The sequence below is a fragment of the Peromyscus leucopus genome, chromosome 17 (genome assembly GCF_004664715.2).
Source record: "Peromyscus leucopus breed LL Stock chromosome 17, UCI_PerLeu_2.1, whole genome shotgun sequence".
Lineage (NCBI taxonomy): Eukaryota > Metazoa > Chordata > Mammalia > Rodentia > Cricetidae > Peromyscus > Peromyscus leucopus.
Genome location: NC_051077.1, coordinates 56,012,302 through 56,153,843, shown reverse-complemented (window position 1 = coordinate 56,153,843; position 141,542 = coordinate 56,012,302). Strand labels below are relative to the sequence as shown.

Sequence of the window (141,542 nt, the reverse complement as noted above, 5' to 3'; positions counted from 1 at the left end):
ATAAAAAACTCCCTTAAAGAAATGGAAGAAAAAACGAACAAAAAAAATGGGAAGAAATCAAAGAAAGCCAACAAAAAGCAATTAAACACATGAAAGAAACATTCCAAGATCTGAAAAATGAAACTGAGACAATAAAGAAAACACATGCTGGGGGAATGCTGGAAATAGAAATCCTGACTAAATGAACAGGAACTACAGAAAGAAGCATAACCAACTGATTGCAAGAGATGGGACAGAGAATCTCTGACACTGAAGACACAATAGATAAAATAGATCTGTCAGTCAAAGAAAACACTAAAGACAAAAAAGTCATAACACAAAACATCCAAGAAATTTGGGACACCATGAAAAGACCAAACCTAAGAATAATAGGGATAGAAGAAGGAGAAGAATACCAACTCAAAGGCACAGAAAATATATTCAAAAAAAATCAAAGAAGAAAACTTTCCTATCCTAAAGATAGAAATACCTATGAAGATACACGAAGCTTACAGAACACCGAATAGGCTGGATCCAAAAAAAAAGTCCCCTTGCCACATAATAATCAAAACACTAAACACACAGAACAAAGAAGAAATATTAAGAGCCACAAAAGAAAAACCCCAAGTAACATATAAAGGCAAACCCATGCTCATGGATAGGCAGGGTTAACATAGTAAAAATTGCAATCTTACCAAAAGCAATTTACAGATTCAATGCAATCCATATCAAAATACCAACACAATTCTTCACAGACCTGGAAAGAATAATATTCAACTTCATATGGAAAAACAAAAAACCCAGGATAGCTAAAAGAAATCTGTACAATAAAACAACTTCTGGAGGCATCACAATCCCTGACTTCAAGCTCTACTATAGAGCTACAGTAATAAAAACAGCTTGGTATTGGCATAAAAACCGACATGTGGACCAATGGAATCGAATTGAAGATGCTGACATTAACCCACACACCTATGGACATATAATTTTTGACAAAGAAGCCAAAAGTGTACAATGGAAAAAAGAAAACATCTTCAACAAATGGTGCTGGCATAACTGGATATGGATAGATCCATATCTGTCACCATACACAAAACTTAAGTCCACGTGGATCAAAGACCTCAACATAAATCCAGCTACTCTGAACCTGCTAGAAGAGAAAGTAGGAAATAGTCTTGAACGCATTGGTATAGGAGACCACTTCCTAAATATAACACCAGTAGCGCAGACACTGAGACAAACAATCAATCAATGGGACCTCTTGAAACTGAGAAGCTTTTGTAGAGCAAAGGATACGGTCAACAAGGCAAAGCGACAGCCTACAGAATGGGAAAAGATCTTCACCAACCCCACATGTGACAGAGGACTGATATCCAGAATATATAAGGAACTCAAGAAATTAGACATCAAAATGACCAACAGTCCAATTGAGAAATGGGCTTTAGAATTAAACAGAGAATTCTCAAAGAGGAAACCCAAATGGCTGAAAGACATTTAAGGAATTGCTCAACATCCCTAATCATCAGGGAAATGCAAATCAAAACAACTCTGAGATACCACCTTACGCCTGTCAGAGTGACTAAGATCAAAAACACTGAAGACACTTTATGCTGGAGAGGATGTGGAACTAGGGGAACTCTCCTCCACTGCTGGTGGGAATGCAAGCTTGTACAACCACTTTGGAAATCAATATGGCGCTTTCTTAGAAAATTGGGAATCAATCTCCCCCAAGATCCAGCTATACCACTCCTGGGCATATACCAGGAGGAAAATGGATGGATCTAGAAAAAATCATCCTGAGTGAGGTAACCCAGACTCAGAAAGACAAATATGGTATGTACTCACTCATAGGAAGATGCTAGATGTGGAACAAGGATGACTGGACTGCTACTCACTTCACCAGTGAGGCTACCTGAAAAACGGGACCCCAAAAAAGACAAGGAGAAATGGACGAGATCTACATGAGCAACCTGGTCATGAGTGGGGAAAATGAAGGGTGACGGTCGAGGGAAAGAGAGTGGGAGATCCTAGTTGGATCAAGAAAAGAGAGGGAGAACAAGGAATAGGAAACCATGGTAAATGAAGACCACATGAGAAGGGGAGGAAGCAGAGAGCTAGGGAGGCCCACGGAGATCCACAAAGATATCCCTGCAAAAGACTGCTGGCAATGGTCGAGAGACGGCAGGAACTGACCTACTCTGGTGATGGAATGGCCAGACACCCTGATAGTTGTGCCATAAACCCCATCCAAGGACTGAGGAATCTGGATGCAGACATCCATGGCTGGGCCCCTGGTGGAGCACTGGGAGTCTAATTAGTGAGAAAGAAGAGGGTTTATATGAGCGAGAATTATTGAAGCCAAGGTTGGATAAAGCACCGGGACAAATAACCAAATGAATGGAAGCACAGGATCTATGAACCAAAGGCTGAGGGGCCCCCAACTGGATCAGGCCCCCTGAATGCGTGAGACAGTCATTTGGCTTGATCTGTTTGGGAGGCAGCTGTGTGTTGGTGCCGGGTCCTGGGCTCGTTGCATGAGTTGGCTGTTTGAATCCTGGGACCTATGCAGGGACGCTTGGCTCGGTCTGGGAGGCGGGGGAATGGACCTGCCTGGACTGAGTCTACCAGGTCGATCCCGGTCCTCGGGGGAGACCTTGATCTGGAGGAGGTGGGAATGGGAGGTGGGCTGGGGGGAGGGGAAGGGGGCGAGAGGGGGAGAACAGGGGAATCAGGCTATTATGTTGAACTGAATGGTGTTGTAAAATTTAAAAAAAATAAAAGAATTGAAATGTCAAAAAAAAGAAAATACTTTGACATAAAACAAAATAAAAGTTGCTGATGCTACAGACACAACACATTCAGCTTGATCAGTGCTGATGTGTCTCTGAAAAATATCAAATATCAGAAATGCTCAGTTGTGTTTGAGTAAGGCATGAAAGCAAAGATAAAAGATTTCTGAGTTAACATAGCTGGATCCTGCCTCAACTTGAAGTGCCATGCTTTGTTCAAGCCCATGGGAGGCCTGACCCTCCTCATTTGAAATGAGACGTGAAGACAGAAATGGAGGAAAAGTACATGGGGGTGGGTAGATGGAAGGGGGGAACGGGAGTAGAGGAGGGAGGGGAAACTGTGGTTGGGATGTAAATAAATGAAAAAAATATTATTTAAATAAAAATAAAACAGTCTTGCATATTTTGTACTTTAAAAAATAAATAAATAAATAAATAAATAAATAAATAATAAATAAATAAATAAATAAATAAAGGCATACCCATCAGAATAACACCAGACTACTCAATAGAGACTATGAAAGCTAGAAGATCATGGCCAAATCTCATGCAGATACTAAGAGACCACGGATGCCAACCCAGACTATTATACCCAGCAAAATTCTCAATCACCATAGGCATACTAAACAAAATATTCCAGGATAAAACCAGATTTAATCAATACCTGTACACAAACCCAGCCCTACAGAAAGCATTAGAAGGGAAAATCCAACCCAAAGAAGCTAAACTCATCCATGAAAAATCAAGCAATAGATAATCCCACACCAACATACACCACAGAAGGACAACACAACACAACCACAAAAAATAACAGGAATTAACAATCACTGGTCATTAATATCCATCAATATCAATGGTCTCAACTCACCTATAAAAAGACACAGGCTAACAGAATGGATAAGAAAACAGGACCCATCCATCTGCTGCATAAAAGAAGCACACCTTAACTTCAAAGACAGACACTACCTCTGAGTAAAGGGCTGGGAAAAGGCTTTCCAAGCAAATGGACCTAAGAAACGAGCTGGTGTAGCTATCCTAATATCTAATAAAATAGACTTCAAACTAAAATCAATCAAAAGAGACCAGGATGGACATTACATATTTATCACGGGAAAAATCCACCAAGATGAAGTCTCAATTCTAAGCATTTATGCTCCAAATACAAAAGCACCCACATTCGGAAAAGAAACACTACTAAAGTTTAAAACGCACATCAAACCCCACACATTAGTAGTGGGAGATTTTAACACACCACTGTCACCAAAAGACAGATTGACCAGACTGAAACTTAACAAAGAAATAAAGGACCTAACAGATGTTATGACACAAATGGACCTAATAGATATCTACAGAACATTCCATCCTAACACAAAAGAATATGCCTTCTTCTCAGCACCCCATGGAACCTTCTCAAAAATTGACCACATGCTTGGACACAAAACAAATCTCAACAGATACAAAAAAATTGGAATAACCTCCTGTATCTTATCAGACCACAATGCCTTAAAGTTAGACGTCAACAACAACAAAAATTATAGAAAACCCACAAACTCATGGAAACTGAATAATGCCCACCTGAAACATCAATGGATCAAGGAAGAAATAAAGAAAGAAATTAAAGATTTCCTGAAATTCAATGAAAATGAAAGGACAACATACCCAAACTTGTGGGACACTATGAAAGCAGTGCTAAGAGGAAAATTCATAGCTCTAAATGCACACATAAAGAAGATGGAGCAACCCCATATCAATGAATTAACAGCACAACTGAAAGCTCTAGAACAAAAAGAAACAAACTCACCCTGGAGAAATAGATGCCAGGAAATAATCAAATTGAAGGCTGAAATCAATGAAATAGAAAACAAGAGAACAATACAAAAAAATCAATGAAACAAAGAGTTGATTCTTTGAAAAAATCAACAAGATAGACAAACCCCTAGCCAAATTAACCAAAAGGCAAAGAGAGAGCACCCAAATTCACAAAATCAGAAATGAAAAGGGAGACATAGCAACAGACAATGAGGAAATCCAGAGAATCATCAGAACATACTTCAAAAACCTGTACTCCACAAAAATGGAAAACCAGGAAGAAATGGACAATATCAAAATTAAATCAAGACCAGATAAACCATTTAAATAGACCAATAACCCCTAAAGAAATAGAAACAGTCATCAAAAGTCTCCCAACCAAAAAAAGCCCAGGACCAGATGGTTTCAGTGCAGAATTCTACCAGACTCTCAAAGAAGAACTAATACCAATACTCTTCAAAGTGTTCTACACAATAGAAACAGAAGGAACACTACCAAACTCTTTTTATGAGGCTACAATTACCCTGATACCCAAACCACACAAAGATGCAACAAAGAAAGAGAAATACAGACCAATCTCCCTCATGAACATTGATGCAAAAATACTCAACAAAATATTGGCAAACCGAACCCAAGAATACATCAAAACAATTATCCGTCATGACCAAGTAGGATTCATCCCAGGGATGCAAGGATGGTTCAACATATGAAAATCAGTCAATGTAATACACCATATAAACAAACTGAAAGAAAAAAACCACATGATCATCTCCCTAGATGCTGAAAAAGCCTTTGACAAAATCTGATACCCCTTCATGATAAAGGTCTTAGAAAGATCAGGAATACAAGGAACATTCCTAAACTTAATAAAGGCAATTTATAGCAACCCAACAGCAAACATCAAATTAAACAGAGAGAAACTCAAAGCAATACCACTAAATTCAGGAACAAGACAAGGCTGTCCACTCTCCCCATATTTATTCAATATAGTACTTCAAGTTCTAGGTAGAACAATAAGACAACAAAAGGAGATCAAAGGGATACAAATTGGAAAGGAAGAAGTCAAACTTTCACTATTTGCAGATGATATGATAGTATACATAAGTGACCCCAAAAACTCTACCAGGGAACTTCTACAGCTGATAAACTCCTTCAGTAAAGTGGCAGGATACAAGATCAACTAAAAAAAATCAGTAACCCTCCTATACACAAATGATAAAAGGGCTGAGAAAGAAGTCAGAGAAACATCACCCTTTACAATAGCCACAAATACTATAATATACCTTAGGATAACACTAACTAAACAAGTGAAGGAGCTTTTTGATAAGAACTTTAAATCTCTAAAGAAAGAAATTGAAGAAGATATCAGAAAATGGAAGGATCTCCCATGTTCATGGATAGGTAGGATTAACATAGTAAAAATAGCCATCTTACCAAAAGCAGTCTACAGATTCAATGCAATCCCCATCAAAATCCCAACACTTGGAAAGAAAAATACTCAACTTCATATGGAAATACAAAAGACCCAGGATAGCTAAAAGAATCCTGTATGATAAAGCAACCTTTGGAGGCATCACAACCCCTGACCTCAAACTCTACTATAGAACTATAGTAATAAAAACAGCTTGGCACTGGTATAAAAACTGACATACAGAGCAATGGAATCGAATTGAAGACCCTGACATTAATCCATGCACATAAGAACACCTGGTTTTTGACCAAGAAGCCAAAACCATACAATGGAAAAAATAAAGTATCTTCAACAAATGGTGCTGGCATAACTGGATCTCAATATGTAAACTTAATAAAAAGAAAGTAGGAAATACTCTTGAATGCATTGGCACTGGAGACCATTTCCTAAATATAACACTAACAGCACAGACCCTGAGCACAACCATTAATAAATGGGACCTCTCGAAACTGAGAAGCTTTTGCAGGGCAAAAGACACAGTCAATAAGACAAAAAGACAGCCAACAGATTGGGAAAAGATCTTCACCAACCCCACATCTGACAGAGGATTGATCTCCACAATATATAAAGAACTCAAGAAACTAGACATCAAAGCACTGAACAGTCCAATTAAAAAATGGGCTAAAGAGCTAAACAGAGAATTCACAAAACAAGAATCACAAATGGCTGAAAGACATTTAAAGAAATGCTCAACATCCTTAATCATCAGAGAAATCAAATCAAAATGACTCTGAGATACCACCTTACACCTGTCAGAATGGCTAAAATCAAAAACACCAATGACAGTCAATGTTGGAGAGGATGTGGAGCAAAGGGAACACTCCTCCACTGTTGGTGGGAATGTAAACTTGTACAACCACTGTGGAAATCAGTATGGTGGTTTCTCAGAAAATTAGGAGTCGAACTACCTCAAGACACAGCCATCCCACTCTTGGGCATATACCCAAGGAATGATGCTTCATACCATAAAGATACATGCTCAGCTATGTTCATAGCAGCACTATTTGTAATAGCCAGAACCTGGAAACAACCTAGATGCCCATCAACTGAAGAATGGATGAAAAAAATGTGGTGCATATACACAATGGAGTACTACTCAGCAAAGAAAAACAACAAAAGCATGAAATTTGCAGGCAAATGGATGGAACTAGAAAAAATCATCCTGAATGAGGTAACCCAAACCCAGAAAGACAGTCATGGCATGTACTCACTCATAAGTGAATTTTAGATATAAAATAAAGAACAATCGGATTACAACCCACAGAACCATGGAGGCTATATATATAGCATGGAGGTCCCTAGGACAACTGTGGCTAATAATAAATTTTGGTTTTACTCAATTATTGAGCAAACCTCAATGAAACATCGCACTATTAAGATAAGAATACATACTCTATCCAGCTGATAATAGAAAAATAAATTAATTAATTTTAAACAATAAAAATAAAAGAAAAATTTGAAATATTAAATAAACAAACAAACAAACAGGTGCGGACGTTACCATAATTGCACCAGAATTTTGGCATCCAACTTGGCCTGTTCAGGAGGTAAACGTTCAACTGTTAGGAACTGGGACATTATCTCAAGTGAAACAGAGTGCAAGATGGCTCGAATGTATAGGTCCAGAAGGACAGAGAGGAAAATTAAAACCATATGTGGCTAACATAGCTATGAACCTGTGAGGTCGAAACCTGTTGCAACAATGGAATACTCAGATTAACATCCCTCCATTCTCAGAAACAAATCATAAACTAGCACATGTTTCTGAGAGAAATATTAGAAGATATAATTCTAATGAGTAGTCACCAGCCATCCATATTATACAAGAACAGGGCACAACTGATGATCTTCCAAAGACACCAACAGCTCTACCTTTAAAATGGTTAACAGACAACCCTGTATGGGTTCAGCAATGGCCTTTAACAACAGAGAAACTCCAGACTTTAGAAGAGCTGATGGAAGAACAGTTAAATGCTCATCATATTGAAGAATCAAACATTGGAATTCTCCTGTATTAGTTACTAAAAAGAAATCTGGTATATAGAGAATGGTAACAGACCTTAGAGCAATTAACAAAGTAATTCAGCCAATGGGCTCTCTACAATCTGGAATTCCTTTGCCTACTCTGTTACCAAAAGGATGGCCTCTCATAGTTATTGATTTAAAAGACTGTGTCTTTTCAATACCTTTACAAGAAAAAGACAGAGAAAGATTTGCTTTCACAGTGCCTACTTACAATAATTCTCAATCAGTGGAAACATTTCAGTTGAAACATTCCTCCCACATGAAATGTTGAATGGCCCAACTCTGTGCCAATATTTTGTACAACAGCCATTAGAAGTGATACATAAAAATTTTCCTAAATCTATTAATTTATCACTATATGGATGAGATTTTACTAGCTGACTCAAATGTAGATACTTTAGAAAGAATGTTGGAAGAAGTAAGAAAATTTTGCCTTGCTGGGGATTACAAATTGCTCCTGAAAAGATACAAAGAGGAGATCCTATTAATTATTTAGGATATAAAATAGAACTACAAAACATTAGACCCCAAAACGTGCAAATTAGGAGAGATAGACTACAGATTCTTAATGACTTTCAAAGATTATTTGGAGACATTTCTCATCTATGAACTGTTGTTGGGGTAAAAAATGATGAACTGAATAATTTGTTCAAAACCTTAGAAGGTGACAAGGACTTAAATAGTCCAAGAGAATTATCACCTGAAGCTGAGAAAGAATTAGTCTTGGTAGAAAAGAAAGTATATGAAGGGCACGTGGATCGTATTGATCCAAAGCTGAATTGCACTTTGGTTATTTTACCTTCTAGGCATTCTCCTACAGGAGTATTAATGCAGAGGGAAGATATGATATTGGAATGGATATTTTTACCAAATAAACCAAATAAAAAATTAAAAACTTATGTGGAAAAATCTCTGATGTGATTTAAAAAGGAAAATTGAGACTTCATCCATTAGCAGGAATAGACCCAGCAGAAATTGTCGTACCTTTAACTAAAGAGGACATTGAAAAATTATGGATGGAAAGTGAACCTTGGCAAAGAGCTTGCAGTAATTTTTTGGGAGAAATTAACAGCAAATATCCCAAAAGTGATAGAATTGATCTTATAAAGAGAGCTGATTGGATCTTGCCTCAAATTGTGTGGGAAAAAAAACATATTTGGAGTTCATACATTTTATACAGATGCCAACAAACAAGGAAAGGCAGGTTACGAATCAGAAAATTTAAGTAAAGTCGTTCAAAGTCCTTATAATTCAGTTCAAAAATCAGAATTGTATGTTATTTTGTTGGTATTAATGGATTTTTCAGAACCTCTCAACATAGTAACTGACTCTCAGTATGCTGAAAGAGTAGTATTACATATTGAGACTGCAGAATTTATCCCTGATGCTTCAGAATTAACTTCACTACTTATTCAATTACAAGATACAATCAGGAGTCATCCTTTATATATAACTCACACCCAATCCCATACTGGTCTGCCAGGCCCTCTAGCACAAGGCAATGATGAGATTGATAAATTATTGATAGGAAATGTGCTGGAGGCCTCAGAATTTCATCAAAAAAACATCATGTCAATAGTAAAGGTTTAAAAAAGGATTTTGTCATAACCTGGCAACATGCCTAAGAAATAGTAAAGAAATGTCCTACTTGTTCCTTCTACAATCAAATGCCATTACCAGCAGGATGTAACCCAAAGGGTACTCAGAGGAATGAAATCTGGCAGATGGACGTGTTTCACTTTGCAGAATTTGGAAGATTGAAATATGTGCACCATATCATTGATACTTATTCAGGATTTCAATGGGCAACTGCTTTGAGTTCTGAAAAAGCTGATTCTGTAATCACTCATTGGCTAGAAGTTATGGCCATCATGGGCATACCTGCACAAATCAAAACTGACAATGCTTCATATGTCTCTGTTAAAATGAAACAGTTTTTTGCTTATTACAATATAAGGCATGTTACAGGTATACCACATAATCCTACAGGTCAAGCAGTTATAGAAAGATCAAACAGAACTCTAAAGGATATGCTAAATAAACAGAAAGGGGTAACAAAAACCCCCAGATATAGACTGCATAATGCTCTATTAAATTTGAATTTTCTCAGTGCCAATGAGAAAGGAAAAACAGCTGCAGAGAGACATTGGATAATAGAAAAAACTACAAAATTAAATCAGCCTGTATACTTTAAGGATGTGCTGACCTCAGAATGGAAACCAGGATATGTGTTACATTCGGGATGAGGTTTTGCTTTTGTTTCTACAGCAGAAGATAAGCTGTGGGTACCATCAAAATTGATAAAGGTTCAATTTGAACAAGAGAGACCTCTTAATTAGAGGAGGTGATAGTTCATCAACCAGCATGAACATCCAATTTAAACTAACTTATACCAGTAACACATGCCTTTTCATTTAATCAGATAATAACTTGCCAAAAAGGAACATCCCCAAAATTAGTCTTGGGGAAAGGTTTTTGTTTTTGTCTTTTAGAAGATTGAAGGTTAATGAAAATGAAGAAGACTGGACAAATGAGACAACTGAAGAAAAGGGACAAATCATCTATCCCAGGAAACAGAGTAAAATGGTGTATGGGTATACCATCTAAAAAATTTTATAAGTCTTCCTAAATGTTTGTTTCTTCTCTTCTCTAATGAAATTTAACACTATTGGTCTTCTAATAGTCCCAGTTCAATTAAAATTTAAAGCTGAATTTGGAGTTGGAGAATGGCTCTCTTTTTCTTTAAACTCAAGCATGTTGTTAAAAGGAAAATGCAAACTCCCTGTATCATGCCAGAAGAAAAGAGCCATCTTCTGCTATGGGACAGGAAAAAACAAATTAATTAAGGGACTATTCTATTACTAATCTCAAATCTTTGATTCTATTCTGATTTTTAAACTTTTCTTAAAATATTAATTTTATATCAAAATTTACAAGATTAATATATATAGATATATATACATTTTAAACTTTGTTAAGATATGAATGGTCATATAGAGTACTAACTAATTCTAGAAAAAGGGCTTCAATTAAAAATTGGAAATCAATCTACCTCAAGACCCAGCTATACAACTCCTGGGCATATACTCAAGGAATACTCAACCATACCACAAGGACACTTGCTCAACTATGTTCATAGTAGCATTATTCATAATAGCCAGAATCTGGAAACAACCTAGGTACCCCTCTACCAAAGAATGGATAAAGAAAATGTGGTACGTATACAAAATGGAGTACTATTCAGCAGTAAAAAAACAATGATATCATGAAATTTGCAGGCAAATTAATGGAACTAGAAAATATCATCCTGAGTGAAGTAACCCATACTCAAAAGAACAAACATGGTATGTACTCACTCATAAGTGGATATTAGATGTAAAGCAAAGGATAATAAAACTACAACCCACAGCTCCAGAGGAGCTAGTTAACAAGGAGGACCCTAAGAGGGAAGCATGGGTCACTCTGGGAAGGGGAAATAGATGAGATCTTCATGAATAAACTGGGGATGAAGGAAGGTAATAAAGGGTATGGGGTGGGGATGAGAATATAAGGAAATGAGATGGGACAAAGTGGGAGAATAATGAAAGAGATACCATGATAAAAGGACACATCATTGGGTTAGGGAGAAACCAGGTGCTAGGGAAGTTCCCAGGAATCCACAAGGATGACCCCAGCTTAGAGTACTAGCAATAGTCGAGAGGATGCCTGAACTGGCTTACCTCAGTAATCAGATCAGAGCATAATGTCATCATAGAGCCTTCATCTAGTAATTGATGGAAGCAGATGATGCAGAGATCCACAGCCAAGCACCAGGCTGAGCTCCAGAAGTCCAGTTGAAGAGCGGGAAGAGGGATTATATGAGCAAGGGGCATCAAGATCATATAGGAAAACCTAAAGAGACAACCAAACCAAGCTAGTGGGAACACATAAACTTTAGACAAACAGCTGTGGAGCCTCCATGGGACTGGACTAGACCCTCTGCATAAGAAAGACTGTTGTGTAGCTTAATCTGCTTAAGGAGCCCCCTGGCAATCTGGAGCCCACTACCTATGATGAGACACCTTGCACAGTCTTAATGCAGGGAGGGGACTTGGACCTTCCTCAACTGAATGTACCAGGCTCTGCTGACTCCCCATGGGAGGCCTTACCTTGTTGGTGGAGGCAATGGGGAGTGGACTGGGGTGGGGAAGGCTTGAGGGCAGGAGGAAAGAAGAGAGAGGGATCTGCAGTTGGTATGTAAAATGAATAAAAAATTTCTTAATTAAAAAAAGAATACATTCAACAATATAAAAAACAATGTGGCACCACCAGAACCTAGTGGTGCTACAGCAGCAAGACCTAAACATCTCAACACAGATGAAACAAAAATATCACCTTAAAAATAAGTTTGTAAAGATGATAGAGGCCCTTAAAGTGGCATTTTCTTAATTAGTGATTGGTGGGGAGGGCCTAGCCCATTGTGGTTGGTGCCATCCAACGCTAGTGGTCTTGGCTTTCCTGGGTTCTATAAGAAAGCAGACTGAGTAAGCCATGGGAAGCAAGCCAGTAAACAGTCCCTCTCCAGGACCTCTGCATCAGTTCCTGCCCCCAGGTTCTTGCCTTGAGTTTAGTTTGAGTTTAGTCCCAACTTCCTTAGGTGATGAACAACAACACAGAAATGTAACCAAATAAACCCTTTCCACCATAACTTGCTTTTTTGCAACAACAGAACCCTCCCTAAAACAAGGGGTTTGCAAACATGACTGCACAACACCAACACTTGAACGTCAACTTTGTAGCATTTTCACATTAAGGAGCAGCCATAATTCAACAAGCCTTTGAACCTTGGGTTGACAAGTTGTGTTGCTGGAGGGCTTCTCTCCAGGTTCCACCAAGCCCTGCAGTCCCTCAATCCACGTATAAAATAATCACTCAGACGCTTATATTACTTATAAATTGTATAACCATAGCAGTCTTCTTGCTAACTGTTCTTATATCTTAAATTAACCCATTTCTATAAATCTATCCCTTGCCACGTGGCTCGTGGCTTACCGACATCTTTACATGTTGCTTGTCCTGGTGGTGGCTGCAGTGTCTCTCCCCTCTTCTTCCTGTTTCCCCAATTCTCCTCTCTCCTTGTCCCACCTATACTTCCTGTCTGGTCACTGGCCATCAGTGTTTTATTTATATAGAGCAATATCCACAGCAAGTTGTTAGGAAACTCTGAGCTATAGAGAGCATGGGAGGCAACATTTGAGATAAGGAACATCTCACGGATTTCTTATTTGCCTCAGGACTGCAGTAGGTCAAATCCAGAATCTGGAATGCTCTTTCGTGATGTCTATTGTGGAGGGAAAGCCAATGAAACAACCCTGCCAAGCATCTCTCTCTCTCTCTCTCTCTCTCTCTCTCTCTCTCTCTCTCTCTCTCTCTCTCTCTCCCTCCCTCCCCCTCCCTCCCCTCCCCCTCCCTCCCCCTCCCTCCCCCTCCCTCCAACTGTCAGGAATGTACAGCCTGCCTTGAGAAACTCCCTCGGTGTGGAAAACAGGATGGAGTCTCAAGCTATGCTCTGAGAAGAAGCAGGGCAGTAGTCCTGTGAAGAGGACAGACAAATCAGTGCAGTTATAGGGGACCCATTATTCCTGAACTGAGAGATAATGACCCGCCCCATCAGTACTGAATTGTTGCATTGTTAATGGTGTAAGTGAAGGTGAGTCCTTGAGTTTAAGTAGATTAGAAAAGCAGCACTCTGTTGCTGTGGATATCATTCTATATAAATAAAACACTGATGGCCAGTGACCAGGCAGGAAGTAGGTTGCCAGGCAGGAAGTAGGTGGGACAAGGAGAGAGGAGAATTCTGGGAAGCGGAAGGCTGAGGGGAGAGACACTGCAGCCACCTCCAGGACAAGCAGCATGTAAAGACTCTGGTAAGCCACCAGCCACGTGGCAAGGTATAGATTTATAAAAATGGGTTAATTTAAGATAAAAGAACAGTTAGCAAGAAGCCTGCCATGGCCATACAGTTTATAAGTGATATAAGCGTCTGAGTGATTATTTTATAAGTGGATTGTGGGACTGTGGGGCTTGGGGAACCTGGAGAGAAACCCTCCAGCAACACTCTGTAAGAGGTTGCTTCTCAAGGATTGCTTCCTGCTCACACATACACCTTCCCTCATTCCATCCCAACCCTCCACTCTGAATTTTGCAACTGTTGCAAAAGTGCAAAGGGTTGAAAACATTCTATGGGTGTTTAGTGGGACCTCTGAAGGCAAAAGGGGAAGAGAATACCCCATTGTGGAGTACCCTTTGCATTCCTGAGACTGTTGCTTTCCTTTTCTCCACATTGATCTTCTTTCCAGGACATACAATTCTTTGTCCCTCCATACAACAAACTCTGCATGGTCATGTAACATAGTAAGTAGAGGCTTCTGAGCATCTTCGGCTTATCTTTTCAAGAAACATTTAGCTACTGTCTCAGAGTATTTCTACTGGAGGATCAGCCAGGTGAGATCACTGTGTAGTGTGCACACTGTGCCTAAGAAGCAGCACAGACCAGCTCATGGCAGTGGGTATAGGACCCTTCCTTCTAAGGCTGATCTCTAGCCACTGCAGAGGCCCTTGCCAGGGAGTCAGTCTGCCCCACTGCAAAGTCCTCAAGTGGATCAAACAAGAACACTGCAATTCTTCCCTGGAGTCTCTCAAATTTCAGAGGTTAACATAATTTAGGTGTATGTTTGAATTAATAAGGTTTCTAGGGAACAAAAAGGACAAGGGTGGCTCAAAAATATATATGTTTATTTTGCTCTGTGGCACTGGGATTAGAAGCCAGGGTTTGCACTAATGACATCACTAATTAGTTTACACTAATTAATTAGTTTACACTAATGACATCACTCAGCCTTCAAGAATGCTTTCTTGAACTTAGAAGCATGTTTGACAATGAGGATTCTAGGGGGTTCATGATATATATTTAAGACATATTTCAAAGAATCTTGAAAAATAATTTCCTGTTGTTGACACTGAAAAGCCTTTCATTCTCCAGTCTGATTTTCACCTCTTCAGTGCTATACACATGATATTTCAGTAACTGTATTAAATCATTACACATATGTGAGTTTCCATTTGAGGCATTTAATTACTGCTTCAATTTCTGTCCTTTTTGCTTTCTAACTAATGCTTACTATTAAGTTGAATTTCACTGAAATATCTATAATTTTATTAATCATCTATCTCCTCTGTTAGTGGTACCTTTAAAATTTTTTGTTTTAAAATATTTTCATAATATCACTTTTTAACATTTTTTAAAATTTGTAGGTGACCCATTGGTTTAAACAATTCTTTTACAAATGTAAGTTTCAAGCCTACAGTGTAAACTGTTTTCTGAAGGTTGCAGAATGTTATACTTGGCAGCTCCAGGCACTAACAGTATCAGAAAGGATTACCTCAACCTTAGTATGTTCTAAAAATGTTTTTAGTCCTTAAATGTCTTTGTGAATATTTGAACTCTTCTTTTTCTATTCAACCAACATATCAATAAATCTGTCCCAGAGATCCTCATGCATGGAAAGTTGGGTGGACCAAGGCTGTGACTTCTCAGAGATTCCCATGCACAGCAAGTTGGGTAGACCAAGGCTGTGACTTCTCAGAGCTAGTGATGAGACATAGAGCAGGAAAGTCTAAGAGGCACCAAGGAGTTATTTATCCCTTTCAACCACTGATCTTTTCTTTCCTTTCTTTCCTTCTTTTTTTTCTTTCTTTTTCTCTTTTCTTTTTTTTTTTTTCTTTTTCTTTTTTGGACAGGGCTTCTCTGTATAGTTTTGGTGCCTGTCCTGGATCTTGCTCTGTAGACCAGGCTGGCCTCAAACACATAGAGATCAGCCTGGCTCTGCCTCCTGAGTGCTGGGATTAAAGGCATGCACCACAACCACCCAGCTAAACTACTAATCTTACTACTCACTTGGTGCACTGCTACCAGTCTACCTTAGACTACAGATACCAGCCACACATTCCTCTAGCCTTTCCCCTCCCTCCCTTCCTCTTTCCTCCCTTCCTTCTTCCCATGCTTCCTTTCCTTTATTTTTTTTTTTTTTGGAGTCAGGGTCTTATATATTCCAGGCAACTGGCTATATAGACAAAGATGACCTTGAAATTTTGATCCTCCTACCTCTGAGACCTCCCAATTATGGAGATCAAAGACATGTAGAACTATTGGATAGTGTAATAGTTTCTTCATTTGAAGATGGAATGAAAAAGAGTAGAAGAAATATTTTCCTAGCTCTTGTTTTTCAACAGAAAATGTGATTAAAACAAATGACATTTCAGGTGGCCACTCTTTCATGAACAATCATCTGACTTTGCTTTTTAAAGGCATGTTTCATTCCTCTCAGCACTATTTGGATTATTATTCTTAACAGAATGAAGGGAAGTTAACACTGCATTGAGTATATGGTTTACCAAATGTTCTGAAGTGCAAGTTCTGGTGTGTTTCTTGCCATTCATGTCATCACATCTGCCAATATTAGGGTACATCACAGCTTTGGGTAGAAGGAGAAAATGGCAAGCTTTGCTGGTTTATGACAGCCACTTGCTTTGTTGGATTAGTCATATAGGACCTTTTGGGAGATGGCAGCATTGTTAAAACTTCTAGTTAATGTCTTTCACAGCATATCAAACCCTAAATGTATAGGTCAAGGTTTAGTACAAAGATTCCACAGAAGACAGCCTTGTCTAGTTCCAAGCCCAGCCTGCTACCTGAATGTTTTTACCACATATGTAGAAGGACTCCATTTGTCTGTTGTTTCTGGTTAAAAGTGCTTTCTCCTGATGTATTTCTGTTTTTCAGAGTGATCATGGCTGCTGCCAACTCCAAGACTCCAGAATCAAATCCATCATTCCTCAAGTATCCCCATTTTTCTGTCACCTATAAGGCTGGAGATATATCTCAGTAGCAGAATGGTTGCCTGACAAGTTTGAACTCTGAGACTACAAAAGTTTGGTGTGGGATGCCTCACCCTAGTCTTTTGTCTCTGGCACAGGCTTGGAAATGGGCAACACTGGCTCTAAACCCAATCCTCAGTCACCCCTGCCTGGGGTGTCTGCTACAAAAATGTATTCAAATTGGGGCTGTCTCACACCATATGCCCAAAACAAATGGTTTGAGCTCCCTTATCCAGGGTTTGTGAGCTCTGCACTCCCTATCTTCCCTCTGGAGCCAGTGATCAACACCCCAGGTTTTATTGGCCAGGTTTGAGGTGGCTCCAGGTGCCTTTTCAACCAGGCACTGACCCTGAGCCCTGCACTCCAACTGAGCTGCCTAAGTCACAGGCACCTCCCACCTCTCTTCTTCCTCTTGTCTCTTCCCTATTTTTTGTTTGTTTGTCTACCTGCCTCTTTCAAGTCTTCACTCCAAGATAGCCTTTCGCTTTTTTCACTCTCCCCATCCCCTAATAAATCTCTTATACCAACTCTTTTCTTTGCCTTTCGCTTTTTTCACTCTCCCCATCCCCTAATAAATCTCTTATACCAACTCTTTTCTTTGTGGTGTATTCTCTTCTTTGTTGTTTTTTTGTTTTGTTTTTCCAGACATGGTTTATCTGTGTAGTTTTGGTGCCTGTCCTGAATCTCAGGACCCAGACCAGGCTGTCTTCGAACTCACAGAGATCCACATGGCTCTGCTTCCCAAGTGCTGGGATTAAAGGTATGTACCACCACTGACCAGCATGGTGTGCTCTCTTAGTGGCATACTTTGACAGGGTATTCAGAAAGGTACCCACTTTGCCTTTTTAAAAAAATATTTTCATTGGTTTCTTAAGACTCACTAGGCTCTCCTGGCATTTGGTCTGGCCATGCTGGCCTGCCGGCTCCACCTAAAACAGATCCTATCTCTCTGTTTCTGTCTGCTCTTCTACCCTACCATGTTGGGATCCTACCTGCCTACTCTACCCACCTTGATCCAGCCTCCCTAGCAGGAGCCATGGTCCTGGCTACCCATTACATTTCTCAGTTGTCACCTGATATTAGAAAGTATTGAGAGCCACTGGTAGTGAAGATCCATGAGAGTATACAGCAGTGACAACTAGTGTTCAGAAGGTCAACCTATCAGAACTAAGTGTTCTGTTAGAGGAAACCATCACACAAGGTGTTATGGAATTACTGCCTTTTGAATGAACTGGCTGTCTCTTGTTGTAAACTTCTTGTGCAATAACAGATATGAGTCTCCCCACTTACCATGCATCTCCATATTATGTGTACATGTAATCTCACGATTGCATCTCAATCTTGGGCACAACTTTCCCTGTACGTTTAGGGTAATTGACAACTGTCCCCAGCTGCGTTTATTTTTCATTAACATATATATGGCTAGGGCCATTCTCCAGACAAAAGTATTTCAGCAAAGATAACTTTTTCCAAGGACAAAACTGCACATAGATAAACATTAGCTCATCTCACTCACAAATAGAGAAAAGAACCACTAACAATTAAATCCTCAACTCCTTACCTTCACCACGGGTTATTTACACAAGACCCTAATTTAAGAGATTTACTGCTCACATTCCTGGGATGAAGTTTTAGCCATTTGCTAGATACTGAGTTAAGGCAGTTACTTCCCACTGACCCAAGGAGATTGCCTCCAGGCCAGGCAGGCAATAGGTGCCAAGCTTCTTTCTTGTGCAAATTAAGTTTTTATTCCTCCTCAGCCATGTGCTATCCTAGATTTTCTCCTCAGCAATCACTCTGAGTGAAAGTGCTTTTACTAACCAAATACTACACGCTCTGACAGAGGTTGCTTAGCCACCTAACATATGTCCCCCTCCCTATCAGAAAGCAGCTGCAGCTGGGATGAGTGGGAAAAGTGGCGCCAAAGACAGTTTACTTTCTTGTGACTTACAGACCCCTAACATTCTATCTAGCCACTTCTAGATTATAGTTTGAGCACATAAATTCCCTAATGATCTTAGCCTTTAGTTGACCCTACCAGAGAGCTCCTCTTTAGTCACTCCCCTTTTGGGTTGTAATTGGAAGCTAACAATTAATTGCTTTATGTGTGGGTCCTTATCACCTTTCTCTGAGACCCTGAAAACTTCAAGCCTCATATTACTTTGCCAAAGAATTACTGTGTGGGTATGTATACTGGTTCTCGGAGAGCACTGGAAGAAGAGATTGATGGAGAAGAACAAAGATGAGGACAGATATGGAAAGAACTAGGTAGAATGATGAGAGAACAGCAGAAGGGACTGAGAGCAGGAGGGACTGAGAGCAGGAGGGACCAAGAGCAGCTAAGTAAGAGAGAAGAAAAGAAACTGTGCAGATAGAATTGCCATAGAAGAATAAAGTAAATGGACTAAATATCCCTCAGATTAGAATCCTCAGCTGGTTGGTAGACTCTTCTGCGGACTCTGGGAGCAAACAATATAGGCTGGACCTAATATTGTTTGCGTTAAGAAGAAAAATTTAAAAAGCTGCAGATAGTCCCCAAACTTCTGTACAAGAATTGGTGACAATGGCTTTTAAGGTTTTTAATGCCTGAGAGTTGAATCTTCCTGGCAGACTTGGTTGCAACAGAAGGCTATGCTCCAAGCTCATGCCTTGGCAGCTGCCGTGAGGACACTGGCACTCCTGAAGAGGGAACAGAGGAAATCCACAAGGCACCATCCTGCCTGGGCCCAGCCAAAGTTGGTTCCATGTGGAGCCTGCTTCAAATGTGGCACTGATCCCCAATGCTGCCCTAACCCTCAGCCACTAAAAAGGCCATGCCCTGTCAGCCCTGGAAGACAAAAGTGTCCCCATGCAGACTTGTCCTCTATGCCATGCCATGGGGGTCCACCCACCAGCATAGGCATCTGAGACTTCAAGCTCCTTAGTCTGGTGGAAGAATAAACTCACCCAGACTCAGAGACTCCCATCACCTTTGCCAAGCCTAGGGTAACACTCCAGGTAACGGGTAAGTCAATCACCTTCCTGGTGAATGCAGGCGCTACTTTTTCTGTCTTGACCTCTCACTTGAGTTCCATGGTTTCCTTGCCAATTTTTGTCATGGGGTACATATGAGCCCCTCTTTTCTGCCTAAGACCCTGCCATTTCTCTGCATTCCTTCAGGACAATTCTTCTCACACCCTTTTCTACTCATACCCATTTGTTCAGTACCTTTACTTGGCTGTGATATCCTCAGCCATTTTGAAGCTACCCTCTCCTTGGCCCCACACTCTCTTCTGACTCTCATCTTCTTCCCTTAATTGCCTCACAGGTCCCTACCCCAGACTGACCTGTCCTTACTCTCCCAGACTCAATCAACCCCCAAGTATGGGATATCTCCATCTTGGTGCTTACTTACTTGCTTACTTACTTACTTACTTACACTGCCGGCCAGTCTTAGTTTGCCTTAAGGACCTCTCCTGCTTCCGTTCCAGAACCCAGTTGCCTATTTCTGAAAGCCATTGCTGAGGCCTTAGATCCATTATTACCCACCTCCTATCTCAAGGACTGTTGTTAATCCCTATGGACTCACCTTGCAACATCGTCATTCTCCCTATGCATAAGCTCTCTGGTGCTTACCACTTAGTTCAGGACCTCTGCCTCATTAATGAGACAGTTACCTGACCCACCCAGTGATCACTAACCCTTACATCTTAGTGGCTAACATTCCCCTTACAACTTTCCACATTACCATCCTGAACCTAAAAGATACCTTTTTTTTTTTCACTGTCCCTCTACACCCTAACTCATATTTCCTCTTTGCCTTCACCTGGGAGGACCTTGATACATGGTCCACCAGACAGCTCACATAGACTGTTCTCCCTTGGGTTTTTTTTTGGAATAGTCCCCATTTCTTTGGCCTAGCCTTGGCCCGAGATTTTTCCACCTTTGACCCAGTCCTAGCACACTTCTCCGGTATGTTGACAACCTCCTGCTTTGTAGCCTTCCCTATGTAGTGGGTAGCCATTCCAGCTTGGATCTGGAAGTTCCAACCCCTATTGAGACTCTGGCAACTGTCACACCTACAAGGCGGAGCCAGGGGAGGCGCCTGGAGACCCCAGAGCTGGATGGGCCAACGCTCTCTCTGTGTGCTCTCTGTGCCGGGACGCTGAACGGTGGAGGTTGACTGAGCAGAGCTCCAGAGAACACCGCTGGACTGCAATACACCTTCCCCAGACCCTGCGACCTACCTATTACTTAATTTGTGAGTTATGCCATTAAATAAATATCCTTTTAACTACGTGGAGTGGCCAAAATAATTTCTCCAATATCCCTGTCTCTATCCCAGTGGGCCACCTCTTTGCTCCTAAACTACCTTTGCTCTCTGGTATACCATGTTTCCCCACCTAAGGTTCAACTGTGCTCTCCTGCTGTTGTGTATTTGAGCATTCAACTCACGCCAGGGTCTAAGACCCTCACCTCTGATCAAGTCAGAGCCCTGCAGGACTTGCAGCACCCAACCACACACACCAGATTCTCTCATTTGGGGGCCTGATGGGATTCTTCTGTCACTGGATCCCTAACTTTGCCATCATAGCCAAGCCCCTGTACCAGGGAGCTAGAGAGACCCCCACAAGGCCCCTCAGCCATCTGGCCACCATCTGCTTCCACTTCTCTTTCACTGCCCTCCTAATGGTCTAGTTCTCCTGGACTCCACTCACCCCTACCACCTCTTTACAGATGGAAGTGTGGGAGTGGTTCCCAGGGTTCTAGCCCAACTGGCTGGGCCTTCAAATTGGGCTGTTGCTTTCCTGTCCAAACAGCTAGAGGCCACTGTGTGTGGACAGCAGCCATGTTTTAGGCCCTATAAGCAGCAAACTCACCTGAGAGGCCCTCAAAATCACCCTGTTTCAGCTGATCACTGTATACTCTGCCCAGCACCTCTCAGACCTTCTGAATCATTCTTCTCTTTCACTCCTTGGGCCTTCATGGGTCCAGGTCTTTCATTTACTGTTTCTAGAAAACCCCCAAATTGTCTTGGCCTCCAGCCCTGCCCTAAATCTTGCAACCCTCCCCCTGTCCCTTCTTTCCCTGTTACCCCCTCCCACTCTTTCTCAGAGGTTATAGTGGCCTTGCATTCACCTTAGCCTGATCTCCTAGATTAGATTAACCCCTCACAGACCCCCAACTCACCCTCTTTGTTGAAAGAAGATCTCTTATAGACAAATCAGGAAGCCACCAGGCAGCTTATGCAATGTTCACCTCCACTAAAATGGTTGAAGTGACCTGGTATGGACCTCTTCATGAAAGGCTGAATTAATTGCCTTGACTAGAGCACTCCAAATAGTTAGTGGTCAGTGGGCTGACATCTATACTGACTCTAAACATGCCTTTTTAATAGCCCATACCTATTCTGTCCTTTGGAAGGAAAGGGACTACCTCACTAAGGGTATTCCAATTGTCAATGGACCCCATATAGCCAAGCTTTTGGAGGTCCTCCAGCTCCCTGCAGAGGTAGCCATAATCCACTGCTGGACACATCAGTTCTCCAAGGACCCAGTGCCATTAGGCAATGCCAGGGCTGATTCAGCAGCCCAGAAACTGGTCTCTAGCTCCACTGGATCCACAGGACATATTTTGTTTTTGACATCCATCAGCCCTGTTATCAATGAATGGAAAGGGATGAACTCCTGAATAAAGGGGCCACACAGGCAAAAGACAAATGGTTCTACAGAAATAACTGTCTCATCCTTTCCCAGGATAAGGTACTTTCCATCATTTCAGACATCTGCCACACCTTACATACAGGCCCAAAGCTTTGTTCTATTTCTTAGAGCCCCTCATTGATCCCAACCATCTTCAAGCCCATATATTCTAGGTCAGCTCCTCTTGCCAGACATATACCAAGGCCAACCTTCAGGGGGGCCTCCAGATATGCCAAACTTTGCACCAGCTCTGAGAACACCAACTGAGCAAGGACTGGCAGGTTGACTTCACCCACATGCCCATCATAAAAAGCTCTACTATCTCCTAACTCTTGTTGACACTTTTTCAGAATGAATAGAGGCATTCCTCACCTCCAGGGAAGCCGCAGATATGGTGGCTCAGTTACTGCTTGAACACATCATCTCTCTGTTGAGTGTGCCACAGACCATTGAAATGGACAATGGCCCAGCTTTTACTTCTAGAGTCTTCAAGCTAGTATCTGAAGTCCTCAATATCTCTAGATACTCCACTTCCCCTGCTGCCCACAATCTTCAGGAAGGGTTAAGAGTACCAATGGACTCATCAAACAACAATTCACCAAACTCTCCAATGAACTCATTTTGTCTTGGCCTTCCATCCTCCCTCCCTACCTCTGAGCCATACCATGTTCTCCTACAGGCCTACACCCTTTTGAGCTCCTTTATGGAAGGCTGTTCCTCCTCAACCACCACTTCTTGGCTCAGACTCCTCCATTGGCCAGATACCTACCCTACTTCTCTCTTCTAGGGTCCCTTCTTGGTTCACATGCTGACAGCTATCTCCCTGCCCCCATGCCAACAGACCCAACTGCTCCTGAGCCCACCCTACTCTCCCCTGGGGACCAATACTTCTCAAACAGTTGTCTTCTAAGTCTCTAGAGCCTATACTGTGATCCTCACCACCCCTTCAGCTGCCAAGCTCCTGGGACACCAAATATGGTACTACCTCTTCAGGTTCAAGCAGGATTCATCATTACCCAGGATGAATGGTCTGTCTAGCAACTGGGACCCTCCACCCTCTGGTTTTCCAGAATGTCCCAATGAGGGGCCATGATGGTTAAACCTATCTGTTCTTGTGTCTTGCTATTCAACTTTTTCTCTTTTGTCTTCTAGGCTATATTTTTCCCTCAATATTCATGCCTTTTAACCTAAAGCCACAGACTTTGCTATCACACCAAGGTATAAATCTGTTCCATCTGTTTAACAGACAGCTACATGTTCCTGGGGAGAGAGTGCTGCTACTGTATCAACAAATCTGGCCTGGTAGAAACTAATATTGAGTCATTCCACAAATATTCTGAGGAACTTCTCCAGTACAACCAGGGCACATCTCTGTTCCATTCTTTCTGACAGTCTTTGCCCTTCCCATGGCCAGCCCCATTCATAGAGCCAGTGGTAATAACCTACTTTTTTCTCCTAGCAACTTGCCTTCTTTGCTTCCTCCAGGAACAGATTTGTGAGGTCTCCAGGGTGACAGTTAACCAAACTCTTCTTCACCCATACCTCCCATTGAGCAGGAGTAATTAGATGGAAGGAAAATAGTTGTCTTGTATATAAATATCCCTTTGTCCCACTTATACAGATAAATTACATGTTTGTAAGAGTAGCTGGTTATTCAAGTGTTAGGAAATCTTTGATATAAAAAAGATTATTGTCAGTTTCATGGGTGGATTTTGTTGTAGTTTTCCATCTATCCAATCACACTTCACTGTTTATTTTAGATGTTTACCATTGGAGGGCAAGATCAACTGTGCATTTAATGTATTTTATTTTGAACCATTTTGGTGTTTAACATAATAGGATATGGCACTTGATCTGATAGATAGGTTCTGAAGTTGTTTTTTTTTTCTTTTTTTATTTCTTTTTTTTGTGATATATATTTTTTATTTTACAATACCATTCAGTTCATATCAGCCATGGGTTCCCTATTCTCCCCCCTCCCACGCCCTCCCCTTACCCCCAGCCCACCCTCCATTCCCACCTCCTCCAGGACAAGTCCTCCCCCGAGGACTGTGATCAACTTGGTAGACTCAGTCCAGGCAGGTCCAGTCCTTCCTCCCAGACTAAGCCAAGTGTCCCTGCATAAGTTCCTGGTTTCAAACAGCCAACTCATGCAATGAGCACAGGACTTGGTCCCACTGCCTAGATGCCTCCCAAACTGATCAAGCCAATCAACAGTCTCACCTATTCAGAGGGCCTGATCCAGCTGGGAGCCCCTCAGCCTTTGGTTCATAGTTCATGTGTTTCCATTCATTTGGCTATTTTTTTTCAATAATTGAGTAAAACTGAAATTTATTATATTCCACAGTCATCCTAGGGACCTCCATGCTATATATATAGCCTCTATGGTTCTATGGGTTGTGGTCTGATTGTTCATTTTATATCTAGAATCCACCAATGAGTGAGTACATACCATAACTGTCTTTCTGGGTTTGGGTTACCTCACTCAGGATGATTTTTTCTAGTTCCATCCATTTGCCTGCAAATTTCATGCTTTCATTGTTTTTCTCTGCTGAGTAGTACTCCATTGTGTATATGTACCACATTTTTTCATCCATTCTTCCGTTGATGGGCATCTAGGTTGTTTCCAGGTTCTGGCTATTACAAATAGTGCTGCTATGAACATAGCTGAGCATGTATCTTTATGGTATGTATCAGCATTCTTTGGGTATATGCCCAAGAGTGGGATGGCTGGGTCTTGAGGTAGTTCGATTCCTAATTTTCTGAGAAACCGCCATACTGATTTCCACAGTGGTTGTACAAGTTTACATTCCCACCAACAGTGGAGGAGTGTTCCCTTTGCTCCACATCCTCTCCAACATTGGTTGTCATTGGTGTTTTTGATCTTAGCCATTCTAACAGGTGTAAGGTGGTATCTCAGAGTCGTTTTGATTTGCATTTCTCTGATGATTAAGGATGTTGAGCATTTCTTTAAATGTCTTTCAGCCATTTGTAGTTCTTGTTTTGTGAATTCTCTGTTTAGCTCTTTAGCCCATTTTTTAATTGGACTGTTCAGTGCTTTGATGTCTAGTTTCTTGAGTTCTTTATATATTGTGGAGATCAATCCTCTGTCAGATGTGGGGTTGGTGAAGATCTTTTCCCAATCTGTTGGCTGTCTTTTTGTCTTATTGACTGTGTCTTTTGCCCTGCAAAAGCTTCTCAGTTTCGAGAGGTCCCATTTATTAATGGTTGTGCTCAGGGTCTGTGCTGTCGGTGTTTTATTTAGGAAATGGTCTCCAGTGCCAATGCGTTCAAGAGTGCTTCCTATTTTCTTTTCTATTAAGTTTAGTGTAACTGGATTTATGTTTAGGTCTTTGATCCACTTGGACTTGAGTTTTGTGCATGGTGACAGATAGGGATCTATTTGTAATCTTTTACATATTGACATCCAGTTATGCCAGCACCATTTGTTGAAGATACTTTCTTTGTTCCATTGTATAGTTTTGGCTCCTTTGTCAAAAACCAGGTGTTCATATGTGCATGGATTAATGTCAGGGTCTTCAATTCGATTCCATTGGTCCGTATGTCGGTTTTTATACCAGTACAAAGCTGTTTTTATTACTATAGCTCTATAGTAGAGTTTGAGGTCCGGGATGGTGATGCCTCCAAGGGTTGCTTTATCCTATAGGATTCTTTTAGCTATCCTGGGTCTTTTGTTTTTCCATATAAAGTTGAGTATTTTTCTTTCCAAGTCTGTGAAGAATTGTGTTGGGATTTTGATGGGGATTGCATTGAATCTGTAGATTGCTTTTGGTAAGATTGCCATTTTTACTATGTTAATCCTACCTATCCATGAGCATGGGAGATCCTTCCATTTTCTGATATCTTCTTCAATTTCTTTCTTTAGAGATTTAAAGTTCTTATCAAAAAGGTCTTTCACTTGTTTAGTTAGTGTTATCCCAAGGTATTTTATATTATTTGTGGCTATTGTAAAGGGTGATGTTTCTCTGACTTCTTTCTCAGCCCTTTTATCATTTGTGTATAGGAGGGTTACTGATTTTTTTGAGTTGATCTTGTATCCTGCCACTTTACTGAAGGAGTTTATCAGCTGTAGAAGTTCCTTGGTAGAGTTTTTGGGGTCACTTTTGTATACTATCATATCATCTGCAAATAGTGAAAGTTTGACTTCTTCCTTTCCAATTTGTATCCCTTTGATCTCCTTTTGTTGTCTTATTGCTCTAGTTAGAACTTCTAGTACTATATTGAATAAATATGGGGAGAGTGGACAGCCTTGTCTTGTTCCTGAATTTAGTGGTATCGCTTTGAGTTTCTCTCCATTTAATTTGATGTTTGCTATTGGCTTGCTATAAATTGCTTTTATTATGTTTAGAAATGTTCCTTGTATTCCTATTCTTTCTAAGACCTTTATCATGAAGGGGTGTTGGATTTTGTCAAAGGCTTTTTCAGCATCTAGGGAGATGATCGTGTGGTTTTTTTCTTTCAGTTTGTTTATATGGTATATTACATTGACTGATTTCCGTATGTTGAACCATCCTTGCATCCCTGGGATGAATCCTACTTGGTCGTGATGGATGATTGTTTTGATGTATTCTTGGGTTCGGTTTGCCAATATTTTGTTGAGTATTTTTGCATCAATGTTCATGAGGGAGATTGGTCTGTAGTTCTCTTTCTTTGTTGCATCTTTGTGTGGTTTGGATATCAGGGTAATTGTAGCCTCATAAAAAGAGTTTGGTAGTGTTCCTTCTGTTTCTATTGTGTGGAACACTTTGAAGAGTATTGGTATTAGTTCTTCTTTGAAAGTCTGGTAGAATTCTGCACTGAAACCATCTGGTCCTGGGCTTTTTTTAGTTGGGAGACTTTTGATGACTGTTTCTATTTCTTTAGGGGTTATTGGTCTATTTAAATGGTTTATCTGGTCTTGATTTAATTTTGGTATTTGGTATTTATCCAGAAAATTGTCCATTTCTTCCTGGTTTTCCATTTTTGTGGAGTACAGGTTTTTGAAGTATGATCTGATGATTCTCTGGATTTCCTCATTGTCTGTTGTTATGTCTCCCTTTTCATTTCTGATTTTGTGAATTTGGGTGCTCTCTCTTTGCCTTTGGTTAATTTGGCTAGTGGTTTGTCTATCTTGTTGATTTTTTCAAAGAACCAACTCTTTGTTTCATTGATTTTTTGTATTGTTCTCTTGTTTTCTATTTCGTTGATTTCAGCCCTCAATTTGATTATTTCCTGGCGTCTATTTCTCCTGGGTGAGTTTGTTTCTTTTTGTTCTAGAGCTTTCAGTTGTGCTGTTAATTCATTGGTATGGGATTGCTCCATCTTCTTTATGTGTGCATTTAGAGCTATGAATTTTCCTCTTAGCACTGCTTTCATAGTGTCCCATAAGTCTGGGTATGTTGTACTTTCATTTTCATTGAATTCTAGGAACTCTTTAATTTCTGTCTTTATTTCTTCCTTGACCCATTGATGTTTCAGGTGGGTATTATTCAGTTTCCATGAGTTTGTGGGTTTTCTATAATTTTTGTTGTTATTCAGTTCTAACTTTAAGGCATGGTAGTCTGATAAAATACAGGAGGTTATTCCAATTTTTTTGTATCTGTTGAGATTTGTTTTGTGTCCAAGCATGTGGTCAATTTTTGAGAAGGTTCCATGGGGTGCTGAGAAGAAGGTATATTCTTTTGTGTTAGGATGGAATATTCTGTAGATATCTATTAGGTCCATTTGAGTCATAACATCTGTTAGGTCCTTTATTTCTTTGTTAAGTTTCAGTCTGGTAGATCTATCTTTTGGTGAGAGTGGTGTGTTAAAATCTCCCACTACTAATGTGTGGGGTTTGATGTGCGTTTTAAACTTTAGTAGTGTTTCTTTTATGAATGTGGGTGCTTTTGTATTTGGAGCATAAATGTTTAGAATCGAGACTTCATCTTGGTGGATTTTTCCCGTGATGAATATGTAATGTCCATCCTGGTCTCTTTTGATTGATTTTAGTTTGAAGTCTATTTTATTAGATATTAGGATAGCTACACCAGCTTGTTTCTTAGGTCCATTTGCTTGGAAAACCTTTTCCCAGCCCTTTACTCGGAGGTAGTGTCTGTCTTTGGAGTTAAGGTGTGTTTCTTGTATGCAGCATATGGATGGGTCCTGTTTTCTAATCCATTCTGTTAGCCTGTGTCTTTTTATAGGTGAGTTGAGACCATTGATATTGATGGATATTAATGACCAGTGATTGTTAAATCCTGTTTTTTTGGTTGTGTTGTGTTGTCCTTCTGTGGTGTATGTTGGTGTAGGATTATCTATTGCTTGATTTTTCATGGATGTGTTTAGCTTCTTTGGGTTGAATTTTCCTTCTAGTGCTTTCTGTAGGGCTGGGTTTGTGGACAGGTATTGATTAAATCTGGTTTTATCCTGGAATATTTTGTTTACTCCGCCTATGGCAATTGAGAGTTTTGCTGGGTATAATAGTCTGGGTTGGCATCCGTGGTCTCTTAGTGTCTGCATGAGGTTTGTCCATGATCTTCTATCTTTCATAGTCTCTATTGAGTAGTCTGGTGTTATTCTGATGGGTTTGCCTTTATATGTTACTTGGTCCTTTTCCTTTGCAGCTCTTAATATTTTTTCTTTATTCTGTGTGTTTAGTGTTTTGATTATTATGTGGCGAGGGGACTTTTTTTTTGGATCCAGCCTATTTGGTGTTCTGTGAGCTTCTTGTATCTTCATATGTATTTCTTTCTTTAGGTTAGGAAAGTTTTCTTCTATGATTTTGTTGAATATATTTTCTGTGCCTTTGAGTTGGTATTCTTCTCCTTCTTCTATCCCTATTATTCTTAGGTTTGGTCTTTTCATGGTGTCCCAAATTTCCTGGACGTTTTGTGTTAGGACTTTTTTGTCTTTATTGTTTTCTTTGACTGACGAATCTATTTTCTCTATCGTGTCTTCAGTGTCAGAGATTCTCTGTTCCATCTCTTGCAATCGGTTGGTTATGCTTGTTTCTGTAGTTCCTGTTTGTTTTGTCAGGATTTCTATTTCCAGCATTCCCTCAGCATGTGTTTTCTTTATTGTCTCAAATTCATTTTTCAGATCTTGGAATGTTTCTTTCATCTGTTTAATTGCTTTTTCTTGGCTTGATTTGATTTCTTCCAATTTTTTGTTCGTTTTTTCTTCCATTTCTTTAAGGGAGTTTTTTATTTCCTCTTTAATGGAGTTTTTCATTTCCTCTTTAAGGTAAGTTTCTATTTCCTCTTTAAGGGAGTATTTATTTCCTCTTTAAGGAAAGTTTTTATTTCCTCTTTAAGGTAGTTTTTCAATTCCTCTTTAAGGAAAGTTTTTATTTCCTCATTGAGGGAATGTTTTATTTCTTCTTTAAGGGCCTCTATCATCTTCTTAATGTCATTTTTAGGGTTGATTTCTTCTGTTTCTTCTGTCATGGTATGTTTAGGTCTTGCAGGTGTAGAATCACTAGGTTCTGATGTTGCCATATAGGTCTTTATGTTTTTGCCTGTATTTTTGCACTGGCGTCTACTCATCTCTTCCTCTGTGAGGTGCAGGTGGTGTCTGTGTCTGAGAGTGCCTCTCTTGTTCTAATTTTTAGTCTTGGTTTATTAGTGGTTCTTGGTTAAATTGGTGCTATTGGGCTATTTCTTCAGGGGCAGCTGATTTCAGTCAGTGAATTATATACTTATGATTCTGGTGATCTGGTTTGGTGTCTGGGTAGCGCCTTCTTCTGTGTTCCCAGGTCACTTATTGTTCATTTGTCAACTCCTCAGCTGATCTTGTCTCTTCAGACTTTAAACTGTAGGCATCTGAATCCTCTCCCAGATGGGTTTCAGCTGAGCAGGGTAGTCTCACCAACACCTCCAAGTTGTTGGGTTTCACAGGATCAGCAGCTGGGCCCTGGGTTGTCCTCAGACGGAGTGTTCAGATTCGTTCTGGTTCTGACCCATGGAGATAGCTTCTTCTCCAGATGTTGGGGTTAGGGGCGTCCCTGTTCCAAGCTGCGTCTGCTTGTCTCCGTCCCTGGGCCTGTTTACCTCTGTGGTCTGCCGCCGGGCCTGTATGTCCCTGTCAGCTGCCGCTGTGTCTGTCTGCCTCTGGGGGCCGCCACCGGGCCTGAATGTCTCTGCCGGCTGCAGCCGGGACTGAATGTCCCTGTCGGCCGCTGCCGCCGGGCACGTCTACCTCAGCCGGCTGCCGCTGGGCCCGTCTACCTCCACAGGCTGCCGCCATAGACCTACCTGCATCTGCTTGTCTCCGCCGCCAGGCCTGTCTACCTCTGTGGACCGCCGCTGGGCCTGAATGTCTCTGCCGGCTGCCGCCGGGCCTGAATGTCCCTGTCGGCTGCCTCCGCTGGGCCCGTCTAACTCAGTGGGCTGCTGCTGGGCCCGTCTACCTCCGTGGGCCGCCGCTGGGCCTAAATGTCTCTGCCGGCTGCTGCCGGGTCTGAATATCCCTGTCGGCTGCCGCTGGGCCCGTCTACCTCCACAGGCTGCCGCCACAGACCTACCTGCGTCTGCTTGTCTCTGCCGCCGGGCTTGTCTACCTCTGTGGGCCTCCGCTGGGCCTGAATGTCTCTGCCGGCTGCCGCCAGGCCTGAATGTCCCTGTCGGCCGCTGCCGCCGGGCCCGTTTACCTCAGCGGGCCGCCGCTGGGCCCGTCTACCTCAGCGGGCTGCTGCTGGACCCCCTGAAGTTGTTTTTAAAATAACTGGACCAAATTAGGTCATGCTGCAAGCCACAGGAAAATGTAATGGAGCCCAGCTACTATCACAAAAGCTACTACTTGGAAAAGTCAAGGACTTTTCTGAAAGTCAAGCCATGGTTTGGTGATATTTTAGCTTTTGTATATATATTAGCTGGTTCCTACAATGATTTTCTTGTATGCTATGTACTTCCAAGAATAGTGTATTTATCTAGAATACCTATCAAACATCCAAGCCCAAATGATCTCCTAAACTAAGGTAACACCCTTATGGAAACAGCACCTGTCTCCTAGGTCAGTCAAACAGCTTTATTTCTTGTGCAATTTAAGGTGAGACCCTCCTTTTTTATACAGCCTTACTAACTTTATAGACTAACTTCTTACCTAGCCACTTCTAGGAATGTAGACTGAGCACACAAATCCCCTTTTCTTGATATATTGACTGATCATTAGCTCTAAGTTGACCTCCTCCTTTACCATTCCCATTTTTGGTTGTAAAAGAAAGCCTAACAGTTACTGCCTGAGGAAAATTCTTGTCTGCCTTTATGACCCTGTAGGAATTCAAGCCTGGTGACCTGGCTGGAGGGGGAGGATTGCTATTGATTGGGTTTATAACTGAATACCTCAGAGACTTGGAGGGAAGAACTGAAAGGTATAAGAAGGATTTTGACCAGAGAGAACTTGAGGATGAGATGGAAGATGAGGAAGAGCCAGATGGGGAAGTACTAGATGGGTAAGAATGAGATGAGAAGAACCTAGTTGAGGCAGAATTAAGATGAGATAATTAAGATAGAACTTAAGAGAGGATGGCAGATAAATGTAGAGAGAAATCAGGCAAGAAAGGAGCTAGGCACTACAACAGAACTGAAGCTGTGTAGATAGGATTTTATCCTAGAGAAATAAAGTAGATGGACAAAGAGCTTGGTGTATCTAGATTCATTTCCCTGCCATTGGTAGTGTCTCTCCTGGGCCCCTGGGAAGGAAATTAAGAGGGTGGTGTTAGTTATGCCCCGGCGTTGCCCCTCCTGGCTAGTGGTTATGCTGTGGCGCTGCCCCTCGTGGCTGGTCGCCACCCGCAGCAACCATGCTGTCGGAGCAGCGTGCTGATTAAAAGAATCATAGCCATGGTTACCTTTTTAGAGCTTTATTGGGGGGAGAAGGGAGAAAGAGAGAGAGAAAGAGAGAGAGAGAGAGAGAGAGAGAGAGAGAGAGAGAGAGAGAGAGAGAAACAGAGACAGAGAAACACAAAAGGGGGGAGGGAGAGAGGGGAGCCGACGGGAGGAAGGAGCGGAGAGGAGAGGGGACAGAGAGCCCACAGAGGGCTCACCCTCTTTTTAGGCTGGGAAGCCTGGGAAGCCGACGAAGGCTGATGATGTAATTAAGGATCAAATCCTTACATTCCAGACTTTCCCTTATTATAAAAAAAAAAAAAAAAAAAAAAAGGTAGATGGGATTAGGGGCGTCGTTACTCTCAAAAACTGCTTCCAGCTGACTTTTGGATGTTGGTTGGCTCTGGGGGGAATGAAGAAGGGGAGTTTTCCGAGGTAGACAGGCGTTGTGGGATGCTGTCATCCGTTTGCTCTGGAGACATGTATCCCTCTTGGCTGTGGCTGGGAACTGTCTGTTTGACAAGATGCTGGTGACATAGAAAAAAACTTAGAGAGATAAAAGAATCATTATTATTTTTGGAGTTGGCATTTAGCTGAGGTAGATCTGGCCTGCCCCTATAGATTTTAAAACATGTTAAGCTTTATCAGAGACAGATTATTTTAAAGCACCTGCTTCCTTTATTAGTTTGGCATCCAGGAGACAAGTGATCAGTTGTTAAAAGCATCTCACAGTAATAGATGTTTACATTAAAGTCTTTTTGTAGCACCCAGTCGCTTTTGGGCCTGGGGGTGTAAATACCTTTTAGCTGTTACAGTTTCTTATTTGATGATCTCTGGACTTTGGTTCTGTGGTGGTCCTGTACCATTAGCTGAACAGCGAGTTAGAACAGGGAACTGGGAAGAGAAAAGCTTGTGGTACATGGGAATTTATTTATTTATTTTTTGGAATTAGGGACAAGGCAAAGATCAGGGCCCTGTCTGTATGCACGTGAGATACACAGGCAGTGGATCTGGAGTGAAGCAATGAGCTTTTATTTTAGGTGGAAATCTTTTTTCATTAAGTAACTCTGAAGGTGCAATTAAATCTGGTGAGGTGGTAAGGCTGTTCTCTGTACCCAACAATAAAGGAGAGGTGGCATCCCTAAACTCCCAGGACTGAGTCAGTGGCTCTGGTGTCCAGAAGGAAAGAAACGGATTGCTTCCCTGCTGTGTTCTGGGTTCCCTGCCATGTCTGTAGCCAAGCCTAGGTCTGCTGGAGTTCTTAGCTTGATGTACACATGCATCTTGGCACCTGGGGGCAGTCAGCTAACTGGTTGTCTTTCTAGGCAGCACTTTTAACAAGGTTGCTGATGGCCTGGCAGGGCATTCATTAGCCCATGGCCTTTTCCTCACTTAAAACAGGGGCCCAACAGCTTTAGGGAGTCAGCGAGTGCCAGCACTTGGCAATTTTGTTTTTCGGGCTTTTATCTCTTCCTTGGCACACCTTAAATGCCACAGATGATTCTTTTGCCTGTGGGGTCAGGAGCCTTGCTCTCCAGATGCTTAAGTTTTAGTCAGGGAGGTCTGGGGAACAAGAGACGGATTTTACTCCGTGTCCTGAACTTTTTTTTTTTCTTTTTCTGATGATTGGTGGCTTAAGGACAGCTTTTGGAAGACTTGTCTGAGGCTATAAGCTGATTTTTTGGTTTAAGAGCCATCCTGACTACTGTAAATTTATTTGCATGGATCTTAGCCGCTTCCAGACCCAGCTGTGTTTCTCAAGGCAGTTTGAGAATGAGTGGGTGGAGTTAAAGGTGAGTTAAGGCGAGTTGTAGAAACCGCCCAAGCCCGCCCACTTAAGCACGCCCACTTAAGCACGCCCACTTAAGCCCGCCCACTGTCATCGGAAGTAGGACGGAAAAGGTTGCACGTGGAGACGCAGAAGTGGGGAAGGAAAAGGGTTTAGTTAGAACTTTAGTAGAAAGCTTGGAGATAAAGTAACTCTTATTTGCCCGTTTGCTGGCAGAAGTTCCCGCAACTCTGTTATGGGGCCAGGTTTACTATGCTATGTGGCCACGTTTACAGGTGCCCGCCCCTATCCGCCAATGTATCCGCCCCTTTGTCCCATGACTGTAGCTGAGAGGAAAAAAAAAATTAAAAGAAAAAATTAAAATAACAAACCGGGATCAGACTACAATCTTGGGCATCCCCAAAGAGTGGAGAGAGATCCATGAGTCAGCTCAACTTCGCCATCCTCTTCGTCAAGGGATGGGAAGGGCTGCAGCTGCACTGCAGTTGGTCCACCCGGTAGACCAGGACAGCATTTGCTTTCTCGTCAGAAAGGGAAATGTGCCGTTGCGAGTGCAGCCCGAGGACAACCCCCGGGGTGTCCGTCGCAAAGAATATAGCTCAGACTACAGCCATGAGAACAGCGGACTTACTGTGGTGAAGAATCATGGCAGTAGTGGTGGGGGTCCAGGGACGCGTGCCCGCTCGCAGTCTCACTGGATGGGGGAAGAGGCGGCAATAGTTACAGCGGGTCCTCAGTGTTCGGTGGTGTATCCGAGTCTGAACAGCACCAATGTTAGTTATGCCCCGGCGTTGCCCCTCCTGGCTGGTGGTTATGCTGCGGCGCTGCCCCTTGTGGCTGGTCGCCGCCCGCAGTGACCATGCCGTCGGAGCAGCATGCTGATTAAAAGAATCATAGCCATGGTTACCTTTTTAGAGCTTTATTGGGGGGGGGAGAGGGGAGAAAGAGAGAGAGAAAAAGAGAAAGAGAGAGAGAGAAACAGACAGAGAGACACAAAAAGGGGGGAGGGAGAGGGGAGCTGACGGGAGGAAGGATCGGAGAGGAGAGGGGACAGAGAGAGCCCACAGAGGGCTCACCCTCTTTTTAGGCTGGGAAGCTGGCAAAGGCTGATGATGTAATTAAGGATCAAATCCTTACAGGTGGACCTCAAAATTCTGATAAATTCATTCATTCTGAATCATGGAAAAAGTTAATTTTAGACACTCATGAAAATGTCTATAAATGATTTCACTGATTTATAGAGAGTCAGTGAGTTTCTGTGCTCATTCACTCAATAAACATTGGACATATATCATGTGCCAAGAGTTGTGTGATACTATTGGTGACAGTTAACCAAATGCTCCTCCACTCACACTTCCTGCCAAATGTGAGCCCACTGACTCCCAGCTTCCCCTTTCCCACATCGTCCCATGCCCACAGAAAGTAGCCAGACTTGAACCAACACCCCTATACCCAAGAGTCTGGCATGTTCTGGTGGAAGCTCCATTCAGCCCCTGGCACTCCTATACCCAAAGAGTCTGGAATGTTCTGGTGCAAGCTCCACCTCAACTCCCCTTCCCTATCTTTCTCCACAAACCTACCCCCTCAAAGCCTGCCAAAAAGCAGTCCCTCCCCTAGAGATGCCATCCCATGACAGATCCCTGTTTCCTCAAAGTCCATCAAAAGCCAGCCTCTCCCTGGGGTTGCTCAAGACCACAGGTTACTATTTAAGGCCTGGTAGCCATATTTGCTGTCAAGACCATATGAAGGCCTAGACTTGACTTTACAGACTCCATCTTAGGGAAGGGCCATCATCTTAGACCACCTGATGATTGGGGGCTATACTCAGTTCCAGAAAGAACCCCAGGAATGTGCCATGACAACTCAAACAGATACAGAGCAGTAAAGTTTAATAAGATCCAGATGCTCCAGGAGACATTCTGTCAGAGGTTTATGGCCCTTGCACATATCCAGATAATCCTGTCAGCAGGTTTTGTGGTTCCCTCCCCAATGTCTAACCCAATAGTTTCAAATGTGATTTCTCACCAAAAGTCTAGACCAATAGTTTCAAAAACATCACCTTGCCCCATATCCCTTCTACCCAATTCCAAGATGCCAAGGCATGTAATTCCCAGCTTGTGGTTTTTCCTGTTAAAAACTCTACTATCCTTGGGCCCACCACTGCTACTGCATTTCTCTCCATCTGTCAGGTGGCAGCCCAGATTCAAATCTGACAATAAAAAGACCCTTGTGTGCTTGCATCAGAAACTCACTCCTTAGTGGTCTCTGGGGGTTTTGAGACATGGACACATTGTCCCATGTCTGCAGGAAGTAGCCATACTTTAACCAGCACCTCTATACATAAGAGTCTGGCATATTCTGGTAGAAGCTCCACTTAGCACCTGGCACTCCTTAACCCAAAGTCTGGAATGTTCTGGTGCAAGCTCTACCTCAAACCCCCTCCCCCATCTCTCTCCATAAATCCACCCCCTCAAAGCCCACAAACAGAAGCCCCTCCCCTAGAGCTGCCCTCCTATTCCAGACCCCTGTCCCCTCAAAGCCCACCAAGAGCCAGCCCCTCCCTGGGTCTGCTCAAGACCACACCCACGGGTTACTATTTAAGGCCAGGTAACCATATTTGCTATGTCAATCTTCCCCTGTGACTCTTCCCCAGCCTTCCCAAAGGTCACCCAGGATTGCTTTGCTCATTAAACCAGGATTTATTAATATGGTTTGATTTGGCTTATTACATCAGTGACAGCAGGAATCCAGCAACCCCGGATTCAAAGCGTATCAATTGGAAGTCAAACTACAATGTGATTGAAGGGTCCAGGAATATAGAAATATAAATATAAAAGCTTAAGAGATAAAAACTGACAGTCATCAGCTCTAAAGATTAACTGCTAACAATGGCTGTCTGCGTTACAGCCAGCTCCTCTGTCCACAGCCAGGGGTTAACTTTTAACTCCCTTGCCCCTTATAGCCAACAACTGCCTGGACCAAAGTTGTTATTGGCTTTTGTTTTCTTTTCATTTATATCCTTGTTGATTAGTTCCATTTGCAAGCAGTTTTTTAGTCATTTTTCTCACTTAGTCACTTGTTAAATTATACCTAACTTTGTAATTCACTTCTACCATATATCAGTCTTCTCCTGGAACGTAATAGATACCATAACAGACTCTTTCATAATCCTTTACACCTGGAACAAAACATATCTTAAAATAATAATAATAATTACTATTATTATTATTCAGGTTTTGGTTTTTTGAGAGGGTCTCACTGTAGAACTGGCTGCTTGGAACTTGATATTGTAGACCAGGTTGCCCAAACTCAAAAAAACCCACCTGCATCTCACAAAAATCACTGTTTTTGGCTTTTGTCTAAATGTCAGATTTTGGGAAGAAGTTGAAATATAAGCAGTCTGACTTGTTTTGTTTTGTTTTTTGTTGACACAGTGTTTTCTTGTCACAGTAGCTTTACCAAGTTCTGATCATCCTGCTTCACCTGGGAGGAAGGGCATCTGTGAGCTGAGATGCAGTTTATGAGAAGAGATTTAAGGAGCCTAGAGGCTAGCATCAACTTTGTCAAGCTAATAGGCATCACAGTCATATGTTAATGAGTAGTCACAGTTCCCTTTTGCCAGAGATGAGCATGATACCTTTTAGCAATTAGAACTGTCTTCAAGGCCCCAAGAGAATGCTGGCTTTGTCTAAATGCCAGACTTTGGGGAAAGGAATTTCTTGATGAGCTGACACATGGATTCTGGAGTAGAACTTGGGTCTTCACGGTTGTACAGCAAGCACTTTACTGGCTGAGCCATCTCCTCAGTCCCCAAATCTTAGCTTTTTATATGTGTATTGAACCTATAAGGGAAAGAGGGAAAAGAGATGTCCAGACAGTGATAGGGGTGTAACAATAGAATTCCTGCACTAGAAAAATTGAAAGCAGTCTATTGGGGATGTAAAGTTGTAAAGGAGTGAGAATATGGGAGGAGGACCTTCAAAAACAAGTTGTATTTTAAAAATAGTATAAAGAAACCTAATACTAATACTAAATACTAATGCTAATTAAAAAATACTTAACATCAGAATGTGTGATTTTCTCCCTCAAAAATTCTATTTTATTATTAGTCAAATAATAATTTTTGTTTCTACTGTGTTTAATATTAAAACTGAAAATACTCAGCTCTAAATGGGAAGTCTCCATCAAATTCCTATCCTCAGAGCTCAGGGAACTCTTTGGAAGAGAAAGCAGAAAGAGTGTAAGAGTCTGAGGGGATGGAAGGACACCATGAAAACAAGTCCCTCTATATACACTGAGCAAAGCTCATATGAAGTCACAAAGAATCAAGAAGCAACCACAAGACCTGCACCAGGTACTCTGCCTATGTATGATGGGCTTTCAGTTTAGTGTTTTTATGGGACTCCTGGGAATGTCATCTTGGAGCTCTGCTTCAAGTACCTCTTGTTGGGCCATGTTATGCCATTTTCCTTCTGTTCGAGATAGCCTTGTCCAACTTTGATGTGATGATATTGTTTTATCTTGTTATATTTTATTTTGTTCTGTTATATTTCTTTTTTCTTAATTTTTATTTTATGTGCATTAGTGCTTTGTCTGTATGTATGTCTGTGTGAGGTGTTGTACCGGTTTCACAAAACCCCCAGAGACCACCAAGGAGCCAGTTTCTGATGCAAGCACATAAGGGTCCTTTTATTCAGGTTCAACCTGGGTCACCACATGGCAGATGGAAGGAAATGTGGCAGTGGCCACAAGCATAGGTGTAGAGGGTTTTTATAGGGAAAAACCACAAGCTGGGAATTGGCAACTTGGGATTGGGTAGAAAGGGCAAGGTGATTTTTTGAAATTATTGGTCTAGACTTTGGGCACGAAATCACAACCCGCTGGACAGGATTATCTGGACTGCTCAGCAGGATTGTCTAGATATCTCCAAGGGCCATAAAGCACAGACAGGATGTCTGCAGGAGTATCTCCTTTCCTGTATAAACAGCAGACAGGATGTCTGCAGGAGTATCTGGATCCTGTTAAGCTTTCCTTTAAACAGTAGACAGGATGTCTGCAGGAGAATACTGTTCTGTATCCGTTCAAATTATCATGGCATATTCCTGAGCCTGTAAAGTTAAGTCTAGGCCTGCACAGAGGGTGTAAGAAGCTCTAAAATGGGGGGCTTAGTCAATTGTGAGCTGCCATGTGGGCTCCAGGAATTGATCCCAGGCCCTCTGGGAGAGCCTCTTAACCACTGAGCCATCTTTCCAGCCCTGTGTTTCTACCTCTTAGAAATGAGGTGTTTTCTAATGAAAGACAGAAAAAGTAATTCTGGATGAGAGGGAAGCAACTGGGAGGAGTAAAGGGGGGGAATTGCAATCAGGATATATTTTATGTGAAAAGACTCTATTTTCAATAAAAAGGAAAAACAAAAAAATGCATGTGAAAATACTGGGATGATGGGATGTTTCAGTGAGTGGAGGAACCTCTTCACAAATTTATGATATATTATTCTATGCTTATCTTTGTTTTATACACATTAACACACACACACACACACACACACACACACACACACACACCCTTTGTCATCCTAAATTTAGTTACGTTGCCTTTATCTGCATGTGTTTAGGGCTGATCATTTAGGATTGAGATCAGCATCCTCCCTGAAAAGACAGACTCACTTGTTCTTCCGTCATCAGCCTTTGACTGCTTGAAGCTCTCTCTCTAGGATTCTACAATATTAAAGCGCCATTTAACATTTTGCAAAGAGGTGTTAACTTTCCAGGTTTAATAGAATATAAATGTAGTGTGAATATTAAGACCAAAATTTCATTATGGATTTTTTTAGAAATGGATATTTCAAATACCAAGAATGAGTGTAACTTGTAGGGTTCTGTAGCTGTTGAGTGAGGAAAGTACTGAGGTTTGATGAAATTTAATTATCTTATTGTTTTTCTTCATTTATTTTTGTTTAGCTAGCCTCAAACTGGCTATATAGCCAAAGTTGGCTTTTAATTCCTGATCCATGTCCTCCTACCTGTTCAGTTCATGGAATATTAGGGTCAACTTGTAGTGAAGATACATTAAATCTTCAAAACAGGAATAAAATTATACTGTACTTGTAGGAACTAATTTAAAGTAAGATTAAGTTAGAGATTTACAGAACATTTTATTTGGGGTTGCTTCAGATCCCAAGAAACTGTGGAGGGGCCCCAAAACAGCTTGACCACACAGCTGCCGTGACAGGCTTAGAGGCCCAGACACAGTTTCTGGCAGACAACACCTGAACCCAGGAAAAGCCATAAGCTGACTCCACCCAGGAAAGACCTGCATCTAAGGGGGAATACCTGACATTCCAAACATTCCCTATACCACTAGAGAAATGTCAGGCAATCAGGGTCCTGAGCCCTGGAAATCCTCTCACCCCAACATGTGCTATGATAAAAACCCTACCCTACCTGAGATCAGGGCTCTCTGCTCTCACTGATGCATCTTAGACAACAGAAAGACCACCCCTGGAGCTTGAAGGTAATAAAGGCTCTTTGCTTTAACATGCAGCATTCAGTCTCCATGGTGGTCTTTTGGGGGTCCCCATTGTTGGTTTTATGTGATACTTCTACCCTGCGAGGAAAAGTCATGAAGCACAGCAAAACCTACTATGAGAGTTTTATTAGGAAAAGGGACGGACAGAAAAGAATATGATCAGGCCTGTTTGAAAGACATATGTGGAGCGGGAGGAGGGTACATGGGATCCACCTTTTATGGACCACCCCCATGAATTTGCATATGGATCCACATCACTACACCACACATTCGCATAGATTACATGATCATGCTACACGAAAATTTTGTCACCATGTAGCACATGGATTACATAGGACTTACAGCCCCAGAAATGACTAGGTATCTCACCAGGGCATGCGCAGCCATAGGGACATGGTTAAAATTCCTATCACCTGTGATCCAGTCATAACAAAACCAACTCTTTCTACCACATGGAGCTATGGTTATCAGTCCCAAGGCCAATGTTGGCTTGGTCAGTAATGTTCTTAAGATACCCTTGAAAGGATCAAGCACATGCCATAACAGGCTACTCAGTCTTCTCTCAGAGATCAGGCCTCAATTTCAGTTTCCTGAGTCTTGAGCATGCAGTTTCTGGGAGGGCCGTGAACAAAAGACATAGTCCTTGCAGTAGCTCCTTTTCTGCAGGTACTCTCCACAAGGTTCAGCCAATTATTTACTGTCTGGGACCCCTCACCAACTTAGAGCTATGTGCATGGGTCAATGTGAAAACCTGGGCCACAGAGCCAGCCCCCACAGTCAGTATGTACTAGGTCAGCCAGCTTCCATGGCAGCTCAGGGACAGAGCCTGGGACTTGTCCAGGCCTACCCAAAAATGTTTAACTGTAACCCCCAACTAACCTTAGCCAATTAAAAGTCACTAACATGATTGCCACTTGCACAAACCAATCCTGAGTCTCTTTCTACGTAGTCTGTAGACCCCCAAGCTCCCTTTGTTTTAAAAATCCCGCTCCATTGCTATTCAGGGTCTCTCCTGCTCTGCTGCTCTATCAGATGGAGAGTCCAGAGTTAACTTGCAATTTAAAAAAAGACTCTGCTTTTGCATTAGATTTGGTCTGTTGTGGCCTTTGGGGGACTCTGGGTACAATACCCTGTGTTCCTCTTGTGCAGCATTGTTAGATTTGCCTCCTCCCTGAGTCCATGCTATTGTATTCTGGTGACTTCATAGATGTCTCCCATTTCCTTCCACACCCCCCACCCCGCCTCCCCAGGAATTAGTATACAAGATGCTATTCTTCTTAAGAAACTTACTTGGCATAAGACATAGCTTGTGCAAGACCTTCCCACCTTAGCTTTTATCTTTTCTACCTTCTACTTGTTTTTATCTTCTGGGACCTCCACCTCAGGACCCTGTCACTAAAGAATGATCTGCTGTTTCAGGTCACTGATGTACTTAAGAAATAATTCTGCTAACATCTTTGTTGTGTAAATCTCCCATGTGCCTAAATAGCTAGCTAGACTTGCAGTCTCATTTCCTATTTAAATAGTTCAAAGTGTAACCTGGAGCCTGAACCTGAAAGAAACTTAAAAATGACAATGAATGTGGAATGCAAAATCTGTTCTAGGCTGCCTTCTCTTTGAGCATTAGCAAGAGATGGATGCATGCCCTCATTAAAGAAATTTTTCTTTATTAATCCCTGAAGAGTATGAAGTGATTTCTCCCTGGGAAGGCATATTTGTTATATATATTTGTATTATGACAAATAAAGCTTGCCTGGAGATCAAAGGGTGGAGTTAGCCAGTAGTTAACCAGTTAACCATAGAAGTTAGGTAGTGGTGGCTCACACCTTTAATCCCAGCATGTGGGAGTCTCACACCTTTAATCCTAGCACTTGGGAGGTGGAGACAGGAATATAAGGTCAGTGGAGACAGGATCTTGACCTCCTTTTTGGTCTGAAGATTTGGAGAGGTAAAAAATAACTATGGCTGCTCCTTTGCTTCTCTGCTCTTTCAGTATTTACCTCAATATCTGACTCAGGTTTTATTATAAAACTAATTAGGATCATGCTTCACATATTAATTCTAGAACAGCTGCACTTCCACCCTTTTAGAAAAAATGTTTCTGAAAGTAGGAAGTATGCCTGAACACATTGTCACTGGAGACCACTTCCTAAATATAACACCAACAGCACAGACCCTGAGCACAACAATTAATAAATGGGACCTCTTGAAACTGAGAAACTTTTGCAGGGCAAAAGACATGGTCAATAAGACAAAAAGACAGCCTACAGAATGGGAAAAAGATCATCACCAACCCCACATCTGACAGAGGATTGATCTCCACAGTATATAAAGAACTCAAGAAACTAGACATCAAAATACTAAACAATCCAATTAAAAAATGGGCTAAAGAGCTAAACAGAGAATTCACAAAACAAGAATCACAAATGGCTAAAAGACATTTAAAGAAATGCTCAACATCCTTAATCATCAGAGAAATGCAAATCAAAATGACTCTGAGATACCACCTTACACCTGTCAGAATGGCTACAATCAAAAACACTAATGACAGTCAATGTTGGAGAGGATGTGGAGCGAAGGGAACACTACTCCACTGTCAGTGGGAATGCAACCACTGTGGAAATTAGTATGGCAGTTTCTCAGAAAATTAGGAATTGAACTACCTCAAGACCCAGCCATACCACTCTTGGGCATATACCCAAGGAATGCTGATTCATACCACAAAGATACATGCTCAGCTATGTTCATAGCAGCACTATTTGCAATAGCCAGAACCTGGAAACAACCTAGATGCCCATCAACTGAAGAATGGATTAAGAAAATGTGGTGCATATACACAATGGAGTACTACTCAGCAGAGAGAAACAATGAAAGCATGAAAATTGCAGGCAAATGGATGGAACTAGAAAAAATCATCCTGAGTGAGGTAACCCAAACCCAGAAGGACAAACATGGTATGTACTCACTCATAAATGGATTCTAGATATAAAATAAAGAACAATCAGACTACAATCCACAGAACCATGGAGGCTATATATATAGCATGGGGGACCCTAGGACAACTGTGGCTTATAATAAATTTCGGTTTTACTCAATTACTGAGAAAGCCTCAATGAAACATTTCACTATTAAGATAAGAATACATACTGTATCAAGCTGATAATAGAAAAATTAATTAATTAGTTAATTTTAAAAAATAAAAAAGATAAAATAAAAAGAAAAGAAAAATTTGAACTATTAAAAAACCAAACAAACATATTTTACTAAAGTAAAAAAAAAGGGGGGAACTAGGGACTCATCATTCCTCTCCACATTCTATTCTTTCCCTTGTTTTATATATTTTAAATGTTTTTATCAGTGGATTCTGCTGGAGTATCTGCTGCAGATAAGCACTGGAGAGCTCCTGTTGCAAATCACCCTTTGGAGTGATGGAAGGATCTTTCTACTGGTACTTGGAGGAGACCAGATCTGGTGTTAGTGTGGGCCCGGAGTTCTGTTTATGTCTTTCCTCAGGACAATGAGGTTCCTCTTTGGATTCCTGAGCACTGAGTGTGCCCTGTGGCTGCTGCTGAAGCCCAACATGACAGAACCTATTGGGTCTTCATGAAAAACTCTACCCTTCTGATGCCAATGGGGACTGAGAGTCCAATATGGCCAGCATTAATGTAAGCCTAGGAACTGTAGCCATGTGGTTGAATTCTCCAGAAGGTAATGTATGGTAACTGATTTTTCAAGTATGTTTGAGAATGTGTCACCCAGACACCTTGGAGATTAAGCATAACCCTGAAGGTCACTGACCTCCATTTGTTAACAGTAGCATGCCAGCTAAGCCTTTTCATTTTCACAATCCTCTTCAAGCTGGTGTAGTACCTACTTTTCAGGAGTGGCTCTGTGCAACATTTATTGGCCTCCTGAAATTCAGTTAGCCCCCCTTTGAAAATACCTTAAAATTTATGAGCCTAAATGTAGCCATTATAAGACCATTAGTTATGCTCCTTATGAGTTGCCTGTTTTTTCTTTATGGTTCTTAGTTGTTCTTTTGCAGAGCTGCCAGCTTAAGTCATGCTGGGGTCAAGAAAAATAGGCCTTGGTGGTTCGTGTTCCTGGAGTTGTATCCATGCCAGTGGATGTCCACATGCTCCAGAAGAGAATTTGACATTGCTGCTGCTGTTGTTGCTGTTATAGCAATGGTGGCCACCACTGCTACTGTTTCTGAGATTACCATTTCATAATTGCTTACTACAGCTAGCACAGTGGAGACCCTGGCAGCAAAAGTAGCTACCACAGTTAATTAATCTTTCATTCTATTGGGCATGATAAATTTAATTCAATAGTTATATACATTTTGATTGACTTTGAAAATTATAAACTCAAGTTCCATTTGCTTTTGGGATACCATCTTACAAGGACTCCAATTTGCAGTAAGGCTCGTTAAGGAAGGTAATGGATCTGTTGCCTTTAGCCTCCTGGCTATGGGTGAGATAGGACCTCTGTTGGTCTTTTCTTTGTCGAACACACAGATTGCAAACCCAGTGCCACTTTGAGATCTTTGGCAGCAGTTAACTCTGCAGCTCACACATGATTGAGCCTGTATGATAATGAGTATTCAGAGACAGGAAATGCCGGGGCGGGGGGACGCTCACTAACCTAAGACAGAGTACCTGTGTGGTCTGGGCAGGTGTCTCCATGATGGGTAAGGTGACCTGCTGATGTCCCACGCAACCTAAGTCAGAAGCTCATTTTTTAGTAAAAGGGGGACCTGTAGGGTCCTGGCCCCTGTTTTGGGTAACTGTTGCCTTGCTTGCTGACCTTGACCTTGATATCCTCCCTATGCTAATTCCCTGACAGGTTCCACCCTCCTGAATGCTTAAGGGAAGTTCCTTGTCTGTGTATCCTGCATAATAGGCATTAATAGCTTAGATGCAAGATTGTAAAACATCCGTAGCGAACTTCTACCCTCTGGGGTTCTCCCATTGAACTGTAAGCCTGTTTTTAAGACCTCTTCCCTCCTTCAATAAACAGCATTTGACATTTTAAAAAAATCTCATAATGAGGGGGCTAGAGAAATGGCTCAGAAGTTAAGAGCACCGACAGCTGTTCCAGAGGTCCTGAGTTCAATTCCCAGCAACCACATGGTGGCTCACAACCATTGAGACCTGGCATCCCTCTTCTGTATACATAATAAATAAATCTTTTTTAAAAAAAGAAAGAAATGTGATATACCAATAGGTCAATTTACTCTTTTTCTTGGGACATTTTCTCTGGATGATTTGTCCTTTTTCTTCAGATGTCTCATTTGTCCAGTGGTTTTCAAATACCTTAACTAGGTGCCTTTATTCTCCTGGAAAGACAAAAACAAAAACAAAACCCTGTCCTAACTCTTTGAGGAGTTTCCCTTTTGGCAAGTTATATCTGATCAAATGAAAAGCATTTGTTAGTCTCATAAGTTAGTTTAGATTGAAAGGTCATGCTGGTTGATGAACCTTTTCTAATCAAGAGTTCTCTCTTGTCCAAATCTAATCTTTGTCAATTTTGATGGTATTCATAGCTTTTTTTTCTCCTGTGGAAACAAAAACAAAACCTCTTCAACATAACACATAGCTTGGTTTCCATTCTGAGGTCAACAGGCTAATTTTAAAGTATACAGGCTAATTAGTTCAGTAATTTTTTTTCTATTATCCAATGTCTCTCCACAGCTGTTGTTCCTTTCTCATTAGCATTTAGAATTCAAAGTTAATAAAGCATTATATAATCTAAAAAAGAAAAAAGAAAAATGTTTCTGAGACAAATTCTTCTATGCTGACAAAGATGTTCTTGATCCCAATCTGTTGATCTCCAGGGCAATGATCTTGCAGTCCTCTATATTACACCTCCTAAATTCTTAAATAAATGACTATATCACTTCAGAGTTTTTAAATTACCCATTTCAGTCATGACTGTCTATTGCATTCACCAGAAAAGGATTTTCATATGAAGCATGACTTCAGACCAGAATAGAAGAAATAGTTTAGTGTGTGCACCACAGGGGAAAACAAGCTAGGCAACCAGCTTCTGCAGTCACCATTATGAAAAAGGACCTGATTGTGGCAGGGTCATTGATTTTGTAATTTCTCAACTTGTATTAATTTATGTCATGTGAATGAGTACATACCAGATTGGTTGGTGTATTTGTTGGGAAGGTTAGCTTGAGCCAAAGAATATTGAATTTCCATTTAGAGAACTCTCCTATGCAGACATGTTCATTCTTGCTTGACACAGTTATCTCAGAGGTTTGAGAAACAGGCCATTGACTGTAATTCTGTGTGTCAAGTTATAGATCTCAGCAGCCAACATGTGCATATGAGCAATGTCAATCAGTCCTTTATTAATGGCATTTCCTCTAGTAGAGAAAGTCTACTCTTTTTCAAAGTCAACATAGCTAAGTTTTTATCTTAAAAATGATTTTTTTATCAGTTTTAACAGTCTATTATTGGTATAATTTTTTAAATTTCATTTTCTTTAAATGCATTACTTCTCTAATCTCTATTTGTTTCTGTTCTCCAATGTTTCTTCATCATTAATAGTTTCATTCCTCTTTCCTCAAGTACTATTAATTTATTTATTTCTGTTTAGAGCAATGTCTCCTGTATCCCAGGCTTCTATCCCACATTATATTTGAGAATTGCTTTTAATACCTAAACCTGCCTCTGCTGCCCAGGGCAGCTCCTTCCAGGTTGTGCCTTGACTGGTCAGTGAGAAGGAAAAGTAGATCTGTTAGTGACTGCACTCCAACCTCTCTGATTTTTATTGGGGACTTGCAAATGAAGAGGAAGCTGTGCAGGAATCAAGTTTGAATCAACTTTGAAGCTGATGTAGTGACAGTGCAGAAAGGAAGTGACAGGAAGGAGGGTGGGAGCTTTTCTGCTGTGGCAGTAGTTGAGATTAGCAATGTGGAGTCGGGTAATCAACTTTAGATGATCCAAAAATGTCCTGACTGGCCATTTGTTGGGGTCCACAGACCAGGGCAATCAAGAATCTGGATAAAGGACTGATCTTATCATGAAACCAAATTATTGTAGTTACCCTAGTTCAACCAAAATGGAAGATCTGGGTAAAATAATGTGGCCCTGGCTGACAGGACTGTTATATTTCTGGTTTAAGATGTTTAGCCTGAGAGAAAAGTGTGAGTAATCCTTGGTGTGCACTCATACACATCCCTAGTCTCTGGAGACATGGTCATAAAGCCTAATTCAATTTTTCAAAATAATTATTTGAGATTATAACCACATCATATGCCCAGTCTCTTTTGTGTGTCCAAGCCCTACCATTATCCCTCATTGTTTTCTAATTCATGGCCTGTTTTTGCTTTAACAACAGTTACACAGTAACAATAATTACTGTTTGAATGTGACCTGTGTTTGGTGACTGGGACTAGGACTTCCCAGCTTATGAAGCAATGGGTTGGCTGCACTGAACATTGAGTGTGTAATGGAATGTGCACACAAAGGATCTTGTGCTTTGGAAGAGGAGCAGGAAGTGCTCTGGGAGAATGGAAGATTCTACTGAAATACAAATTTCCCAGACTGGGGCCCTATCTGCTGGGGTGGAAGGGCAGAGCTGGGAAGGCCTGTGCTGTCTGAGTCATTTGTCTCTGCTTACCCAGTAAGGGAGCTACTAAAGTCTGGAGGCCCAGTTGGGTGGCCCTAGCTAATAAGGGACAAAGGAAGGCTTAGCAATACACAGGAATACCAGTGGGAGGTAGCTTACAGGTTCTTTCCAGGATTCTTCTTTTGTTCTGCTTTAGGGATCTGTGAGGGAGATCACAAACGATGTCATAGTGAGTTTGGGGCCACTGTCCCCAGACCAGGAGGAGCAAGTCAGCTAAGCTGTAAGAGCTGCTGGGACTGGGATGGACCATGAGTCAGATTGTGATTTTGTTGGTTCTTGTGGTGACCTTGGCAGTGGCCCTTCACTTCTGAGCCTCCCTGAGTCTTGATTCCCTTTGAAGGAGTAGGTCCTTCGGCCCTGGCTATGGGAGGCTGTGTTGCCTGTCATATCACTGTATCGCAGTGTGCACAAACAGACAAGTAAACTATCTAGAGAGGGTGTGGTCTGGAATGCCAAACCTATTCCCCCTCCAGGAACTTCCAGGATGTTGTTTTTCACATGGACTGCTTGTTTTCAAAGCTAGAGTGTGGTCTGTGCTATTAACAACAAAAAAGGAAGTGTGACTTCTGGTTTTAAACAAACTAAAATGATCTATCCGATAATTAAATGCAATGAGTGATCCTTGATTTCTGTAAAGGATATGCTTGAGAAAGTAAGGAAATTATGACAAAGAGGAGCTTTAATTAACTGTCAATGTTAAACTTCTTAACAGTATTATGAAAATAGAATGGGCTTCACCATTTTTGAAGAAATTGCTATGATATTTGCAACTTTCAAATATTGAAAAAAACAATGTAGAGCTTCTTCAGTTTTGTATTTTATAGGCTGTATTTGCTTCAAGGGTCATTTTAGTTTATAATTGATGATTCATACACATTGACTTTTAACTTGATATAATGCCAGATAAGAAAGTTTTTGTAAGGAGGTAGAGTATAGATCAAGGGTAGGGTACATACTTAGCTTATACAAGGCCTTTAGATCATTCCCAGCATTCCTCCCCAAAACAAAGAAACAAAACATGTTGTCTGTTATATGGAGTAATGGCTTCACTACATAGCCCTGGTTGGATATTTAACCAGGCTAGTCTTGAACTCAGAGATCCTCCTGCCTCTGCCTCCCAGTGCTGGGGTTAAAGACAAGCTTCACCACACTCAGCTTTAAAACAGCTTTTAAAATCTTTAATTAACAAATAGAGGATCGTTATTTTTCTGGAGTGCAAGATGATGTTTTGATATATGTATGCATTGTGAAATGACTTAATTAAACTCATTAACACATCCATTACTTGACATAGTTAAAATTTGTGGTGAGAGCCAGGCAATGGTGGTGCATGCCTTTAATCCCAGCATTCAGGAGGCAGAGCCAGGTGGGTCTCTATGAGTTCGAGGCCAGCCTGGTTTACAGAGCAAGTTCCAGGACAGGCACCAAAACTACACAGAGAAACCCTGTCTCAAAAAACAAAAACAGAAAAATTGTGGTGAGAACATCTAAGCTGTCCTGAGCTAATCTTTGAAAACTGTGAATATGTAATAGCACATGAAAGGGGGAAATTATAGTTGCCTGTGGAGTTAAGGCTGCTAGTTAGACAACCATTGGAATGAAGAGATTTTTCCTAGATTATCTAGGTGAGTCAAGTACATTCACAAGGTTGCTTGTAAGTATAAGAAGAAGACAGAGAGGGGGTGTCAAAGTGATATGGCATGAGAGACTCAGTTAACCACTCTTTCTCTGGAAGGAAGAAGGGTTGTGTTAGCCAAAGAAGACAGGGAGTTTCTAGAGCTTCAGAAAGTTCAGTCAACATCTGGATTTCAGTGGATCAAAGTAAAGACCAATAGGCTTCATCTTGCTCACTTGAATAGTTGTCTACAGGGTTCAGTATCTCACAGTCCACTGGACTAGGGATTCAGTTGTTTGCTGGCCCTTGACCAGACACTTCTCGTTTTTTCCCTGTTATGTGTTCCAGGGCAGCTCATAGCATTGTAACTGTCTTTAATCAGAGAGAGAGAAGAATGAAGCCAGTGTGTTCATAGCCTAATTTTACAAATTTTCAGCTTTTGAAAAGTATAATTGACAAACAAGTGTTGCATGGTTTTATGTACAGCATACTTGATATACATGTGCACTGTTAAATGGATTAATCTAATACATCTCTCTCTCTTTTTAAAGATTTATTTATTTATTATGTATACAGTATTCTGCCTGCATGTGTCCCTGCAGGCCAGAAGAAGGCACCAGATCTCATGATTGTGAGCTGCCATATGGGTGCTGGGAATTGAACTCAGAACCTGTGGAAGGGCAGTCTTAACCACTGAGTCATCTCTCCAGCCCTCTAATACATCTCTTATTTCATACATTCAAGAGAGAGTATTGAAGATGTACACTCAGTGACCTTAAATAACCAATATAGTATTATTACTTATAGTCACCTTACTGTGCATTTATTCTTAAACATATGGTTGTTGATGCAAATAACAAATAACCATGGCATTCTGATTCCACTAGAAATATATAAATGAGGAATTGAAAAGTTTTATTATAAATTATCCCATACTACTATTTAACCTGTTAGATGTCAAGCCCAAAGTATAAAGAAGATATGCAGTCTTGTTTCTTCAGATTCATCAGTGAGTATAGTCTCAAAATGCCTGAGTGTTGTTCACCTGTTTAAAAAAATGAAATGGAATTACTAAATTTGCAGAAAAATATATGGATCTTGAGGGTTGATATTATGGGTAAGGTGACCCAGTCTCAGAAAGATAAAAATCTCATGTTCTCTCTCATATTCTATCCTAACTTAGGTTTGTATGAACATAAGTAACAGGCTGTGAGAGTGATCCATAGACTGTAAAACTAGATAGGCATCCATGAGAGGTGGACAAGAGGTAAAGAATGGGGAGAGGTCACATGTGACATAAAAGTAGAAAGGAAGCTACTGGAGTTGGGGGGATCAATAAGAGGAGGGAGATGGGAATAACAAAGGGGAAAGTAAAACAAAAAAATTGTTGAAAAAGCTATAATAAAGCTTGATTCTTTGTGAGCTAATGAGAAATGAAAAATAAAACTAAACAAGATGAGAGCTTCAAATGAGAAAAAATGAACAATCAGACCACAACCCATAGAACCATAAAGGCTATATATATATATATATATAGCATGGAGGTCCCTAGGACGACTGTGGCATATAATAAATTTCAGTTTTACTCAATTATTGAAAAAAAAATAGCCAAATGAATAGAAACACAGGAACTATGAACTAAAGGCTGAGGGGCTCCCAGCTGGATCAGGCCCTCTGAATAGGTGAGACAGTTGATTGGCTTGATCAGTTTGGGAGGCATCTAGGCAGTGGGACCAAGTCCTGTGCTCAATGCATGAATTGGCTGTTTGAAACCAGGAACTTATGCAGGGACACTTGGCTTAGTCTGGGAGGAAGGGACTGGACCTGCCTGGACTGAGTCTACCAAGTTGATCACAGTCCTCGGGGGAGGACTTGTCCTGGAGGAGGTGGGAATGGAGGGTGGGCTGGGGGTAAGGGGAGGGCGTGGGAGGGGGGAGAATAGGGGAACCCATGGCTGATATGTAGAACTGAATGGTATTGTAAAATAAAAAATATATATCACAAAAAAAAAGAAGAACTCAAAAAAAAAAAAAAGACTTAGACAAGTACAGTTGATGAGAGCTTCAACTGAGAAAGAGTCAAAAACAGACTGTGCATGCAAGCACACACACACACACACACACACACACACACACATACACACACGACTGGTAACCAACAGTGCCCTGATATTCTGCTATGGGAGGCCTGAATGTCACTGCTTTTCAAATCATCGTTAGATAAATCAGTGAATTCTTGGGTTTGTTGCAGTGATGATTATCTTCCAGATTGCAGCTGTGCTGTATGTTTTGTCTGTCATAGTAATTGTTTTTGTTCTAAATCAGTCATTAATTACACAAACACACACACAATTAAATATGCATAAAAATGAATGGATCTTGACAATATAATATTGAGTGAGGTGACCCAGTCTCAGAAAAATCTCATGCTCTCTCTCATATGTGTATCCTAATTTATAAAGTTTGTATGCATATAAATTAGGGGTTGTGAGAGTAGAATGTAGAATATATGTGTGTGTGTATGTGTACCTGATCTATCCAAAATAATATGTACCAGTGGAGAGATAGATAGTTGATAAACAAAAAGATGACAGAAAGGCAAGCAGCCAGGAAGACAGGTATGTAAAAATATATCTTTATATTGAATACGCAAAACATCAAGAAGAAATTGAATGTGGAATCTCCTTTAAGGTAGCTACTTGGGACTCCCAAGAGAGGCCCAATGAAAGCAGTTTCCACTGTGCTGAGGTTTTCAAATAAAACAGAAATGAGAAGGAGAAAGGACACTTCATCATATTGGGGGCTAACAAACATTCAGTGGTAACCAGCTGATGAGCCCAGTTTAGGAAGTCAGCTGGAGGTCCCAATAGAGACATGCCCAGTGGAACTTTCTCACCATGGTTCACTTGCAACATGCCTCTCTGCAGCAAGGAAGACTAACCAGCAGCTACACTGTGTAGAATGGAGGAATCCCAGAATGTGTAAAGTCCTTAGTGTGTGTGTGTGTGTGTTCTTGACATAAGCCAGTCATGTAAAGAAAACAATAATCTCATACCCATGGAAAAATGGAAAAGCTTGTATTATCCAGGGTGAGGCTCAGAGAAATTTAATGCCCTACCTCAGTGGTCTGAATGTGGGTATTGATAGTGTGTTCAAAAAGAAGTCCACCATATTTTTCTCAACTGAATGTTTATAGCCTGAATGCCATTCCTACACAGAGTGTGGGAAATTTTCCTCTTAGCAGAAGCTCAGTGCAGGAGAGGTGAGAGAGACAGAGTCCTAAAGAGTTTCCTGGGAAGCAGACTCCAGAGACCATCACTGAGGTGCAGATCTGGTTTAATGTGTATGTTAACTGGCATGTATGCATACATCATCCAATCAGCTAAGGTCATATCAAGTTGCTGTCCAGTCAGTCCAAATGACACACTACCCACATTATGTGATGGTATACAGGGGACAGTATGTCCAGTCAGTGTGTCTGCAGACAAAGGGCAGGAAGCAGACAACACCCTGGGCTTTGGTGCCAAATTAGAGGGTCTCTAGTTAGCTGGGACTCTGTTATGAGTCATTGTGTGTTCCAGAGACTCAGTTCTGCTCAAACAGCCACAGGAGGTATTGACACTTCTCACATTTCCTGTCTTTTAGTGACACCATTTGAACTGACCCCTTATGTTCCCCCTTTTCTATTAATTCAAGTCTAAATAGTTCCATGAGGAATACCTTTTGAGTATTTGATTGATTTTTTTTTATACATGATATAACCTTCCAGATTACAATACCTCTCCCCAAAGGCAAGAGGAATAATCCATACATGACAAGCTTTTCTGGAGAGAACATAGAGATCAGATTTTGAGCTCCCCCTATAAGTCCATCATATCAAGCAAACTTATGATGTCCACTTTGGTGACGTTAATTGGGGTGATTTCTTGATATAACTGTTGGGAAGAGGGGCCCTCATCTATATTACAGACACCGCTCCTACCTTCTTAGCTAAATTTTTCTCCTTGATCCAGATGTACATACTCATCCCCATCTCCTTGTTTATTGTACATTATAACTCCACCTCCTTGTTCAAGTGTGTGCAGTAACCCTGAGTCTCTATTCAACTCTATATAATAAATGTGCTGAGCTTCTGGGGTTCTGAGGTTTCATTGTGTGAGACCCCAGAGCACTTAACCTCAAATCTATGTCCACATGTCTGTTTGCCTGTCTTTTCCTCATTCCCTCACTGCTCCAGTCAAGTCCATCCCTGGAGCTATGCTGGATGAACTTGGCACAGTACCACTGATGTCAATGATCCTTTTCACAAGTATCCATAAACACCCAATAGCTTCCCCAGAGAGCCATAAGTCCCCTTGAAATTGTCCGTAGTCCAAGACTGACAGGTGACAGGCCAAGTCTTATTCAGGTGCAATGCAAGAACCACATTGGTATAAACTCATGATGACAAAGGCTATATAATACCAGAATAGTCTTTCAAATCCATGGCTTAGACTCCTTGGACATCCTGCTCCACAATCTTTTCTGAGCCATAGAGGGAGTGATGTAGATGTCCCATTTATGGAAAAAATTCAACATTAAATAATCCTCAGTGCCTTGAGCTAGGGTATCTGCATTCACTAAAGGAGTATCTCTGCTTAAGGTTGAAAGCAGCAGTTGTCCCCAGGCCACAGAACTCATCCCATTTTTGTGTCTGTGTATCCCTGATCCCTTTCTCTCTCATGGTACTCTTGGTCAAACACTCTGGCAATAAATCTATTTTTTCTTTTCATTTCCATCCTGGATTTCTAAAGGTTCACCTGTCATTTGAAGGGAATTCCAATAAATGCATACAGAGATAATAAAAGCATACTTAGGTTAGACTATGTTGAGTGGTAATTGACATTACTTTTTCCAGAATTAGGACATTTAAATTTCAGATTCCTATATTCTTTATGCACCATTTCTGTTGTCCAGGTTTTGCCACTTGAAATATTGCATATATTTTCCTTGTTAACAAGTTTCTTTAGGATCTATGGTGTCCTCTTTGAACATCTTGTGAAAGGACTGGCATTTTAAATAATTTATATCTTATTGTAAATTTCCAGGGACTAAACTTCCAGCTTGTATACATGACTAAGTCTCTGCTTTCACATGTAAGACTTATTTTGTCTAAAATAGTTTTGGAGAATGAATCAAAAATAACATTTCACAGGCTGTTGCATGCTGCCATCTGTGCCATACATCATGATGACTGTCATCACAGTGGTGGAAATACATGTGATGCTAAGTACAGGTTAAGAAAGCAATCCCCAGTGAGGAGAGCAGAATCAGTAATCTTCCACTAGGGTACAGCTCTTACATGTCCCGCCACGTCATCATTCACACTAATTAGGAAGAGGGAAGTGAGAAGGGGAAGATCTATGGGATCCATAGAAGATGGGAACAGGCAGGCAGGGAAGGCTGCCACAGATGTTCTGCTGCAGAGCTAGGGATGAGATGGGGTGTTGGGTCTAGGGGAACAGAGGGAGAAGAGAAGATCTGTAGGTGGTGCTTGCATGAGTTAGGGGCCGGGTAAATTGATGAGTGGGGGGAGGGAGGATAGGAGGAGATGGTCTTTGGAAATCAATGACATTGTGTTCCCCAAAATATTGCACACCCTAATAAACTTATCTGGGGTCAGAGAACAGAACAGCCACTAGATATAGAGGCCAGAAAATGGTGGCACACTCCTTTAATCCTAGCATTCCAGAGGCAGAGATCTGTCTGGATCTCTATGAGTTCAAAGCCACACTGGAAACAGCTAGGCATGGTAACAAGAGCCTTTAATCTCAGGAAGTGATGGCAGGAAGCAGAAAATTATTTAAGGCGTGAGGATGAAGAACTAAAGCCAGGTTAAGCTTTTAGGATTTTGAGCAGCAGTTTGGCTGAGATTCATTTGTATGAGGACTCAGAGGCTTCCAGTCTGAGGAAACAGGATCAGCTGAGGAATTGGCGAGGTGAGGAGGAAGCCGTGGCTTGTTCTGCTTCCCTGATCTTCCAGCTTTAACCCAATACCTGGCTCCAGGTTTGATTTTATTAATAAGACCTTTTAAGATTTGTGCTACAGATCAACAGGAAGTACAGGCAGCAGGAGGAAATGGGGTGAGGGAGGAGGCTGCATCTGGCGTTCTTTTGCAGTGCTAGGGATGAGACTGGGGGATTAGATATGGAGGGAAGGAGGGAGTCTTCAGTTGGCTTACCTGTTTCCTTTATCAGCTTGTGTGTTCCCAGTGAATTCCTGCTAGTGTTGGAGGCTGGGAAGACTTGGGGGAAAGAAAATTATGGGAAAAGATCTTTGTGAAACACTGGGGATGGGGTCAGAGCAGAAACAGAGACCTAGAAGATTTTCTGCTAGAGAGCTGGGGATTAGACTGAGGGGATTAGGTCTAGAGGAGCAGAAGGAGAGGTGTGCATCCACCCTCAGCCTTGTTGTTGCTTGGCAGGAACAGCCTTGGGTTAGAGGGTGCCTACTGGGGTTGGGAGCTGGGACACAGCAAGGAGTTAGGAAGGGAGGTTGGAAGGGAAAGATCTTGTTTGTCCCCAAGACTTCACTCTCATAAGAATATTGTTCCTTTGGAAGCTCTACTTCAGTCTCCCCTCCTCAGTCTCAAACTCTACCCCCTCAGAAAGCCTGCAAGTGGCAGCTCCCCACCCCCCAGAGCTGTTTAAGACTCCACCTACAGGGTATTTAGGCTCCCGGCCCTAGTCCTGCCATGTGATTTCTCTTCCTTCCTTCCCCTGAGATCACCCTAGAGTGCTTTGCTCAGATTAAACCTGGTCTTATTAATTCGGCTTGATTTGGCTTATTGCATCAGCAGAGAAAACCATTACTGGAGGATTCAAAATAATTATCCTTATCAGATATCACACTATAAGACTTAAGTCCCACAGCCTTACAAACTCAAACATTTTACAAAGTGTTTCATAAATATCCAGTCTCTTTTCAAATCAAAATTCTCTGCAAAACTCCAAAATCTTTTTTTTAACTTTTAAAGTCTCTCAACTGTGGGCTCCTTTAAATTAAAAATAAATTAAGTACTTTCTTATTTCAAGAGGGAAGAACCATGGCATAGTCACAATCTGAACAAAGCAAAACCAAACTGCAATGGTGTAGATAACACAATGTCCAATGTCTGGCATCCACGCATGGTCTTCTGGGCTTCTCCAGGGGGTCGTGGGTCACTTCTCCAGCTGCACCCTCTGCAGCTTTCTTCTGGGATCAGGCTGGCTCCACTGTTCTGTTCTTGGTGGTCAGCCCATGGTGCTGTCATCTCTGAAACTGCTGGGGACTTCTGCTGCAACTGGGCTATGTTTTCACCAGTAGTCTCTTCTGGGCTGTCTTCTGAGACTCCAGTCTTGCCACACAGAGTCAAGCCTTGGCTGTTCTCCATGCCCTCTACATGCCTTCAAAACCAGTATCACCTAGGTGACTCTTACACTACCAAGTTTGGCTGTTAAGAGGAGGTACAACATTGGCCACTTCTGGAACACAACTTCTATATGCTGATCCTGGTGAAACACTTCCCAGAAGATTTCACTTCAATCACACCAATCTCTTCTTAATCACAGCTGATTCCTCAGCTCTAGCTGACCAGACTCCACGGCTTGTTCACACAAAAGGCCTGGTAGAGTCTTCACTTCTCTCTGAAACTTCACAGGACAGTCCTCCATCATCTGCACTGCTCTCAACATTCTTATATTCCAAGCTCCCACAGAACAGCTCACTGGGCTCTCAATACCCAGTGACTTTTCTAGCCTGAAGTCCCAAAAATCCTTCCACAATATTCCCCAAAAGAACATGGCCAGGTCTGTCACAGGAACACCCACTTATGTTACCAACTTATCTTAGGGTTACTATTGCTGAGAAGAAACACAATGACCAAAGCAGCTTGGGGATGTTACTAGAGTTTTCCTGGTCCTGCCATGTGGCTCGAGGCTCACTGGCATCTTCAAATGTTGCTTGTCATGGCGGCAGCTGGCAGCATCTCTTCCTCAGCCTTCCACTTCCCAGAATTCTCCTCCATCCTTGTCTCACCTATACTTCCTGCCTGGCTGCTGGCCAATCAGTGTTTTATTTATTAACCAATCAGAGCAACACATTTAGCATACAGAACTTCCCACAGAATGGGGAGGAATGGATGGATATATTTGGCTTACAGTTCCACATCATAGTCTATCATTGAAGGAAACCAGGACAGGAACACAAACAAAACTGTAACCTAGAGGCAAGCTCCCAATCAAAGACCATGGAGGGGTGCTGCTTACTGGCTTGCTCCCCATGGCTTGTTCAACCTGCTTTCTTTTCAGCATACTGTCTCTCATGATAACAGCTCTGGTCCCCCAGGACTCCTTAATCAAGCATGACCCCACTCATATCAATCACTAGTTAAGAAAATGCCTTACAGGCTTGCCTGTAGCCTGATCTTATGGAGGCATTTTCTCAGCTGAGGCTCCCTCCTCTCTAATGACTCTAGCTTGTATCAAGTTGACATAAAACTAGCCAGGACAGTATATACATTACATTCATGGCTGGTAGCCAAGAAGGCCAGAAAGGCAAGTTGTATTCCTCCCAATTTGAGTTACAGATGGCCATGGGTTGACAAAGAATGACTCCAATGGCTCAAAGAGCTGGAGTAGAGGAGGCTTGCACAAGTGTTCTTACTTTCTTTTTTGAGAAAAGATTTTGCTTATAGCCTGAGCTTGCCTAACCCTCACAGTGATACTCCTATATCTATATGCTCAGTACAGCGGTTACAGTTGGCTCCCACCCCTAGCTGTTTTTTTTTAAATACATATGCATAATTTATTAGCTTTCTACTGACTTTGCCCTAAGTCCCCCTGAAAATGGTATATTAGATGCTGTACTTCTGAAACTTGTTAGGCATGAGGCATCAGCTTATACCAGACCTGCTGATCCCAAAGCTTCTATCTTTCTCTTCCCATCCTTGGTCCATACCTTCAACACTTAATCTTTTGGGACTCCCAATTTCTGGGGTTTCAGGTCATAGCTCAAGCTGGATTTAACTTTTGATGTCTTGCCTCCACTTTCCAAGTGCTGGCATGATAGGCCAGTGCCACTGCAGAAGGTTCAGAAAGTGTTAATGTTTTAGGTGACAAAGTTAAGCTAAGAAAGGTGTGAAAAATCCTAAGGTTGTCTTGTTAAAATTAAATTATCAATGTCTGGTGAATATCAACTGGGTGGTTTAAATTTGGCCTGTGGTTTGGCTAGACACTCTTCCACCTGTGAGACAGGGGAATGACTCCACTTCACATTGTGTGTATCCTAGCAGCTCTGTGCCCAGGAGGAAGAAAGGCGAGTGCATATAGAGTACAGGAAGACAGCAGGGGTTAGATATTAGAGACCGGGGAGGAGTTCTACTATAATGCAAATCTCTGCAGAACTGGGACAGGTCTATGCCTGGGGTGGAAGCTAAGGATCAGAACTAAAGTACCCAACCCTTCAGCATACTGTCTCTCATGATAACAGCTCTGGTCCCTCCAGGCCTCACTAACCAATCAAAGCCTCTGGGAGGACCAGCCACTCAGATTGGGTGGAGGACTCTTCTAGGCTCCATGCTTGCTGACTCAGCTCCTGTACTAGGGGATTTCAGAATGAACTCTTGTGCTGCAATGTGAACATGACTGCTGGGAACTGTGTCGAAGTACAAGTGAGTTCAGATGCCACTACATGGTGAGTAAGGGGCTTCTGTCCCCAGAGAGGGGGAAGCAGCCACCTGAGCCTAAGAAGCTAGTGTGGTAGGTCCTCCCTAGGGATGAGTTGAAGCTAGTAGCCAGATGCTGAGCCAAATGCCCTGCATCAATTCTCTGACCACTGTTGATTTTGTCAACCAGGTTTGCACTTAACTATATAGAAGTCTTGCCCACTTGGAAACTAAATATTGAGGCTCAAACTAACCTCTCAAAATTGTACAGCCAATTTTTCTGCCTTTATTCCCATAGTATGAATTAATTCATCTGGGGAAGTTACACAGAAAGTCACTCACTCTGCCCCAGCAGGTCCTTCTTTATTGTGGAGACCCATGCAGTTTACTGTCTTAAACTTCAGTTTGTGATCTGGCTATTGTCTAATCTGTTTCCCCCTGCAGTGTACACAGCACACTGTTCCTTCTCTTGTAGTCTGAAAGGAGAAGCCATGTTCCACACACAAATCCTTTTCCTATTACTATGATAGACAACCCACTGTGTGACTCCAAACTGGTAATTTTAGAACTCTGTGGTTCTACAGACCTGTAATCCAAGGATTTAGGATGGTTAGTCAGAAGGATAGCAAGGGCAATTCCCTGTGAGGCTACAGACAGGGTTCAAGTCCACCTCAATCAACATTGGAGATGTTGACTCAAAACTACTTTTCAAAAATGCTGGAAACATAGTTGTTCTAGAATTAATATGCCATCTCAGGGAGAAATCATATCACCCACTTAGAGATTAATAAAGCAAAATCTCTTTAATAGCAGTGCAAATTCAAGACTGGCTAATGCTTAAAGAGGAGCTGGCCTGGAATAGATTTTGATAACTTATGTATACCTTAGGTCTATGCATTCCACACTCCCATAAATCTTAATCCTTAAATCTCTTAAATCTCTTTCAGATCTGGCCCCTTGTTATACTTTAAACAGTTGAAATAGAGACAGAAGACTGCAAGACCAGTCCTTAGTTAGAGGGGAGATTCATACCCCAAAGATATTTCCAGGATAATTTTTTGAGCAAATTATCAGCTGCTGAAGTCCTATGTCAACCTGTGCTGTCCTTGCTTCAATGCAAGGTCAAACAGTATCTTGCTTATGGCATTCTCTCTATGGGGAAGCACCTACTTTAATTCAAAGTCAGTATATCTAAGAGCTTCTAATTATTTTTATCCTTTTTAAAAGTCAAATATTTGTATCACTTTTAAATTTCATTTTCTGTACAAGGATCACTGCTCTAATCACTATTTGTTTCTGTTCTCCAATGTTTCCCAGTCATTAAGAACTTCACTTCCATTTTCTCCAGTGGTTATTATTCATTTATTTCTGTTTGGAACAATGTCTCCTGTAACCCATGCTTGCCTCACATTGTGTCATTGAGAATGACTTTGAACACCAATCCTGTCTCTGCCACCCAGTGATGTGAAGACACATACGTCAGTCATTCCGGGCTTGGCCCTAACTGATCAGCAAGGAGGAAAAGGAGACAGTGTTCTAATACAGCCCAGGCTTTTATTGGGGAGTACCAATGCAGAGGTACTTGTGCAAGAATGGGAATTCATTGTCCATACATTACAAGCTGTTATAGTCCCAGCACAGAAAGGGAAGGGAGGCAGAAGGAACTTGAAAGTTTTCCAGTTTTGTCTGTAGTTGGGATCACCAATGGGCAAACAGTGAACCAATTATACTTGTTCAATAAATGTCACAAGTGACTATTTCTTGGGCTCTACAGAGCAGGTTTCTTGGCCAGGAGATTGACCTGTTCCCATTGAAATGTTAGGTCTACCCCCAGGACAGAGATTTTATTCTCTTGACCAAGGGCCTTTATCTCTTAACAGGAATTTAACTACTTTTAACTTCCCTCCTTCCTAAGGTTCCCAGAATCACTTAGCATTATAGATCAGAATTCCAAAAACACTTTTGGCATCTTTGGCCTCTGACAAGGATCAAATTGCAAGAGTCACAGTGACTCTTCTGGCTTTTAGTCAAGAAAGCAACTACTTAATTTTCTTTGGGGTCTTTTTACTCTAAACTGCCTAGTTGATTTCTACCTCCAGTTCTTATCCCACCTCCCTCTGAAGAGATAACCCAAACTGCCATTATGGGATTAGAGCAATGACTGATCTGTCCCTTCCAGCTGAATTTGAGGTATCAGGTGTCAGTATTGGGCTACCCTTCCAAAGGGCCTCTCACAAGGACCAATCTCTCAGATTCAGACAGAAAAGGAATTCCTTTACTGGTGTCTGGAAAGAACTAAAATGTCCAAAGTCCATGAGACACTCTTGATGGGCTCACAGTAGCCCCTATTTCTTAGATGTTTCCTTTTAACCTCTATAGTTGGTCTCCAGAGTGATGAACCTACAGTAAGCTTTTACACCCTTTCAAGGCTGTTTCATCAGCCAAAAATTAGCATGATGCCCTTCCCATGTAGCTTGTGGAGAGGGAGAGAAGAGGTATTTAGCATCATTTAATTTGGGGATTAAAACAATCATGGGCCTGTCTTTCTTGACTGTGGGCAGGTGCTCAGGGAGCCAAGGTCTGACATCTCACATGTGGGCAACATCTTTTTGTGAAGAAGAAAATATTAGTGAGATTGGTCGTCTAAATAATATCTCATGTAGAATTAAGTTGAATGTCTATGGAGTGCAATTCCTTGGGCTTTACCAGTTTCCTTAGTCTTTGGTTATACTTTCCTGCTGAGTGATAAGAACCATGCAGGTAGGTAAAATTAATCTTTCTTTCTGTGCTGTCATGGCTAGTTGAGCAACTAGTCCTCAGGGGTCACTTGGGCTTGAGGGGAACTGTAGTTGGAAAGTTTCTCTGATCCCACCAGGACCCTGCAGTCCCATAGCCCGCTTATAAAATAATCACTCAGAAGCTTATATTAATCACTTAGAAGCTTATATTAATTATAACTACTCTGCCATTTGCTCAGGATTATTACTGACTAGCTCTTACACTCAAATTAACTCTTAATTCCTATCTATATTTAGCCACGTGGCTTGATACCTTTTCTCAGTTCTGCCTTCTCATCTTGCTTCCTCTGTGTCTGGCTGGCAACTCCTGACTCAACCTTCCCCCAGAATTCTCCTTGTCTGCTTATCCTGCCTATACTTCCTGCCTGGCTACTGGCCAATCAGCATTTTATTTATCAACCAATCAGAGTAACATACATTCACAGCATACAGAAAAATATCCCATAGCAGGAACCTCAGATTCTTCTAGCCTTTCTTTTACCAGTTGTCCACCAATGTGAGGATAAGTCAAAGCCTTTGTTTTATGTACTGTGGCTTCCTTTGAAGCCTTGAGGAAATCTTCCTCCACATTGATCCTCCTTTTTGTAGACCAGACAGTATTTCAAATTTATTGAGTGGGGTCAGTAGGGTCTCAATAGCCTCCATTAACAAGACAATAAATGATCAATGGCCTTAGTCCCCAGGGACCTCATTGACCTTGTAGGGAAAGGGGAGAAATATTCTCCCTTTTAGTCCTTTTAACCATATTAGAACAGCCTCCAAAAATTATTATGAAATACCAGAAGATCAGTTTTATACCAGCTTGGTTCTTTTAATTACTGTATACTATTTCAGTAGCCACATATAACTCAATAAACTTTTGCTTGACATACATTTTAGCCAGTCCTTGGAATAGTTGATATCTGACCTTACCAACTTTAATACAATATATGATCTCTAAATCTCATCTTTTATGTACCTAAACAAGTTATTCAGACCTTCATGACTTGGCAAAGCTTTCCAGTCTTTTTTATTCTGGAGCCACCCAGTCATTATCATCTTCATATATCCAAGTCCTTTCCTAAGGCCATTTCCATGTTTACATTCTTCTATCTTGTTCTTTTATGTACTGGTTCCTTTTTATAATACCAGGAGACATAGGAACATTAACAAATATATTTATGATCTGTTGTGAGAATTTTCTCCCCTGTGGAGGGGGACGAAGCAATGTCTATACCATCCCCATAAGCCCCAATGACAATACAAAATACAATTTCACAAAAGTCCACCCTTGGGGGAACCAATGAGTTTATTGAGCTTACTTACTGAACATGATTAAGGAGATACTTACAGGAGTTTGGATACTGTGGTGGTTTGAATCAAAATGGTCCCTAAAGTCCCATAGGGAATGACACTCTTAGGAAGTGTGGCCTTGTTTGAGGAAAAGTGTCATAGTCACTTTCTGCTGCCTGTTGATCTGGATGTAGTACTCTGAATTCTTTCCTCAGCACTAATCTGCCTGCATACCATCATGCTTCCTGCCATGACGATAATGGACTAAACCCTTTGAAAATGTAAGCCAGCTCCAATGAAATGTTTTCCTTTATATGAGTTGCCATAGTCATGGTGTCTCTTCACAGAAATAGAAACTCTAATTAAGACAGATATCCAAAAGCAGCAACACATGAATGTCTTCATTCAGTATGTACAATAGCTTTCCTACACCTGTATATGTGGATCTCAACTTCTCCCTATTTTTCCACTGCCTATATACTCTACCATTACATTACATTTCTCAGTGTACATAGATAACTTTCTGATAGATGCAAATACAGAATCCACCTCCTCCCAAGTCTGTCCCAGGCTATGTGCTGTAGCTCCTCCCCAAACCACAAGGTCACATGTCATTAGGGCTGAATTGCATACAGTTGCCTGGGAAAGAAGCTGTATATTCAGAAGGAGGGGATCGCTCCTTCCATGATGAACTATCAACAGTCAGCCAACCTGGGGGTGGTCATCCTTTGTAAGCAGACACAGCTGAACATCAGAAGGTGCAATTGTTTGTCTTAAGACATTGCTGAGCAACAAGAATTAAATAAAAGAAATCTGAATAGAAACTGTATATAAAATAATGTAATATTTTACACATTTCCTAGTACAATCTGTTAAACTAAACTTTAGAGAAAACACAAGACAGTCTTCATAGAATACATGGCATTACTACTATAAACATGCCTTTGGTTGTTAATGGGTGTATTTTGGCAATATAAGGAAACAGCAAATACATAACAAAACATTATCAACTTGATGTGTACAGCATCTAATACAAAACAACTAAGAAATCTCTCTTTAAACTATGATGCTCCAGCTTACTATAGCGAGATCTTTATACAGAGCATTCTCTCTATCCTCTCCATGGATGAGCATCCCATTACCTGCTTTTATTACAGACATGTGAACAATAACAATATACATAAAAGGTGAAAAAATTACATTCTAGCATCCTTATCTCTAACAGGCCTAGTTAACACACTAGTTATCTTTGGGATATTTTAGAAGTAACCATCCCTTAGCTAAATTCTACTTTGTGTAATTTACTATCTCCTAAGCACTGGTAAGTCCTTTGTATCACCAGTTCTACTTTTGTACATCACAGCTAGTAGTGGAGTGTTACCCAGTACATGAGATGCCCTCCACAAAATTAACTCCAACTGAATCTCCTAAATGTCAAACTGGAAGTGCAGAGCTTCTAGAAGATACTTGAAACTAGGCCTTTATGAATTTGGCAACCTGTCTAGGCCTTGAGAGTTTTCTCTAAGGCCCTGATGTAAAGAGAACAGAGCTCTTTGTCTAAAACCAGGAATATGCTTGGGAGAGCTGGTCATGTTCTGGAGTCAGGGCCTTTAGGAAGGTTTGCTTCAGATCCTGAGAACTCAAGTCTTTCCCCACATGGGGCTGTAGTTATCAGTCCCAATGCCACTGTGGATTTTGTTTATCATGTTCTTGAGACACCCTGCTTTCTTTTTGAGCATCATTGATTAGCCTCCTGAATTTGTGTGTTTCCTTTTAAAACTGTACCCTTTGGTTTACATTAACAAGAGACTTGCTGTTGAATTTGGTGCAAAACTCCAGCCCATTTGAGATTGGTCTGTGCTGAGAGTGGAAGCCAGAGCTGGGAACCACTATGCCTTGTTCCTTCAGCTCACCCTATCCAGTCATTCAGGCTTCACTAGCCAATCAGAGCCTCCAGCAGACCGATGGGCGGGTTCTTCCGATAGCAAGGCTTCTTGCTCCGCTCCTCTGCTGAGGAAGTAGGAAGTTGTCTCTAGTGTTGTACCTTGTGTTCCATTGTGGGGAGAGCGTGAGTGAGCTCGGCAGCTACACCATGGTGAGCAAGGGACTGTTGTGTCTTGACTGGGTGGAGCAGCCTGATGCGGTGATAGAGGGGCCATTGTCCCCAGACTGGGTGGAGCAGCCAGCCATGGTGAGCGAGTGTCTACTTGCAGTCTCCAGGCCGGAGGAGTGGCCGGCGTGGTGAATGAGGGGCTGCTGTCCCCAGAATGGGTGGAGTGGCTGGATGAGACTCGGGAGCTGGTGTAATGGGTCCTCCCCCAGCTGGGTGGGAGCCAGTGGCCAGACGCGGAGTTTGGCGTGTTCCTGCCTGGTGCTGCGTGCCCTGCGTGATCATGCGTGGTCCTGCGTGGTCCTTGCAACTCCCTGGGCTGGTGGGGCAGCCTCTGAATAACTTCTCTCCATGGGCTAAGTATGCACAGAGCATTGGAACGGGACTGTGCTTAGAAATATCGTGTTGACATTACTGTGAAATGTTGGTACCTGTAGTGCTTGTATTGTCTTTATAGAAGACAGATTTGCCAAACTCAGGGAGCCCTAGTCTCTCTAGTATCTTACAGAAGTTCTCCATGTTTAGCATTTAACATTTATGCTAGGATCCATCTAGAGTTAATTTTGTGGACCTTGTAAATGGTATCTCCTATGTAAAGTAGCACTCCACTGCTAAACTGTGATACAGAAGAGTAGAATTAATGGTTATAGAATTGATGGCATAAGAATTTACCAAATCATATGAGACATTAAGTCACATAAAGCAGAATTTAGCTAAGGAAAAGCTCCCTCCCAAATACCCCAAAGATAAGTAGTATGCTAACCATGCCTGTTAGAAATTAAGTAGCATGGTAAGATGTAAATGTTTGTTCACCAGGATTAATCAGCCATTAAACTCCATTCTCATAACAAAGGAGGTAACCCTGATTTACAACCAGGCAAAATGCCCAACTCTCATCAAAGAACAGGCCTCTAACTTGCTGCTCAAGGGTTTATTTTTTTTTACAGGGTCACAACCAACATTAAGTCCTGGTGTGCCATAAAGGTATATTAATTCTAGAACAGCTGCATCTCCAGCCTTTTTCAAAAGTGGTTTTAAGTTAAGGTCTCCCATGTTGATTGAGGTGGACTTGAACCATGTCTGTAGCCTCACAGGGAATTGCCCTTGCTATCCTCCTGACTATCCACCCTAAATCCTTGGATTACAGGTCTGTAGCACCACAGAACTCTAAGTTACCCATTCAAGTCACATAGTGGACTAGCAACAAGAAAAGGATTTGTGTGTGGAGCTTGGCTTCTCCTTTCAGATCAGAAGAGGAGGACAGTGTGCTGTGTACGCTGCAGGGGAAACAGACTAGATAACAGCTAGATCACAGAATGAAGTTTAAGGCAGTGAGCTGCAGCGTCTCCATCATAAAGAAGGACCTGATGGGGCAGCATGAGTGATTGTGTAATTTCCCAGCATGTATTAATTCCTTCCATGTGAATGAAGGCAGACAGAATTTGGGGGTATAAAATTTAGGGAGCATAGCTTGAACTACTGAGTATTCAGTTTTCAGTTAGGAAACTCTCTTATGCAGTTTTGTGCAGCCCTGTATGACACAGATAAGCAGTTAACTCAGCTCAAAGGTTTGAGACACAGGCAGTTGGCTGTAACTCTGTGTGTCAGCTCACAGCACTCAGTGACTAACATTTTACATGGGACAAAGTCATAAAGTCTCTTTTTAATGGCATTCTCTGTAGCAGGGAAGTGTCTACTCCATTTCAAAGTCAATATAGCTAAGTGTTCTTCCAATTATTTTTATTATTTTAAAAAGTCAATTATTGGTATCATTTTTAAATTTTCATTTTTTAAATTAATTACTGCTCTAATCTCTATTTGTTTCTATTTTCCAATGTTTCCTGGTCACTAGGAGTTTCATTCCATTATTTTCTTAAGTGCTATTTATTTATTTATTTATTTATTAGTTTGTTTATTTAGATTAGTTTAGAGCAGTGGTTCTCAACCTGAGGTGGTGAAGGCATCCTTTTGGGGGATCAAATGGCCCTGTCACAGAAGTCACCTAAGACCACTAGAAAACACAGATAAGCCGGGCGTTGGTGGCGCACGCCTTTAATCCCAGCACTCGGGAGGCAGAGCCAGGCGGATCTCTGTGAGTTCGAGGCCAGCCTGGGCTACCAAGTTGAGCTCCAGGAAAGGCACAAAGCTACACAGAGAAACCCTGTCTCGAAAAACCAAAAAAAAAAAAGAAAACACAGATATTACAATTCAAAACAGTAGCAAAATTACAGTTATGAAGTAGCAGTGGAAATAATTTTAGAGTTGGGGTGGTCACCACTGTTATGGTATATTATGTGGGAGGAACCCCAAGGGTATCCCGCGTATGCAGGGAAACATGCTGGCATGCAGGGCAGATGCAGCAGCGGGCTGGTGGATGACCCCACTCCATGTGGGCATGGCAGCAGGATGGCAGGTGGACATTCACAACTCAGATGCTACATCTGCGTGTTAATGGTTTATTATAATAGGGATACAAAAAGAAGATAGGAAAGAGGAAGAGAAGAGAGAAAAGAGGGAGTTGAGGGGTGCATACCTCATGGGACTGGAGGGAGAGAGAAAGGGGTAGAGTTTTTCCTTAAGAAGAGGCTTCTACATCAGGACACAGGGCGGCACCAAGGGGCAGGTCAGACTATTAACAAGCACAACATGAGGAACTGTATTAAAGGTTCACACCATTAGGAAGGTTGAGAACCACTGGTTTAGATCAATGTCTCCTGTTACTCAGGCTTGCCTCACACTATGCAGTTGAGAATTGCTTGAATATTTAGTCCTGCCTCTGCTGCCCAGTGCTGGGAAGACAGTCCTGCTAGGCTGGGCTTTGACTGGTTTGTAAGAAGGAAAAATGGACCAGTTAATGAGTGTCCTCCACCCTCTCTGGCTTTTATTGGGAACTTAAAAATGAAGAGAGACCTGTGTCAGAATTCCATTCACTGACCAACTGTAAAGCAGGTGTAGTCACAGCACAGAAAGGGAGGGGCAGGAAGGAGGATTTCCTGCTACGACAGTAGTTGTCATCAGCAGTAAGTAGTGAGGCAATCAATCTCAGATGTTCCATAAATGTTCTGACTGGCCATTTCTCAGTTTCACATACCAGACAATCAAGAATCTGGATAAAGAACTGAACTTTGGTGAAACCAAATTACTGTAGTTACACTACTTCGACCAAAATAAAAGAACTGGATAAAATGGTATGGCTTTGCCTAACACATTATTATTTTCAAAGTTTAAGATGTTCGGCCTGAGAGAAATGGCATGAGTAGTACTTGGTGCTCTAATACAAACCCCTAGTCTCTGGATCACATGGCCATAAAGCCTGTTTCTACTTTTTAACATATTTTTTTGGGTTATATTTATATCATTCCCACTATCTCTTTCCTGCCTTCAAGCCCTCTCATAGACCCTTTTGTTTATGCCCAGATAAAGGGGACCCCCAAAAGACCACCATGGAGACCAAATCCCATATGTAAAATCGAAGAGCCTTTATTTCAAGCTCAGATCTTGACTCTCTGTCCGACACAGTGGTGAGAGCAGAGAGCCCTGAGCCCAGGCAGGGTGGGGTTTTTATCATTGCAGAGGTTGGGGTGAGGGAATTTCCAGGGTTCAGGACCCTGGTTGACTGACATGTGTTTAGGGGTATAGGGAAGGTTTGGAATGTCATATTTCCCCTTAGATGCAAGCCCTGCCTGGGTGGGGTCAGCTCATGGCTTCTCCTGGATCCTGGTATTGCCTGCCAGTAAGCCTGTCACAGAGGCTGTACTGGGCCTCTAAGCCTGTCATGGCAGTTGTGTGGTCAAGCTGTTTGGGGCTCCCCCACACCTTTATTGTCTTCTAATCCATGGCCTCTTTTGGCTTTAACAACAGTTACTGTTTGAATGTGACCTGTGTTTGGCTGCAGGATTGGCAGCAGTGAAGCAAAGAGTTGGCTGCCCTGGACATTGAGTGTGTAATGGCATGTGCACACAAAGGACCCTGTGCCTTAGGAGAGGAACAGGAAGTGCTCTGAGAGAATGAAAGATTCTACTAAAGTACAAATTTCTTAGACTAGAGCCTTGTCTGACCCTAGAGTGGAAGGGCAGAGCTGGGAAGGCCTGTGTTTTCTGAGTCATTCAATCTTTCCTCACCCAGTAGGGTAACTGCTAAAGTCCTGAAGCCCAGCTGTGTGGCCCTAGTTAACGAGGGACTCTGGGAAGGCATGGCAATCAGGAGCACCAGTGGGAGGTAGCTTGCAGGTTCTTTCTAGGATTCTCCTCTAGTTCTGCTATAGGGAGCTCTAATGAAGACCATAAGCCATGCCATGGTGAGTTTGGGGCCACTGTCTCCGGATCAGGAAGAGCAAGTTGGCTGAGCTGTCAGAGGCCTAACTATTGGGACTGGGATGGACCATCAGTCAGACTGTGGTTCTGTTCGTCCATGTGATGACTTGAGCCTTGGCCCTTGACTTCTGAGCCTCCCTGAGTGTGGATTTCCTGGGGAGAGGGAGGTTCTGCCACCCTGGCATAGGAGGCTGTGGTGCCTGTAATATCACCGTCCAGTGTGCACACACAGGCATTGCTTTTGCTATGCAGTGGAAAGACAGATTGGAAAACTGAAGGTCTGGTTTCTGGAAGTTCTGATCATTGCATTCCACATTCAGGTTTGTCTTATAATTGTTACAGATAGTTTAGAAACTGGTAGAAAGGAGGTGATGGGGATCATCCTTCAGCAATACATGATTAGAATGCTTTTAACTTTCTGCTACTGCCAGCCACCATGGTGTGATTCAGGGAAGTTCAGTTCCAGGAGACAAAAGGAGTTTCTGAGTTCTGGAGGTGTCTCAGTTTTTCATGTTTTTGGGCATGTAAACAGAGCAGATGCCACATCTTGTGCCATAGTCTGTGTGGCAAGAAACAGACATTAAATTATTCTTCTACATTGTTTTGTGATTGAACATCATTGGGGCTGGTTTTGCCTGAAACCATAAGGGAGCCTGAGGCACTGTAGAGCCCTACTAGGCTTTGGAGGAAATCACCTCCATTTGAAGAGAGAGCTCTAGAGCATGGAACCCCTCTGGAAGAAATATCAGTAGCTTATCTTTCTCTGGAAGAAAGATCAGAAAGTTAACAGTTTGAGGGTTAGTTTTAGTTAATTTTGTAGGAGTTGTAAAGTCTGTTTATTTAATTTCTATACACATAGAATCTTAGGTAGCTGGGTAACGTAGGTCAAGGTCACACACAGTTTTCCTGCCTGTTTCCTTTAATCTTTTTTTTTTAATGACACTGGTGTTTTGTCTGCCTGTATATCTGTGTGAGGGTGTCAGATCCCTGGAACTGTAGTTACAGACAGTTGTGAGCTGCCATGTGGGTGCTGGGAATTGAACCTGGGTCCTCTAGAAGAACAGCCAATGCTCTTAACCACTTTGCCATCTCTCCAGCCCCTCCTTTGATCTTTTAATTAAAAGTTGGCTATATTTTCATGATTTTGCTCTTGGATTTTTCTCTCCATCCCCTTTATTCTTTCGCAAACATTGTACATATTCTTGATTACTGTAACTTTTGTGGTAAATATATAAAAGTCACATTGTGTCCATGTATGTACTGTTTTTTTCACATTCCCATTGAGCATTCTGAATGTTTCCACTTGGCATGTTTTTGTAATGAGCTTTGTTGTGATAAATTGTTGCCCATTGTCTTTGGATTGTATTCAGTTTATGGTGCAAATTGACCATATACAACATCTTAATATTGATACATCATGGTCCCAAGAATCTTTTATATACTTTATTCATTTAGGTTTCGTTGTTGTTAATCTGTGAAAAACTTTTAGATTATTGGATAAAAAGTTTTATGGGGCTTGGTAGGTCACTCAGCACAAATTCTTCTTGGGGATGACCTGAGTTCAAATCCCAGCACCCAAATTAGGAGCCTCATAACCACCTGCTTCTCCAGGTCCAGGCGATCTGATATCCTCTTTTCTGGTGTGTCACCTATACACACATGGAAGATATTCTCTCAGATATACAAACATGTGCATCAAAATGAGGATTAATTTGTTTTCAAAAGTACTTGGACTTATAAAACAGAGCAAAACAAGTTGCTTTAGGTGTATAATACAAGTCAAACAATGTTTCGTTAAAAGTCTGTTATCTTGCCTGGCGGTGGTGGCACACGCCTTTAATCCCAGCACTCGGGAGGCAGAGCCAGGCGGATCTCTGTGAGTTCGAGGCCAGCCTGGGCTACCAAGTGAGCTCCAGGAAAGGCGCAAAGCTACGCAGAGAAACCCTGTCTCGGAAAAAAAAAAAAAAAAAAAAAAGTCTGTTATCTTGCATTTGGTTTGGAAAAGTTTTGCTTTCCTCGCTCTGATGCAGACTTACATCTAATCATCCATCATAGGAAAGTGATCCTAACTTTTGTGAGCAAGAAGGTAGATATGCATAGTTAATATAACAAAAGTTATATTTTATTATGCTGATGGTCATCACACAAGATTCACACTCTAAATTCCTAACTGTGCTCCTAAGCCTATTTCCCCAAGGCTGCACATATATATGATATATTTTATCTGAAGTTCAGGTTCAGTCTCTAACAGAAGTCTCTGATTCAAGGGTCAGGATGCTAAGGGAGATGTTCTAGCTGCAAGACTGATCAAGGTGATGTCTCTCCACATGTCAAGAGCAGAGCATCGCTCTTGGTCTCTGCTTATATACTGTCCAGTGGATGTCATGGGGTTCTAGGACTGTGTCTGGTTATCTGGAGTGAGTGATATCACAAGGTTCTGGTTATCAGGTACACTTGGGTGTAATCAGGTTCCCGACTAAGCTGTTTTTACATGTCTAAAAGACTTTTTTTAATTTTTACTATGCTCATTACACTCCATCCGTTGGTCCTTGAGGCATAAACAATGCCAATTCAGACCACATATAAGAATTATTAACAATTTCACAGCAATTTGCAAATTTGGGCCACAACAGAAAAAGGAAAAAACATACAACATATACTCTAATTACTAATAGACAAACAAATGCAGGAAAATAAATCTCAGGGACTATAACATACAATTATTAAGCAAAATGGTTGAAACAATATAAATCACAGGATATTGTTGTGATCCCTCTGGCATATATATATTTTCCCAAATTTATATTTTCTCAGGTTTAATATACCCCAAGTTGAAAACACATTTAGAAATAAACGAAAATGCAGTCACTTTCAAATAAAAATGTTGTAAAAGGGGCATAGTAAGGTTGGAGCTATAGGACTCTGAGCTAAGCCAATCATTGTAGAACATCACTAACCTGATCAGTGTCAAATCGGAGAATGTGGTTCATGGCCATAGGAGAAGTTTTTCTTCTTTTATTGATGAAAAGAGCAACTAAGAATCCAGTACTCTTCATAATTAGCTTCCAGTGATATTTCTCAGTTGTTTGTATGTTAACATTATGAAAAACAAATGATGAATATAAAGCATTAGGAAGTCTGGTGAGTCTCCAGAGCCATCCATCTCTGGTCTATGACCAATGTATACAGACCCGGTCTTTTGGTAAAAATGGCAGTGACATGTGGGGCTGAACCAAAAATCTGGAATACAATATTCTTGGCCTGAGGTATCATCATGGAGACAAATTTCCTGAAGAAGTTTCTTTAATTACGACTTGTACAAGTGTGTCTGCCGGAATCATATATAGGTGGTTTGTTCCTTCTGGTGTAATAGTTTCTGGAGCACGTTGTCATAGTTCCTTCTGAAATGAAGTTTATTAAACAAGGCCAAAATAATCATAAGGAATTGTATGCCAAAAGGGCAACATGATGTATACAAAAAGCCAAAAGCTCTCCTTTATCCAGTGGAGTAAGTTCTATGTGGGGAAGCAAGTATACTCAAATCTAAATATCCTACCATTCACATCAAATAAATAGCAATTTTTAAACTTGGTAACTTTATGGGTATAGGCAACAGTGTCTACTTTGAGTAGAGCTGATAAACGTAGGACTCTGTCTGTCTGTCCCACTATCCCTAGTAATCTCATAGCCCATTGACTGTAATTGCGGCATGTTAAAGGAAGAACAATGGAAGTGCCGTTAATGGCTTCCTAGCCTTTCTTAGCAAGTCATCAGGTTCAGGTTCATTATTATATAGGGTACCTGAGTCAAAAACATGTCTCTGTTCCAGGGTTAGGCTGGAGATCTTAGACGTGCTTACCTGTCCTGAGAAAGGAGCTGTAACTTAGAACTTTTGACTGGACATGAGCCTAGTGGTGCTTTAATTGCTTACATTTTTTTTACTTTCATTCATAAGTGAACTCATAAGTACTTGTTGGCTGTTGTTTCCTTTTCATGTGCATCCTTGTTGATTAGTTCCATTTGCAAGCAGTTTGTTAGTCATTTTCCTCACTTAGTCATTTGCTAAATTATGCTTCACTTTGTAATTCACTTCCACCATGTATATGCCTTCTCCAGGAATAAAACAGATACCAAAATCCATTCTTTCATAGTCCTTTACAACAAGAATGAGACATACCATAAAATAATCTTTTTTTATTCAGAATTTGGTTTTTAGTATAGAACTTGCTAGAATGGCTCTTTATATTATAGACCAGGCTGGCCCAAACTCACTGAGACTCACCTGATTATTATAAAATCACTTTTTATTCTAGAACTCAGTATATCTTTGAAGTTTAGTGTGCACGTGTATGAAATATATACTTTTTTTTTTTTTTTTTGGTCTTTCTTTGTCTTTTTTTTTTTTTTTTTTGTCTTTTTCTTTGTCTTTCTTTGAGACAGGCCCCACTGCCTCAGCCTCCTGAGTTATGAGATTAAAGGAATGATCCACAGTTTCTGAATCTATTTTTGTTTTCATTGTGTTCAAAAACAAAAATAAGTCTTAAGAGGATCCTTACAATTTTAAAAACTTAAACAAGAAATTTAAGAATGGTACAAATAGTATAGGAGAGAAGGCTGTGGTGTCTTTGTAGGGATTCCATGAAACTGTTCACAGAACTTCAGTCTTAGAATATCCATTCCTATCCTCAGAATTAATGTGAAGAGGTATATTTAGATAATGTGGTAGAGGACATTTTTTAATGTTGAGCAGTATCTCAATTGCATATTTATTAGTTCCTAAATTTGTGGTACTTTAGTAAATTGCATATTTCTTTACTTGAAATTAAAAAATGTTTTTAGTAGATAGGAAAACTGCTTGTTTTAGAGAATAAGTATTGCTTCTAAGGATTTTTAAGTTTCTAGCTATATGATGTTTTTTATTCCATCAGTTCTGGAAATGTGTTCTCATGTTCTAATATATTCACTGGATATGTTGAGAATGCCTCATCAGAAAATCTGAAATCCTGTCAAAATGTTGAAAAGCCTTATGGATGATACAAGCTTAGCTGGTAAAGTCTAAAGAGACACCCCAAGCATCAAAAGGTATTGGAAACTTTTTTGTAACACACTAACATTTTGGAGCATTACTCAGTATTGCTCACTGGAAATAATTTAAGTTTTCTAGATACAATTTAATAATGCTTGCATCATTTTATAATAGTATTCAGTGTGGCCTTATGCTCATTGGGATACATTTAAACAGGGTTTTGAATTAACAATAGAAAACTGCTGAGATACACTTGACCCTAATGTTGACATTGAAAAGTAACATAAATAGCATCCCTATTATTACAAGTTTACAATGAAGGAAATAAAATGGGAGACTATTGATAGGTGAGTCTGGAATTTCTCTCTTTGCTGATAAGTTCTAAACTCAGAAATGAGACAAACTGAAAACTTATTTGGTAGTGTTTAATAATATGGGATAAATTAGTTTAAAACTCTTATAATACGTTCGTTAAACTTTCCTCAGCAGTTAGTTTTTACCTAACTAATTTGTAATGTCAAATTTAGGACTGTGGACATTATACTACAGTATACATGTATAGCTGCTGGCCAGGTTATTACTTGGTAGTGTTTTCTATTTAAACAGGTGTCTCAACTTTAAATCATACCAAAAGTTTCTCTGGGAAGAAGCCACCTTCCCTCTTCTTAGGATGAAACTTCTTTATTATGTTTTTAATAAATGAGGTTGAAAATTTGATACAGAATTTAATATATTAATATTTGTATTTCAATAATTTGATTAACTAATAAGTACTTTTGGTCTAGTGCAAAGAGAAATATTTTTCTTTCTTTAAAAATAACCTAGCTTTAAAACAACACTGACAGCAAATAGCCAAACTAGTAGAAACACATGAACTATGAACCAGTAGCTGAGGAGCCCCCAACTGGATCAGGCCCTCTGCATGAGTGAGACAGTTGATTGGCTTGAACTGTTTGGGAGGCATCCAGGCAGTGGGACTGGGACCTGTCCTTAGTGCAAGAGCTGGCTGTTTGGAACCTGGGGCCTATGCAGGAACACTTTGCTCAGCCTGGGAGGAGGGGACTGGATCTGCCTGGAATGAATCTACCAGGTTGAGCTGAATCCCCAGGGGAGTCCTTGTCCTGGAGGAGATGGGAATTGGGGGGTGGGCTGGGGGAAGAAGACGGGGTGGGGCGGGAGGAGAGAGGACAGGGGAATCCGTGGCTGATATGTAAAATTAAATCAAATTATAAAAGAAAAAAAAAAAACACTGACAGAATTACATTCGTTAAATCTTTTCAGGTGAGTTTAAAAAAACACAGCAAATATTTTGTGATCAACAGAATGAGGTTTAAATATAAGGAGTCTGATTTTATTTTCAATTTTCGTTTTTGTTGACACAGGGTTTCATTGTAGTAGCCTTATCCAGTCTTGATCTTCCTGCCTCAGCATCCCTAGTTACTTTTTTAAAAATTGTATTCATATATTTGTGTATAGGGACGTGTGGAGGTCAGAAGTTCTCTCTCTCCAATCATGTGGTGCTTGGAGATCAAACTCTGGTCTGGCTTGGCAGCAAGCCTCTCTACCCAGCTTTCTCACCAGCTGCTCAGTAATGCTTTTATTTTTTTATCTTTTTGAAATAGTGCACCATGCTGTGGATTCCTGATCCTCCTGCCTACACTTTTGAAGTGCTGGAGTATGTCCACAATCTGAATTTTTAATGTTTCAACTCTGGTACTTTTCCTTAATTTTAGAAAACACCTAGGCATGCACATGGTCTAAGCATGTGTGCTTATAAATTTTGATATTTGAACAATAATAACAAGACATTTGTCTTATAGCTTTTTGTCAAGCCATTATTTTTACATTTCTGGTTTTTTGGTTTTTTTTTTTTTTTTTCGCGAAATAGCTGTTGAGTATAACTTTATTGAATTTCTATTTTATAATACAAACATTTGGATGGTCCACTTTGACTGTTGGACCACTTCAGTCTCCTGTCCACATTTAAAGTCAGTCTTAAACTAATTTCTGTTTAGCTAGATTAAAAATAGTGTAATGTACTTAGGGCTTCTGCTCTATGAATTACAGAAATTCTGGTAATAGCTTTGCTGTTTAAGTCTCCCATCTGCCTAAGTGGCTAGACTTGCAGTTTCCTTTTCTATGATATTTTGTTTGTGTTCTGACAAGTAAAGCTTACCTGGAGATCAGAGGGTGGAGCTAGCCACTAGTTAACCATAGAGGCCAGGCAGTAGTGGCACATACCTTTAATCCCAGCACTTGGAAGGAGGAATCAGGAAGATCAGGAATTCAAGGCCACCCTGAGCTACACAAGCTTGAACCAGTCTAAAAGAAATAGAGCCAGGGAGTTCTGGTACATACTTTTAATCCTAGCACATGGGAGGCTTATGCTTTTTATCCCAACATTTGGGAGTCTCACGATTTTTTGATCCCAGATTTAGGAGGCTCATGCCTTTAATCCCAATACTAGGGAGGTGGAGACAGGAATATAAGGCAGGTGGAGATAGGATGGCCTCCTATTCGGTCTGAGATTTCATAGAGGTAAGAAGTCTCTGGTGGCTGGCGCTCTGCTTCTCTAATCTTTCAGCTTTCACCCTCAATATCTGACTCTGGGTTTTTATTGTTAAGACCAATAAGGATCACACTTCAGTCTCCTGTCCATATTTAAATTGTTCAAAGTGTAACCTGGTGCATGAACCTAAAAGAAACTTAAGGATGACAGCATATGTGGAATGCAAAATCTGTCCTAGGCTAGCTCCATTGTGAGTAGCATTAGCTATTGATGGATGCATGCTATCATTAAAGAGATTTTTCTTTATGAATCTCTTAACTGTGTGAGGTGATTTTTCCCTGGGAAGGCATATTAATTGTAGAACAGCTGCACTTCTAGCATCTTAGAAAAATGCTTCTGAGACAAGCTCTCATGTTGATTCAGGTGGTATTGATTACAGTCAGTTGCTCTCCAGGGAAATAACCTTTTTGTCATCTATATTACACCCCCAAAATTCTTAAATACTGTACCACCTCAGAGTTTTAAGATTATGCATTTGAGTAATGTATCTATTACAATAGTAACTATCTATTTCAGTCACAGGAAAAGAATTTACATATGGAGCATTGCTTCTGCCTTCAGACCAGAATAGAAGGAATAGTTTAGTGTGTACACCACGGGGAAAACAGGGTAGACAATCAGCTGCTGGAGTCACCATTATGAAAAAGGACTGACTGTGGCAGGGTCATTGATTTTGTAATATCCCGGCATGTATTACTTCATGTCATGTGAATGAATGCAGACCAGATTGGTGGATATTCAATATGAGAAGATAGCTTGAGCCAATGAATATTGAATTTCCAGTAGCAGAACTTTCCTATGTATATATGTTCAATCCTACTTGACAAAGTTAAGTTAGCTCAGTGGTTTGAGATACAGGCCATTGATTGTAACTCTGTGTGTCAGGCTATGGATCTCAGAAGCCAACATCATATCAGTCTCTTATTAATGATATTCTCTCTACTATGGCTATGGATCTCAGAAGCCAACATCATATCAGTCTCTTATTAATGATATTCTCTCTACTATGGAATTTTTCAAATTCAATATAGCTAAGTTTTTTATCTTAAAAATGAATTATTTTTAAAGTGAATTATTTTTAAAAGTGAATTATTGGTTATCATTTTTAAATTTTAAAATTTCATTTTCCTTGAACACATTACTTCTCTAATCTCTGTTTCTGTTCTCCAATGTTTTTTGGTCATTAAGGATTTCATTCCTTGTTTTCTCAAGTGCTATTGATTTATTCATTTCTGTTTAGAGCAATGCCTCTTCTAGGCCAAGCTTGTCTTAAACAATGTAGTTGAGAATTGCTTTGAACACCTAAACCTGCCTCTGCTGTCCAGTGCTAGGAAGACAGTCCTGCAACTCTTCCAAGTTGGGCATTGACTGATCATTGAGAAGGAAAAATTGACCCGGTAATGAGTGTCTTCCAATACATCTGGCTTTTATTATGGATTTCCAAATGAAGAGGGACCTGTGCATGAATTAAGTTTATTGACCAACTTTGAAGCTGGTATTGTTACAGTGCAGGAAGGGAGGGGCAGGAAAGAGGGTGAGAGGTTTTCTACTTTGACAATAGTTGAAATCAGCAATGGGGAATCGAGTAATCAATTTTAGATGCTCCATAATTCTCCTGACTGTCCATTTCTTGGGGTCCATAGACCAGAGCAATCAAGAATCAGAATAAAGAACTGAACTTATCTTAAAACCAAATTACTATAGTTACTCTAGTTCAACCAAAATAGAAGATATGGGTAAAATGCTGTGACCCTGCTTAACAAGACTGTTATTTTCCTGGTTTAAGATGTAGAGCCTGAGAGAAAGATGTAAGTAATCCTTTGTGTGCTCTCATTATATATTCCTAGTGATGAGCACGTGGCCATAAAGCCTGTTTCAACTTTTAAAAATTATTTTTTCAAATATAACGACATGGTATCCACAGTTTCTTTGCTACCTCCAAGCCTTACTGTGACCCCTCATTCTTTTCTAATTAATGGCCTGTTTTTGCTTTAACAACAGTTGCATGGTAAGAGCAGTTATTGCTTGAGTGTGACCTATGTTTGGCTGCTGGGCTTAACCAGCTAGGAAACAAAGGGCTGGCTGAACTGCACCTTTAGTGCAGTAGAAGGGGCATACGAGGACCTCTGTGTCTCAGAAGAGTAACAAGAAGTGCTTTGAGAGACTGGCAGAATTTCTACTAAAATACAAATTTCCTAGACCAGGGCCCTTTCTACCCCTAGGGCAGAAGGGAAGACCTGAGAGATCACTGCTCACTCAGTAGGGGAGCTGCTAATGTCCTGAGGCCCAGCTGGGTTGCCCTAGCTAATGAGGCATTCTAGAAAGATCAGGAATACCAGTGGGAGTTAGCTTTCAGGTTCTTCCCAGATCCTCTGCTTCTGCTATAGGTAGCTGTGAGGGAGACCACAAGCCATGTCATGGTGAGTGTGGGGCCACTGTCCCCGGACAAGGAGAAACAAGTCTGCTAAACTGTCAGAGGGGCTGGGGCTGGGATGAACCACGAGCCATCATGTGGTTCTGTTGATACATGCAGTGACCAACCGGTGCAGTGGCCCTTGGCCTCTGAACTTCCCTGTTGTGTAGATTCCCTTGTGAGGAAGAGGTTCTGCTGGCTATACATATAGAATCTTAGGTAGTTGGTAACATTGGTTAAGATCACACTTTTCCTGGCTGAATTTCTTTGGTCTTATTATTAAAAGTTGACTGTAGCTGGGTGGTGATGGCGCATGCCTTTAATCCCAGCACTCGGGAGGCAGAGCCAGGCGGATCTCTGTGAGTTCGAGGCCAGCCTGGTCTACAGAGCGAGATCCAGGACAGGCACCAAAACTACACAGAGAAACTCTGTCTCAAAAAAAAAAAAAAAAAAAAGATTGACTGTATTTTACTGCTTTTTTTCTTGGCTTTTTCTCTCCATCCCTTTATTCTTTCACAAATATTATGCACATTGTTAATTGTTGTAGCTTTGTGGTAAGTATAGAAGTCACATTGTATTCATATGTGAACTGTTTTTTCACAACCCCATTGAGCATTCTGAGTGTTTCTACTTTGTAGCTTTGTAATCGGCTTTCCTGTTATAAATTGTTGGAAATTTCCTTTGATTGTATTTAATTCATGCTGCAAATTTAACCATTCACAACATCTTAATATTGTTGCATCATGTTCCCAAGGACCATTTATTTACTTTTTTATTTAGGTTATGTTGTTGTTGTTAATCTGCAAAAGACATTTAGTTTATTGGATATAAATACTATGGTACTGAGCATGCTGCTCAGTGCAAATTCTTCTTGGGGATGATCTGAGTTCAGATTCCCACACCCAAATTAGGAGGCTTATAACCACCTGCTTCTCCAAATCAAGAGGATCCGACAACCTCTTCTCTGGTGTGTCACCTGCACATAGGGAAGAATTTTTCTCTCACACACAAACATACACAAAACAATGGGGATAAGCTTATTTTCAAAATTTCTTGTGATTTATAAAACAATAAGAACAAAACAAGTTGCTTTAGGTATATACTAGAAACTATACACTGTTTCTTTAAAAATCTGTCACCTTCCTTTTGATTTTGAAAGTTTTCATTTCCTCACTCTAATACAGACTTACATCCAATCATTAATCATAGTAAACAAAATGGTTTTCAAGTGATACTAACAAACATCCTTTTCTTTATTATGAGAAAATGAGATCCTTTTAGTAGTCAAATCTATTTTCTATAATGTTAAAATAGAAACACAGAAAGCTTCAAGGGAAACTCTCCATTTGAACAGCCCTCCCTAAACAACCAATTTTCTATTATTAGCAAAGGAGATAGCTAGAATGCACAGGGTGAGTGTTGGCCAGTGATTTCTTGGATTTGGATTTTAAGTAGAATCTTGTAGTTCTTGTTTAAAGGACCATGATATATTTGTAGGTATGTCTTTGTGTTTCATTTTGTCAGTGGTTGTAGGGAAAATAGGCCAGCTAAAGAAACCCACCCTGACCCTGGAACTCAGAACCAGTAAAAGAAACACAGCCTAAATCTGGGACACCAGCCAGTGAAAGAACACTTTATCCCCAAACCCAAAACCCAAAAAACATGCCTTGACTCTGAAACTAGTGCCAAAGAAACACACTTCGTCCCTAGAATCAAAACCAGTGAAAGAAATATGTTCTGACCTTAGAAAAGCTAAGAAAGGCCAGTGAAAGAAACAGTTTGGCTCTGAAATCAGGGCCATCTTTGCCCCTGACCAATGAAACTAACCTATCCCTGAAGAGAAAATCTCCCTGGAGAAACTCTGCCCATAAGAAACCCTATGTAAACCACCCTGCCTGTTCAGTTGTTGACTGTTCTCTCCACCCTGGTAGACGGCCACTCTCCTAGACTCCTCCTTCCCAAAAAAATATCTTAAAAGAGTCTTAGGTGTGAAGATCTTCATTTGCCGGCACAGGGAAGAAGAACCTTGCTAAGATGTCCCTTAGGGGACTGAGCAGAAAAAAAAAACCATGCAGAGAAGTTCCCTTAGGGGGCTGGGCAAGGCAGAGCTGAACAAAAGAACCTTGCTGAGACTTCTTAGGGGACTGGGCAAGGGGGAGCAGAAAAAGTAACAACTTTCAATGGAGGAGATTGCTGCTTTTCTGCAGGGGTTTCCCCTTTACCAGAGTGAAGCAAAAGAAGCAATATCTTGCTTGGTCCAGAGAAGGAGCAGAGCTCTGCTGGAAGCCCCCTTAAGTGGGGTCTGAGCAAAACTCGGCTGTAGTGGCTCTCCAGGAGAGGAGCAGGATTGCTATATCCTGTGGGGAGACCATCCCCCACTGTACCACAACTCAGAATATAGCCTGACTCCCCAAACAGTAAGGATACCTTTTCCTCCAGAGCTGAGCTGTCCCATTGCAGCTCCAGCCACCACAGCTGTCCTAGCAGTTCAAGATATAGCCTGACTCCCCAAGCAGTCAGGATACCTTACTGCCACCGCCCCCCCCCCCAGAGTTGTAATACTCTCTTACAGTGGTGCCACTTGATAGGTTTTTCACCCCATAAGCCTTTCCACCGACGCAGCAATCCAAATCAGACCAAATTAGGAAAAGCCCCAGTTTAATGGGTAAAGCATTCCCAGGTGATTCTCTGGCCCCACAGAGACCACAAAACTGTGTGTCTGTTTTCTGGGATGCAGCTTATATACCCTCTGGGAGTGGTCTTGAGCTTCTCTGCGGGAGGAGCTGTGTTTGGCAGGCTTTAAAGGGGCAGGTTTGGGGAGAGAAATGGGGGAGGGGAGTGGAAGTGGATCTTCCACCAGAACATTCCAGACTCTTTGGGTATTTGGATGCCAGTGTGCCAGGAGTTGAGGTGGAGCTCCCACCCAAACACCACTTATTTTGTTGATTTTACTAATTATCATCTAATAATTTTGTTGTTTCTGTAGATAATGATAGACCTTCACCATTTTTTGTATTCAGAAAATTTACTATATTTTGCTATGATTCCTTGAGTTTTTGTTGGTTTGGAAACTTTCCATGGAGATAGCTTTATTTTCTTGATCTTAGAACCTTGCCTCTCCTCGTTTCTTGGCATATCTTTGTTTTCTAGTTATTGTTATCTTAATGTTTGGGTTGTTGCTGCTTAAATGATTGATATAGTTAATACTTTGGTTTGAGATTTTTTAAACCTTCTCATATATTATTGTCTGTTTGTATTAATTGGCTCCACCAGTCAACAAGATGCAGCCTAGAATCATCTGAGCTAACATCAGTTGAATGCATGCCCCCATCAGAATGGCTGGTTGCTGTCTGTTAGAAATTGTGTTGATTGATGATTGACATGGGAAGGTTATTCCATTGAGGTTTCAGTACCCTAAGCAAGTGGGTCTGAGATGGATAAGAGAGCTAGCTGAGAATGAAACAAGTGACCAAACAAGAAAGCCAGTAAACAATGTTTCCCTATGGTTTTTGCCTTCAGCCATGACCTTGAGTTCCTATCCTAATGTGGGTTGTGATCTGTCACTATCAGCCAAATAAACCTGTTCATTACCTGAAATGCTTTTGATTAGAGAATTTAATCACAGTCAGAAACAAGCAAGTTAGAACAAAAAGTGGTACACCAAAAGTGATTTTCTTGCTGCAAAGTATCTGGGAATGTTGATTTTTGGAGGAATGTTAAAGATATCAGGACTCTAGATGGCAAAAAATCATAGAAAGCTTCACACAGAACTTAATTGGCTGTGTGGTGACATATTGTGCACCCCAATAAAGCTTATCTGGGAAACAGAGGACAGAGCCAGCCACTAGATTAGACATAGAAGCCAGACAGTGGTGCACACACCCTTAATCCTATCGCTCCACACAGAGACAAAGATCCATTTGGACTCTGTGAGTTCAAGGCCACACTGGGAACAGAGCCAGGCATGGTGGCACACACCTTTAATCCCAACACTTGAGATCGCATGCCTTTGCTTGGGAAGCACACAAACCTTTCTTTAATCCCAGGAAGTAAGATGACAGAGCAGAAAAAGGTATATAAGGTGTGAGAAAACAGAAACTTACACTCTTTTTTTGGTTTTTCGAGAAAAGATTTCTCCGTGTGGTTTTGGTGCCTGTCCTGGATCTCACTCTGTAGACCAGGCTGGCCTTGAACTTACAGAGATCCACCTGCCTCTGCTCCCCCCACCCCCAGTGCTGGGATTAAAGGCGTGCACTACCACTGTCTGGCCAAACTCACTCTCTTTAGACTGAGGGTTTCATAGAGGTAAGAATTACTGGCTGGCTTGTTCTGTTTCTCTGATCTTTCAGCTTTCACCCTAATATCTGTCTCTGGGTTTTTTTGTTTGTTTGTTTTTTATTGTTAATAAGACCATTTAGCAATTTGTGTTACTTAATCAGCTATTCTTGTAGGACTTGGAATATGGGAGTGTGTAGGTAGAGTTTTCTGTCCCACCAGCCTGTTCCCAAATAACCACACTGAGCCTTATTATTAATTATAAATGTTCAGCTGATAGCTTAGGTTTGTTACTAACTAGCTCTTACAACTTAACCCATATTTCTCATCTATGCTCTACCATGTGGTAGTACACCCTTCTCCCCCACCCCAACAGCATGTTCATTGCCTGCTTCCTCTGTGTCTGGCTGGTAACTCAGCCCTCTGTCTTCCTTTCACTCTCGTTTGTCTGCAAGTCCTGCCTAACTTTTATCTGGCTATTGGACATTAAGCCCTTTATTAAACTGATGAGAGTGACAAATCTTCACAGTGTACAAAAGGATTATTCCATGGCATTTTCCTCTTTTTGTCTAATTAAAAAGGAAGGTTTAACTTTAACAGAGTAAAACTATATATAACAAAACAGTTATCAAGTAAGAATTGCAGTTACAATATCCAGTCCATTTGTATTTGGCAAATTTAGAGAAAATACTCTATTATCTATCTTATCTTTGTGAGTTTAAAATTGTTTACTTAATTTACTTTTTATCATAGCTAAGGAAAATTATAAGTTTAGCTATTTAGTCTTTAACTCCATCAAAGACCCCAGAAGGATGTAATATTACCTAATGACAGGAACATCTGGCTACCTAGACAGTCACCCGAAGTTCCTCTTTAACGTTGGGGCATCCGTCTTTGGCCTATAGGCCTAGTATATCTGACAGACATTTCTGAGAAGCAGGTAATTTTGAAGGACTGTCCTACCTTGTCTTGGCAAAGTTTGGTAGCTGCTTTCTTTTGAGTCCTCCTAGTCCAGTTTGGACAGTATACTGCCAGCAATTGAGGCAAAGACAGTTTTTTGCTCAGTGACTAGCTTTCGCCATAAAGAAAGCAAATTCCATACGGAGTTTCCTCAATACTAGTTATCTTCTTTGAAGTGCTGCCAGAAGTGGATATGTCTCACTGTCAAGAAAAGCCCTATGTTATTAAAACATTTTAAATGCCGTATTCTTTGAAGTGTTTGAAGACCATATCTATCTAATTATATCTGTTTAACCTTGAAAATATACATGGCTACAAGTTTGATTATTATAGATGACTAACTACTAACCTGTATTTCTTAATTACACATTACATCTTTAAATGAGTTGCATAAAGCACAATACCTCAAACAAGAGTAGAAACATACATACACTATAACAAAGATAACTTTAAATTTGTATCAATAAACTAAAATCCATACCAATGAAAGACATTTTGAGGTTAATGGTTTTTTTTTGGGGGGATTAAAGTAGATTCAACAATCTAACTGTTTTTCTATCATTCTTATATCCCCTCCTTTTTTTTTTTTTTGGAAAGAGATCTTTGAATCTAACTCTTTTGTTTAGCTTTTTTCTTGACCATGACCAATAGCAACTTGTAACCACCACCACCACCACCCCAATGATGACAAACATCCATAATCCATCCTTCTGGGAATGTGGATGTTGTTTTCTCTACTGCTTCCTGTTGTTTGGGGGTGCTGACATCTTTGGGGAACCTTAAAAAAAATCAGAATAATGGTTAAGTCTTGGCTGGAGTAGTCTGTGAGGCTGGATGATCTTAACCAGCAGCCTTGAAGCTGTTCTGGATGCAGAACTTTGAGAAAATTGCAACAGAGGTGTTTTCAGTTGTTGGATCACCTGGTCCATCCCCCTTTTACTGGTGTCTGGTCCCCTTGCTCTGGAAATACATAAACTTTTAAAGCTAACATACATATCTGCATTAATACAAGTATAGACTGTGCATTGTATACAAGTCAGCTAAAGATTTTTTTGTTTTATGTTTGAGCAGGTAAAATATACATCACTTGGCTTGTAGTTTTTGTAGGTTTATTTTTTTTATGTTTGTAGCCAGAATTTTCAGGGGATCTTCCTCAATCAGATCTGAACATCTCCAACCTTGAATGAATCTACAATCTTTCGTTTTCTATGGGAAAAAAAAGCATAACCTCTTCCTCAAAACAGCACATCTTTTGACTTCCATTTTGAAGTCAAGACATTTTTAAGCCAGGTAGTGGTGGCGCATGCCTTTAATCCCAGCACTCGGAGGCAGAGGCAGGTGCATTTCTGTGAGTTCGAGGCCAGCCTGGACCACAGAATGAGTTCCAGGAAAGGCGCAAAGCTACACAGAGAAACCCTGTCTCAGAAGACCAAAAACAAAAAAAAAAAGACATTTTTTAAATGTTGAGGTTGGTTTAGTCCAGCAGCCTCCATAATCCAGTGTTTCTTGCCAGCTATCACTTGTTTATCAGCAATCAAAAAATTTAAAGACAACACAGGATCCAGACTGTCCATGTATTTTTCCATCTTTATGTGGCTTTTTTCTTTTATATTACTTTACTCCTGTTTTAAGGACTTTATTATTTTTAAACCATCCTTTTTTCTATGACTGTCTATACACTTTTCCTTCTCAAGCTTATGTACATTTTTAAACACACTGTAACCTATTTAGAAGTTTCTTTGTCTGGATCTGTCTTTATTGAGCATCTGTAGTGTTCTCTGATCTCATGAGATGAATCTTAAGCTGGAGCTAGTACATAGCAGCTGGCAGCTGGCTTCATCCCACAGGTAGCTGCTGGGAGGTGCATCTCTATGCTCTGGCTGGCATGAGACTGTGAGACTAGCAAGCCACATTTGGCTTTATTTTTTGTGTCTGGAAACTTTTTTAAAGCTTTCTCAGGTTTTATGTGGAAATTTGTGCCCCTTGTTGGAATGCCATTTGTGTTGGAAGACATTGCTGGCTAGTCAGGGTCACAGCCTCCCCCATGGCCTGGCAGCTTATTTCATTAGGGCAGCAACATGGAGCGCCCTCCCTCATGCAAAGCTTCTTGCTCTCTACCTAGCCTTATCTGAAGAATGTCCCCTGAACCTGGAGGACTGACCTTATCTAAAAGCTGTCTCTAAACCAGATGCCTGATTCATCTTTAGTTTGACTCTGTGTGTGTGTGTGTGTGTGTGTGTGTGTTTTATTAAGAAAATTTTTATTCATTTTACATACCAATCACAGATTTCCCTCTTCTCTCCTCCAGCTCCTCCACCCCCCCACACACACTTTAGCTTGACTCTTGGCACAGATTCTTGCTAAGGAGACTTGCACTAGGAGCTCTGCTGTAGGACCCTATGTCACATACTAAGCCTTGTGATAGGACCATGCCACTTAATGAAAATTAGGCTTTGTCCAAAGGCTCTACAATCCTATCCCTTATAGACTGGAAAAAAAATTGAGCTGATTCAACAAAATCTGTCTCCTGGAGGGATGTGTCTGTTTGTGCTCATGGGCCATGCAAAAAGTGTTCTGTTATCCCTTTGTTGTTTATTATGTGGCACCAATGTTATTCCTTAAGTGGCACTGTTTACTATGCAAGAAAAGCCATGAGGTACAACAAAACCTACTATAAGAGTTTATTAGGGAAAGGAAACAGAAGGGGGTGCTTAGGCCTATGGAAATGGTCATGTAAGGAGAAGGGGGAGGGGTATGTGTGGTTTGCTTTTATGGGTTCCCACACACATGCACATGTGGGCTTATGTAGCTACACCATGCATGCACATAGATTACCTCATCATGCTGTGTGCAAATTACGTGATTGCACAGTGCATGGATTACATAGGATATAAGGCCCTGGGATGACTAAGCCTCTTGCTTGGCTATTGGACACCACCTGTGTGGTCATGTAGCTGAGGGAGTGGCCAGGACTTCCAGCACCCTTTTGCCTCTTTCCCCTCTTGACCTGGTGGCCATCAGGCTGAGAGGGAAAGTGGACCCTCACAGATGGCACCTGAGAACAGCGATTTCTGGAAGTGCAAGAATTGGTGAGCACCCCTTCCCTGATGGTATTGGCTTCTTTAGCTTGGCTGTCCCAACTTGAGGACCAGCAATCTCCTTCTCTTCTTTCTCTTCTTTGGACCACCTTTGTAGATCTGGATTAAGGTCAGTCAGCAACTGAAGTCTTTTGGTCAGGGCAACTCTCTGAAATTGGCTAAAGGTCTTCTACCTGATTTCTGGACCTTGACAGTCCAACTGGGCATGAACAAAGACCTTTATTTTTTCTCTCTTGTACAAAAACCTGGTAATGCAGCAGCCAGTTAAATGCCACTAGGGCAGCTGCCAACCTCTCAGATCTGCAGACAGGCTTAAGCTTGTTAGAACGTCTCATCTTCCTGGGCTAAATTGCCTCAGGAATGTTGAATGCCTCTGATAGCATTTCCTCTCTTTTCTATAGTGGGAAATTCTTCACATAAGAATGCACAGGAGTACAGCCTGTCTTGGCTGACATGCGAGTGAGCACAGAACAGAGCCTATCTCTTGGAAGCCCTGCTGTTCAAGCAGGGGCTGAACAGAGACTCCTGAGTCACCCTGCCTTGTGATCTGGGCGGAGCAGAGTCCATGTTCCTCGTGAACAGGGCAAATGGAGCCCCCTGTCCAGGCTGCCATGTATGGGCAGCCTGCTCGTGGGGCCGATCTAAAGCCCTGCTAGGGTGCAGGCTGGGTCCCTGTCACTGCTCTTTCTCTCCCTAAACTACATAAATTTCCTGTCCATACGTTTGTTACAAAGTATAAGTCAGATGGAGAGGTTCCTGCCCCTCACCCCTACCCCTACAACATCTGCAGCTGCAGATTCCTTCTGCCCTGCAAGAAGGAGTGGCCTCTATCCCTCCCCAACTCCCTGCCTCAAAAACAAAAACTAGGCTCTCCCGCCACCACAGCACAGCCTGTACCAGGGTTGGGAGCCCCTAGCCACACTGAACTCGTGTCCCAACTGCAGCTTGTAGATAGCCTACTTGAGGGGTGGCGGCTTTTTGTCTCACTGTAAGTGCAGCTGGAGGCTCACATGAGCCACTGCTTGGGCCATCACAGATTAAGCGCACTCACCCCATGCTCGGTAGCTCCAATGGCAGCGGGTGATGGATGGATGCGGGTGATGGATGGCCGAGGTCAGGGATGAGGTCCGTGGGAGACTGCTCCCCCCACCCCATGGCTAGGATGGCCTTGTGGGAAAATGGGCTGGGGGAGATAGTGCCAAAATGTGCCAAACCACCTTGCACCCTCTTGGTAGCACAACCTGCTTAATACCAGGCCTGCTGAACTCTCCCACAACCCACTGCACTGCCTCCCTCCCAGGAAAATCTCACCTTTCCTCCCCAAGCCAGCAGCCAATGGGTGTAGGATACCTCCACCATGCTGCCTTTTACCATCTCCCAAAAACTACAATCCTGACTAAAGACCCACTAAAATTCTTTTTCTATATCTTAAAATTATTAACTTTTCTCTTTTATTTCAAAATCTATAGGATGCCTGCCCATCAGGCAAAATTAAAAATCTATGTAATTCACAAAGAAATATCCCTCTCATGGGAAGTTTTTGTCTATTTCTCAAGAAAGCTGTGTTGTTAACAGTTTGTTCATCAGTTTGTGCATTCTGGTGTGTCCATAAATATCATTTAAATATATCATAAAAACAAAGATGGGTTAAATATCTTTGTCTTTTATTGTCTTTGCAAGTCACCATGTGGCTACTCCTTATTTGTGGGACCTCAGAATATATCTGAGCCCTCTGGCCACTAGATTCAGGTTAACAAAAGCTTACATATCCTTTCGGTATGGATAACATTAAGGATTATTTTTTTGATGCTCTATTTTATTAAAAAGCTGTTTCTAGATTTGGGATCTGGCTCTCCCCTTCCCTAAATTCAAGCATGTTTAAAAGCCTCTTTATGTCCTTTATCAGGCTGAACCTTCTGACACAGACACTAAAAATGAAACATCAAAAAAATTTATATAAACATTCTACACCGCCAAATTTATAAGTTCATTTTATTGGATTTAGTTTAAAAAAATCTATAAAAGGATGTAAAGTTTAAACCTTAAGTTGTGAAGATCTAAACAAATGTCTTAAGGTCTAAGAAGGTATATTAAGGTATATAAATACAAGCTGTAAACGTCTGAAGATGTAAAAGCTTAAATTATGATAAAAAATGACTTAAGTATTTAAATGCAAGTAATTAATTGGAAGTTATTAAGTTATATAAATACAAATTGTAAAGGTCTGAGGACATCAAGACCTGGATTGTGAGGATCTAAAAAAGATGTTTTGGAGATACTTGGATGGATACAATTTATAAAGATATAAAAATGGCTTAAGGTATATAAAAAATGTTTCAGATTTCTTCCCTTTGCTATAGTATTATGATATTAAGACTTTAAAAGCTCAAAGTTTTAGCATTAACCAATAGAGTTATTGGTTAATAACAAGCTATTAATCTAGCTCTAAAAATACAGACTACTTATTGTTTAGTCACAAACTCAAGAGTTTAAGTTTCCACGGGGTGGGAGGGTGGAGGGTGGAGGGGGGGTGGCAGCGGTGGCGGCGCATGCCTTTAATCCCAGCACTTTAGAGGCAGAGGCAGGTGGATCTCTGTGAGTTCGAAGCCAGCCTGGTCTACAGAGCAAGTTCCAGGATAGGCTACAAAGCTGCACAGAGAAACCCTGTCTCAAACCCCCCCAGAAAAAAATCAACACAAAAGTGTAAGTTTCCTTTAGTTATCCTCTAAATATAGACTTAAAGGTACTTCTCATTGGACTGAAAACATCTCTGTTCAATCAGTAACTGATTCTCTGGACATAGAAAAAATGTTCATGCCTTTTATCCCAAAGCCATAGCCTTTGCTATGACACCAAGATATAAATCTGTTCCAGCTGTTTTACAGACACCAGTAACTGCCTTTTCTATAATGTGGATTTCAGTATAATGATAATACTAATATATCTAAAACTTTCATCTCCTTTGGTAAAAACTAAAATTCATATAAGCTTCCAGGGATCAAAACCATAAGGCTTGCGTCTGTCTGTCAACAAATCAAACAAAAAGGGTTCCAAATGTAAAATTTCTCTTTTTCTGCCCAGCCTGTATCTTAACAGAGTTCCACCTGGCTGACAATCACCACCCCCCCCCCAACAAAAAAACCAAACCAAACAAAAAACTCCTGTAAATTACAAGCTACTTAGCTCTTGCCTTACTAAATGCTAATATAAACCAGTCCCGCTGATATAAGTGCTCCCTCCCCGTCACCTGGAACAGCCAATCAGATGCTTCTTACAAACAAGCCTTTGCTTAAGCCTCTCAGCCTTCCTGGGCCCTGACAACATATGCCTTAGCTCACCTGGAAGCATCTATGGAAGGCATCATCCCTGCTACCATAACAGCAGCTAGATAGGTAAGTTAAACAAACAACTCACTAACACCAATGGCTAATGAGACCAGGTAATTTCCTGGAATTCTGGGAGCTGTAGTTCTTAAAAGATAACACCTACCCAAGTACCAGGTAACTTCCTAGGACTTTGGGAATTATACTTCTTAAAATATAATAACAAAGCCTTATAAAAAGGTATGATTACATATGGGTTTTGTCCATATAAGCCCCAACAATGTATATCAAAGCCATACAACTAAAAGGTTTCCAGATGATGGCTCTGACAAGATTTCATCTTGGTCAATATTTAAAATTTTAATAAAAGCTAATTTTAACTTTACCTCCTGTCCCATATATATATATGTATTTATACATATATGTATATGTATTTATGTATGTTTCAAATCTGGGACAAGAGGCTGAGATGCCTATTTAACACATCAAAGCTAGACCTGCTGCCAGGTTCTCCCAGTGCCCCCTAGTCCTTACCTATTACAGGGTATGGCTCACATACCCTGTCCTAAATTTAAAAATTAAAAGAAAAACTAATAAAGGTCAACTTAAAAACAAAAATGACCATCTACACCTCTAGCAATACAATTAGCAAAGACAATGGCCACCCTAAAAATATTCTATATCTACAGAAAATTTAAACACCCTCCCATCTTGGTATGATGGATGGCCTTACCCCATGAATGGAATATGGAAGAGTCCTGACCTCCTCATAGCAGGAAGAGGTTTCTTTGCTTGTGGTTTTTTTTTTGTTTGTTTTGTTTGGTTTGGTTTGGTTTGGTTTTGTTTTTGTTTTTTTTTTTTCTACAGAAAGGACCAACTGAGGCCTATTTGGATCCCAGCCAGAAATGTCCAGCAACACACCCCCAACCAAAAAGATGGCTCATCTCTCACTGTCTGGTCAGGGACAGAGAAGATGGAAGAAACTCCACCCCTTGAAGAACAACAAAATCTCCTGAAGGGACATCGATGACTTGGTGGCCACTGCCCAAGCCATATGCCCTCCCACCTCCTCTGCTATTTTAATGGCAGTCTTTATTATATCATAGGGCTGTCCTGCCACCATTTAACCCCCTAATTCTCAACCCAACAGTCACCACTGGCATGTTTTCTTTGAGGAAACCTATTAGGACAAAAAAACAATGAGATTGGATCCATGGACTGTCCCAACCAAGGATGCCATCCCTATTTCAACACCTAAATAACCATCTCACTATTATTGTAGATGACTCCTGGAATGAAAGATAAAGAACAGTAGTCATAGGAAAACAGTTAGGTTAAATATCTCTCTGCTGATGTTCATATTTCTCAACAGCTATTGCAGACCTCCCCAGTCCATGCTAACCCATAGAAAAATTCTTAAAGAGGAGCTACAGCTAAGAAGAAATGCTCAGTCCACCCTAGCTACAGTATGTTCAATATGTTGTTAACTTTCTCCCATTCACCACCTACCTTAATGCCTCTAACTGCTTATTTTATATATCGAGCAATAGACCTCTGCTGGCAGCTGTACTGGTTAGTACCCCTCTCCTTTACCCTAGGACCAGTGTCTCACTAACATCACTCTTTCCAGGCTGACATGTAAGATAACCTCCTGCACAGACACCCCCTTCCAGGGTTTACACTATTGTATGATTATTCCACAGGTCTGTCCATATGAAGAGAAAGAAGCAACACTGCTGCTAATCAAAGACAAAAGATATTCCTTCCTTTACTGATAGCAATAAGACTTGCCATCTTGTCATCTCCTTTGGATCTTCCAGGGCTACAGCTGCCATCGTCCAGACACATCATCTGTCTGGAGACTTCAGATACAGACTTGATCAAACAATGACATCTACAACTGAGAGCCTTGAGTCACTTGAAAAACAGATGAAGTCTCTTGCCAGGGTTGTGTTCCAAAACAAAAGCGCATTAGACCTCATAAGTGCTGAACATGGGAAAACTTGCTTGGTATTAGGGAAAGAATGTTGCTTTTATGTAAACAAATCAGATGTTGTTAAACTAATGTCAACACTCTCAAAAAACTATACAAAGACCTACTCTCAAAATCCTAGTCTGTATAACAAATTAGCCGGTTCCATAAATGCTTATTTTCTTGGCTCCTACACTTTATTGGTACTCTGATTATGCTGTTTTATTTTGATGTTTGCTCCCACCTTATTCAGTTCGTCCAGTGACAGGTCACCACCATTGCTTAATTACCAGCAGTCAGGCAATGGTTCACTACCAGGCCCTGGAACCTTCTGACACAGGCCACAGGTTCTTCAGGGATTAAAATGACACCTCTCTATTAAAAAAATAAAATGAGAGATGTTGGAAGACATTGTCTCAGAGACAGAGGTCTCAGCCTCCCCATGGCCTGGCAGCTTATCTGAGTAGCTCACCAGCATAGAGTTCCTTGCCTCCAGCAAAGCTACCTACTCTACCTGCCCTTATCTGGAGAACGTTCTAGGTCCTGGAAGACTGACCTTATCTAAAAGCTGTCTCTAGACCAGATGCCTGATTTGTCTTTACCTTGACCCTTGGCACAGATCCTTGCTAAGAAGACTTGCTCTAGGAGCTCTGTTATAGGACCTTACTGTCACATACTAAGGCTTGTGATAGGTGCATGCCTATATATTCCTTATAGTCTGGAAGAAAATTGAGCTGATTCACTGAAATCTGTCTCCCAGAAGGCTGTCTCCATTTTTGCTCATGGGCTGTGTACAAAGCTTTCTGTCACTCTTACCTCTTTCCCCTTTCAGCCTGGTGGCCAACAGGGTGAGAGGGAAAGAGGATTCCATAATTTGTAAGTGGAGTTTTCTGTCCCACCAACCCACTCCCAAATAACCACACAGAGATTTAGTAATTATAAATGCTTGGCAGATAGCTTAGGCTTGTTACTAACCAGCTCTTACAACTTAAATTAACCCATAATTTTTATCTGTACTCTACCATGTGGCAATACCTTTTTTCAGCACGGCAAGTTCATCTGCTTCCTCTGTATCTAGCTGGTGACTCTGGCCTCTTTCTTCCCCATGTTCTGTCTGCAAGTACTACCTAACCTCTACCTGCCTGACTGTTAGACATTTAAACTTTTATTAAGCCAGTCTGAGTGCCAAATATTCACAGTGTACAAAAGGATTATTCCACAACAGAAGTGTTGCAAGTAATGCAGAAAATAGGTTTTCAGTGGGAAATAGACTCCATGAAAAATTTAGCTAGAGGTCATTTACATAATATTTTGGCCCCAACTTGTTCTTATTGAGTAACATGGATTTAACAACTAATGGGCTGATTTCCTAGAAATAGTATTAATTCTGTTGGATGATTATTACTGATGATTCATTCACATCTATAGTGAAAAAGAAACAAGTGGGGCAGAAAAGATGAAGTATGTTTTTTAATGTGTTAGTTTATTTTCTCAAAACTGTTTCAGTATCAATACAATCATCATTCCTTTTGTCATAGTAGGCCTATAGAGATTAAATACAATAAATAAATTTGAGGACAGAATAATTGGGCCTTTGTTCAATGTTTACTGAGAAAAATGTGTTACTAAGATTTGCAATATAGCTTGCTACTTAACTGACTCCTTGGCAAAGATATTTCCAATATAAAATATTTCTCTGCAAGTGTTATTTATAAACACATAAACTTGAAGAGCCTACAGAAGAAATTAAGGAGGAAAATCAGCCTCATATTTGACACAAATTTCTTTTGAAGAGTTCCTTAGCAAAATTTCTGGATTTGAATTTGACATTTTAAGCAATGTTCTGACGGAGACAATGGAGAATACTATACTTATAAGTGGATCACTTACCAGAGATGTTAGCAAATTCCATAGTTTTTACTTGATAAAACAAAAGTTCACCCTCTCCAGAGGATTCAAACTGCTAAATTTTTGCTATAATTAAGAAAACATCCAGGCAGTGGTGGCACATGACTTTAATCCCAGCACTTGGGAAGCAGGGCCAGGTGGATCTCTGTGAGTTCAAGAATTTGAAGCCAGCCTGGTCTACAGAGCAAGATCCAGGACAGGCACCAAAACTACACAGAGAAACTCTGTCTTGCAAAACCGAAAAAAAAAAAAAAAAGAAAGAAAGAAACCTTCCACTTATTCTAATTGCAATTGAAGAATAAGCAAGGTTTCCACTGAGTAGTTGCCATTTCAAGTCACACACCACTGCCATCCTCACACCTACTGCCTTTTTTATAGTTAAATCTACCCAGTACAACATATTAAAACGGGGGGGGGGGAGGGAGGAGGGAAAGTTTGATTAATAAGAGAAAATATACACAGAAGATACAAATTCCCAGAAAACATAGCAATACCAAATAGTCTTAAATTATCCTAATCACTTACTGAAAATTGTAGGTAGATGAATTTCTAAAGGGTCTTATTACATAAAAAACATGGGAGCCAGATATTGGGGTGAATGCTGAAAGATCAAAGAAGCAGATAGCTAACCTCACCTTGCCAACTTCTCAGCCAATCCTGTTTCCATGAATCCTCAGACTGGAAGCCTCTGAGTCCTCACCCAAATGGATCTCAGCTGAACTGCTACTAAAAGCTTAAAAAGACCTCTAGTTCCTGGTCCTCATGCCTTATATACCTTTCTGCTTCCAGCCATCACTTCCTGGAATTAAAGGCATGTGTCTTTCCCAAGCAAGACATGAGATCTCAAGTGCTGGGATTAAAGGTGTGTGTCACCATGCCTGGCTTCTATGTCTGTCTAGTGGCTGTTCTGTTCTCTGATCCCAGATAAGTTTATTGAGGTGCACAATGTATCAACCACATTTCTCCTTTTTTGTTTAAAATTTTTAAGTTATAACTAATATAAGAAAAAGTATATACAATAAGTATATACAATATATACAGTCAAGAATTATATTGACAATGTATAGTCCATTAACATTTGACAGATTAACAATGACCAGTCCATTAACATTTGACAAATTCAGCCAAAAAATTTCATTACTTATCCTATTTAAAACAAGTGGTTCCTTTTAAAAAAAAAAATAGATTCAATAATCTATCTTTTTATCTTACCATATCCATATTTCTTTTTTCTTTTCTGAGTAGATTCAAAAGTCTACCTTTTTTTTTTTCCATCACAGGCAATTTATTTTGTTCTATTCATTCACAGTTAATGCAGAAAATACTTGGAAACATTTCCATATAATGTTTGACACAGAAATCATCAAATAGAAGTATACAATGTTGACAGGAGGCAGTACATTTATAATTTATAACCCAAAATGTATTTATAAATTAGAAATGGAAAGATCTACAAATGAAATTATGAAGGTTCACCAAAGTTATTTAATCTGTCAGTTTCTCATTCATTTTTATGTCTTAATAATATTCTATTGTATGAATAAGCCACATTTTATTTCTCTCCAGTATTTGATAGCTATTTGAGTTGTTTTAACTTTTTTACTATTAGCAACACACTGCTGTAAACCTTCATGTACATGTTTCATAGGTGCACATTTTCAGTAGTTTGAGGATATATTCCTAAGGGTAGAATTGTTGAGTAACAGAGTAACAATGTTTTGCATTTTGACCAACCACCAAACTGTTTTGCCAAAGTGGCACACCATTTTACATTCTCACCAAATCCTTGTTTTTAAGGCTCTGATTTTTGTACAAAAGCATTCAATCATTCTGTCAGACCAAACCAGGAAAATAAGCTATAGTTCAGAGCTGTTCTATTCCATTTACTATACAAAGCCATTCTTGGCGTTTGCAACTCTCAGCCCTTTTGAGTATTCTTGCAGTGTTCACCTTTTCCTCCACCACTTTTTTTTCTTCTTTTTTTCTGGTTTATTTCTATCTATTACAAATGTATAAAAAATCCTCCATCAACGCTGCTGATAGCAGCAGAACCTTGAGAAATATACCTTTGGTTTGCCTCGGAAAAGGAACACATATTGCACTGTAAAGTTTATAAAATTGGTGCAAAACATTGTGATAATGTTACAATACCAGTTTTAAGAGTTCAGTGACTAATGGGGAGCCGATGGGATACATGCAGAACTGTGAAAGCGATCTCACTTAGCCAGCTGTACACGTAGACTGTAAATCTACATTCAGATCATTTCTGAACTAAGACTATCATCTCAGTTTATCTGTTGAGGTCAACCAGGAAACCCTAGAATATACCTTGATTTTTGCAAAAAAACAAAATAGGGGGAGGAGTTTCTTCAGCATTTCAGTCCACGAGTAACAGTATCCTAACAGGCAAAGTGTTCTCTCACTGTCAACATAGAATGAACTGCTGCTGGAGGTCAACTTGGGCTTTAATTTGCATTAGCACTTACATGCATAGTAGTCCAAGTTGTTGACCTCATGATTTTTAAAAGTAACTCTAAAAAAGCAAAATGGCCCTTCTTGGAAGACTAAAGAAAGACATCCAGCCACAGTTGTAAAAAGTCTCATCAAAACAATATACCCTTTTATGAATTACGCCTCAATTAAAAAAAAAAAAAAGTAGCCCCAAATAAGAAGCAGCTCTGAAAAAGAAAATATAACTTAAGATATTTGAAAAAAAACAAGGTGAATACAGGTTCAAAAGTAATTAAGATACATTTTCTTGAGGCTATCTAGAATTAGGCTTTAAAGAATTCTACCATTTCAAGTTTACCACTAGTTACTAGATACCTATTTACAAACAAGATGTTCACCTTTTTTGTTCCTTTATCAAGAGAAAAATCTACCTTCAGACTATGAGGGTGGTGATGGGGAGGGACTAGAAAACAAGGTTCAAACAATCCCATTCAAATATCACATTTTTCAAATGAAAGAACTCCAAACTGCACTTGAAGTTCCAATCACTAAGACACTTTCCATTCAAATGATTTAAGTACAACTACATGGCACCAAGGTTTAGGCCTAATATAGGCCTGACACCCAAGTCCTTGTTTTCTGGAAGAAAGGCCTCAAAAGTCCCACTCAATTCCACATAACAATACTTCAAAGATCAATTAGGTTTTCCTTTCCTTAATATTTTTGTTTTTGACTTCTAATCTTAAAGACTAGATTAAAACTTAGCTCATTTCCCAGAAGGCATTGCTTCCCTTTGCTCTATGAAAGAGTCCACCAAGACCTCTTCCTCAAAACCATCTAGCCCCCAGCCTCCAGCCTGTGCTTGTGATGCATCTTTCTCAACATCCTGAAAAGGTAATGTAGGTAAAATATGCTCATAAACATTAAAACTAGTTGTTAGAAAGATGTGACTAGCTTTATAATTTAAGTTTTAAAGCATAAATACTTGCAGCTTAATCTGCACTGACAATGATTGTCGAAGCCTAGAATTCAACATTTACAAATTCTCATTCACACACACAAAACACACTATTATCACACAACTTGTGTCTTGAGAGAATCTTCTGCTTTTTAAATCTTTGGCCTCCCAGTCAATCCCAAGTTCTACCAACTTTTCCGAGTTCTGGTAGTTACCTGGACCACTGAGGCATTGCCACAAGACTTCTTCTCTTTTGAAACAACCTTTTTCTCTAGATATTAGGATAGCTACATCAGCTTGTTTCTTCTGTGGTGTATGTTGGTGTGGGATTATCTATTGCTTGATTTTTCATGGATGTGTTTAGCTTCTTTGGGTTGAATTTTCCCTTCTAGTGCTTTCTTTAGGGCTGGGTTTGTAGACAGGTATTGATTAAATCTGGTTTTATCCTGGAATGTTTTGTTTACTCCGCCTATGGTGATTAAGAGTTTTGCTGGGTATAATAGTCTGGGTTGGCATCCGTGGTCTCTTAGTGTCTGCATGAGGTTTGTCCATGATCTTCTAGCTTTCATAGTCTCTATTGAGTAGTCTGGTGTTATTCTGATGGGTTTGCCTTTATATGTTACTTGGTCTTTTTCCTTTGCGCTCTTAATATTTTTTCTTTGTTCTGTGTGTTTAGTGTTTTGATTATTATGTGGCGAGGGGACTTTTTTTTTGGATCCAGACTATTCGGTGTTCTGTAAGCTTCTTGTATCTTCATATATATTTCTTTCTTTAGGTTAGGAAAGTTTTCTTCTATGATTTTGTTGAATATATTTTCTGTGCCTTTGAGTTGGTATTCTTCTCCTTCTTCTATCCCTATTATTCTTAGGTTTGGTCTTTTCATGGTGTCCCAAATTTCCTGGACATTTTGTGTTACGACTTTTTTGTCTTTAGTGATTTCTTTGACGAATCTATTTTCTCTATCATGTCTTCAGTGTCAGAGATTCTCTGTTCCATCTCTTGCAATCGGTTGGTTATGCTTGTTTCTGTAGTTCCTGTTCGTCTTGTCAGGATTTCTATTTCTAGCATTCCCTCAGCATGTGTTTTTTTTATTGTCTCAAATTCATTTTTCAGATCTTGGAATGTTTCTTTCATCTGTTTAATTGCTTTTTCTTGGCTTTCTTTGATTTCTTCCCATTTTTTGTTGATTTTTTTCTTCCATTTCTTTAAGGGAGTTTTTTATTTCCTCTTTAATGGAGTTTTTCATTTCCTCTTTAAGGGAAGTTTTTATTTCCTCTTTAAGAGAGTTTTTCATTTCCTCTTTAAGGAAAGTTTTTATTTCCTCTTTAAGGTAGTTTTTCATTTCCTCTTTAAGGAAAGTTTTTATTTCCTCATTGAGGGAATGTTTTATTTCTTCTTTAAGGGCCTCTATCATCTTCTTAAAGTCATTTTTAGGGTTGATTTCTTCTGTTTCTTCTGTCATGGTATGTTTAGGTCTTGCAGGTGTAGAATCACTAGGTTCTGATGTTGCCATATAGGTCTTTATGTTTTTGCCTGTATTTTTGCACTGGCGTCTACTCATCTTTTCCTCTGTGCGGTGCAGGTGGTGTCTGTGTCTGAGAGTGCCTCTCTTGTTCTAATTTTTAGTCTTGGTTTATTAGTGGTTCTTGGTTAAATTGGTGCTATTGGGCTGTTTCTTCAGGGACAGCTGATTTCAGTCAGTGAATTATATACTTATGATTCTGGTGATCTGGTTTGGTGTCTGGGTAGCGCCTTCTTCTGTGTTCCCAGGTCACGTTTTGTTCATTTGTCAACTCCTCAGCTGATCTTGTTTCTTCAGTCTTCAAACTGTAGGCATCTGAATCCTCTCCCAGATGGGTTTCAGCTGAGCAGGGTAGTCTCATCAACACCTCCAAGTTGTTGGGTTTCACAGGATCAGCAGTTGGGCCCTGGGTTGTCCCCAGACGGAGTGTCCAGACTCACCCTGGTTCCGACCCACGGAGATAGCCTCTTCCCCAGGTGTTGGGGCTAGGGGCGTCCCCGCTCCAAGCTGCGTCCGCCCCTCTTCGTCCCCGGGCCTGTCCACCCCTGTGGCCCGCCGCCACAGGCCCACCTGCGTCCACTTGTCTCCGCCGCTGGCGCTGTATGTCCCTGTCAGCTGCCACTGGGTCTGTCTGCCTCTGCGGGCAGCCAATGGGCCTGTATGTCTCTGCTGGCTGCCACCGCGGGCCTACCTACGTCTGCTTGTCACTGCTGCCAGGCCCATCCACCTCTGCGGGCCGCCACCAGGCCTGTATGTCTCTGCCGGTTGCTGCTGGGCCTGTATGTCCCTGTCGGCCGCTGCCACCGGGCCCTTCCACCTCTGCAGGTCGTGACCTGCGACCACCTGTCTACTTCTGTGGGCCGCCGCCGGGCCTGAATGTCTCTGTTGGCCGCTGCCGCCGGGCCCTTCCACCTCCGTCTGCTTATCTCCGCCGCAGGGCCTGTCCACCTCTGTGGGCCACCACTGGGCCTGAGTGTCTCCGCCCTGCCACCGGGCCTAAATGTCCCTGTCGGCCACTGCCGCTGGACCCGTCTACCTCCGCGGGCCACTGCCACAGGCCTACCTGCGTCTGCTTGTCTCCGCCATCTTGAATCCCCTCCCAAAAGTCTACCTTTTATCATTTCTTTTATTTATTTTTTTCATTTTTCTTTATTAAGAAATTATCTTCTCACTCTACATACCACACACAAATCCCATCTCCCTCCTCCTACCCCCCAGCCCTCCCTCCCAACCCACCCCACATCTCCACATCCCCCAAACCAAGGTCTCCCATGGGGAGTCAGCAGAACCCAGCACACTGAGCCTAGGCAGGTCCAAGCCCCTCTCCACTGCACCAAGGCTGCATAAGGCATCACACCACCTGCATTGGCCTCCCAAAAATCTGCCCATGTGTCATGGATGGATCCCCATTCCCCTGTCCGGGTTCCCCCCAGACAGTTCGAGCCAAACAACCATCTTCCATATCCAGTCCCATGGGGTCTCCACAGCCACTAGTCCACAGTTCATGGGCTTCCACCAGTGTGGCCAGTCATCTCTGCAGAAATATCTGTTTTGTAGAGAAAAACAGCCCTAGGTAGTTTTAGATGGCAGTCCTGTGGTGAAACAGAGGTAGAAAATTTCAAGGTATTTAGCATTATTGAAGAGAAGGTTCTTGCTTTGCATTGGAAGCATAAGAAGGTACCCCAAGGGTAGGACTCCATCCATCTAAACCTTCAATTTATGGTAGGAATAGGCAAAGTGATTCCTAGTCACAGGAAGCAACTTCACATAAACCTACTGCAATTCTGGTCCAAGCATGGCAAGGTCATCACAACTTAGAAGGCAAATTTGGGGACTTATCAGTGTTGTACAGGTTTTGGAAACAAGAAAAATGCAAAATTTAAAGGTCATGGATTCTTACTCTATGGTTTCAGTTCAGCACTGTTGCACTCATCTTTGATGGCAGAGCCATATCTGAATGGAATGGCAGAAGTCATAAAGCCAGCACAGCTACTTGACAAAGATCTAGCAAAGCTGAGCCACATGATGGCCACTGTGCCACCTTTGGTTTTCATCTCTATCTGTTGCTTACTTGGAAGACTTTTAATATTTGTACAATTTGGGAATATTGGATTGATGGAAAATTTCTTATGAATCATTTATGCCTTCTCCCAGGAGTATTGCTTCTAGGCTTTCCCAGGAACATCCTGAGCATACTACGCTTCCCACATTTAGGGAGATATCCTTATCACATGAAGGTCTTCTTTATGCCTTGCAGGTTGTGACACACATAAAGAAGCCAGAGGTCTCTTTGAGAGGCTATGAGATATTCTTTAAACATCTGTCCCTGTACTTACACAGGAACAAGATATTGAAAAGAAAGTAAACTTCAAAAGGTCAACAAGATTTGGTGGGTTAGAGGAGTTGGCCACAGTTCAAATTGCAAGCCTCTTTTCACTATACACTCAGACAACTATGTGGCATATACAGCAACAAAGTAAGATAAAGTTACCTCTGCCTTACACAGAGACTTATATTGATGAGCAAAGAATGGAGTGGATAGATGGGATAGATGATAAAAGAATGAGATTTCAGGACGTTCCTTTCTTAGAAAAGTTAGCACATGCAGGGTCACTGTGATGACATATGACCAAAGAACAACAGAATGCCTGGATTAGACATATAAACAAATTCTGTAACTATATAAAATTTAAACATTGTATTATGCCAGAATTTGAATAGTAATTTCAGTTGTTTTGGCCTGAGGAATTTTCTTGGGCACTCTGACAATTAAGAGTTAATAATACACTACTCGGGACATGGCAGTATGCCCAGGCTGGCTTGAAGATTTTTGTTTTGGCCTAGCAACCTTGAAGCAACTAGTGCTACCAGCCTGAGAACAGGCTATCATATTCCTTTAGATTCTTATTGGGTTATGGGTTAATGAGTAAAAATGGAAACTTTAATCAATGATGTCAAAACTTAAGGGAAAATGATTGGAAATGTTAATTCTGTTCTATCATAGTTTATTAAAGATGACTAAAAGATAAGCCAGAGGAAGGGAAACACATGCCCAAAAAAACAAAAATATTATCTATGATTTGGAACAAAATGAACTTATCCCTACTACTACATTCTGTATAAATAAAGAAGCATTCTGGCTGCTAGTCAGACTGCAAGATTCTGACCACCATGGCCTTCTTCCCTTGCCAATTCCTTACATCCTCTGCTGGGACCTGTTCAAGTTTGGCAGAGTCAGAAATCCATTAAGAAGACTGCAATAGTTCATTGTATGATTCTCGGAAGATGAAGCCTGTGCTGTATTTTGAAACTATAGGATGTTGAGATACCCAAGCTATGAGACATCTGCCATGGAAAACTGCATACAGGGAGTGAAAGTAGCAAAGGAGAGACATGTATGAAAATTTGCAGGGTTAGAGATATCTAAGACCTTTAAGAATAAAGCCCCATGTGTCTGAGACACAGCTACAGAATTTGGTGTTTGCCCTGCTAAGTCTTGGTTCAATCTTCCCTCACTGTGTCCACATTCCTCTTTTGGTTTGCTTATTTTTCTCTCATACAATACATCCTGACTACAGTCTCCTCTCCTTCCACTTCTGTAGCTGAAGTTTTCTCTAGTCCTGCTCAGCCCCACAGAACCCACAACCACTTATAAAATAATCACTCAGAAGCTTCTATTAACTAAACTGCTCGGCCATTAGCTCAGGCCTACCACTAACTAGCTCTTACACTTAAACTTAATCCATTTCTGTTATTTTATATATTGCCACATGTTCCATAGCTTTACCTGTTGCCTTTACGTGCTGCTCCCTGGGCGGCAGGCTGGTGTCTCCTGACTCAGCCTTCCTGTTCCCAGAATTCTCTTCTCTGCTTGTCCCGACTATACTTCCTGCCTGGCTACTGACCAATCAGCATTTTATTTATACAGAATGATATACACAGCACACTTCAGTCTCCTCCTTGCTCCCAGATCCACTCCTCTCTTTCCCTTCAGGATACAGCAAATATCCCAGGGATATCAACCAAGCATGGCATAACAAGTTACAATAAGAATAGGCACAAACCCAATATCAAGCCTGGACTAGGCAACCCACTAGGAGGAAAAGGATCCCAACAGCAGATAAAAGAGTCGGAGACACCCCTTTCCACTTTTAGGAGTCCCACAAAAACACCATGCTACACAAACATAATGTATATGCAGAGGACCTAGCAAAGACCCTTGCAGGCTCTGTGGTTGTTGCTTTAATCTCTGTGAGCCTCCATGAGCCCTGCTTAGTTGATTTTGTGGGCTTTGTTTTCTGGGTGTCCTTTAAATTGGAAAAAAAAATTTCGAGACAGGGTTTCTCTGTGTAGCTTTGCACCTTTCCTGGAACTCACTTGGTAGCCCAGGCTGGCCTCGAACTCACAAAGATCCACCTGGCTCTGCCTCCTGATTGCAGGGATTAAAGGCATGCGCCGCCGCCGCCGCCGCCGCCGCCACCACCACCACCCGGCTTAAATTGGAAAAAAATTTAATTGACTTTTTGAAAATATTTTCTAGGCTTTTGACTTGGGAATTCTTTCCTTCTGTTCCTATTATTCTTAGTCCCCCCCCCATTTTTCCATACACTTCCAGGAAGTGTGCACCGCACTTAAGTTTCCACATTCCTTGCTAAAAGCTCCACTATTTCAGTCATCTATCCCTGTATTCTCACCCTCTATCTCTTCCATATTCACCTAGTACTTCCTGTTCCCATCCCCAACCGCCTCCCATGCACCCACAAAAGCTATTCTATTTCTACTTCCCAAGGAGAGCCATGTATCTCTTCTAGAGCCATCCTTGTTACTTAGCCTTTCTGCATCTTTGGATTGTTAATCTTTACTGAACAGCTAATATCCACTTATAAGTTAGTACATGCCATGTTTATCTATGTGCTTCTGGGTTCCCTCACTCAAGATAATAAAGAACTCAAGAAACTAGATAACAAACCAAATAATCCAATCAAAATGGAGTACACGTCTAAACAGAATTCTCAATATAGGAATCTAAATGGGTGAAAAACACTTAAAGAAATATTCAATATCCTTAGCCATCAAGGAAATGCAAATGAAAACTATTTTGAGATTTCATCTTACACCTGTCAGAATGGTTAAGATCAGTAACACAAGTGACAACTAATGCTGGCAAGGATGTGGAACAACTGGAACTATTGAAACTGCCTGGCCATTAGCTCAGGCCTACCACTGACTAGCTCTTACACTTAAACTCAGCCCATTTCTATTAATCTATATGTCGCCATGTGTTCTGTGGCTTTACCTGTTGCCTTTACATGCTGCTCCCTGGGTGGAGTTCATTGTTCATTGTTAGTTGTTCACTGCTGTTGCAGGTACAAACTTGTAGAGCTAATGTGGAAATCAATATGTAGTCCTCAGATATTTGGAAGTCAATCTACCTTAAAATCCAGCTATACCACCACTCTTGGGCATATACACAAAAGATGCACCTCCATCCTACCACAAGGGCAGTTGCTCAACTATGTTCATAGCAGCTTTGTTGGTAATAGGCATGAAATAGTATGTCTGTGAGAGATTGTGTTGATTGATAATTAATGTGGGAAGGCTTCTCCACTGAAGGTGGCAATATCTCTAAGAAAGTGGGCCTGGGCTGGATAAGATAACTATATGAGCATGAGACAGTGACTAGGCAAGAGAGAAAGCCAGGAAACTATGTTTGCCCATGGGTTTTATCTTCAGTTATTGGCTTGAGTTTCTATCCTACACTCCCAAAATGATGGAGTGTGTTTTGATATGATCAGCCAAGTAAACCCATTCATTCCCTGAAATGCTTTTAGTTAGAGGATTGAAGGACAGCAACATAAAGGCAAGTTAGAACAAAAAATGGAACACTAAAAGTGATTTTGTTGCTAAGTAGAACCTGGGAATGTTGTCTTTTGGAAGAGTGTGGAAGATATCAGAAAATTAGGTGGCAAAAGCCATGGAAAGTTGTACATAGAACTTAATTGACTTTTTTTTTGTAGGATCAGGAAGATGAGAATGTTGAGAGTCATGGCAAGACAGTGGAGGTTGAGGTCATAGGGTTTCAGTCAGAAATAGATTCCAAAAAAATTAAGCTAGAGGTCATTTGTGTGATATTTTGGCTCAAAAGTCATTTTATTCTGCCTATGACCTGGCAATTTAATAAGGTAGAATTAAAAAATAATGAGCTAATTTCTTAAATGGAGTATCAAAAATCTGTTGGATGGTTACTACTGATGACTCATTCAGGTCTACAGTGGAAAAAAATTGAGTGGGGCAGAAATAAATGAAAATGAGAAGGTAGTTTCAGATGGCAGTCAAGTGCTGAAACAGGCAGGAATCTTCAAGGAGTTTATCACCACTATATAGAAGGCCCTTGCTCTGGAATCAAAGCTTCACAAGGTGCCCTAAGGGTAAGACTCTATCTACCCAAACCTTCAGTTTACGGAAGGAGTAAGCAAAGTGATTCCTAGCCCCAGGAGCAACTCAATGTAAAATCTGCTGCACCTGTCATCCAAGTGTGTTAGTGTCTATCACAATTAAGAAGTCAGACTTTGCAGAATCACCCATGATGTGCCAGTCCTGGAAATAAGAATCTAAATTTTAGGTCATGAATTTTTAGTCTGCGGTTTCATTTCAGCATTGTTACAGGCATCTGTGTTTAGCAGAGTCCAAGTGAAGAAACTGAGAGTTCATTGCATGAAGCTGTGAGGATAAAGCCTGGGGTGCATTTTGAGACCACAAGATGTTGAGATACCTAAGCTATGATACATCTGCCATGGAGAGCTAGGTGCATATAGGGAGTAGATGTAACCAAAGAGAGAGATGTATGAGAAGTTTCAGGGATAGGGCTATCTAAGTGCTGTGGGATGTTCTGTATGTTAAATGTGTTGCTCTGATTGGTTAATAAATCAAACATTGATTGGCCAGTAGCCAGGCAGGAAGTATAGGTGGGACAAGCAGAGAAGAGAATTCTGGGAACAGGAAGGCTGAGGCAAGGAGACGCTGTGAGCCGCCACCATGACAGGCAGATGTTAAGATACTGGTAAGCCACAAGTGTAGCAGGAATCTTAAAAGTTCTTATAAAATAAAATCAAACCTGAGGCGAGTTATTGGGGTCCATGCTGGTAGATCAGAGAGACAGAATAAGCCACAGCTATCTCACCTCGCTGGATCCTCAGCTGGTCTTGTCTCCTCAGACTGGAGGCCCCTGAGTCCTCATCCGGAATGGGTCTCAGCTGAATTACTGCTCAAAAGCCTGAATGCTTAACCAGCCAAAATGCTTAACTAGCCAAAAGCTTAACCAGCCAAAATCTTAACCAGCCAAATGCTTCTAGTTTCTGGTCCTCACGCCTTATATATCTTTCTGCTATCTACCACCACTCCCTGGGATTAAAGGCTGGCTTTCTGGGATTAAAGGCATGTCACCATGCTTGGCTATTTCCAATGTGGCCTTGAACTCACAGAGATCCCAGAGGGATTTCTATCTCTGGAATGCTAGGATTAAAGGTGTGAGTGCCACCATTTTCTAGCCTTTGTATCTAGTGGCTGTCTGTTCTCTGACCCCAGATAAATTTATTAGAGTACACAATATTTTGGAGAACACAATACCACCACACACAAGTCATGTGGCAACTTATAGATTAATAGAAATGGGTTAATTTAAGATATAAGAACAGTTAGCAAGAAGCCTGCCACGGCCATACAGTTTGTAAGCAATATAAGTCTCTGTGTATTTACTTGGTTGGGTCTGAGCAGCTGTGAGACTGGCGGGTGAGAGAGATTTGTCCTGACTGTGGGCCAGGCAGGAAAACTCTAGCTACAAATGGCACTCAGTGGGTTGGCAAGAGTTTTCACCTAAAACTTAAGAAAAAAGATTCCAAAGCAGAGGTAAACAGTTTCCTAGTTATCTCTCTCAAGTTAATGGCAGCCTGCAGGTTTGAGCTACTGGTGGGTTCCTGGCATTTGCGCTTGACCTACAGTATGGTGGGAATGAGGTGTTTACAAGTAGCACATTACACTGCTGTGTGATGAATTTAGCCTTTACTAGTATTTAAAAAAAGGTTTCCGGGCTACATGCGGCTTAGTTAAAAGCATAGACCCACGATGGCTCCCAGAGCTGGTGGTAAACTGTACCACCTCCATATTGGGAAGCTGAGGTGGGCAGAGCCAGCAGCCACAGTGGCTGTTTCAGTCTTAGAATGCTGCAGTTTAAAGCAGTAGATTCACAATAAGACAGATTCAGATGGAACAAAACTTTAAATACTTTACAATGTGTGTATAAATGTACGTAGGCTTGAAAGAGTTATAAAAAGTTATATAAACAAGTAGTTTTTTAAAAATAAAGTCTTTAAAGAGACGGTAAAAGTAGTATAAAAAATAGGCCGCATAAAGATGGATATTACACATAGAGTCTGGATTGTATTGTCTTTGGGATTTTTAACTTCAGAAAAAATTGATTGTAAAAGCTGTTGAGTTAAGCCAATATGTATATTTTAAAGATACCTTGACTTCAAAATGTGGATGTAAGGATATGTTGCTTTGGAAAAGAGGCTCTGCTTTTGTTTCCACAGAAAGCAAGAGGCTATAGATTTGTTCCAGATTAAGATACATCAGGTTTGACCAGCCAAGACCCCCTGAAAGGTCTCCGATGACACCATGGCCAACAACCAGATGATCTAACAACCAGAATGGTTTCAAGGCAACTGGCTCAGACAATACGCCCTCACAGACTACTCTATAATCCTAAAATTTTCTTTGTGTCCCCATAAGATACAGTGGCCCCCTCCAGCAGGAAGTAGTAAGAGAAGCTATGCCCAAATTCCCAAATATACCAAGCTGGCTTTGGAGATGGAATTGGCTCACTCCTTCTCTAAACACAGGCATATTGCTAAAAGAAAAGATTAAGAGATTCTTGTGTCCCAAATCAGAAGAGCCCTCTGGTGTGGTACAGAGAAAAACCAATATTTTTATTTAAAAAGGTTGATTTAAATAAAATCTCTTTCTAAAGAAGAAAGGGAATATGTTATAGATATAATAGGATGAAAGGGTAAATTAATGAACCTACTTTTAAAGAGCAACTTGTTTAAAATGTTTTACATTGGTATAGATTTTAGTTTATTGATACAAACTTAAATTAATTTTGTTATACTGGGTGTATATTTCTACTATTTTTAAGGTGTTATGTTTGTACAGCTCATTTAAAATTGTAATGGATAATTAGAAAATAGATTAATAATTAGTCATCTATGATAATCATACTCATAGCCATGTTAGTTAAGTCTTCTAGGAATACATAGATATATTCCAGATAGATACGTAATCTTCAAACACTTCAAAGATCTACAGACTATGGCATTTAAAACATTTTTAAAACTTTAGACTTTCTGGACAGTAAAACATGTCTGCTCCTGGCAGCATTGGATTTACTTCAGAGAGGAGGATGGGCATCAAAGACACTCCATATGGAGTTTATCTTCGCCTTGGCAAAAATAGCATTTGGGCAAGAAACTGTTCTTGCCTGAACTGCTTGATCAACTGGACATGCAGGACCCATGGAAAGGTGACCACTGAACGTTGCTTGGCAAAATGGTCCTTTAGGTTCCTGCTTCACAGATGAAACTGCCAGACATTCTACAGGACACAGAAAAAAATGACTGAGAGACTCTAGCCCTGTGGCCTGATGACAGATACCCCAACTTTACAAAAGAACTTTGGATGACTGTCCAGGCTGCCAGCTGTCTCTGTCTACCCTGCAAGACCCCTGAAAGTTGCTTGCATTCTTCTCCCATTTCTTGGGTAGTATTATATCCTTCTGAGGTCTTTGATGTAGTTAAAGCTAGATACAATTTTCCTTAGTTATGATAAAAGATAAGTTAGATATGAAACCTTAGACTCACAAATATAAGATAGATAGAATATCTTCTTTAATTTTGCCAAATAGAGTAGTTATTATAAATAGACTAGTTATTATAACTGTAATTCTTATTTGATAATTGTTTTGTTATCTGTAATTTTACCATGTAAAAGTTAAAACCTTCCTTTAAAAAAAAGAAAAGAAAAGGGTAAGTGCTGTGGGATGTTCTGTGTGGCAAATGTGTTAATAAATAAAACACTGACTGGCCAGTAGCCAGACAGGAAGTATAGGTGGGACTAACAAAGAAGAGAATTGAGGGAACAGGAAGGGAAGGGGGAGACTGCCTACAGCTGCCGCCAGGACAAGGAAGATGTAAGGTACCAGTAAGCCAGGAGCCACATGGCAGAGTATAGATTAATAGAAATGGGCTAAATATAAGAGTAAGCGCTAGACAATGATAGGCCTGAGCTAATGGCCAAGGAGTTTAAATTATATAAGTGTCTGTATGTTTCTTTTATAAGTGGGCTAAGGGACTGCCGGGGGTCAGCAGGACCTGAGGAGAAAATTCTACCTACATTCCCATTCCCATTCATTTCTTTTGGAATACAAATAGGTATTCTGCACTCCCCATTCTGTGTGTATGTTGGAGAGATGTAACTTGTTTTCTTTTTTTTGTTTGTTTCTTTGGTTTTGTTTTTGTTTGTTTGTTTGTTTTTCAAGACAGGGTTTCTCTGTGTTGCTTTGTGCCTCTTTCCTGGAACTCACATTGCAGACCAGGCTGGCCTCGAACTCACAGAAATCCACCTGCCTCTGCCTCCTGAATGCTGGAATTAAAGGCCTGTGCCACCACCGCCCAGCATAACTTGTTTCCTAATTTTACTAGATGTCACAATCAAGAGATGGTCTTGAGTGTCAGAAGAGATTTTAGCTCCTCATAGTCTGCTGTTGCAGACTATGAGGAGCATTGAAATGACTAAATGCATTTTTTTCATGGATGATAATGAGCCTGTAGTGACCTTAGTCAGAATGTATTTGATGAAATGAAAAACCTTCCAGATAGGATGATGTATTTGATCATGTGTCTCTCCTTGGTGGCTTTCTTTGGGTTGCTTGTGAAACCTTTAGTAGAGCAGTCTTTCTGGATGAAATTCCTCATTGGGGATAGGTATGAGTGTCTATAGCCTCAGCCCATTTGCTGTTCTTTGTGTCTACTGTGTTGTGGTTGAGACTAATAAGCTAGCTTCCTTCTTGTGCTGTCATTCCTTCACCACCATTATAGACTCCATTTCTAAATCACATAAGATACAGTAGAAGCAATTGCTAATCAGTGCTAGGCCAGTTTGCTAGCCTGCTGTTTAATTTGTTTGTTTATTTGTTTTTGAAGACAAGGTTTGCCTTGTAGCCCCTGTTTGTCCTGAGAGTAGTTCTGTACACCAGGTTATCCCCAAACTCAGAGATCCCCCTGCCTCTGACTCCCAAGTTCTGGGATTAAAGTTGGACCAAGATTACTGGTTTGTTTTGTTTTTATATTATTGAGTGATGGGCCTGGAACATAGGTTTGTATACATGTCAAGGATATGCTATTGTGTTGAGCTTCACCCACATCTTGAATTTTTAAACTTGGCAGAGGGTATCATTCTCTTTCCCAAGATGGCAGTATTCATGACATTAATACTGCCTGTGCTATCTGAGTCACTGATTCCAGGTGTGTGACATTCTTTTTACCTACTGTGCTTATTTTGAATTCATTTGAATGAACATGAGTCTTTTACCTGTATGCATGGATGTGCACCACATGGGTACCTGATCCTCACAGTGGTAAAAAGCCAGTATCAGAAACCCTAAACTTGGAATAATGGATAGTTGTGATCCCCATGTAAGTACTGGCAGTTGAGCCCACCTATATGCAAGACCAGGAAGAGTTCTTTATACCGAGCCATTTCTCCTGCCCTTCTTGATTGTTTATGATCAACATCTATACGGCTGATGTTCTCATCTGTCCATCTGTAACTGTTGCAACATGGAGTGCCTTTTAGTAGGATCTTATTGATTTTACATTTTAAACAGGGACACTTCAGGTTTCTGGAAGATTAATATAAAACTGAAATGAATGCATACCTCTTTGTAGGAACTTCAGTAAAAACTTCTGAGTTCTTTCTATCTTTTTTGTTTAATTGATTTTTGCACAGGAGACAGGGTCTTAATATATACTTTTGACTGTCCTGGAACTGATTGCATACTATAGGCTGGCATTCAGTTTTGAAGCAGATATACCTCCCTCTGCCTTCTGCGTGCTGGGATTAAAGGCACTTGCCAATAAACCCAGCTTTCAAAACTTATTTTTCTTTTTTGTAGTTAGTAATTGTTCATACAATTTTTCTGATGTGTACTCTCTACTGTTGCTCTGTTAACTTGTCTATGTTTGTTAATAGGCATGTTTCTTGCAAAGTGATATCCCATTCAAACAGTGCAGAAATGACAGAAGTTCTTGTGGGCTGCAAGAATATATCATAGATTCAGCTGTGTATTAAAGTTGAACTTTGACCAGCCAAGGGTTTGTCAAAAGGCAAACCCATTTATTATGAATATTTGATGTTACCCAGCCTTTAATATTCCAGCTGTCTTCTGCTATGAAATCCTTGCTTGTCCAGACCAAATGGTAAACAATTCAGCTTCCCAGACCTGCTGTACCTACTAAGTTACTAAATGCCCTGCTAAGCTTAGGAGACAAGCTGGCAAGAGGCACATAGCTTTGTTTCCTGTGCTAATGAAGCTTAGACCATCCCCTCACCTTGAGGAGGCCTAGTGATTCTCCAGAGCATTTTGACTGAGAACAAGAGAGGTTTTTACATATCAAGGTGAGAGATAAAACAATATTCCTGAGGAGGCAGGGAACCACGTGCCCAGGGAAAGAAAAGGCAGGCATTTTCTGTAGACAAGGACAGAACAGCATGGTGAGAGAGAAGAGAGGATGACAGGGATTCCATAGAGGGTAAGCAGATCTCGTGTGGAGTTTTCAGAGTGCCAGGAGTAGAGAGTAACAGAGATGGAGAAAGAGGATACAGAGAACGAAGATGAGGCTGAAAGCATAGGAGTTAGTCGTTAGCTGGACTATGAGCTAGGGAGATGGACAGAACTGCAGTTATGGAGACAGGATTTCATCCCAGAGAAATAAAGTGGACGGATATAGAGTTTGTTATATCTTGAGTTATTCCTGCCTTGAATGCCTGGTGGAACTATAGCTGAATTGATGTAATTTTGTCTTAAGAGGAATAAAGTTAACAGACATAAGAACATAGTGTAGGTAGATTTTTTTTCCCCCTGCTATCCCATGCTGGACATAGCAAAGCCCCCTTGGGCCCTTGGGGAATCAATAAGAAGTGAACCTCCTATTTGGTTTCCTTCTAAAGTGACTTGGTGACTACATTTTAATGTCTGTATCATGGAGTAAGTGTGCATAGCACCAGAATTATATGTCTATGTCTATATTGTCAAAGAAGTATACATTTACAATGCTTTCAGTATCATGTTTTCTGTTGTACATATGTATGGGATATTTTAGAATGCAGTGACCTATGAAGATGTGCATGTCAACTTCACTCGGGAAGAGTGGACATTGCTGGATTCTTCCCAGAAGAGTCTGTACAAAGATGTGATGCTGGAGACCTACAGGAACCTCACTATTATAGGTAAGACTGAATTTTCCTTCGTGTTTTAAAATAGAGGGACAACTGTTCTTTGGTTATTAATACTCTTCTGTAATTTGATTGAGAAAGAGGAAGAATGTGGTTAGTAAATCAGGCATGATTCTAAGGTTCACTGAAGATAGTAACTTAAATTTTGCATAATTTTCAATAATATATATTTTCTGTTAATCTATTTTAGGATACAGTTGGGAAGACCATAATATTGAAGAACATTATCAAAGTTCTAGAAGACATGAAAGGTAATTTTCATCTGAAAGCTGATATAAATGTGCCTCTGAAGAAATTGTAATGTGTGCTGGAAGTTTTAAAGAAAAGCAGAAGTTTAAATAAGCACAGCTTAATGTGCATTGATGAATATTAAGTTCTCACAAAACTGTATACTTCAATTATCATGATGTGAATTTCATTTTCAAGGCATTCTTTAAAGAAAGAAGACAGGGAAACAATGTCTTAACAGATATCACCATTTGAATCATATCCTCATTAGAACTATGCTGTAGACCTGCCAATCCATTTATTTTCATACTGCTCATATTACAAAATGTATACACATTAAAGAGGTGATAATTAGTGTCCAAAACCCTCTAATAAGCAAATAGTCCATAGTAAAGCTACTGTTACTGTTATACTTGTGACTTTGCTAAGTTTAGTGAAAGAGGGAGTTAGAGTCAAACGTCAAGGGGCAGTTGTTGTGGAGAAACCTCAATCCCTATTCCACATGTCTATGAGGAGCAAAAAGTAAAAGTATGTGAATTCAATGGGAAAACCTTTTGTTTGTTATTCTTCCCTTAGTAGATATATCATTTGTCACTCTGGATATAAGTCATATGAGCATAGGGATATGGAAAGATGTAACGTCCTTCTTTCTCAGAACAATTAGAAGGTATGTAGTAGTCCCCACATTGAGTAAACTTGTTAAATTTGATTCAAGTACATAAGTAATTGGCTTTCAAGTTTCATTGTTAATACATTAACAAACTCACATTGCTAAAAGCATTATGAGTACTAGGAACATGTGAATACTTCTCTTTGTCCTAGTTCACTTAACAAATATAGTATGACTCACAATATAGGAAAATTTATGAATGGAATAGTCATGGTAAATCTCTGAGTTCTTCCAGTTCTCTTCAAGTGTGTGAAAATTTTCATATAGGAAAAAGATTCTATAAATGTGAACCATGTAATAAAGGTTTTTATCATACAGGTATCTTCAAAGATACAAAACAACCCTTAATGAAGGGGAACAACATGAGTGTAAATACAGTGACAAAAGCTTAAGGTCTTTCCTCTTTACAATTAGACCAATTGTAATTTTACAATTAATTGTAAAATTGACTCATTCAGATATAAAGATTCAAAGGGGTAATGAATGTGGTAAAGCTTTTACATGTGCCAATTATCCTTCCTTGCAGGCATGAAAGAAGTCATACACAAGAGAAACCTTCTGAATATAGTCATTGTGTTGAAGCTTTTGCATATCATAGTCATCTCCCAAGGCATGGAAGAACACATACTGGAGAGAAACCCTGTGAATGTAATCAATGTGGTAAAGCCTTTGCACACAAGAGTAGTCTCCAAGTCCATAAAAGAACTCATACTGGAGAGAAACCTTATGAATGTAATCAGTGTGGTAAAGCCTTTGCATGTGACAGTAATCTCCGAGTACATAAAAGAATACATACTGGAGAGAAACCCTATGAATGTGATGAATGTGGTAAAGCCTTTGCACGTCTTAGTAATCTACAAATACATAACAGAACACATACTGGAGAGAAACCTTATAAATGTAATCAATGTGGTAAAGCCTTTGCACGTCTTAGTCATCTTGAAATCCATAAAAGAACACATACTGGAGAGAAACCCTATGAATGTAATCAATGTGGTAAAACATTTACTCGTCCCAGTAGTGTCCAAATGCATAAAAGAACACATACTGGAGAGAAACCCTATGAATGCAATCAGTGCGGTAAAGCCTTTGCTTGCCACAGTAGTCTCCGAATACATAAAAGAACACATACTGGAGAGAAACCCTATGAATGCAATCAGTGTGGTAAAGCCTTTACACATCATAGTCATCTTCAAGTGCATAAAAGAACACATACTGGAGAGAAACCTTATGAATGTAATCAATGTGGTAAAGCCTTTAAGCATCACAATCATCTTCAAATGCATAAAAGAACACATACTGGAGAAAAACCCTATGAATGTAATCAATGTGGTAAAGCCTTTGCATATCACAGTAGTCTTCGAATACATAGACAAACACACACTGGAGAGAAATCCTATGAATGTAATCACTGTGGTAATGCCTTTGCACATCTTAGTACTCTTCAAAGGCATGAAAGAACACATACTGGAGAGAAACCTTATGAATGTAATCAATGTGGTAAAGCCTTTGCACGTCATAGTCATCTTCAAAGTCATGAAAGAATACATACTGGAGAGAAACCCTATGAATGTAATCAATGTGGTAAAGCCTTTGTATGTCATAGTCATCTTCAAAGGCATAGAAGAACACATACTGGAGAGAAACCCTATGAATGCAATCAGTGTGATAAAACCTTTGCATGTATCAGTAGTCTTCGAAATCATGAAAAAAAATCATACTGCAGAGAAACTCTATAAAAGTAGTCAGTGTGGTAAAGTTTTGCACTTTATATATGAATAAAACTTTGTGTGCAATCAATCTGTTAAAGACTTTGCATATTACAGTAGCCTTGGAGTGCCTAAAAAACTAATACTGAAGAACTCCTTATTATAAAGTATTTAGTAAGATGTTACCCAAAACACTTACATTCAGTTGCACAAGAGTATTTATTCTGGAGAAGAAAAATTGACAGTGTCAACAATCTGTTCAAGCATTATGATATCTGTCTTTGTTTTGTTTGTACCTACAAACTCATGTGAACAAAAGCCCTTTGAATTTAAACAGTAAGGCAACCCTTTTAGATTTCATACTTCTTCAATTACATGAAATAACTAATTCAGATGTAAAACTTTATGGGTGTGTATTAGTGCCTTTTCTGTATTTGTAATATAATGTCTATGTCAACTTATAAATGAGTTTAATTTGGCCCTTGGGTCGAGAGGTATACAGAATATCCATGAAAGTGGCATGGCAACAAGTGTCAGACATGGCAGCTAAAGCAAGAGGCTAAGAACTCACATCCCTAATCTGCAGCATGAAGCAGAGTGGAAACTAGAAATGATGTATGGATATAAATTCTCAGAGCACTACCCCCAGTGACATATTTCCTCTAGCAGTGCAATATTTCCTAAATCTTCCTAAATGATACCACCAACTGAGAAGGATTGATTTCTCTGACTTCAAGACTACCCACTTCCTTTCTGTTATATGAACCAACTCATGATAAAGAAAAGTCTGCAAGTAAGCCTTTAGATGCCTCAACACCTGTCTTACAGAAATGAATGCTTAAGAGATAACCTTTCATGAGTGAAAACTTGTTTGTTTAAAGATTTGTTTTCATTTTAATTGCATGATATCAGTGTGTATTTATATGTACATGTGTATGCTGGTTCCCAAGAAGGTTAGACCCTTGGATCATCTTATAGCAGGAATTACAGAAAGTTGTCAAAGTTGGTCCTGGAAATGAAGTTTTCTTAACTGCTCAGCCATATATCTAGTCCTATAAATATTTTAAAGCCTATTTACATCATTTTGAAGCCAGGAAATAGGGAAGAACTCATACAAGAGAAAATCCCTATTCATGTAAATGATTTGGTAAAGACTTTAGCCATCACAGTTGTCTTTAGGTCCAAGAAAAAAATCTTGTTTCATTTCATTTTCATCATATCCTTGAAGGAAGTAAATTACTTACCATGTTCAATCAAGACTGATAGTGGTGATCAATGCATTGTGGTTTCTAATTGAAACATTTGATGTAGATACTAAAGTGTGTTATATATATGGTAATTTCATTTAATGACATTTATTTTTTGGTCCTTTTGTTATTCTTCTATTGTGCTTTTACTTAGTGATAGGTAATTTTCTGCTGCAGTGTATAGAATGGAATGCCCATCATGTAAGTAATCATTGTTTATTTAAATATCAGGCAGTATGTGACCATATTGTCAAGGAAAGGATGTCTGTGAAATGGTGGTGGGTTATTGTTCCTGGTTTTGTGTTTCATATTTTCACAAATTCCCTTGAAATTTTGTTGTTTGTTATTCAGTGTTCCTTGGATGTCAGTAATTATTCAGGAATATATTTGAACTCATGATCCTCATGTCTTAGCCTTCTGAGTACAAGTCCAAGGGTAGGTGATGTAGTCTCATTATTTGCTGTTTTGTCAATGCAATTTAACATTGTTAATGTTAAAATGTTTATAGAAGAGAATAAAAGAAACATTAAATAACTCATGTATATTCAGAGCAGTATTTTTATTTATCTGGTAGAGATGTAATAAAGTGAAATAATCAGCAATCAACTGTGTATCTCATGACATAATTCTGCCTCTCATAAATTATATATATATTTAACATTCCATATTTCTTTCTGTCCCCATTAGTTAACCATTTCACATTTCATCTTGAAGTACTTCCTTCTAAGAGAATTATCTAGAGATGTCATATAATGTAATGGCACTAAGATTTATTTTGTAACAAACATTTATGGTATGTGTGTAATGTGATTATGAATTTGTAGGCCATGACAGATATGTGGAGACAAGAAGACAGCTTTGTGGGGTCTACTTTTGGTCCTCTTTATATGGCGATGAAGGTCAGGTTTCCAGCCTTGCATATCACAGACATTTTGCACTGAGTTTTCTCACTGGTGCTCAAATAACATTAGTAGAAATATTACATCAATAAACTGTTGTCTTCTTTTCAGATTGTAATTTCATACAAGGATAGAGGAACACAGGACAATTCAAAAAATAAATCCCCTTTGCATATGAAAATAATTTATACTGCCATTCATATTTTTAAATTTGTTTATTCTGAGGACTAAATATTTGTTTATAACACTTTCTCAGAATCTCAATTGAATGCCAAGGAATTGCCTTAGCCAGTAAAGTTGGTTGCTGCTAAACCTGATGACCTGAGTTCTAGCTCTGGGTGACCCATATTACTCCTACAAATTTTTCTCTTTTTTCTACACTTGGGCTGTGGCATATGTACACTCCTACATCAGCATACCTATAAATAAATTTTAAACCTAAATAAATGTCATAGAGGTCACTTGCTGCCAAATGACTCCTTGGATTTCATCACTAAAACTTACATAGGGGAAATAGATCATAGACACCTGTAAGTTGTTTTCTTAGTGCTACATATACATCATGGCATAGGTGTATACACACAAATACAGTTCAAATATTTTTAAATGGATGAAATTAACAAAGCAAAGAAAATAACTCAATTATTGAGAACATATGAAATGATTTGCCAGTTTAAATTATTATAGAAAGAATTTCAAGAAGTATTACCTTTCATCAAAGTAATGATGGTTTCTTTTTAAATCTTATTTTATCTTTTCATTCTCTGATTCAATGACAGATTGTTTAAGAAACATATTAGCTGGACTTAGAGGTGCATGCCTGTAATCTCAGAACTTGGGAGACTGTGTTGGGCCAATCCCTGTGAGTTTGAGGCCAGCTTGGTCCGCATAGTGATTTCCAGAGCAGCCATTGCTATGTGGACATATCTTGTTTCAAAAAAAACTCCAAAAATAAAATGCATATCTCAAATTATGGAACTTTTCCTAATATAATCTGGCTGGACTCTGACTTGTTTTGACAAAACCTTTTTGTTATCTTTACTCACATGAAGAGAACTATGATAACAATGAAAATAAAGAGCAATATGGAGAGTCCATTCACAGAGGGCCAGAAATCCATTGACAACCATCTAGAAGAGACTCAGCAGTTTCAAATCATAAGAGACAGAAGGAGTGGTGGGACATCTTCATCTTCTGCATTATAATGACATTTTGGGGACCTGGAAAGTTGGATAAGTAGTACTGTGCTCCTGGATACCCATGTTTGGTTCCTAGCACCCACATCAGATTGATTAGAACTACCTGTATTTCTAGGTCCTGGAGATCTGGTACATTTTTCTGGCCTAGGGCATCAAATGTGGAAGTGGTGAAAAGACAGATATATATGTGATTACATATTGTGAAAAAGGTTTTCTTCATGTGTATGCTATTTTAAGAAAGAATGAATTTTAAATTAGGTCTATAAGTTTTGCCAGTGAATGTATCAAGTGCATGCCAGGCACCAGTAGAGACCAGAAGACAGTGTCTGATCTCTTGTGACTGGAAGTACAGATAGTTATGAGCTGTCTTGTAGTTGCTGGATATCAAAATCAAGCCCAGTGGGTGAGTGACCAGTCTTCTTAGGTGCTGAGCCTTCTATTCAGTCCCATGAACATGTCATTAATAGTAATAAGGTGTGAATGGCTGATATAATTTTATCTATACTTCAGCTCTGATGACCCAGAAGAAATATAAGATTGATAGTATCAGAAACTAACTTACAGTTGGTAGTTAAAGGAGATTTTTCCAAGCCCAAATCTCCACAAAATGAGGGGAAAGTACAAAAAATAATCAGGAGAGAAGCTGACAGTAGAAGTCTTTAAAAGGTGGCTGACCATTTAACCAAAGCCACAAGACTTGGTTTATCTCCAACATGGTAAATAGGCAGTGATGGGGCCCACAGGGACACATTTCAGGTGTACCCCTGCTTGAGTTTATACCTCTTTTTTTTTTTTTTTTTTTTTTTTTTGGTTTTTCGAGACAGGGTTTCTCTTGTGTAGCTTTGCGCCTTTCCTGGAACTCACTTGGTAGTTCAGGCTGGCCTCGAACTCACAGAGATCCGCCTGCCTCTGCCTCCCGAGTGCTGGGATTAAAGGCGTGTGCCACCACCGCCCGGCTAAGTTTATACCTCCTTTAAGGAGAGAAAAGGAACTTGCAGGCATGAAGATTGACTTGCCTGAATGGGATCATATTCTGCTTCACTGATGCCTGCAAAGCCTTCAGTTGGCAGCTCTGAATGGTGGTGACTCCAGATGACATCCAGGTTGTCAGGAGATCCTGAGATTTAAACAGAAGTTACTCACAGGCTGAGGCAATCAAGCATTTACAAAGACCTAGGGGGGTTGGAGTAATTAATAGGGAGGGGGCTTTGGGTGTGAAAACCGAGGATCAAGTGCCATAGAGCAGTGCTTGAGGTGTACCTAAGCTGGCATGCACTGTACTCTGTATCTCCTCACTTGTGGTGGGTCAGCCCCCTCCAGGTCTTCTACTCTGTTTTTTTGTTGTTGTTGTTGTTTTGTTTGTTTGTTTGTTTGTTTGTTTGTTTGTTTGTTTTGGCAACTCATGTAGCTGTCAGTGACAATACCCTACAGCCTCTACTTTGCAATCCCCACTGGGATCTTAAAGCTCCTGATCTCCACCCCACCAATCCCTGGTACCTGCCTTTGGCTAACAACTAGTGAAACAGTAGACACCATGAAATTCCAATTTCCCTGGGAATTTCATTGTGGCAAAAAACTGACTCTTCAAGATGAAATATCTCTACTGAAGAAACATTTACTCCTTATCTGATCACCTTGCAAGAGATAAAGAACCTAAGGATGAGGGAGGATTTTAAAGATGGGGGAAATTTTCACCATATGGCTTAGTTATATTACTTAGTTGTCCACATCTCTTACTTTTTATCTAAACCTGTTCATCACCTTATATCTTCGTCACTGTTCCAAATTAGTCACACTGAAAAAATGTCATGTTTATAATTTTTATTAATAATTTGCCCTTTTTTCTTTTATAGTTTTCACTTTTATTTTAAAGAATAGTCTCAGTATGAATCTGTGGCTGGCCTGGAACTCACTATGTAGCTTGGGGTCTTCAATAATGTCAGAAAGGTTTGCCTACCTTGTCTCCAGTGTACCTGAATTATAAGGTGAACGCATCACAAACAACTAAGTTGGTTTTCTGTTTTTTGTTGTTGTTGTTGTTGTTGTTGTTGTTGTTGTTGTTGTTGTTGTTTTGAGACAGGGTTTCTTTGCTTAGCCTTGGCTTTCCTGAAACTAGCTCTGTAGACCAGATTGGCCTTGAATTTACAGAAAGCCATCTGTCTCTGCCTCTCCAGTGTACCATCACCTAGTGTAACTTGTTTTTTTTTTTTAATTGGCTTAATAAAGGTGAGTGGCTGAGCCAGGCTGGTTAAGGTAGCCAGGACACAGGCTCTGGCATAACTCCAATATTAGAAGAAGGCTCCCATCAAATGTAGTACTTCTTCCTTAAAGTCCACTGTATTCTAACTGTGAGCAATATTGTTTTTATTTATCTTTGAATCTATTATAATTCATCAAAGGACTAGGGCAGAGTACTGTCATTATACTACAAATGGTGAAACTCAGGCACATAGAAATCAGTGGGTTTTGAATATACTTAAGTGTAACTGCTCATCTTCCTCATCCCATCATTCTAATGACTCACTAGATGAAGCTGAAGCCACCTAAATCAGGTATGGTGGCACATGCCTGTGACCATGATACTTAGTAAGTAGAGGTAGGGATTTCAGGATTTCAAAGTCATCCGAGATGAGGATGGTCAATGGGATAAGGTGGGAGGTACAAAGAACCTAGGGAGACTGTGATTGGCTCAGGACAGTGTCCACAGTCTTCCCTGCAGCTCTAGAACTTCAGGGCATGGCACCAACAAGTGTTAGTTGAGGTATTTATCACCCCAAGTTTTCTATTATTGATAATGTTTCCTGTTCAAGGCAGCCTAGGTCACTTTGGGGTCAGACTCATGTGCTGTGGGATAATGCTTTTGTACACTGGTTTAATTAAACACTGATTGGTCAGTAGCCAGGCAAGAAGTATAGGCAGGAGAAGCACACAAGGAGAATTCTGGGAAGAGGAAGGTTGAATCAGGAAACACCAGCCCACCATCCAGGGAGTAGCATATAATGGCAAACAGGTAAAGCCATGGAACACATGGCAACCTATAGATTAACAGAAATGGACTGAGTTTAAGTGTAAGAGCTAGTCATTAGGAAGCCTGAGCTAATGGCCAAGGCGTTTTAATTAATAAGCCTGTGTGTGTTTACTTGGGTCTGAGCAGCTGTGGGACTAGTGGGTAAGAGAGATTTGTCCTGACTGCAGGCCAGGCAGGACACAGGAAAACTTCAGCTACAAATGGCAACCAGATATGGGGCAAGAGTTTCCACCTAAAGCCTGAGAAAGCTTTAAATAAAAATCTAAAACAGAGCTAAAAACAGCTTCCTAGTATATCTCTCAGGCCAGCCACAACCTGCAGACTTGAACTACTCTATGGCGGGTTCACAGCATGGGGGCTTGACCTCCAGTATGGCAGATTCCCGCCTTAGTACACAGAGGTATCTCCAAGCTGCATAGTACAGGATTTAACTTTTGCTAGTACAAAAAAGAAGGAGGAGGAGGAGATGGGGGAGGAGGAGGAGGAGGAGGAGGAGAGGTTTTTGGGCTACATGCTGCTGGGAAGCATAGACCCACTGCCTCCCAGAATTGGCAGAAAGCATGGTTTCCCCTAGAGCTGGTGTTAAACATAGTTCCACCATGTTGGGAAGCTGAGGTTGGTAGAGTCAGCAGCCAAGACTGCTGCTTTTTGTACTAACCATGCATTTTAAAGATTTAAATCTCTCCTTGTCAGAGAAATATTATAAATTCACAATAAAACAGATTCAGATGAGATAAACCCTAAACAGTTTATAATGTGTAGAAAAATTGTATGTAGGCTTGGAAGAGAGAGGAAAAGGAATATAAACCATTATATAAAGAAATAAAAAGTTTAAAAAAAATAAAGTCTTTAAAGAGAAAGTAAAATTAATATAAAAAATAAGCCACATAAAGATGAATATCATACAGAGAGTCTGGATTGTATTGTCTTTGGGATTTTTAACTGCAGAGAGACATTTGATTGTAAAAGCTAATGAGTTAAATCAATATGTATATTTAAAGGTATTTTGATTTCAAAATTTATGTCTAAGAATATGCTGCTTTGGAAAAGAGGTTCTGCTTTTGTTTCCACAGAAAATGAGAACCTGTTGATTGCTTCCAGGCTAATATTTCCAAGTTTGATGAGTCAAAACACCCTGACACCATGGCCCAGATGATCAAACATCCAGAACAGTTTCAAGACAACTGGCTCAGACAGTGCACCCTTACAGACTATTCCAGTCAGGACTTGACCATAATTCTTAATTTTCTCAGGATCCCCATAAGATTGCCAGCACAATGCCTAGTACTGTGGATATCTATATGCTGTGAAATGTTGCTCTGATTGGCTAATAAATAAAGTGCTGATTGTCCAGTAGCCAGACAGGAAGTATATGTGGAATAAGCAGAGAAAAGACTTCTGGGAGTGGAAGGCTGAGCCAGGAGACACTGCCAGCCACTGCCACCATGAGAAGTAAGATGTAAAGTACTGGTAAGCCACAAGCCACATGGCAACTTATAGACTAATAGAAATGGGTTAATTGAAGATATAAGAACTAGATAGAAAGAAGCCTGAGCCATTAGGCCAAACAGTTTAAATAATATAAGCATCAGTGTGTTTATTTGAATATTAGTAGCTGTGGGCCCAGGCGGGACTGGAGATAACTCCAACTACAAATAGTGCCAGAATGTGGGGCAAGATTTTCCACCTAAAACCTGAGAAGTTTCTAAAATGGAACTAAAAACAGCTTCCTAATTGTCTCTCTCAAGTTAGCTGCAGCATGGGGGCTTGAGCTACTCTATGGCAGGTTCCTGGTGTGTGTGCTTGACCTACAGCATGGCGAGAATGAGGCATCTCCAATCTGCACAGAGCACTGCATAATGGATTTAGTGTTTACTAGTACAAAAAAAAGTTTTCTGGGCTATACACTCTTTTGATGGAAACATAGACCCACTGCTTCCCAGAGTCAGTGGGAGCATGGTTCCAGAGCTGGCTGTAAACATAGTTCTGCCATGTTGGGAAGATGATATGGGCAGAAAATGCTGCAGTTTAAAGCAATAGATTCACAATAAGATAGATTCAGATGGGATAAACCTCTAAACGGTTTACAACATATGAAAAAATGTATGTAGGCTTAGAATAGAGAGGAAAAGGAATATAGACAGTTATATAAAGAAATAGTTTTAAAAAAAAAGTCTTTAAAGAAGAAGTAAAAGTAATATAAAATAAGCCATGTAAAGATAAATATCACACAGAGAATCTGGATTGTGTTTTCTTTGGGATTTTTAACTGCAAAAAGACATTTGATTGTAAAGACTGCTCAGTTAAACCAATATGTATATTTTAAAAGTATCTTGACTTCAAAATTTAGATCTAAGGATATGTTGCTTTGGAAAGGAGGCTCTGCTTTTTGTTTCCACAAAAAGAAAGAGGCTATGGATTTGTTCCAGATTAAAATATCAGGTTTGACCAGCCAAGATCCCCTAAAGGTCTTCAGTGACAACATGGCTCAGATGATCCAACATCCAGAACAATTTCAAGGCAACTGGCTCAGATGATACAGCCTCATGGACTACACCATAATCCTAAAATTTTCTTTATGTCCCCATAAGAATAAAGCACCCTCATCCAGCAGGAAGTAGTATGAGAAGCTACATCCAAATTCCAAATATACCAAGCTGGCTTTGGAGATGGAATTGGCTCACTCCTTCTTTAAACCTAAGCATATTTCTAAAACAAAAGGTTGAGAGATTCTTGTGTCCCATACCAAAAGAGCCCTCTGGTGTGGGACAAAAAAAAACAATATTTTTATTTAAAACAGGTTGATTATAAATACAATCTCTTTCTTTAAAAAAAAGATGTAGATATGATAAGATATGATATGTTAAATAAGTAACAAGTTGTTTAAAATATTTTACATTGCTATAGATTTTAGTTTATTGACACAAGTTTAAACTTAATTTTGTTATACTGTATATCTACTCTTATTTGGGGTATTATGTTTATGTATGGTGATATTTTATTTGTACTGAAATGTGATTTTATTTGTCTGTTAATAAATAAAGTTGGCTGGGGGTCAGAGCTAATAGTAAGCCATAGTGGAGCTGGGCATTTGTGGTGCATGCCTTTAATCCCAGCACTTGGTAGGCAGAGCTAGGAAGATCTCTGTGTGTTCAAGAATACAGCCAGCATTGGAGACACACACCTTTAATCTCAAAACCAACCATAGAAGACCTGGAGGTCTGCAGACAGGCAGTGATGAGGCAGTCATGTGGTTGGGTTTACAGCCAATGAGAAGGCAGAACAGAAAGTCTATATAAAGACAAAAACACAGGAAGTAGGTCTCTTGGCTGAAGAGGCTAGCTGCAGCATTTATGTAACTCATTTAGATTGTAATGGATAATTTAAAAATACAGATTAACAATTCATCTTCTATGATAGTCAAACTTGTAGTCATGTTTGTTAAGTTTTCTAGGTATACATAGATATATTTCTGATAAATAGGTAATCTTCAAACACTTCAAAGACCTACAGAATATGGCATTTAAAATGTTTTTAAAATTTAGTCATTCTGGACAGTGAGACATGTCTGCTCCTGGCAGCACCGGATTTACTTCAGAGAGGAGGATGGGCATAGAAGACACTCCATATGGAGTTTATCTTCTTCTTGGCAAAAATAGCCATTTGGGCAAGAAACTGTTCTTGCCTGGACTGCTTGATTGACTGGACATGCAGGACCCATAGGAAGGTGACTACAGAACTTTGCTTGGAAAAATGGTCCTTCAGATTCCTGCTTCACAGAGGAAACTGCCAGACATTCTACAGGACACAGAGAGAAGTGACTGAGAGACTCTAGGCCTGTGAGCTGAAGACAGATGCCCCAACTTTATAGAGGAACTTTGGATGACTGTCTAGGCTACCAGCTATCTCTGTCTACTCTTGAAAGACTCCTGAAAGTTGCTTGCATCCTCCCATTTCTCAGGTAATATTATATCTATCTGAGGTAAGGTCTTCAATGTAGTTATAATGTCCTTAGTTATGATAAAAGATAAGTTAGCTATGAAACCTTAGACTCACAAATATAGGATAAATAGAATATTTTCTTTAATTTTGCCAAATACAAATAGACTAGATATTATAAATAGACTAGATATTATAACTATAATTCTTGCTTGATAATTGTTTTGTTATATGTAGTTTTGCTATGTTAAAGTTAAAACCTTCCTTTCTGAAAAAAAAGAAAAGGGGAAGTGCTGTGGATATCTATATGCTGTGAAATGTTGCTCTGATTGGCTAATAAATAAAGTGCTGATTGGCCATTAGCCAGGCAGGAAGTATAGGTGGGATAAGCAGAGAAGAGAATTCTGTAAGTGGAAGGCTGAGTCAGGAGACACTGCCAGCCACCACCACCATGAGAAGCAAGATGTAAAGTACTGGTAAGCCACAAGCCACATGGCAACTTATAGACTAATAGAAATGGGTTAATTGAAGATATAAGAACTAGATAGCAAGAAGCCTGAGTCATTAGGCCAAACAGTTTAAATAACATAAGTATCAGTGTGTTTATTTGAATATGAGTGGCTGCAGGCCCGGGCAGAACTGGAGAAAACTCCAGCTACAACTTCATCTAGTAGGAAGTAGTATGAGAAGCTACACCCAAATTCCCAAAATATTGTTTATGTTTATTTTCATTTAAGAGGATTGATTATAAATACAATCTCTTTTTTAAAAAAGGGTAGGATAGTATAGATATGATAGGATAAAAGGGTAGATTATTGAACCTACTTTTAAAGAGCAGCAACTTGTGTAAAATATTTTACATTGCTTTGGATTTTAGTTTATTGGTACAAATTTACATAGTATAACATATATAGTATAATATATATATTTCTACTCTCATTAAGTATTATGTTTGTGAAACTCATTTGGAATTGTAGTGGATAATTAAGAAATACAGATTAATAATTAGTATTCCATGATAGTCAAACTTATAGTCATGTTAAGTTTTCTAGGTATACCTAGATAATTCAGTTATGTAGGTAATCTTCAAACACTTCAAAGACCTACAGAATATGACATTTAAATGTTTTAAAAACTTAGACTTTCTGGACAGTGAGACATGTCTGCTCCTGGCAGCACCTATTTACTTCAAAGAAAAAGGTGAGCATCAAAGACACTCCATATGGAGTTTATCTTCACCTTGGCAAAAATAGCCATTTGGGCAAGAAACTGTTCTTGCCTGGATTGATTGACAAAATGTTGTATTGACTGGACATGCAGGACCCATAGGAAGGTGACTACTGAACTCTGCCAGGTGAGATGGTCCTTCAGGTTCCTGCTTTGCAGAAGAAACTGCCAGACATTCTATAGGACGCAGGAAAAAGTGATTAAGAGACTAGGTCTATGGGCTGAAGATGGATGCTCCAGTGTTGCAGAGGAACTTTAAGTGACTGTCCAGGCAGCCAGCTGCCTCTGTCATTCTAGATTTTTGGAAGTTGCTCACAATGCATTTCCTGTTTACTTAGGTAATATTATATTCTTCTGAGGTCTTTGATGTAGTTGAAGACTAGATAGTTATAATGTCCTTAGTTATGATAAAAGATAAGTTAGATATGAAACCTTAGACTCACAAATATAGGATAAATATATTTTCTTTGAATTTGCCAAATATAAATAGACTAGATATTGTAACTATAATTCTTGCTTGATAACTGTTTTGTTCTATATAATTTTGCTATGTTAAAGTTAAAACTTTCCTTTTTAATTAAACATAAAAGGGGAAGTGCTGTGGGATAATGCTTTTGTACACTGGTTTAATTAAACACTGATTGGCCAGTAGCCAGGCAGGAAGTATAGGTAGGATAAGCACACAGGAGAATTCTGGGAAGAGGAAGGCTGAGTCAGGAAACACCAGCCCGCCATCCAGGGAGCAACTTGTAATGGCATACAGGTAAAGCCATGGAACACATGGCAACCTATAGATTAACAGAATGGGCTGAGTTTAAGTGTAAGAGCTAGTCAGTAGGAAGCCTGAGCTAATGGCCAAGGAGTTTTAATTAATAAGCCTGTGTGTGTTTACTTCGGTCTGAGCAGCTGTGGGACTGGTGGGTGAGAGAGATTTGTCCTGACTACGGGCCAGGCAGGACACAGGAAAACTTCAGCTACACTCATGTTGCTCAATAAAGAATAAAATTCTCCTGCAAGTGGGTGAATTAGCCGCAGGCAGGGATGAACTCCTGATCTGTGTATCCAACACAGTCTTGAAATCATAACACACAACCAACAGACATGGACCCAGCAGGTCTTATTCGTATATTTGCACATACCTTTTCAGACATACTTAACAAGGAAGAAATTAAAGGAGAAGAATTTGGGATGGGATAGAGAAAGGACAAGAAAAGGGAAAGTGATGTAATATATTTAATTAAAATAAATAAAAATAAATTTTAAATAGCAATATGGCTTGAGAGATAGGTTAGCAATTAAGAGCACTGAGTGTTATTGCAGAGGACATAGGTTACATTGTCAGAAACCATGATAGCTAGCAATCTCCTGTAACTCCAGTTCCAAGGGATTTGATTCCCTCCTCTGGTCTCTGCAGGAGCTGCACACAGACACATGCAGGCAAACATCCATATACATAAAATAAGGATTAAAAATGGAATCCTGTACAGTAATATCACAACCTTGAGACAGATAGCAGTCAGGCCTAGTTAAAATAAACTCTTTCTGGTCCTGCATAGAAGCAGCTGTGACTTTCTTCTGAGCTAGCTTGCTCAGGGGCAAAAGAAGCCTGATTCTGAGGTTAGAATAGCTCAAATTAGCTGTTCACTTAAGAACAGCATCAACAGTATGGATTCCCATTTTTGTTTTGTTTTTTGTATTTGTGTTCTATGTCCTTTGTACATGTGAGTGTGGCTGCTTTCCTGCTGAGCTACATACACCTGGCCTAGTTCCAGAGAGTAGCACCTGGCCCTAATTCATCCTTTGTTTAACCAACACCTTTTGTTTCTCTTATACCTTTTGTTTCTCTTATCACTCTACATGAATCTTGTCTGAGAGTCAAGGATCAAAGAGTCCCAAGGATCAAAGGCCTATGCAAAATTTGGTTCAAGAAACCGGGAAAACCATGATACCTGAGAAATCAAGGAATTTGCACTTGAAATTTTATCTTTGGGAGCAAAGGATCAGCTTGCTTTGAAGGTCTGGAAATTAACTGACTAAACTGTAAATTGAGAGAAAACAAAAATGCCCAAGGTGGAGGAAAAGTGCTTCAGTCCTTCGAGGCTGAACCCCCCTTCAGCCATGTAAGGCCAAATTCATTCTTAAGATGTCTCTGAGTGTTCTTTCCATGGATCCACATGACCCACACACCCATGCCGTGACAAACAGTAACATGTGAGGATTGTGGTATTGATACATCTTTTAAATGTATCTTTTACATTTAAAGATAATAGATCATAATGCATGATATAAAAGATAGACTTGCTCTGTAAATCTCCATCTGCCTAAGTAGCTAGGCATGCATTCTCCTGTCCTTACTTAAACTGTTCAATGTATAGCCTGGGAGCTGAACCTAAAAAAGACTTGAGGATGACAGCATATGAGGAATGCAAAGTCTATTCTAGTCTGGCTCCTCTTTTAGCATTAGCCACCACTGGATGCATACTGTTATTAAAGAAATTTTTGTTTCTTAAACTTTCAAGTGTGTAGAATGATTTCTCCCTGAGACGGCATATTAATACTTCTAGAACAGCAGTTCCTCCAGCTTTTTAGAAAAAATGTTTCTAAGACAACCTTTTTTTCCCACTCCATTGCTCCCCAGGGTAATGACCTTCTTGTCCTTGTGATTAAATCAACTGAATTCTTAGATTAAAAAACTCAAACACCATTGAGTTTTAAAATTACAAATTTGAGTCATGTGGTCAACAGGAACAGGAACAAGATTTCAGTAACAAGATTTGTGTATGGAGCATGGTTTCTGCCTTCAGATCAGAATAGGATAAACAGATTATTATATACACTGGAGGGGGTAACAGAGTAGGCAAACAGTTGATAGAGCCACCACTATGAAATAGGACCTGACTGTGGCAGGATCAGTGATTTTTAAATTTCCCAGCATGTATTAATCCATGTCATGTGAATGAAGGCAGGTCAGATTGGTGGCTGTACTCTTGTATAATATTAGAGGGACCAGCCTTAATATTATATATCCCAGGGGCTCAAGAGAGAGAACTATGAATGGCAAGGACTATTTTTGGGAAATAGAATCTCAGCACACCGAGCTCTATAGTCCACTTGCTTTAATTCCTCTGGCATAACATCCTATTTACACTGCTTCAGTTCTGTTCTCATGCCTAGCTCCTTTCTTGCCTGATTTCTCTCTATACTTATCTACTGCTCCCTCTAAGCTCTATCTTAATTCTCTCATCTCTGCCTCATCTAGGTCCTTTTCATCTTGTTCTTATTCAGCTAGTACTTCCCTATCTGGCTCTTCCTCATCTTCCATCTTGCCCACACATACTCTCTGGTCAAAATCCTCCTTATCCCTCCCCATTCTCCATCTCTCTGTCCTCCTGTGCCCTGAGAGTCCCAGGATATATACATTTACAAGCAGTAATCCCTTGACAGTGCAAAGCAAGGCTTCCAGGGTCAAACGGAGGGGTGATAAGAATCACATAGAGGGGCAATAACCGTTAATTATCATTTGCAACCCCAAAGGGAAGTGACCAATGGGGAAATGAATTAACTAAAGGCTAAATTTGGATAGTATCTAAGAAGAGGGATCTTATGTGCTCCACTATAGTCTTAAACGTGATTGGTAGAAAATGTTAAAAATCTATAAGTTGCTATGTCAATGGGAGAAAATAAAACTGCCTTCTTTTTTCCTGTGGCTCATATCTGTCCAAGCTATCTGCCATTTTTCTACAGAGTGGGGGAAAGTGTGCTCAGTTGCTAGGCAACCTGTGTACAGCTAGATGCCTCTGGTGATAAAGGGAGATCTGGAACTGGAGGTAAGATTTGGGAAAGGAGGAAGTTAAGCTTAATTGGCACATCCACCAGGCCTTCTCAAACGGGTAGTCTGGATGCTTAAGTCTGTTCTTAGAGAGTACAGAGGTATCTCTGATAAGGTATTTCCTCCATCTGGGGATGGACCTGACCAGATGCTGCCAATGATGATAATTACAGGGAGGCTTGAACTGGGGTTCTGGCTGACCATAGCTGTCAGAGCAGAAGGTTTTCTAAATATTCCTAGAAGTGGTTAGGTAAGGAGTTAGAGGTCTATAAAGTTAGTAAGGCTGTAAGAAGGGAGGGTCCGAGCTAAATTGTGTAAAGCTATTATTTAAGGTCCACCTGACCTAGGCGGTGTCCCCTTGTGTAATTTACCTTAAATTGGGAGACTTGTGTGTTGACTGTTATTACTGTTAGTCCTTGAAAGTAGCTAAGGGAGATATCTGATTCCAGAGGAAGTCTTTCCTGAGGCTGTTCTCCAAATAACCTTGAATGTGTATGTCCAGAGAATGATCAGTTCACACCGTTAGCCCTTCTTAGGGAAAAAATCAATTGGGAAAACTATGAAGAACACACATGATTTTCATAACAGAAGACAGCTGATATATAACAAGCCAAGTAATACCAAAAGCTCCTTGGAATTTGCATTCCTTTGGAGGAATTTCTTGATCCCTCCAGGTATTGACTTTGCCATAACCAGCTGAGTTCTTATGATATATTCCTGTGACCCACAGCACTGTACAATTTGGGCAGGCTAGCTTGAGCCAATGAATACTGAATTTCCAACAAGGGAACTCTCCTATGCAAAAAAGATCAATCCTGTTTGTCATGGTTACATCAGAGATTTGAGACACAATCCATTGGCTGTAGCTGTGTGTATCAGGTTACAAGTCTCATCAGCTAATATTGCACATAGAGGCAAGGTGAAAAAATATCTTAACTAATGCCATTCTCTCTACCAGGGAATGGTTTTCTCTTTTTCAAAGTCAGTATAGCTATGTGGTTTTCAATTATATTTATATTTTTATAGTCTTTTTTCTTTTTTTGGATTTATTTATTCATTATATATACAATGTTCTGCCTGCATTTATATCTGCCCACTAGAAGAGGGCACTAGATCTCATTACAGATGGTTGTGAGCCACCATGTGGTTGCTGGGAATTGAACTCAGAACTTCTGGAAGAACAGCCGGTGCTCTTAACCTCTGAGCCATCTTTCCAGCCCTATATTTATCTTTTTAAAAAGACAATTATTAGTTTCACTTTTTAAATTTGATTTTCTTTAAATGCATCATTGCTCCATTCTCTTATTTGTTTTATTCCCCATTGATTCTAAGTCATTAAGAATTTCTTTTCATTTTTCTCAAGTGTTGATTTTATTCCCTGTGTAGAGCAATGCCTCCTTCAGCTCATGCTTGCCTCACAGTATGTACTTTGAACATCTACTCCTGCATCTGCTGCCCAGTGCTGGAAGGAAAGTCCTATAACTCTTTCCAGGCTGGGGCTTGAATGGTCAGTAAAAAGGGAAAATAGACCTCCAACTTCTCTGGTTTTTTTTTTTTTTTGCAAACTTACAAATGAAGAAGTACTGTGTAAGAATTGAGTTCACTGACCAACTTTAAAGCAGCTGTAGTCCAGCATAGGAATGGGTAGGCAAGAAAGAGCATGAAAACTTTCTTCCTTTGACTGTAGCTCACATTAGAAATACGTAGTGAGGTGATCAATTTATGTTCTTACTGGCCATTTCTTGGGTCCACAGACCAGGCAATTTGGATAAAGAATCGGATAAAGAATTAAACTTATCATGAACCCAAACTACAGTAGTTAACACTAGTTCAACCAAAATAGAACTGGATAAAATGGTGTGGCCCTGCCTAAAAGAACTGTTACTTTGTAGGTTTATGATGTACAGCCTGAGGGAAACTGTGTGACTAATACTTGGTTTGCTCTAATACAAATCCGAAGTGTCTGAAGTATATAGCCATAAAGCCTGTTTCAACTTTTTTAAATAATTTTTTGGGATTATAATTACATCATTTCAACAATTTCTTTCCTGACTTTAAACTCTCCTCCATTGTTTTCTCATTCATGGCCTCTTTTTGCTTTAACAACAGTTGCTATTTGAATGTGACCTATGTTTGGCTGCAGAACTTCCCAGCTATGAAGAAAAGGGTTGGCCCCACTTTTCGACAGTAGAGCATGGAGCCTCTTGATTTGGGAGAGAGATCAGTAGTAGCTGGAGGATCAGAAATATAACCATTTAGCGGTCACTTTAAGTTATTTTTGTGGGACTTGTGAAATCTGTTTAATTTCTATACACATATATTATACAATCATAGGTAACATTGGTGGAGTTCACATTTTTCCTGGCTAACTTTCCTTAGGTCTTTTAATGAAAGCTTGACTATAGTTTTATGTTTTTGCTCTTGGATTTTTCACACTTTTCCCTTTATTCTTTCACAAATATTGTACATATTCTTTGTTGTTGCAGATTTGTGGTTAGTACAAATTATATGAATGTGTATCATTTCTTCTTAATCCTATTGAGAATTTTTAATTTTTCCATGTGGCACATGAGTTTGGAATCAGCTTTCCTGTTATAATTTGTTGGGAATTTTCAGTAGATTGTATTGAATTTTATGCTCCAAATTAAACATAGCCAACATCTTTTTATTGTTGTTGTGGAAAATACATCATTTTAATGGTGTTGTTTGCAGAAGTACAAAAGGGTAAAAGATATTGCTCTACATAATGATTTGTTTAGCAAATTACAGTAAATGTGTGAATCTGAAACTGGTTTGAAATAATGTATAAAGGCATAAAAAGAAGAGTGCAGAATAGTTCAGTGACACAGAGTACATTATTATATTCACATAAAAGATATCCCACTAAGTATGATTTAATTGAGAAAACAAAAAGAAGAAAAATAGAACATGCTCCAGAAAATAATGAATCTGAATGTGATATGGGATTGTTCAGTAGCATGCAAAATAATCTCTGATAAGCAGTATGTATGATAAGCAGGGATTTTCTACATATCAACTAAAATTACTTAAAATCATGTTGCATTATAACAGTTGTTATAAAATCACACATATTTAGTGTATGTATTCTGATGCATTTGGACATATTATCTACATCCAAGCAACCTCATTACTACAAACAAAACAGTAAATTCTATTCTCTAGACATTCTCTTTCTATCCATGTGCCCATGTGTATCTACAGTATACAGAGTTCTCATAAAATGACAGAATTGCTGTGGATCCCAGCACTCTTCTCAGTATATTTCCCATACAATTGTAATTAGATTTAAGAAGTATCATAATTCTCATGTTCATGGCAGTTATATTCATGGTGGCCTAAAGATGAAAATAACCTAAAGATTTACTTGTTAAGGACAAGCTTGGCGCCTCAGGAGGACATTGTGCTAAATGAATGAAGACAATAACAATGGTTAAAGGAGTATACATTTATAAAGGACTCTCACAGTCAGTGGTGTATCCATCATGAAACAGCATATAATTACAACTTAGGCCATGTCAACTGACTTCTTTCTCCCATCTATAATGCACTCTCATTTGTTAGATGGATGTGAGAGCTCCAGTCATCTTGTCTACAATAGAAAATTTTGTTCTCAGGAATATGAAAGATATATCATGCAGGAAACAGACCCAGATCATTTTCTTGTGTTATCTTTTATTAGTTTGGATCATGGAATTACAGAACTTACTGCTCATCTAATTCCAAAAGCATACTCTTGCTTTTCTTTAAAGAAACTCAGGTTTGAATAACTATTTAAATAATGTAAATTTATTTTATTAATATTAATTATTTATTAATATAATTAAATAAATTGCTCTTTCTAGCAATAGAAAATAAAGGGCAGAAAGAACACAGAATCTGGTGAAAGCAATTACCTTCAAAAGGTTTTTCTTTTTTTTTGCCCCCTCCCTTCAAAGTGCTTTTCTAATGTTCATTTAGTTCATGGAGAAGAACAATTAAACATCAAGCTTTTTGTAGCAAGAGTTGTTATAGAGATGAGATACAAATGTGTTATTATAATATACTTTAAAAATGCAGAAAATTGCTTTATTTGAATGATATAAGAGCTTCCTCCATACTACATGAAAAAGTAAAAAAAATGCAGGCTTGTTTCGTCTTTATTTAAATAATGACAATAAATTATAGTTTAACAAAAATGTAACAGCCTTAGACATGTGACTCATCTCTTTCTTTTCTTTTTATCAAACAACCCACCTTAGATTTTAACTTTCACTTTTGCTTTAGAGAATGTGTTTAAATATTTGACATTTTAATATATCAGTTTGTATATGTTTAATGTATTACATAATTAATGCAGCAATACTTTATAACATCACATATGTATTTACATGATTTAAATATTTATTCAGACATGAGTTTCCTAAAGAAAAGCAAGAGTATGCTTTTGGAATTAGATGAGCAGTAACCTCTGTAATTCCATGATCCAAACTAATAAAAGATAACACAAGAAAATGATCTGGGTCTGTTTCCTGCATGATGTACCTTTCATATTTCTGAGAACAAAACTTTTTATTTCACAGATCTAGACAGGACTCAAGAATGAGCTTAAAATAAACTCCTGTATGATACTCATCCTGTATACATGCAGAATGAGTATCTGTCTTTCCCTCCCTGTCTTCACTACTCCACTTCTCTTTTTTCATTATTGCTTTCCTTCTTTGAATTTTCACTTAGGAAAATTTTAATTATATTTTAATTGAAAATAGATTCTTCTAGAGAATTCTCAACAGAAGAATCTCAAATGGCCAAAAGACATTTAAGGAAGTGTTCAACATCCTTAGCCATCAGGGAAATGCAAATCAAAATGACTCTGAGATATCATACCAGTCAGAATGGCTAAGATCAAAAACACTGATGACAGTTTATGTTGAAGAGGGTGTAGAGAAAGGGGAACATTCCTCCACTGCTAGTGGGAGTGCAGTCTTGTACAGCCACTCTGGAAATCAGTATGGAGGTATCTCAGAAAACTGGGAATCAACCTACCTTAAGACCCAGAAATACCACTCTTGAGCATATGCTCAAAAGATGCTCAACCACAACAAGCACATTTGCTCAACTATGATCATAGCAGCACTATTCATAATAATAGCCAGAACCTGGAAACAACCTAGATGACTCTCAACTGAAGAATGGATAAAGAAAATGTGATACATTTATACAATGGAGTATTACAAAGTGGTAAAAAGCAATGCCATCATGAAATTCGTAGGCAAATGGATAGAACTAGAAAAAAATCATCGTGAATGAGGTAACCCAGACCCAGAAAGACAAACACAAACCTACATCTAGTGATGGATGGAAACTGATGCAGAGACCCACAGTCAAGCACTTGGCCAAGCTCCTGGAGTCATTGAAGAGGGGGGGGGAAGGATTATAGGAGCAAGAGGAATCAAGATTATGATAGGAAAACCACAGAGACCATGGAACCAAGCTAGTGGGAGCCCATGGTCACTGGACTGGCAGCTGGAGAGCCTGCATGGGACTGCACTAGGCCCTCTGAATGATGGTGACAGTTATGCAGTTTAATGTGTTTGTGTGTCTCCTAGCAATGGGACCAGGACTCATCCTGAGTGCATGAACAGCTTTTTTAGAGCCCATTCCCTATGGTGCCATACCTACTCAGCCTTGATGAACAGGGAGGGGCTTGGGCCTGCTTCAACATGGTAAGCCAGTCTGTGTTGAATACCTAAGGGAGGCCTTACCCACTATGAAGAGTGGGTGGGGGTGGGATAAAGAGAGATGAGGAAGAGTGGGAGAAGGGGAGGAAGGGGGAACAGTGAACAGTATGTAAAAGGAAAAAAAACTTTATAATTAGATCCTGGGGGAAAAAATCAAAACAATATTTAGAAAACCATAGCCAGGAGACCTGAGTAAAGAGGAGAAAAGATGAGTAGAAGGATCTGCTCTGGTAGAAATGTGTATTGCTGCATTCCTTGAAAGAAAATAAAAATGGACACATTTGCATATGGTGTGAATCTTTACCTCAACTGGTGAAGAGAAAACACACATGATCATATAGAAACTTTAAATAAGTAAATCTTAAAAAATAAAGAGAATAGATTCTTCTTTTATACAATACATACTAATCAGAGTGTCCCCTCCCTCCAGTCCTAGGCCCATCCACCACCCCTCTTCCCCAGATCCACTTTCCCCTCCTTTGTTTCCTCTTCAGAAAAGAGCAGGCCTCCAAAAAAGAATAGCCAAACTAGACACACACACACACAAAAAAAAAAAAAAAAAAGGCAAAACCCTCATACTGAGTCTGGACAAGGCAACCCAATAGAAGGAAAAGAGTCTCAAGAGTAAGCAAAAGAATCAGAAGTATACCTGCTACTACTGTTAGGATTCCCACGAAACAAAAACAGCCATAATATAAATGCAGAGGACCTGGTGCAGACCCATGTAGACCCCATGTTTTCCATTTAAGTTTCTGTGAGGTTCATGGCCATCCAGGCAGTGTAAGGCATAGGTTCCCTCTCATGGTTAAACCAAACATTGGTTGGGCACTCCCAAATGTTCTGTGTCACCATGCTCTAGCACATCTTGCAAGCAGAACAGAGTGTATGTGGAGGGTTTTGTAGCTGGATTGGTGTCCAGGTTTCTTTTTCTTTAGCCTGTAGTATACTAAAACGTAAGTGTGAAAGCTCCAAGACTTTGCCCATGATACCTCTCTACATTCACTGAACTGTGTGAAAGCTGTCCTGAGAAATGGGGCCCTGCTGTCAGTTTTCAGAGAACAACCATCTGTCCTAGCATCAGCCTGGGTAATTTAGGGATCTCCAGAGGACCTTCTTGGACAACAACTCCACTGAATATAATCCAGTCCCTCCACTTCAAGACCCACCTGTCTACAAAAGATGGCTAATTCAGACTCTATCCTCCACTACTAGAAGTCCTCACTAAAGTCACCCTCACAGATTCAAGGAAGTTGCCAGTGCACTAGGTTTCCACATTAATCTCCAAATGCCTTCTAATTCCAGCTGTTTCTCCCTGCACTCTTTCCCTCCAGACCCATACCTGATGCCTCCTGCTCCTGTCCTCCACTTACCCCAATCCCACCCACAGAATCTATTCTGCTTACTGTTTCCAGAACCCATGCTTCACCCCTATAGCTATCTTCTTCACCCAACTGCTCTGGGTCTATGGGTTGTAGCTTGATTGCCATTTACCTAATAGCTAATATCCACTTATCAGTGAATACATATGGGATTTGTCTTTCCAGTTCTGGATTAGACTACCTGAGGATGAATTTGTTCTAGTTTCATCCATTTGCCTATAAATTTCATGATGTCCTTTTTAAACAGCTAACTAATACTACATTGTGTAAATGTACCACATTTTCTTTATCCTTTTTTCAGTTAAGAGGCATCTTGGTTGTTGTTGTTGTTGTTGTTGTTGTTGTTGTTTTCAGCTTCTGGTTCTTATTTTAAGAAGCCACAATGAACACAGTTGAGCAAGAGTTCCTATGGTAAAGTTGAATATCTTATGTGGATATGCCCAAAAATGGTATAGCTGGGTTTTGAGGTAGATTGAGTCCCAATTTTCTGAGGAACCACCATATTGATTTCTAAAGTGGTTGTACAAGTTTGCACTCCCACCAACAATGGAGTGTCCTCCCTGCTCCACATCCTCAGCAGCATGCACTGTCATTTGTGTTATTAATGTTAGCCATTCTGAAAGGTGTAAGATGGAATCTCAGAGTTGTTTTGATTTGCATTGCCCTGATGACTAAGGATGCTGAACATTTCTTTAAGTGTTTCTCAGCCATTTGAGATTCTTCTGCTGAGAATCTCTGTTTAGATCTGTACTCCATTTTTAACTGGGTTATTTGGTTGTTTTTTTTTTAAATATTTAGTTTCTTGAATTCATTACATATTTTGTATATAAGGCCTCTATTGTATATGAGGTTGGTAAAAATATTTTCCCACTCCTTAGGCTACCATTTTGTCCTACTGATGATGTCCTTTGACTTACAGAAGATTTTCTGTTTCATGAAGTCACATTTATTAATTGTTGATCTTAGTGCCTGCACTATTGGTATTCTGTTCAGAAAGTTGTCTCCTGTGTCAGTGCATTCAAGGTTGTTTCCCACTTTTTATTCTATCATTTTCATTGTGTCTGGTTTTATGTTGAGGTCTTTTGTTCACTTTGACTTGAGTTTGTTGCACAGTCATAAATATGTATCTATTTGCATTCTTCTACCTGCAGATATCCAATTTGACCAGCACCATTTGTTAAAGATGATTTCTTTTTTACTTTATGATTTCTTGCTTCTTTATCAAAAATTAGATCTCCGTAGCTATGTGGATTTATTTCTGTGTCTTCTATTTGATTCTCTTGATCAATGTGTCTATTTTATGCTGATAACATGCAGTTTTTATTACTATAGGTCTGCAGTACAGCTTGAAATCAGAGATGGTCATACTTCTGAAAGTTCTTTTATTGTCCTGGATTGTTTTAGTTATCCTGGGTTTTTTGTTTTTCCATATAAATTGACTATTGTCCTTTCAAGGTCTATAGAGCATTGTGTTGGAATTTTGATAGGGATTTGGTAAATCTGTAGATTGCTTTTGATAAGGTGACTGTTTTTATTATGTTATTCTATAGATCCATGAGCATGGGAGATCTTTGCATCTTCTATTGTCTTTAATTTCTTTCTCCAAACACTTGAAGTTTTTGTTACACAAGTCTTTCGTTTGCTTTTTTCAAGTTACTCCAACATATTTTATATTATATGAGGCTGTTGTGAAAAATGCTTTGCTCTGATTTATTCCTCACTCCATAGTTGGGTTACTGATTTTTTTTCAAAGTTAATCTTGTGTGCAGCCACTTTGCTGAAAGTGTTTATCAGCTTTGGGAGTTTGGAGGTGGAATTTTTCAAGTCATTTATGAATACTAGCATATCATTTTCAAATAATGATATTTTGACTTCTTCCTTTTCTAATTGTATCCCCTTGATTTCCTTTATTTGTCTTATTGCTTTCACTAGACCTTCAAATACTATATTGAATAAATATGGAGGCAGTGGACAACCTTTTCTTGTTCCTGACTTTAGTAGCATTGGTTTGAGCTTCTCTCCATTTAATTTAATGTTGAGTATAGGCTTTGTATAAATTGCCTTTATTATGTTTAGTATGTCCCCTGTATCACTAATCTTTCTAATTATGGATGTTGAAGTTTGTCAAAGGCTTTTTGGCATCTAATGAGATTGTCATGTTTGTTTGTTTTTTCTTTCA

At 40.2% G+C, this 141,542-nt stretch overlaps 1 long non-coding RNA gene and 1 pseudogene across 1 annotated transcript; both read left to right on the top strand.

The window, feature by feature from the left end:
* Nucleotides 1-65,781: 65,781 nt before the first annotated feature.
* On the top strand, nt 65,782-118,673 carry LOC114686965 (annotated as a pseudogene).
* Nucleotides 91,201-93,996, top strand: LOC119089243. Its single transcript, XR_005093122.1, has 2 exons — nt 91,201-91,963; nt 92,762-93,996. It is a non-coding gene; the product is annotated as an uncharacterized LOC119089243 (long non-coding RNA).
* Nucleotides 118,674-141,542: the final 22,869 nt, after the last annotated feature.